The sequence below is a fragment of the Cottoperca gobio genome, unplaced genomic scaffold (assembly GCF_900634415.1).
Source record: "Cottoperca gobio unplaced genomic scaffold, fCotGob3.1 fCotGob3_192arrow_ctg1, whole genome shotgun sequence".
Classification (NCBI taxonomy): domain Eukaryota; kingdom Metazoa; phylum Chordata; class Actinopteri; order Perciformes; family Bovichtidae; genus Cottoperca; species Cottoperca gobio.
The window spans coordinates 1-117,500 of NW_021166834.1; the positions used below are offsets into that span (position 1 = coordinate 1).

Sequence of the window (117,500 nt, forward strand, 5' to 3'; positions counted from 1 at the left end):
GCGAGTCAGTGTCTGCTGGGTTCATGTTGGCCAGATTGTTCTGTTATGTGTACGTCCAGAGGAGACCCAGGCGCAGAACACTAGACTCTGGAAACGGAGTAAGTTTAAATAGTTTATTAAAACAATACTGGCTAGATGGTGAGAGAATAATGGGGAGGGCGGGCAGGCGGGCGGGCGGGCGGGCAGGCAGGCAGGCAGGCAGGCAGGCAGGCAGGCAGAAGTTGAACAACAAGTTATGCAGTGATCCGGGTAGTAGAAACAACAACCTGGCGATGAGTGACTGGAAGACCGGGGTAGATAACTGTGCTGGGATGAGTTTGATTGTAGACAGGTGAGCAGATTGGAGTTGATGGGTTGAATGAGATCAGCTGCTGAAGTCTTTGACCGTGCCCCTGCCACATACACACACACACACACACACACACACAAAGAGACAGGGAAAACATGGACCGGAAAACACTAGGTATACAGATGGGACTGTGACACCCCCTGTGTACATGAAGACATGTTTTTCTTTATATCAGGCTCTATTTGTCACTTCTTTACCTTGATAGCAATCTGGACGTTTTCAAGTCACTGTTGAGATTTTCACGATTATCCTGAGAATGTAAGTTCATCAACTTATTGTGTTTTCTTATCACCATCCTTCCATATACTAATGTACCTCTGTCTGAGTCCAGTGTTGTTTTTCTAATATTCAGAAGTTTGTGTCCATGACGCTTCGGCCCACACCGACAGTGTTCCCTGAACTTCTCACCTGGGGGGGCTGTGCCTCCTTCGTGGCTAACTTCCTGTCTCTGGACCCTTTGGAGCCGCCTGAAGGCCTGGTGAGAAGAGCAACACGAATGACCACATAATCATTTGGTCCACTTATTTAAGTAGGTGTTGGAATAATAATAATAATAATAATAATAATAATAATAATAATAATAATAATAATAATAATAATACATTTTATTTGTAAAGCACCTTTCAAAGCTAAAAGCAATCTCAAGAAGTGTGTGTGTGTGTGTGTGTGGTGTGTGTGTGTGTGTGTGTGTGTGTGTGTGGTTACCATGACTACAGTTCCTGACTGTAGACACTGTTCACGTCAACTTCCAAATCACAATCACGACTGTGAAACTCAGGTTTTTCTGAAAGCTCTAATATAGCCAACTTGATGCCTCCGTGTTTAATCTAATTAAATGCCAATTTAATTGAATGTGCTCTGTAGTCATTTTGCGTCTCTTTGTGTGTCCCTGTGCTTGTTTTGCATTATTTTAATAGACGTTTTGTGTCTCTTTGTGGTCATTTGTGCCTCGTTTTAGTCATTCTTGGTGATAGAGTTGCGTCCCTTTTGGTCATTTTGTGTCTCTTTGTGACTTCAAGCAGTAACTGTAGGTAGCAGTAACTTCAAACAGAAGATCTGGCTCAGGGACCCCCTAACCTGTGCCCAGCAGGCCCATTCAGAAATCTGTCCTTGTGTGTTGCTGTCCCAGCCCAGGTATTTGTTCTCCTCCAGCTCGGTGCTGCAGAGTCAGAGAGCCACATGTTTTGAATGTGCCACCCTGCTGTGCAGCCTGCTGCTCGGGGCCCACTACGACGTTTACTGTGTCAGCGGCTACGCTGTCAAAGAGATGTGTCTGCTGGACCAGAGTCTGCAGGAGTGCCCCCTGCTGGACACTGAGGTCAAGGTCAGTGCTGTGTTCAGTGTTCATGACTGATGTTCATTACTGCTGCACATATAAAGAGCGGTAACCAGCTTGTCAGATAGATCGGTGACTCACAGATATGAATGTGTCTGTCTGCTTGTGCTTTGTGTTTGTATGTGCAGAGTGTAATCTCAGAGCAGGAGCCGCAGGAGAACAAATACACAGTGAAACCTCTGAGGGAGCTGAAGAGTAACTTTGTGACGCAGCAGGAGAAGAAGAAACAGGATGCAGAGGCTGCGAGGTTTCAGAAACACAAACTACAGGTAACATGATGTTTGTACTGGTAAAGCAACACTCCACAGTTAGACAGTGAGTCCCTGTGTGAGCTATATACCATTCACAGACCTTGTTCTCAGAGAATGAGTTGAAATTACTCTCAAATATCGATCATTTCTCTCGTGGCATAGTTACTAAAACATTATAAATCATTAGACTGTCATTAATAGATTCATAAACACCATAAAAAGTCATATTGTTGTCAGGAACAGAGAATGTAATCTTGTGCTGTTCCACAAGAGGTGACACATGAAGTCTGCATGGTGTCAAATAACGAATAAGACTCTAAAGTAAACACACAGTAACCGGAGTTCTGAGTTCATCACATTGTGTTTCACAGCTGATCATAATTCAAAAAGATGTTTAATAATATTGTTGCTGTAATAAAAGCTAGAGACAAACGTACACAAATAATGTGACGATGGAAATATATTTCATAATTTATTGAAGCAAATATTAGATTAAAAAATACAACATTTCCCTGATTTAACGTGACTTTGTATAAAAGTGGCCCACCTCCAGTCTTCCACTACAGACACAGAGAAAGAGCTTCTTGTTGGTTGAACAGATAGAGATAATGGCGGCTCCGTACACTTCTAATAAAAGCCAAACTGCATGTTCTGACATCGCAGCACACATGAGCAAGCATCCTGAAATAAAGCTTCAAGTTAGATATTAAAGCCTTCCGTCTCTACTCTCCCTCCTTTGACCTTTTCTTTCCCTTTATGAACAGGAGAGTGAGCAGCGACCTGCTGACCCCCTGCAAGGACTGCGGGTGCACTGCTGGGTGCTGGTGCTGTCAGGGAGTCGGAGCGTCCAGGAGAACTTCTTCATCGACCCGCTGACCGGGAACAGCTACACCACTGACAATGACAACTTCCTGGGCATCGAGAGCGTGTGGAACAATCTCAACTACTACGTCAACATGCAGGACTGCAGGAACGGCTGCGCTGTGAGTCCACGACAACTCCACACACACTCGAAACAATAGAGACAATACATCTGAAAGTGTGTGTGTGTGTGTGTGTGTGTAGGATATGGTGTATGACCTGGAAGACTTAAAGATATGGGAGCCAGTCCTGTTCGGTGCAACCTACAAAAAGCAGCTGATTCTTGATGTGTTGAAGAAAAAGGAGAGTAAGCTGATGAGCAAAATCACCAATGATGTGGAGGTGTGTGTATGTGTGTTTTTCTCTGTGTGTGTATATGAGTTTATACCCTCACCCTATGTAGTAGTTTTGATAGTGGATATTAAGACCTAAAAGTAGAGCTGCAGCGATTATTCAACCGACAGGAAAATAAGCGCCGACTATTTAGTTAATCGATTAATTGTTAAAGTAACTTTTCATGTAAAAATGGCCAAAAATGTTTTTCTGTTTCCACATGATATTAAAGTGAATATCTTTGGGGTTTGGACTGAAAGACGAGACATTTAAAGACTTCATCTTGGACTTGGAGAAACTGGGATGGACATTTTTCACAAGTTTATAAAATTAGACCAAGCGATTAATCTAGAAAATAATCGTCAGCAGGCAGGAAAACACCTTTGAAGATAAGGATGATATTTTTATTAGTGTCAATAAATCCCATTAAAAAATTGAAAGCAGCGGTGAATGTATCGACTAACAAGTATTGTGTGTGTGTGTGTGTGTGTGTGTGTGTGTGTGTGTGTGTGTGTGTGTGTGTGTGTGTGTGTGTGTGTGTGTGTGTGTGTGTGTGTGTGTGTGTGTGTGTCTTCTTCCTCTGGGCCACAGAGCTCCATTACTGTCCAACAACTATTAACACATCAGTGAGCCTCACTGTTGCACTGACATGTTCCTTCAGTACCATGAACACACACACTGCAGTTTATTCTGACTCAACCCCACACACACCGTCCTGCTGCAAACAGGCCTCAACAAACACACTCTTATCACCTGTTTGTCATTATAGGTAACAAGAAAGAAAGAATAATACAATTTACAGCTAAATGAAACTGAAACATGATTTTAGGATGAATGAAGTTCAACACTTTGTTGTTTATGAAGGAGGAGGAGCAGCCCCGAGCTTTTGAGATGCCACGATCCTGGGTCAGTGACATCCCGATCTCAAAACAAGGTACAGGAAGTCCACACGAGCAGTATTTACCTGATGGTGCCGTGTGCTGATTCTGTACATCACCCTGTACGCTCTTTACCTGTTTGTTTGCAACGTAGTGTTTATTTTATGACATCTATAAAGATGGAGATGTTCAGGATCACAGCTGACAAAACTGACAAAACATTAAAGCATCAAGACAGAAACATGAAACACCTTAATGACTTCTATTCAAATAAAGTGCACAAAGACACAGATCAGTGCTGATATCCAGCCGCTCTCTAACGTCTTCTCAGTATATCTTTTAAATAGCATTCAGCATCAAACACAATCCCATAAATATTATAATATTGTATGTCCATCATCCATTTATTGTACGTATGAAATTCCCATTTTAAGGTTTGTGACAAACAATTAGGGAGTGATGGTTTCTCCACCATATAATCATACTTTTGCTAAATGAAAGCTTGCCTCTGGAGCGTTACATAGTCAACAGTTTTCCACTTGTGGGTAAAATATGCTGTTATCTTCTCCATTTTGTAAATGTCCATTGTAATATCCATCCGTGAATTAATCCTTAATTAATCATTAAATGAATAAATCCTTCTTGAGATATGAGTCCCAAAAATAAGGTCTTACTCTCCAGGGGCATTATAGACATTATGTATCGCTCTCCACAAATATTTAATAACAGGGCAATCCCAGAAAACACGGAGATCATTTGCATTTAGATTTCCACAGTTTCTCCCGGGGGAGTTAGCGTCACAGTGGGATTTCCAAGAGGGTGTAATAAAATACACAAACACATGATGCTGTAAAACCTCCACAAACTGCTGCCTCTGCGTTCGTCTGCAGACCTGGAGACCTGCTGGCCGGGAACACAGAAGGTGACCCAGTACAGAAAAGCAAAGCTGGAGAAGTTTGCACCGGACCTGATGTCAGACGGGCTGATCACACGACTGACTACATACAAAGACCTGAACTGTGAGTGTTCAGGAGAAACGGATGACTTCTAAAGAACAGTTCAGTTGTTTTCAGCACAAAGAGACAAGCTGTGTGTGTGTGTGTGTGTGTGTGTGTGTGTGTGTGTGTGTGTGTGTGTGTGTGTGTGTGTGTTGAAGGCACTGATGTCGTCATGGTGAAGGAGTGGTATCAGCACAGAAACGACCACCTGGAGGAGAGGGAGGTCAACGAGGTCGACAGCTTCATCACAGAAAGCTTCAAACGTGTACGACGTTTCCACCTTTTATGTAAATCCAGTTAAAAGTTCACTGAACCAAAGACACATGTAACTGACCTGTAGCACACATCTGTTTACAAACAACAACAAAACAAACTGAAACATAATGGAGCGTCTTCAACCCTCATTCAGTAACGGTTGTTTTATGTGGGATAACTAAATGACATTCTTTCCTCCTCCTGTTGTTATACTGTGTCCGCCATGTGCGTAGCTTCCTCTGCGTGCTCACAATCTGGCAGCTGCTCGCTACGTTTTTACAGATGTTCATTTCATTTGTTCATGTTCATTATGCAGCACGGCTGACACTGGTACCAGATAATGTATGTGAGGCACGGTGTACTTTGTGAAGCAAGTGTTTCAAACTCTGCAGGATAATAGAGCTCGTTTCTGACATTAAACAGAATTAATATTTGTGTCTAACTTGCCTTCAGCTGTAGGAACACTGTAATAACACTTCTGAAAATATGAGTTAGCCAGAAAGTACATTTTTCATCTGTAGTCCAATAAGTAAAAGCACAGACGTTAAGAATAAAAGCATAGAAAATACAATCAACCATAAAAGTAGTCAAAATAAATGTAGATAGAAACAGAGCATGTAGTACATAGAGACAAGAGGGACAGCTCTTATAACAGAACCAACAAGAGCCTGACAACACAATGTTAGGCCTGCTGACGTGTGGACAGGATGTACAGCGCTCAATGATGATATTGTGGAATTACATTTTCAGTTTCAAGTTTAAAATATCATTTTAATAAAATCCCCTCTGGGCTTCGATGGCCTTTGATCTTAAACGTTGTTCCCTCAGTGTTACGGGTTTTGCTCAGTTCACAGGTACACATCCAAGAGCACACACACGGAGCGTGAGATGGAGTTCAGCAATGTTGGTGTTGAAGATCTGGTGCGGAGGGTGGAGTCACCAGGTGAAATGACAGAGTTCTTCGAGGGCCGGAAGGACTTCCTCTGTTACCGGCACGCTGTCTTCGACACACAGCTTTCAAAACCAGATTCCAACATTAATCTGGATGACCGACCAGTTCAGGTAAAATGATGTAAACATAAAGCAAAACAAATTCACACTGGGGTCATTTTACCATCATTTTATAAATGATATCAGTCGCTCAGGATAGTTGAGAATCATTTCAGGTGAAATGTTTTTTATATTATGTTAGTCCAACATCTTTCATTCCTTCTGATGTCCTGTCTGTTTCTCTCAGCTGGTCACTGTGTGTGTGTGTGTGTGTGTGTGTGTGTGTGTGTGTGTGTGTGTGTGTGTACAGAAAGTGGTGGAGCGTTTCCACAGGAACAGATCCAAGCCGGCCAACGAAGACGTGGCCGAGCGAGTGTTCCTATTGGCTCAAAGACGTATCGAGTTGACCTATCACTTAGAGGATCACAGATTCATCCCTTCAAAGAGAAGCTTCATCAAACCGCGAGAGTCAACAGAAAATAAGAAGGCCGAGGACTTCACACAAGACATGGTCTCCAGCTTCCAGGTACAACAAACACACACTAAGACATACAGCAGGTTTCACAGCCTTTCAAAGTAAAAGTCTCAGAGCTGTTCCTGTTTCTCACTCTCCAACAATCACAACATTTGTGTCTGTGTGGGCGTTCAGGTGGATCCATCCGAGGAGCCTCTTAAAACTTTGGCTCTACATGAGATGCTGGTGGCCCTGATGAAGGATGAGGACAAGGTGCTTCTCCAGATCAGGGAATCTAAGAAAGAGGTAACGTGTCCTCAGTGTCAGCTGGAGTCACAGTACAGTGGTGTCCCAATTCATCCCATAATATTCATGGTTTCTGGACACCTGCACACATAAGGAAAAGAAACGGTGTGGTTCCCATAGTAATAAGAAGGGATTAAAGGATGGAGATGAATCAATCACTCACATGTTATTTATAGAACCCTATGTGTCTCAGTTACATCTGTACAGCATACGACCCTCTGTCCTTATTGCAGAGATAGAAGTTGGTAGTTTGCCTAACAATGTCTTGGCAATAAGAGGACCATCCTAAAGATTTATATAAAATGTAATGGGGAGTGCGTGAGCCTGCATTTGTTACAAAGCATGCGTGACCTGCAGAATCCAGAGTATAACCCTCCAGCAGTCGCTGCAGACTCCCTCAGTCAAACCTCTCCCAGTTAATCACAGTCAGGTCCTCATGAAGAGCTGACAATGTGATGCACCTGGGAAACGTCCATGATGCTGGAGTTTCTAATACATCTTGGTGTTTACTACTTTCACTCAAGTTAAAGACGTGAATGTGTGAGCAGGTGAGAGACATCGTGGCCTGCAGAGAGCAGGAGGAGGGAGACATTCAGCTTCACTTCTCCCCGTGGACGACAACCGGAGCTGCCAGGGCCCGCAGCCAGAGACAGGAAATGGTGAGACAAGATTCCCATTGAACAGCAACTGTTTCCTACCTTCCTGTTGACCCTTTCCCTTCGAGACAACACTTACCTACCAACCTGCCAGTGGTGTGTGAGTGGAGTGAGGCACTTTAATTCAGATTGTTGCTACTTTATACTTAAAGGTAAATATTGGACTTTTGACTCCACTACATTTCTCCGACAACATTAGTTACTTATTATTGACTATTATCTCTCCTTCTCTTTCCCTCTGTTTCATGAAGTCGTTTTGAACCATACTTAGTCTGGCCCCTCGCCTGAGACCAATTTGCCTTGGGAGACCCTACCAGGAGCACTAGGCTCCAGACAACACAGGTGATGGTTCATAGGGACACACAAACCTCTCCACCGCGGTAAGGTGATGGTTCCCGGACAACATTAGTTACTTATTATTGACTACTTTTCAATGTCAAGATCATTAATACAAAATATAAATCACCTTTTAAATGATTATGGATTAAGCTCCCCGGCAGTATATAAAGTCGTCCTTTAACTCAATGTTTAGCTTCAATGATATACGGTAACATATATCATTCTGAAATGTGTTATTCAGTAGAATGACAACTTTTACTTTTGGTACTTTAAATACATTTTCATGCAAATACTTTTGTACTTCGATCCACAAAGCAATTCTCTTTGGTGGGAGTTGCAGGTGTTTGTGGATCTCACTTCCTGGAGATGCTGCTTGTGATTTTTGTCGCCACAGACGTAAAACACTGCAAATACAAAAGCTTCATCAGTGGGCCGGAGGCTCAGTCACCATTGTGTTGCCGCGTTCAGCCAAAGATACAACAGAAATGTGTTGAGATGAACATCTTTGAGATCATTACTTGAAGTAAGAATGCAGGACTTTGACTTGTTACAGAGTATTTCTACACTGTGGTATTACTGCTCCCTCACTAGGTATCTATTTACCTACCAACTGAATAACTACTATATATTAAAGACATTTAAAATGGCCTTTGACAATGTCGTTCAGTTTCAACAGCCAAAAAACACCTTTTTCTGACAAAAGTAGAGTTGAATACGTCCAAGCAGGCTAACACCTTCAGGAAAGCCAAACACGTGTCTGTGACGTCCTTTGTCGACCATTTCTCTGCCGTTGCAGGAGCGTCTGGATGCGGAGGAGCAGCGGTGGCTGCAGGAGAAGGAGAAGGACATCCTGGCTCCTCTCCTCATTCGGCTGGACAACACAGAGACTCTGAGCGCCGAAGACGCCAAGCAGCTCCACCAGGACTGTTTGGCCGAGTTTAAACAGAGACTGGTGGAGCACGCCGACCTCATTCAGGAACGCTATGAAAAGGTAAAGTTCACTCATGATGTATATTATATCCCTTATTCACTGCAGGAACTTTAACGTATAACATGTAACATTTCCACATTAATATGTCTAAAAGCGACTCGATCTATGTTAAATATTTTACTGAATTGTGTACTTACATTATCCCAAATGTTTCCAACAATATTCAAAGTTCAAACTTAGAGAAATCTTTAATTCAAGGTAGCAGTGCGTTTCAGTTTGACTAAAGGTTGAATATACTGGAGTTCATAGCATTTTTCTGAAGGTGACCTTCTACCATGTATTCATAATGAGGGTGTGGCCATATGGAGGTGTTGATGTTAAAGATACAATATTAACTCTCTCTCCACCTGCCTACACTAATATCTTTAGTGTAAAAGTTAAAGATGAAGTTGTTATTACGTTATTGTGCATCTTTTATCCAATGCAGGACAAAGACCTTAAAGATGTAGTTTCTTTGTTTAGGAGACACAGGAACTGCAGAGGAAACAGCAGTGGTACCACAAGAAGCAGCTCAACATGACGGAGCAGCAGGAGGAAGAGTACCAGACCTACTGCTCTGAGAAAACACTACGAATACATGCCACCAAGAAACACCTCAACATGTACTACACACACACACACACACACACACACACACACACACACACACACACACACACACACACAGACAAACACACACAAACACACACACACACACAGACACACACACACACACACACACACAGACACACAGACACACACACACACACACACACACACACACACACACACACACATATTTGTAGGCCGACCCAGAAGTTAGCATCGCACTGGTTCCCTCGACAAAAAGCCAAAAGGGATTTTTCCATTAGACTTTGAATTATGGCAGAAAATAAGTTTATTATACTTACACCTTTAGTTCAGCAGGATAATCTCCACATATTAACACCACTTTGATGATTTCTAAAGCGTAGATGCAATCACTAGAAGTAAAAAGCTAACGTTAGGCTACAAACAAACTGCACAGCGGTCACATGACTTCACGTTACCACCACTAAACTAAAGGAGGGCTCGTGTTCACAACGTTGTCCATCCATCCATCGTCTACCGCTTATCGGGGGTCGGGGGCAGCAGCTCCAGTAAGGAACCCCAAACTTCCATTCTCCTGGCCACATCCTCCAGCTCTGACTGGGGGATCCTGAGGCGTTCCCAGTGAGGAGATATAATCTCTCCACCGAGTCCTGGGTCTTCCCCGGGGTCTCCTCCCAGCTGGACGTGCCTGGAACACCTCCCTAGGGAGGCGCCCAGGTGGCTCCTTACTAGATGAACCACCTCAACTGACTCCTTTCAACGTAAAGGAGCAGCGGCTCTACTCCGAGTCTCTCCTGATGGCTGAGCTTCTCACCCTATCTCTAAGGGAGACGCCACCCGTCTGAGAAAACACATTTCGGCCGCTTGTACCCGTGATCTCGTTCTTTCGGTCATGACCCAGCCTTCATGACCATAGGTGAGGGTAGGAACGAAGATCGACTCTCTTTTTGTCACAATGGTAAAGTGACTGCAGTACCGCCCCCGCTGCTCCGATTCTCCGGCCAATCTCTCGATCCATCGTGCCCTCACTCCCGAACAAGACCCCGAGGTACTTGAACTCCTTCACTTGGGATAAGGGCTCATTCCCTACCCGGAGTAGGCAATCCACCGGTTTCCTGCTGAGAGCCATGGCCTCAGATTTGGAGGTGCTGATCCTCGTCCCAACCGCTTCACACTCGGCTGTGAACCCATCCAGTGACTGCTGAAGGTCACAGACCGATGATGCCATCAGGACCACATCATCTGCAAAGAGCAGCGATGAGATCCTCAGGCCACCGAACTGCAACCCCTCTCCTCCACGACTACGCCTCGATATCCTGTCCATGAACATCACAAACAGGATTGGTGATAAAGCGCAGCCCTGGCGGAGGCCAACATTCACTGGGAACAAGTCCGACTTACTGCCGAGTATCCGGACACAACTCTCACTTTGGGCGTACAGGGATTGGATGGCCCTCAAAAGTGACCCCTTCACCCCATACTCCCGCAGCACCTCCCACAGTATCTCCCGGGGGACCCGGTCATACGCCTTCTCCAGATCCACAAAACACATGTAGACCGGATGGGCGTACTCCCAGGCCCCCTCCAGGATCCTTGCAAGAGTGAAGAGTTGGTCCGTTGTTCCAAGACCAGGACGGAATCCGCATTGTTCCTCTTCAATCAGAGGTTCGACTACACCGACTACACAACGTTGTGTAGTGTCATAAGCCACCTAACCTGTAAGACATGTAAAAGCTTCAAAATTCACAAGTGGGGTATTTACTGACGTATTTTATGTTGAAGAACAAAACTTTAAAATCTTTTTATCTTGTGTTAACCACATTTATTTCAGGCCTCTACCCAAAAACCCATAAAAAGAAACGTTGACTTTGAGAGAACCAGAAGTGGTCAAATGCTCAGTCCTGCACCACTCTATAAAATGTATTTATTTTTAACATTCTAACCATTCAAAGTCATATAATTATGAAAAAGCATCACTCTGCTCGCTGTTACTGCAGAAGATTAACGGCAAGCGTTTTGGCCCAAAAGCAAAGGGTGTGTGTATCTGATTATTCACGTGTGTTTGTTCCAGGCACAAGGAAGCAGCTCCTCAAAAGTACCAAACTCTTGATTGGAAGCTGAAACGAGACCCTCGACTGGCCCCTCACCTGCTCTGCTGAGTCACCTGAATGTTATACATGTGCATACTTTCCTCTAGAGAAGGATTTAGAAATCCTCCTTCGCACATGCCCATGTGTTCGGAGCACAACATGCTGTGCAAATAAACCTGCAGAAGCAACTTGATCTGGTGCAGTCGAGCTACAAAGCACATTAAAGATATTTCTATTGGAGGACTGGAGTAAATATATTATCTCTATTATCTGTACCCCAGGGACAGTCTCATATCTGAGGCAGCTGCTGTATGAAGAGCTCGACACATTATTTTATATTCCTTTCTTCTTTATATATATATAAGAATAGCAATCAGAAAATCTAAACGAATCAAATGCAACAACGTCATGAATTGAATTCAGACATTCAATGCCTTCCATTATGGATGTTTCCGAATAGTGAGACAGGCAGCACACATGTATTTATAAATGTATTTTATTTCACTTCAAACATTAAAAACTACTTGTAAATAAATAAATGTTAAACAAATGATAGTTAAAAACAAATTCACAGCAATGTATCGATATAAAATAACTGACAGCTTCTTCAACAGGTCAGCGTGTTTATTTCTCCTTAAACATAAAACACTATAAATCAATCTAAACAAGAACAAATGAACAAATAAAATGATTTAACGTTGGAATAATATATCTGTTTTTAAAATGTAGAGCTGTACAGTTTTGTGCAGGTACATTCTGCAAGGAATGTGCAAAAGTTCACAGTATAAAGAATAATAAAGTCTAAATATATCAGATTATAACATCTCGTAGGGTCGTGAAGCCTTCTTCATTTAAAGGGGTATAAGACACCACATCGTTGGCCTCTATCTCTGGATTTCATTCATTTCTGTGAAGAAAACTAAATTGTTCTATTTAAATCTGGATTAATATTTAATATTTTAAACCTCACAGGATAAAGACACGGTGAAGAACACAGTCTGTTATATTCACAGAGTCGTTGTGCTAAACAGTCTCGTCCAGCATTAGAACAGTTAAAACAACCAAAGAGCTAATAGAAGAATGGTCGAGCATCAGGGTGAAGAAAACACAGAGTAAAACAACTAAAACAAAGTACGTATATTAAGTATTTATAAGTGTTAAAATATATATATATATATTTAAACATAATACAGACAGAACATTGTATTAAAAGTACCTAATAATAACAGGAAACCTCATCTCTGATGCAACATTTTACCCAAACGTCCTGCAGTTATTGCGTTCACTATTTGGGTTAATTGTACAGTTAATCAGTTGTTCTGTAGTCATTGTTTTGCAAAATCCATAAAACGTCAGGAGTCGTCAGTTTATAAATAAAAATAAATATAAAGCATAAAACTTTAAAATGCAAATTAAAATAACTTTTAAACAAAAGATAAGAACTGATAAAATGAGAACTCAACCCGGGTGTAAAGGTATTCAAAGTCAGCACGAATGTTCTGGAAGTGTTTCTCACTAAATGTTGCTTCTCCGTGTTTAGACTGGACTCTGGGAACAGTCTGCAAAGTTTCTTTAACACATGTCTGGACTTGTATCCACTGACTTTGACATGGCTGTAAATGGTGAAGCGTAATAAACATTTCAGCCTCTTAGAGTCGCTGTTGCTGTTTGACCCAGTTTGCCTCTGGAACAATTAGCAAAGCTACATTAGTTTGACTTGGCTGTTTATTAAGTCAAGAGAACAAGAAACATACTAAGTGGGATTTTACAAATATTACTTTTTAATAATGCTATTTTTTAATAGAGATTGCCAATATTTATTGCTAGTATTAGCCAATATATCTACTTATATTTTGTGTGGATGTGTCTAACATTTCTCAGGTGGAAGTGGGTGAGCAGTAGGTGGACGAAAGCTGCCAAAATAAATAAACGACTTGAAAAATAAAATATTTTGCCATTAAATGTAGCAAAAATAATATATTTTAAAAATGTAGGTATTAATTGATTAATGAAATTAATTGATATTTCTGTTTTAATTTGCTTCTTTATTTTCTTTACCAATAATTTTAATTTACCTGAAACATTTTTAACACAGAAAATGATGAGAAAAACGTGTTCTAATATTTCGTCTGTTTCCTTACAAAAGGTACAAGGGTCCACTGCAAATTTGAATTTATTTTAAAGAAATTCTGCAACTTGGTAATCTTAATTATAATATATATATAGTTTGGGCTATTTTGCATCCATAACATGTATTCTGTCGGGCTAGTCAGCTAGTGGACCAAAAACATCCAAAATACATAGTTTATTTTACTTCACTTTGATTTATCCTCAATTCACCAAAAGTTAGCATTAATAATGTCAATTTTTTTTGCACATTCAAACATAACATTTTAAAAAAAACCTGGTCATACAAAAAAATATTGTCCTAATGTAAATAATCAACTAGGGAAGAATCATAGCGATATCAGTCTCTCCTAAAAGCCTCCGCTGACCGTCTCCATTCGCGCATGCGCTCTGCGGGCATCACAGTGCGATGAAGAGAGTGCAGTGCAAAAGTAGCGCAAGAGGTAAACAAGCTTTTGTGATTGTCATTTACACATTTTAACGCTCATAATTACGTTTGAGCAGCGGGGACAGTTTTATAAAGGTGCCTGCTCCCATGACAGCCCGTAGGGCGACATTGAACTCGCTGCTTTCACTGTGACATTTCACAGAGCTACTTCACCTCAGCAGAGGCTAACGGTTAGCTGTATTAGCTTATCTGCTCAGAGTCAATGGAGAGGAGAACTACTCTTTTTAACTGGGCAAGCTTAATGAACAGCGTCAAATATTTCGTTGTCTCCTTTTCGAAGCAGGCGTAGTTTACGAACGTGTGAATCTGAAGCATTTTTGCGTGTCGTATTGTGTCATTTCTTGCTGCTCTTTGGAGCTAACACAGATTAGCATTAGCATTTTAGCTACTGTCAAATATTTGATTGAGGGGCGGGACTCTTATTTTTCTTTTCTTTTTTGACTGACAGTATTGACGGCCAATGAGAACTGAATATACGTCCTCAGTGGCTTGCGAGCCAATCAGCTTTTTTCTCAGAAGAAGCTAACGGATCATAAACTGAAACGTCAGTAAATAAATATAATAGTTTCTTTGATTGATTACACGATGCTTGAGTTTTGACCTTTTCACTCGCACGTCTAAGTCGTTATTCAGTCTTTATATTTATTTATGAAAAGCTAAACTAAAAAGTTTTGCTTCAACCGTTATGTCTTACGTCCTGTCATCACGTAAGTAAACGTACAGTTGACGTAACCTTTAAAACAGTACAGTATGTGCTCTGAAACGACTCTTATCTTAATGTTGTTATCAATTAAAAATATTTCTTAACTTTACAAGTTCAAACGCTGTTTTTCTATGTACAACCTTGAAAATAAAATTGGAAAACTTGATTTTGGCATTTGAATTTAAATTATCTCAACATCAATTGGAATTGGTCTTTTTATGAATGGTCAACTTTGACGGATAAAAAAGAAAATGCCTTGGAAGACTTTAATATTAAAAAATAAGGGCATTATTAAAATGCCAAAGCCAGTTTTACTACTTCATTTTCAGGAGGAATCTCTCAGGAAGTCCTCCAAACATGTGTTTTTGGTCCCTTGCGAACTTGTTGAATTGTGTATTTGTATTTGCAGACTCTGGAAATTTGTTGAAGTCAGCGAGACGGCCTATGTTGATCTCTATTCTGCACATGTTGGCATTTAAAGCAACATAAACATTGCAAAGAATGCAAAGTTAACATTGTTCTCTTCTTTGCTGACAGAGCTTAGTGTGTTGTTGGACAGATTCATGTTGATGACAAAGCTCTTACCTAAATGCACAAGAACAACGTTTACACAGAGTGACACCAGACACACTTTTGAGCAATCAAAGTGTTTCAGGCTCAAATAAACAGACATATGAAATATAAAATATATAAGAAGGACTGTCCACTAACCGTAGAACAAACTTTGTCGTGTAAATATGTATAAGACAGAAAAAATACATTTATAATAGTTGTTTTTCTCTTTGTGCCAGATGAAGACTCCCCCGGACAGGTCAGGAATCACCTTTGAGGTTGGAGCTCAGCTAGAAGCCCGAGACCGCCACAAGAACTGGTGTGGACACACACACACACACACACACACACACACACACACACACACACACACACACACACACACACACACACACACACACACACACACACACACACAAAATAACAATATATATGTCCAGCTGTCTTCTGGTCTGGTTGGTAATTACATTTACCGTATTTTCCGCACTATAAGGCGCACTTAAAAGCCTTTAATTTTCTCAAAAAGCGACAGTGCGCCTTATAATCCGGAGCGCTTTATATATGGATTAATTCTGGTTGTGGTTACTGATCACGAAGCGATTTTGTGTGGTACACGGCGCTCTGTCAAAATGTTTTAGTACGACTTTGGTAAACTACAAAGCCACACCGCTTGCAGCATTACGGCTACCGTAGTCCGCGTCGCGGAGTAATACATACTGTGCTTCACCATAATATTACAGTGTGTGTGTATAAGGACCCCAAAATGGCACCTGTCAAGAGACACGCTTACGACGCGGACTTCAAACTCAAGGCTATCAGTCACGCAGTAGAACATGGGAATAGAGCAGCTGCGAGAGAATTCAACATTAATGAATCAATGGTACGGAAGTGGAGGAAGCAAGAAGATGACCTGCGCCAAGTAAAGAAGACCATTTCGCGGTATCAGACTGTTTTTTTTACGTGTTACAACTGAACAAGGTTGGGAGTTATTGTGAATACACTCAATAATCATTGTTTAATCAAACTGTTTTAACCTCCATCATGTTGTTATCCTGTCAGGTACGCAGCTACGATTGAGAAAATTGACTACGACAAAGAGCGCATCCAGGTCCATTACCGCCAGTGGAGCCGGCGACACAACGAATGGTTTCATTGGACCTCACCGTACCTGCGGCCGCTGGAGCGAGTCAGCCTGAGGAAGCAGGGCCTGAATCCACCACACTCACATCCAGTACGACACAGTGTGTTTGTGTGTTTTTGAGAGAGAGAGAGAGAGAGAGAGAGAGTTTTATTTAATACATTACAGTTTTATTTATTACTTTACAGTTTTATTTAAAGCATTATTTTTTAGGTAAAGGTAATGTGAAGTGTTCCATGAAGGCATGTCTGGTGTTATAATAATGTCTGGTGTTATTCGTGTGTTAGCTGGGACTACAGGTATGTAGGTTTTCTTCAGGCAGAAATGTTTCCTACAGACGGGACCAGGCTGTGTGCCAGTCTCCCTTTCAAACTCCTTTTCCTTTACATAACTAATAATGTCTGTAACTCAACTTAATCTTTACGTTTCATGAGTCCTGTTGTGTCTTTGTCACTTTTTGTCCGAACCGAAAGGTTTTCATTGACACAACATATAAGAATAGTCTATAGTTAGTGTCAGTCTCTGTTTACTTTGTTGGACTCATTTTTCTCTCACTTGTCTCAGATGTTCGTTTCCGGTACGAAGGTTTTGGCCTGTTGGACAGACTGTCGTTTCTACCCGGCCAAAATCCTCAGAGTCAACAAGGACGGTGAGTTTCAACTTCAGCTTTTACACCAGATGTTACCTTACTGTACATTTAAATGACATGTTGAATAATAGATGAGTCAATCCACAGAAAATCAAGTGTGTGTGTGTGTGTGTGTGTGTGTGTGTGTGTGTGTGTGTGTGTGCGTGTGCGTGTGCGCGTGTGTGTGTGTGTCAGACTCCTACAAAGTGCGCTTCTACGACGGCGTGGTTCTGACTGTGAAGCCCACTAAGGTCAAACCATTCCAGGAAGTAAGAAATGCTACATTCCCATTGGTCATCATCTGATTTGCTGCTCCAATCAAAACTCCTCTGATCTTAAGTGTTTTGTTTGTTTGTTTTGTGTGTGTGGTGGCACAGAAGTCCAGATCTGAGAAGAGTGCGGTGGGAAGCGAGGGATGGGAGGAAGGTGAGAGTGAGGAGGAGGAGGAGGAGGAGGAGGAGGATGGTGGAGAGAGAGAGGAGGAGAGGAAGGAGGAAGAAATGGAGAACGTGACATCAGAGGAGAAGGAAGGAGCTGAGGAGGAGGAGAGGAAGAGGAAAGCAGAACCTTCATCCTCCCATCCACCAGCAAAGAAGAAAGCAGATGACGGTAAGTTAACATAGTTATTCTACATGTCTGTCTGATTATATAATCAAAGTGTTCAATTTGTAGGTGAGGTAAATGCCTTTAAATCTTTCATCGTCTACAATCATGCAGCTAATACTAATGAATTTCTCCTCTTCCAGGTAGAAGCGGTGGAGCTCAGAATCAGCCAATCACAGCCGACTCCACCCAGCCCGCTCCTCCTGACCCCGCCTCCATCGACAAAGGTAAACATCAGAGACTTTCAGACACGAATAATTACAGGAGGCCTCTGTGGATAAAAACCTCCTGAACGATGAACACTGAAGGAATCCTAACAAGGACAACCTGACTGACCTGATGAACTCCCATGATGCACCGCTGCTACACGACGCCACCAAACTCCATCTTTTGTTATTTCTTTGATTGAGAGACCCCTAGTGGCAGAAGATTAAATATTGTGCATTTAATTAATACATAATACATGACATTACGCTGCATGTATTTCCAATACCCTTTATCCATCACAAGAGAGATGTTTACTGACCTGTATGGAAAATAATATAATAACATTATTGGCTATTCTGCAAACTGAGGATGGCTCAACTTTTCAAGTGTAGTTTTTGAGAGGAGAAAAGAAGCAACGACTCGTCCTCTATCTGGACTGATTCAATAGTTATTGCTATAAATGATGTTTATTTCTTTAGTCCTCCTATAACCGCACGCTCTGTCTGTTTATCTCAATCTTTCTCAGACGTCCTGTTGGAGCGCCAGGCCCACCTGCCCACCACTCACAAATTCAGCAGAGAGCCACGTAAGAGCACTGACAAACTATACAAAACATTATGCTCCACATAAACACAAACACTGCATACAAACTGTACAGTTATATTGTAAATGAGGGCTTAGGTACTGTAAGTCATGCGTCTGCGCCTTATCATTTATTAAGGATTAAAGCACATACGGTACACATCCCAAACAGCTGGGTATCATTTTAAATGTTTCAAGTGTAGATACATTACATGAGTTCTGTTGGTCCGCACAAAACAAGTATTTCTATGAAAGCTCACTTTGAGTTTTATATAAACATGTTATTCAAAAAAAGAAGCCAAAGTTCTCAAATATTAAACACAAGTTGCAGCGAGACAGGAATTTATTAGAATCTAAAATTGGCAAAATGTTGACTGCAAAGAATATATAAACCAAATAATGACCAGATGTTTGCTGCACACTTTGCTATGTGACATCTCTGTGTATATAAATATACACTGCCCGCATAAAAGAAAAAGTCACCACTTGGTTTTAACTAAGTAAATCGATGAGAGCTTCCATTGGATAAATACTGCAGTGATTAATATGTTTCTGCTGGCAACAAGTTATTTAACCCGAGCTGATGCGGTGAGTAGCTTCTCATTTCTTAAACAACCATGTGGGAAGACGGATCCTGTGTGTTCAATTTGCTAGAGAGGACTCTGGAGCAAGAAGAAGGTCATGTGAATCCAGATGTACCCTGTTCCAGAGTGATGGGCGCATCAGGGTGAGAAGAGAGGCGGATGAAGTGATGCACCCATCATGCCTCGAGCCTCTCTCTCATCATCAATACAAAATCTTGGCGGAAATGTAATGCAGCTCTGGACGGAAGTAAATGTTGTGACATTGCAGAAGCTCATCGAAAGATGCCGCGGCGAATGCGTTCTGTACTCAAAGCTAAAGGCGGTCCAACGAAACATTAGTGCAACTTTTGTTTTGGGACGGGCAGTGTATCACTTCTCATTATACTTACATTTACTACATTTCTATTTATTCATTTTGCAATTTTATATGTATATTTTATACTGTATGTTATATTTAATCCCTGCATTTTAACTTCTGCACTTTTTTTTATATTTTATTTTTTGTTGCACATGTTAAATGAGCGTTCATAGCCAATGACTGCTTCTCTGTAACTGTTGACAATATCTTGAAACTACAAAACACACACACTAGGTGCGTTTCCATCCACCTGTTTTATTTTCAATTTGCCTATAAAAACCTGAAACTTTGAGAAAATCCTAGCAAATTTTATTGCAAAAAAGTTTCTACACTCGGTGCTAAGTATCAAATAAATGATGACATACATAAGCATGTGAAACATATTCTCCTGATCGCTCCTCACAGATCTGATGTAACCTTCTTCACATTAATACATGAAATATTTACATGCATTCTTCTACTTTGTGTTTTTACCGTTGGAGGTTTGACTAGCGCTCTTGTAATTACGCTCTCTTCTTCTGCGATGATACCCACAACGCTAGTGGATGGAAATGAGCATTCATTTTTTGCATTTTCTCTTGCCGATTTTCTCGAAATTCGGTTAACATTTGCGATACATTTGGATGGAAACCTAGCTTCTCTTTACTCTCCTCTCCTCTCTCAGTGTACAGGGTGATAAAGAACCAGCCACCTCCCATTCTCTCCATTGAGTTGGACCACAACCCCTTCAAGTGTCCCGCAGCCGGCTGCACCAAGTCGTTCAGGAAGGCGAGTCTGCTGCACTACCACATCAAGTACTACCACTCCGACCAGCAGCTGGACGAACAGCTGGACGAACAGCTGGAGGCACCGAGGTGGGTCGACGGTCCCAGAGCTTCACAGGAAGTCAGCAGGAGCAAAGTTGTGTCTAAGTTTTGTGTTTCACTGACTGCTGCTGCTGTTGTAGGAGGAAGCGGTCATCTTCTCAGGGCGGCGACTTCATGTCGGAGAGGAAGAGTGAGGACCAGAACAGCCCCTGTCACCGTGACAACAGAGAGCTCATGGGAACAGGTAGGACCACAACAACCCGTCCAAGTTTTAATGGAACGTTAAAATGTGGTTCATCTTTGTGTTTATTTAAAAGTGTATCTTAACCCTTATGCCTCACTAAGAGTATTTTTTGTTTTTGATCATGTTGGCTGTGTTAATGCGCAGGGCAAACATTTTAGCAAAGGTGTGAGTTTTCTTTTCTATTTCCTGAATTAGAAGTTGAACCTCAGCTCCTATAATAAGTCTATAATAAACTCACAGCCTTGATTGATTGAAACCCATTAAAACCACAATATTTGAACACACAACCATTACAGAATAATTCATGCTTTCTATCATATCAGGCTTCAATCTGGAGCCTTGCTTTCAAAATTGTACTTTTTACTGTTTTCCACCAAATTGAGCCGTTTTCTGATGTTTGCCCTTCGGAGCAAACACGTGCTGTTCCCATGGTTTCCACGAGGGGCACTGCTGCTGTATTATGTGTTTGATGCAATGGATCAAAATCAATGTTGTTGCTCATCATTGAAATATCCCAGACTGTTAAAGAAATGTTTCCCTTGTATTTAGTAAATAGATAATTTGTTTTGTTTTCTTCAATAACACACATGGCATCATGTTAAATTGGCATTTAAAGGTTTAAAATTCTGAAAATTAATGACTTTGGTCGTTATTATCAGGATAGAAGTTTGTTAAAGATTTTACTCAGTAAAATTGGAAAAATCATCAAATGTGTCCTCTAAGGACATCAGAGCAACTTTTTTAAAGGGATGTGTGCACAAGGATTAACAAAGAGTTCAGCTTCCACAGTTTGTTTCTTACCCGTCTCACCTGCCTGTCTGTAAGCAGAAGTGAAGAATGAAGGAGAGGGGGAGAAAACGGGAGAACGGGACAGAAAGGAGAGAAAGAACTTCCTGAGAGTCAAACTAAAGAAGAAGAAAAAGAAGAAAAAGAAGAAGAAAAGTCAGTCAGGTGAGAGTCAGTCATTCATTGGCCACATCCTTCAGAAGGATACGGACCCAGAACTGGGACACAGTGTTTTAGACGGTTACACGAGCAAAGAAGCAGTGTCCAGGTTGAAAAATACAAAAGTTACACTTCACACTGTCACAGCCTCTGCAACGGTTAAATCAGCGTGCCAAACTACAATAACTAACTTCCTGTTGTTGTTGTTTTATTTTTGACAATTCACCTCACTCAGTATCTTTGCCCCCAATCCCTCCCTCCACGCCCCTGCTAAAGGTTTCATGTTCATTCATCTGTGTTCACTGGGCACTAATGTTAATTCGTGTAGCGTTGCGTTAGTTTGTGTATTGGACTAAATCCAAACTAGAAAACGACCCGCATGTTCTTCTCACCTTCCCGGTGGTGGCGCAGCCAGGAGAGCAGCCCCCCAGGGAGGAGAGAGGTCGGCAGAGCTGGCACATCTTGCACATCTTATACATTGAACCTTTAAACTCTTTTGCGCCTCCCCGTTTGAGAACCTCTGCTGTAGCTGATTAATCTGTATTATTAGTACTTTTAAGAGTATTAGAACAACGACTGTGTTGTGTGAGTACTTATTGTACTGTTTCTTTTTTACGTCAGGACTTTGCAGCAGTGATGATGAGAACTCAGACCGACCTCAGATCAGTGTGAAGCTCTCCCCTGAACACGAAAACACACACACGCAAGGTGGGAACTCTTATTTACGCAAAAAACAAAATAAAAAGTTTTGATTTGAAATCTCCTCTAACCTCTGGACGTCTCCCTTTCAGCTGACGACGGCAGCGACTGGTCGACGCTAACAGCAGAGAGCGGGGAGGACACGTCGTCTTGGCCTGTTGCTATGGAAACAGAGGAGTGTGAGGTGGTGAGGTGTGTGTGCGAGGTGGACGAGGAGAACGACTTCATGATCCAGGTAAGACGCACGCACACAAACAACTGTTGAACAGGAGCAGATAGAAATACAGAGAGGGTAAAGAAAATACCTGTGCAGGTGAAGCAGATGGAAGTTTTGTGGACGCTTTTTTCTTTTGTAGAAATTGATTAATAATTTTCGATGTTACTTGCAAAGTTCTTGAACTCACCACTGAAAAACCTTTTTGAGCTGCTTTAATGAGATGATTATACTTCTATCTTTTTTACATCTTATATCTTTCTAGATTTTGGGGTGTAGGTGTAAAGAGTATTGTTTTTTATGTTGGATGAATTTTGCAAGTCAGCAGTAAACCAAGCATCATTATTATTATTGTTATTATTATTATTGTTATTGTTGTTGTTGTTATTATTATTGTTGTTGTTAGTATTGTTATTATTATTATTGTTATTATTATTATTATTGTCATTGTTGTTGTTATTATTGTTGTGTTATTATTGTTGTTAGTATTGTTATTATTGTTATTATTATGTATTATTATTATTGTTGTTGTTAGTATTGTTATTATTATTATTGTTGTTATTATTGTTATTACTATTGTTGTTAGTATTATTATTATTGTTAGTATTATTGTTAGTATTATTGTTCTTAGTATTGTTATTATTATTGTTGTTAGTATTGTTATTATTGTTATTATTGTTATTATTATTGTTGTTAGTATTATTGTTAGTATTATTATTGTTGTTAGTATTATTGTTGTTAGTATTGTTATTATTATTATTTTTGTTATTATTGTTATTATTATTGTTGTTAGTATTATTGTTGTTATTATTGTTATTATTATTGTTGTTAGTATTGTTGTTATTGTTATTATTGTTAGTATTATTATTGTTGTTAGTATTAGTATTATTATTGTTATTATTATTGTTAGTATTATTGTTAGTATTGTTATTATTGTTATTATTGTTGTTAGTATTGTTATTATTATTATTATTATTATAATTGTTGTTAGTATTGTTGTTGTTATTATTGTTAGTATTGTTGTTATTGTTGTTATTATTATTATTATTGTTAGTATTATTATTGTTATTATTATTGTTGTTAGTATTATTGTTGTTATTATTATTGTTGTTAGTATTGTTATTATTATTATTGTTATTATTATTGTTGTTAGTATTATTGTTAGTATTATTATTGTTGTTAGTATTATTGTTGTTAGTATTGTTATTATTGTTATTATTATTTTTGTTAGTATTGTTATTATTGTTGTTAGTATTGTTATTATTGTTATTATTATTGTTGTTAGTATTGTTATTATTGTTGTTATTATTATTGTTGTTAGTATTATTATTATTATTACTACTATTGTTTTTAGTATTATTGTTGTTATTATTGTTGGTGTTATTATTGTTGTTATTATTACTATTATCTGTGTCCAATCTTTTTGAACAAGTTACTAATGGAATTACTTACTTTGTAAGCTGTGTTTGCGTCTCTGTCCACATATACCTTTTTGAAAGATTCCTTCTCCAACATGTACGTATGTTTTCTGCTTCTGTGACAGAATGCAGTTATGGGGCGATGTAATCATTCCCTCTGTCCATAGCAGTTGTGAAGTGATCAGTAACACAGATACAGTGATGGATCTTTGAACAGTATTTTATTATTTTTCTAACTTGTCTGTGTTTGTCTGCAGTGTGAGTCGTGTCTGTGTTGGCAGCATGGCACCTGTATGGGCTTATATGAAGACAACGTCCCGCACAACTACACCTGCTACTATTGCAGACACACTGCAGGTAGGAGCTCTCTCTGTGTGTGAGGACACTTGATCAATCAAATTGTATTTATATAGCCCAATATCACAAAAGACACATCAGAATACGACACCCTCTGTCCTTAGACCCTCTGTCCTCAGACCCTCTGTCCTTAGACCCTCTGTCCTTAGATCCTCTGTCCTTAGACCCTCTGTCCGTAGACCCTCTGTCCTTAGACCCTCTGTCCTCAGACCCTCTGTTCTTAGACCCTCTGTCCTTACACCCTCTGTCCTTACACCCTCTGTCCTTACACCCTCTGTCCTTAGACCCTCTGTCCTTAGACCCTCTGTCCGTAGACCCTCTGTCCTTAGACCCTCTGTCCTTAGACCCTCTGTCCGTAGACCCTCTGTCCTTAGACCCTCTGTCCTTAGACCCTCTGTCCGTAGACCCTCGCACCGCACAAGGAAAAACTCCCTAAAAGAAACCCCATAATTAAAGGGGCAAAATGTAAGAAACCTCAGAGAGAGACTGAGGAGGGATCCCTCTCCCAGGACGGACAGACGTGCCATAGATGTCGTGTGTACAGGATAAACAACATAGTACAAATACAACCTAGACAATCCAAGTGACAGAAATATAATAACGTGTGCTTCAGGCAGGAACACGGCAACAGGCGCAGCCACGATTCATGATCCAGATGACACTCGCTGCTTTGATTATTGTTTTTCACATAACTACTTAAGATGGCAAAATTCACAGAGTAATAATCTATAGAAAAACTGACAAGTTTAGCGTGTGTGTGTGTCACGTTTAGGGTGGCGGCGGGCTCAGCGCTTCCTGTCAGAACCTGACTTGCTGATATCTGGCCACATGTTCGGCCTGTCGTGCGTGAAGGAGAACTACTCGGAGGTCAACGCCTCTAAGATCTCACACACCAGCAGTCTGCTGGCACACACACATGGCCTCAGTCAGGTCGTCAGTGGGCTGCAGCTCAAAGTCAGCCTGTTACAGTGAGTACAGCTACGTCATGTGACTCGGTTTATCCGTTTGAGTCCACGGACACGTACATTCAGCCCGTTTCTCCGTCTGTCCACCCAGCTCTCCGTCCCACCCTGACCTGCAGCTGTGGAAGTTGCCATGGAGACGAGAGGAGGGGTCGAGGTTGACGTCCAGCCCGAGAGGAGAGACCCCCGTCTGTTACGTCAGCAGCGAGCACTGCTACCAGAAGCCCGGAGCATCATGGGAAAAAGCAGAGGAGAGAGAAATGGAAAGGCAGGAGCAGGACGCTGAGCAGAAGGTAAACACTTTGACAGGATGCAGATCTGAGTTCATATTTAAATAAAGTTTAATTCTTTACATTTACACTTTGATAACCACATGAAGTTTCTGTCATCAGCATCCCTCATCTTTTAACTATTATAATGTGTTGGAAGGAAATGTGGATGCTGGTGATCATGTATATAATGTAACAGTATCAGTCGATATAAATAAACAGACTCGATCATTATGAACAAAACAAGTTTGCAAATATTTCATACAATGACAGTGATATAATTATAACAATAATACATTTTATTTATAGAGCACTTTACATTTACACTTTAAAGTTATCATATAAAACAACACTAAAAATATACAACACACATTTGCAGTTCAAGTACAAGCAGTTCTGAAAGAAAGATATACATATGTGTGTGTGTGTGTATATATATATATATGTGTGTGTATATATATATATATATATATATATATATATATATATATATATATATATATATATATATATATATATATATATATATATATATATATATATATATATATACACACACACACATACCCAACTCTGGATTAAACGTGTATGAAGAGTTCTATCCATGCCAGTGGCTCGAGGGATAGCAGCGTCCGTTGGTCTGCAATTTTTCACTTATCCTGTGAAATATCTCAGAATCTACTTGTTAGCACAACATTTCAGGGTCCCAGATGATGAATCCTAATGACTTTTTCTTGAGTGTCAGCACCCTGAGGTTGACATTTGAGGGTTTCGAGTGAAATATCTCAAAAACTGTAAACATTATATATGCTAACATCAACATGTGCTCAAAGCACCACTGTGTCTCATTACATTCTCACAGAGCTGACAATTTATGAAAGCAGGTTTTGAAGTTCCAGTTCCAGTTTTCCTTCACATGTTCCATAGTGATGTGTTTCTGTGTTATCTCACTCATTCCCCTGAATGAACAAAGTGTGACTTGGCAGTTTATGTCAACCACAGGTGACGTAAGGCATGGGAAGTGTGGTGTAAAAAAACCTCAGAAACTCAGACCTTTAGTAGAAGCAGTACTTCATGTTCGCAGCACTAAGCAGGATCCTGCTGTTGCTATGAGACCAGTGAGTACCAGTTTTAAGGCTCTGGGCTCGTAAATGTGGGACTATTTATACCTGCTGCTGCTCAGTGAGTGTGAGAGCTGTGGAGAGAGCTTCAGAAAACGTGTTATCAAATAAAAGCGTCCCTTCTCTCAGTTTCTTCACTTCTTCCTCCTGCTTCACTTGTTTGTTGTTTTATCTTAACCATCTTATCTGTTCTGTGGTGGCCATCTTTGACGTGATGAAGCAGGAATTCTGATTCTGTTTTTGTAGGAAATAAAGCCTGAAGATGTCGACAAGAAACCAGCTGATGCAAACACTGTGATGCACACAGACACACCCAGCATAAAAAGAGAGAGTCACACACACACTCGGACACACACAGGGGAGCCTCGTCCCGCGTCGGAGGCCGAGTGTCAGCTGAACCTGCTGGAGCACGTCGAGACTCTTCACCATCAGATCAGCGCCAGGATGGACCTGATAGAGCGAGAGCTGGACGGTAACACACACACACACACACACACACACACTCACACTCACACTCACACTCACACACCATTACAGCCAAGCCTGCTTATTTACACTTGAAAACATGTTAAACTAGCTTTTCAAAAACAACTTTTTTTTCTCTCTCTCTCTTGTTCTCTCTCTGTCTCTCTCTCGCTCTCCCTCTATCTCTCTCTCTCTCTCGCTCTCTCTTGTTCTCTCTCTGTCTCTCTCTCGCTCTCCCTCTATCTCTCTCTCTCTCTCTCTCTCGCTCTCTCTTGTTCTCTCTCTGTTTCTCTCTCGCTCTCCCTCTATCTCTCTCTCTCTCTCTCTCTCTCTCTCTCTCTCTCTCTCTCTCGCTCTCTCTTGTTCTCTCTCTATCTCTCTCTCGCTCTCCCTCTATCTCTCTCTCTCTCGCTCTCTTGTTCTCTCTCTGTCTCTCTCTCGCTCTCCCTCTATCTCTCTCTCTCTCGCTCTCTCTTGTTCTCTCTCTGTCTCTCTCTCTCTCTTGTTCTCTCTCTATCTCTCTCTCTCTCTCTCGCTCTCTCTTTCTCTCTCTTGTTCTCTCTCTATCTCTATCTCTATCTCTCTCTCTCTCTCTCTCTCGCTCTCTCTCGCTCTCTCTCTTTCTCTCTCTTGTTCTCTCTCTCCAGTGTTAGAGTCCTGGCTGGACCACTCCGGAGAACTTGAGCCTCCGGACCCTTTGTCCCGCCTCCCGCAGCTCAAACAGCGAATCAGGCGGCTCCTGCGTGACCTGTGCACTGTGAGACACCTGTCGGTCTGGCGCTGACACTTTCCACTCCCTAAACTCTGACCCCTAACCTGTGACCCTGCAAGTCGCTGCTAGCCAATAGGAGCAGACAGACAGACTGACGGGGCTGGCACACGACTAGACAGACTTGTGGAGAGCGAGTCGACACTCTGGGGAGAAAACTGTGGTTTGTTTCCACACAGTCACTGGACAGCAGCGCCGCCTCTGGTGGAGAAAAGATGCACTACAACACATCGAGGATGACGACGTTTTTGGTTGTGACTGAACAGGTGATTCTCTTTTGTTAAATTTCTCAAAGGTACCAGAACATTTCCCAAAATGCTCCGGCAGAACTCTGTATGTTCAACCACATGCTCATGGCAGGTTTGATTATTGATTGATTTAGATCAGCCGGGACACAATGACTTTTATTTGTTTGGATGGCTCATTGAACTTAACTGCATGTGTTGTCATTAGCATCGGACAAAGTTTACAGTTTAGTGTTAGCATACGTCATTTTCTAGCAGCCATCCAAGCTGACAAACTGTGACGACATCAAAATGTGACAAAGCTCACAAACACATCTAAAGGATTTGGATAGATCTTTGAAGACATGAGGATTTTGTCAAAAGATTCCCGCAGTAATGCTTTCAAGGCAGAGACTTGGTAATTGTACTGGATACATTTTTTATCACAAAAAGAAAGAAAGTGAAAACATTATTTTTAAGGTTCTGGTCACAACAGAAAAATCCATTTGTGCGCGATCGCAAAATATTTGCTTCAAAGAGCTTGGTGACCACTAACACGCTGCCATTTCCTCTGCACGCATCATGTCATTGAAAAGAGAATTGAAAATAAAACAAACAATCTAAGGTAGAATAAGACGAGTATATAATACAAGAATAAAAATTGCAGTGCAAGAAACAAATAATTATTTAATTTAATAAAAGGCAGCAAACTGAAAGATATTCACACTTGATTTAACAGAACTGAGAGTTAGCTTGGTCGCTAAAAAAGGTTAGCATTTTTAATTTAAAAGACACATTTGTACGCCGCTGTGGAGCAGATTATACACCGACAACCACACCTGGAGCTAATAAGCTACGTGAGCTTTTTTTATTGTGACTCTCCGTTCCCACAAAGCTCAGCTCTGTCAGCACGACTTGCTATTGGTCAAACGTGTCTTATGTTCGCCAAAGTTAAACTTGCAGTGAAAATCTTTAGCCGATTTACGCGGCGATTCCTTTGAAATGAATGGATTTTGCAGCAAAATGTCACCGTTTTGAAACGCTGGTGTGACCGGGCCGTTATTTAGGACAAACTTTAAAGCTGAAATCCATAAAGTATCCAAGTGCGTATTTCTGATTTTGGACTAAACTGTCCCTTTTTAATCTCAATACACCGTACCATACAGATGGCTGTACAGATGATTTATAAAAGACGTTATGGGTTCAGAGTTCTGACTTTGCCTCAAGGTTACAAGCTCAGTTCAGTACTTCCTTTATTTTATTTCCCTTTTTTCTCCCTCTGGAATTAGTTTTTCAGGTGTTAGGTGAATTTTTCTAGATTTATATCGGTGCTTTCAATTTGTTTCTGCTAAATGTCTTTCTGACTTTACGAAGAAATGCATTCTTAAAAGCAATGTTTTAATGAGCATGGACGTTCATTCTTGACATTTGGGAACTGTATATGTAACAAGATAATTTCCGCTCACTGGTTCATTTAGTGATTTTTTTAGCTTTCAGCTGCATCTCTCTTGTCATATGTGAGTTATATTTTTTTTAGTTCAATCTAAACTCTCATATTCATCTCTGTATGTAGAAAGAATTCATCACAGATGAAGAGTATTGTTAGTATTTCTTATGAGGCCAGTCTAATAAACTGTTTTCTGTCTAATTAACCAGCAAAACGTTCCTCTGTTGTGACAAAAAAACTAATTGTAAGTGTAAATATGTCAAGGTGAATGTTTTATACACTTGTATAAGAAGCTAATTGTATAAAGCTGTAGATTTATTTTCATAGAAAGGTTGGTTATGAGTCAGGTTGGTTAACTCTGATGTGTTTGAAGAACGCAGAGCTTCTTGTTGCTTCTCTTTAATTATTGTGAAACTTAATTTGTTTCAGTTTTGATGCTATTTTATTTTACAGTTCAGTTCATGATGCGTTCAGGCGGGCCTCGACAACTCGGACAAATCAGTTCTGAGTTCATCCCCAGATCTGTTTTTTTTTGCCTACAGTGACGTCTTGTTCAAGGCAAGTTTATTTATATAGAAGATTTCAAACAAGGCAATTCAAAGTGCTTTACAGAAACATTCAAAACATTAGGACATGCAAAAGAGACGCATTATAATAAAATGACATTTAAATGCATTTTAAAAACAGTCATTAAAGAACCAAGAGAACAGAAATTAAAAACAAGCTAAAATAGAATAAGACTGGTATAAACTACAAGATAAGGAAACAGTGATGTGTAAGATATGAATACGTATTTGATTTAATGAAAAGCAGCAACAAACAGAAAAGTCTTCAGCCTTGATTTTCTTTTAAGTTGCGAGTTGCAGCTCACCTGCAGTTATCATATAACGCATCCACCTGAACGCAAACACATGATTTTCCGAGGTGATGAGGACGCGCCTGAAGGCAACACAAGTTCACGCACATTAAGCTGCAAAGACAAAAGTCAATGTTTTATTTTGTATTCTTGTTTAAAGCATGAAGATAACATTTCTGATGAATTCTAACTTTGAATAAAATGATCAAGTTCCCATCTGTGTGGAGGATGTGTCGCGTTTTTTGTGTATAACAGCGACAGGATTTTAGAAATACTGAGGAACCCCACACACCTCAGATGTTCTGATGATCTGCCAACCAAACTCTGTTCAGTTTAGTATTAATGGGAGACAACTTTAACTCATAGACATCACCAGGAAACTTCCCCAGTTGAGATTATATGCAGTTGTTATAGGCATTATCTTATTAAAAATGTGCTCATTTGCATTCATTAGCACAAGATAAATCTGAACTTTAGATAAAGCCAGGTTCAAAATTCATTATTTTCAGTTTCATTTTGTTGATGTAAACCCTTCTTCAAGTCATAATCAACCCCCAACACTTCCAGAAACATCAACATGGTTATGACTTCACGTCACGATTAGTAAGGATTCATTTTGTTTTAGCTAATAATTAGCTTCAGTTCTTGTTTTCACTCAATCTGTAAATTAAAGATTATTATAATAATAATAATAATAATAATAACAATAACAATACATTAGACTTGTATAGCGCTTCTTGTAACTCAAAGACGCTTAAATTATTAGTTTATTAGATTAGTAGTTTGAGCTTCATGTATGTTTCATTATCCATCCATCCATCCATCCATCGTCTACCGCTTATCCGGGATCGGGTCGCGGGGGCAGCAGCTCCAATAAGGAACCCTAATCTTCACTTCTCCGGGCCACATACTCCAGTTCCGACTGGGGGATCCTGAGGCGTTCCCAGGTCAGTGAGGAGATATAATCTCTCCACCGAGTCCTGGGTCTTCCCCGGGGTCTCCTCCCAGCTGGACGTGCCTGGAACACCTCCCTAGGGAGGCGCCCAGGTGCATCCTTACTAGATGCCCGAACCACCTCAACTGGCTCCTTTCAACGTAAAGGAGCAGCGGCTCTACTCCGAGTCTCTCACGGATGGCTGAGCTTCTCACCCTATCTCTAAGGGAGACGCCACCCGTCTGAGAAAACCCATTTCGGCCGCTTGTACCCGTGATCTCGTTCTTTCGGACATGACCCAGCCTTCATGATCATAGGTGAGGGTAGGAACGAAGATCGACCGGTATATTGAGAGCTTTGCCTTCTGGCTCAGCTCTCTTTTCGTCACAACGGTGCGGTAAAGTGACTGCAGTATCGCCCCCGCTGCTCCGATTCTCCGGCCAATCTCTCGCTCCATCGTCCCCTCACTCGCGAACAAGACCCCGAGGTACTTGAACTCCTTCACTTGGGGTAATGGCTCATTCCCTACCCGGAGTAGGCAATCCACCGGTTTCCTGCTGAGAGCCATGGCCTCAGATTTTGAGGTGCTGATCCTCATCCCAACCGCTGCACACTCGGCTGTGTACCGATCCAGTGACTGTTGAAGGTCACAGACCGATGATGCCATAAGGACCACATCATCTGCAAAGAGCAGCGATGAGATCCTCAGGCCACCGAACTGCAACCCCTCTCCTCCACGACTACGCCTCGATATCCTATCCATGAAAATCACGAACAGGATTGGTGATAAAGCGCAGCCCTGGCGGAGGCCAACATTCACTGGAAACGAGTCCGACTTACTGCCGAGTACCCGGACACAACTCTCGCTTTGGGCATACAGGGATTGGATGGCCCTCAAAAGTGACCCCTCACCCCATACTCCCGCAGCACCTCCCACAGTATCACCCGGGGGACCCGGTCATACGCCTTCTCCAGATCCACAAAACACATGTAGACCGGATGGGCGTACTCCCAGGCCCCCTCCAGGATCCTTGCAAGAGTAAAGAGTTGGTCTGTTGTTCCACGACCAGGACGGAATTCGCATTGTTCCTCTTCAATCAGCGGTTCGACTACCGGCCGAACCCTCCTTTCCAGTACCTTGGAGTAGACTTTACCAGGGAGGCTGAGAAGTGTGATACCCCTGTAGTTGGCACACACTCTCTGGTTCCCCTTTTTAAATAGGGGAACCACCACCCCGGTCTGCCAACCCCTAGGCACTGTCCCAGACTTCCACGCAATGTTGACAAGGCGTGTCAACCAAGACAGCCCCTCAACACCCAAAGCCTTCAGCATTTCTGGACGGATCTCATCAACCCCTGCGGCTTTGCCACTGTGGAGTTGTTTGACTACCTCAGTGACTTCCATCAGGGAAATTGACGATGATCCCCCATCAGCTTCCAGCTCTGCCTCTACCATAGAGGGCGTGTTAGTCGGATTCAGGAGTTCCTCAAAGTTGAATGTTTTTTTTTTTGTTAAACTATAATCCAAAATGTTTGCATGGTGTTCATACAGTATACTCTTCTTCAAACAAAGGACTGCAGGTTTAGTGAACTCATGTGAGCCAGTTAGTTCCCCGTGCTCCTTCCAGCGGCCGATAACCTTCTCAGTTGAAGTCAGCAGGGTCCCACCCTTGCTGTACACAGCTTGGATGGTTCCTCGCTTCCCCCTCCTGAGGTGCCGGATGGTTTTCCAGAAGCACCTTGGTGCCGACCGAAAGTCCTTCTCCATAGCTTCTCCGAACTTCTCCCACACCCGCTGCTTTGCCTCTGACACGGCAGAGGCTGCCGCCCTTCTAGTCCTTCGATACCCTGCAACTGTTTCCGGAGTCCTCCCGGATAACATAACCCGGAAGGATTCCTTCTTCAGTCGGACAGCTTCCCTGACCACCGGGGTCCACCACGGTGTTCGAGGGTTACCGCCCCTTGAGGCACCTAAGACCTTGAGACCACAGCTCATCACCTCATGTTTCATTATACATTTAGAATATTAATTTCTCCATTATGCAGATTGGTGCTGACAGCGGGCGGTGTGCAGCCCCTGTACATGCTCACAGATGATCATGAATATGCAAAACAGATCATGGAAACATTTAAAGTGAAGCAGTTTAAGTTTATAACTTAAAACATAAACATTACTTAAATTAAAAGTGTGATTAACTTCTCTCTGAAAATAGTCCCTAACAAATGCATTATTCCACCCTTTATGCTTTTAGGACTTTTTACCTAGTTCAAAAACAATCAAATGTAATAAGTTACAGTACTTATAATAGTTACTTATTACAATACAACTAAAAGTTAAAATACTCAATTAAAAAACCTCAGCTATTGTAACAAAGTAATTGAGTAAACGTACTTAGTTACATTACACCACTGGTGATCACTGATGTAAGGTTTCTATGGTACGAGGTTATCCTTTCAATGTTAACGTATGTTTCTATAAAGTATTTGTATTTCTGTTGTTTTCTACCCAGTCTGACAGATGGTCTCGCTGTTTGTTCACAGAGGACACTCTGTGTGTGTGTGTGTGTGTGTGTGTGTGTTACATTAACCCTCCCCCAGCAGTACAGTCCATTAAACAAAAGCCTAAATATGGATTGTATCCATGTGAGCCCTGTGGCTGTCGGGGTGAAAGTGTTGGTCTGACAAATGTTAGTTAGGTTGTCATGAACTTTGATACACACATTCATCTTCATTAAACACAACGTAGCTGATGGAAATGTCATTAGTTCTGCAGGTGTTTGGTCAAATTGTTAAGACCCCGGTCTGGGGACATCGTTTTTCATGCTTCCATAACACGTCGTCTTTCAGACTAGTGGAAAGAAAACATCGAAAATACACATTTCGGTTTTTATTTTGCTAACTTTATCTACTTGTGTTTGTAGAATTCTCCTAAATTCACCAAAAGTTAGCATTATAACATTTTATAATACACATGTAAAAGGCTGTTTTCTCTAAATTAGTTTTTTTTCAGACCCAGAAATATTCTGAAGCTTTTTACAGAGGAGGTTGGACGTATAACATTCAGTGTATTGATTTATACAGCATTTTACTCCTGAAGATAACTTAAACATTTATTTTTTTAATGGTTGTTGACTATTTTCTGTGATACAAACAGATATCTAAAATCCCTTCTGTAAAAACCTTTGACTCAACAAAATGAAACTGGCTTGTTTACATTTCTGAATGCCTCATTTGCATGTCTATATATAGTTTCATGGTGACGTATATTAGTTACAATGGTTACCCTATCCATCTGGGGTGTCTCCCCTGAACTGTATCATGTATATTTCTCTGTATGTACATTTCTGTATCATTTCAGGCTTCACTTACTCAGCCATTAAAGCTGATTCTGATTACCTAAAAGAGAAACTGGCAAGTATTTTTGAATCTGTGCTGATACCACTGATTTGTTTTTAATTTGAAACACAGCCAGGATATCACAAAATATATATTTTCTCTTCCTGCCAGAAAAACTAGAATCCAACCCAAACAAATATCCATCTGGCTTCATCACAAGTTAACTTTCCAACACTCCTACAAACCCAGACTGGACTTCACTGCTGAACAGAGAGGAGATGGAAACTAAAAGGGACTGAAAAGGATTCCTGTGTGTAATGACCTGAACTGTGCAGTAAACAAGGCTGGGTTTGATCATCTGCTCTCCACCTGCATGCAGTAAAAACACCTTAACCACACCGATGTACCTCAAGTTATTTGCATAATCGTGTTTGTATAACCGCATGAATGAACTGGTTTAAAATTGCCCACTTATGCCACTTTGTATACAGTATAATCTTATTTCCCTAAACAACTAAATGCAAATCTCTTGTTAATGCACTGATTCTCTCTTTGAGCACAAACCAGAATGCAAGCATACTTGAATTCAAACTAAACAACATTGAAATAACCTTTAAATAACATGACAGTCATGTTTGTGACAAGGGACAAAAAAACATATGATGATCTTATAGAATATGATGCATTGCTGTAGATTAAACTAACCAACAGGATATGAAGGAGTACATATCACGTCAGGCACTAACAAGTACACAACACAATACAGGAAAGCTGATAACAAAAAAAGTATATCAATATTTTTTTTAATTGGGGATAAAATCAAACAATGCAATAAGAGACACATAAATATACTTAATACGTTACATTTTTTCTAATAATAATAATAATGAAAAAATAATTGAAAATCTTAAAATAGACAAGCATATGAAAGGAGCAATGTATTTGACTTCAGGGATTTCATTTAAATGTTTTTATTGATTCTTTTGACAGGGAGAATACATGTAGGCATTGCTACATTTAAATAAAGTGTAACTGATGATGCAGTATATAGGTCATCTAGCCCTGGCTGATTTGCAGACCATGTCTCTGGTTAGGCTTTCGACATTAAATCCACATAATACAACAATGTAATACAGGCGTACAAACTAACAATAAAATAGACATAGACAAATAAACGCAATAAACAACCACTTCAGACAGTAATTGAAACAACAACTAAGAACAATGACTGCAAAGTACTTTTACTTGTAACGGACTGTTTTTACACCACTTAACTTAAGTAAAAGATGGGAATGCTTCCTTCACCTCTGTCTAAATGTGATTACAATTTGACAGCTGTTGTGATTTTGGTGACCTCGAGACCGCCCGCTCATTGAACAGTTGTTTACGTTGACGTAGCTCCGCCCCTGCTGTCCGCGTGCTGCTGACAGTGAGCTCAGTCTGAGAGGAGCCTCGCGACCACCTGCTAAACTCTCCACCAACGGTTGTCAGTTGACGTAAACGGGCTAACCAGCTAATTAACTAACTAAACAACTAGTTTGATCCAACGGATAACTTCAGTAGCTTCTGGAGCTAACGGCTGACGGTGAGTTGCTAACGGCGTTCAGTACAGTTAGCTGTTGTAACGGCCAACGTTACAAACGTAACGGCTACTTATTAGCTGATTAGCTTTGAGTAGCTGTAATGTAGCTTATTATGCTAATTGTCGTGGTAACAGTAACTAGTAAGTTAGCTCGGACGTTATTGATCCGTCCTTGTGAGGCTGATTTTCTATGGCGATGGTGTATTTGGTTACAGGTCTGTTTGTGCGTGTGTGTGTGTGTGTGTGTGTGCGGGCGCGCGCGCGCTCTCGTGTCACTATCGAGGCGAATCATCTCCCGTAGTAACGGTTGCTAAGCCTAAACTGTCTGTCTGGAGCTAACATTAGCATCCAGGCTCATTAATTAGGCAGCATTTAACGCTGTGCGTGTGTGTGTGTGTGTGTGTGCGTGTGTGTGTGCGTGTTGGCGGACGGACGGACGGACAGACAGCGGAGCCAAGAGCATCGGTCCACTCACTTCAGCATGGAAACACAACCTCAGATCTGATGCAGAGCTTTGCATTTATTAATTGTATCATTTTAATCAATCGATCATTTTCAGTTTTATGAAAAATGTCTAATACCATAAGAAGTTACCAGCAAAACAACGTGACGTCTTCAATCTGCCTCTACATGTAGTATTCAGTTCTAGTATCTAATAGTCTAGTTTTATCGATCGCGAATGGCGCTGTTCTCTCGGACAGTTAAGAAAAAGCCAAATATTGCCTACTTGGACGTCACTTAATATAACTGCCACCCCGCCCAAGGAAAGTCACCTTGAAGCATAGAGAAAGCATAGAGAAAGCAAGAGAAAAAGTACAGTGAAACATTCATAACAGGCATTGCATAATTGAATACTGTTCTGTTATCTGGACAGATGAGGGACATTTTCATTGCAAACCAGGATCATGTTCAAAGATAATCTTGCCATATCGCCCAAGTCTATGCGATACCTTTGTGTATATTTGACTGGCAAAACATTTGACATATGAGACTGATCAGTCACTGGGCATGGCCGATCATGCATATGCAAATCGTGAGGGGGTGCCAGTGGGTCCACTGTCCATGGAACATCAAGAACCCTGGATATGCAGCTCCTCGGCCCATGGCCCACAACAATATCCTGGTTTCTGATCATCTGCATGCAGACTGTTTTTATGAGCGCTTCACATTTACACTCATATCCGAGTTATGATCTGGTTTTTGGAGTATCCTGTTTACGTGTTAATCAGCTTACCATTAACCACTTTATATTTACGACTGGTATACTGTTAACCTGTTGGCATTGTGTATTGTGTCACCCTACTGTATTGATAATCTTTATTGTTATATTTTCACTCTTTCCTTCTTAACTGCAGCTGCTGCACAACAGTTTCCCTCAGGATGAATAAAGTTATATGTTATTTTATCGATATGCTACCTGGAGTACCCAGAAACCAAGATATCGGTGTCATGTAACACCTGATCCAGGTTTCTGATCCTTCTCTGTGTTAGCAGGTGCGTCCTCAACTCAAGGTTTTTAGTTGTTTGTCAGCAAAACAAAAACTAATGATAAACCATGGAGTGGTGGCCTAGATTACTGAAATGAATGCTGACATTGGTAATGCAGAGCTATGTAATTGTCTTATTCCTGCTACAAGGAGAAAATAAATCCATCAGGGTATTAAAGGAGGATATTGAGGAGTCAAAGACATCTGCACCGACACAGACAACCACAAACCTGGATAATACTAGAAGAAGATTTGAATAACCAGGTTTTTATGTGTTTCCAGTTAACGCTATCTACGTTGACGTTATCTCTGAACATGCTATAAAAAAATAAATAATAATTTCCTGGTTTGGAGTCTTATCCCAATGTTGATTTTATTCAGGATTTGGTGATACCATGGATCATAGAGAAACCTGTTTATTCAGCTTACTATGTTTACAATAATTACAGTATAAGTACAGGTTTCTGATCGTCTTAACATCTTATGCACTCATTTCTGTACCGACGGCGTTAACTCAGGATAAACAAAATATTGTTTCAGCATCGACATTGCGACGTTTGCAATTGTGACATCGCAGTATGTGCAAAGTCAAGTAAAGCAAATTAATTTAGACACGTTATGCTACTGCTGTTTGCTGCTTGATACAAAAGTAATAATGATGAAATACAATTTTGTACAATTTAACTATTCAGTACTACATCAGTACTGTGCTAACAGTTACGTCTCTGTGCAGTGTGTGTTCTGATGTGCAGCTTCACAGTCAGTCAGTTATCTGTTTGGGTCAGAGCCAGATTGCCCTCAGGAAGCTCAACATCCATCTAAACCACTGTTACCCAACCTGTCTGCCCACACACACACACACACACACACACACATACACGCACACACACACACACACACACACGTAAATACACATGCACACACACATACACACACACGTACATACACACACACACATACACACACACACACACACACACACACACACACACACACACACACACACACACACGTAAATACACATGCACACACACATACACACACACGTACATACACACACACATACACACACACACACACACACACACACACACGCACACACACACGTACATACACACGCACACACTGGATGGCCTACTGCCAATGAGAGATCATAGACTCTTTCCATTAGATTCACACAGTTAGAAAAGACAGTTTGACACTGGTAGACACCCAGAGAGAGAGACAGATAGATGGTCAGACAGACAGGTGGCCGAGCTGGATCATAGAAGTATCTTCTTTATTTCTTGACTCAAATAATCTGTTGGTGTGACAAGGGTATTGTCAAGTATCACAAAGTCTTGAAATGTCTGAAATTAAAAAACCTGTCCTTTTTAAATTCATCAGTGCCGTTTGATGCCTGCGGTCTTCATTTACAAGTTAACATTTGTATGTGATTTCATATGTTTGACTGGATTTCCCAAGCAGCGCAATCAAATCTTGATCCTTTTGATGGTCTATAAAACCAATTTAAAGCCCAACTCCTTGCTGGACTAGTAATACCTACAACCTGCCCACACAGGGTTTGTTACACTGTTACACAGATACACTTAATTTAATCAATCTGTCTACACAGGCAATTTGAGAGTTTCACTTGAACTTTACGTGCATGACCGCAGACTCTGGTGTCTTTTAGGCTAAAAGTGTATTTTGTCGGCACCCATAGGTTTCTGAAGAGCGGTTGTGAAGCTCAGAGTGGGCGGCTCCGGCTGTGCTATCTTGGCAGAGACGCTAAGCTAATCTAAAAATGGTCATTGTTGGTAAAAAATAGAGGTGTGCCCAGGTGACACAGCAGAGCAGACAGCTAGCAGCTAGCAACCCGAGACGGCACCCACCTGTCACTCAAAACGGCCATGCCCCTAATTATTATTTCAATTAAAATGGATGAGTTATATAAAAATTCACCCCCGTACAGTTGTCACCAAAAGGAAAATGTTTTACCAGGTTGTAAACATGTTTATTTCTGCTGTAAAATTAAGCCTTAAGTGGCCATTCGATGAACTGCATTTTCTGGTACTTCGGCAGAGCCTTCACTCCTCAGCCCCGCTTCATTCACCAACCGTTCAAAAGGAACACTTACGCAGTTTTTATAAACATTCTGTTTTCTCTTTTGGGATTTGTTCTTAAGAACAGAATCTACACACAATCAAGAGCACACTTACGCACGTTTGAGTGCCGACATGTTTCTGTGAAAATAACTGGTTATTTAGTTTTCTTTAATACAGTTGTATAATATAGGATTTAAATTACAATCATATTTTTTAGCACTTACGATATTATTTTGATAATTATTCAAATTATTCTGAAAAACATTATGGTATTTAAAAAAGTAATACATGCTACACTTCAGCTCTGAACCAGTAAAAGCATCCCAGACATGCATCTATTTTTTGTGTTATTTTATATCCCCTCCTCAGGCTGCTAAATATGACCGCTCGTTTGGCGTTCACTCCCTGCACTAGTACCTCCACTGGTGCCCCGCTAGCTCACTTGGTAGAGCAGCGTGTATCAAGGCTGATTCCTTACCACAGCTTCCCGGGTTCACTCACATAAATTGACTAAATCCTTAAGACTAGGAAGCAAAAACATGTAACCTGTGTATCATCACATCAGCAGAACCACAATCCAAGACAGATACTCTCATGTGACATTTTAATAGCAGTTACCTATCTGACACTAACACTGTACCTGTCCGTCTCCCTCTTCCTGTCTTCTTTAAATCTGTCTGGAAGGCGTGTGTTATCCGGTTGATTGGCAGTAAATGATGGAGGAGCTTCACGACGTCCAGCTGACTGAGATCAAACCTCTCCTGACAGGACAGGTACTGCAGTTGTTTTTCAATACGTCTGATAACACATGACTAAAGGAATATTCAATAAAAACACATGTTCTGATTCATAACGTGACTTACAATCAGATTCACAGGCTGGATGCTTTAATTTCTAAATAAACTCATTTCATAACAATAAGTTTAAAGATGTCTTTGTGTTTCTCCAGAATGGGAGAAATCTCCAGGACTTTGACTGTCAGGTGAGTTCAGCACTGACGCATAAGAGCGTCACACCTTGTCTCCTCTGGCATTATGTAGGGCTGGAATCTGAATTACAGTAGAACTTTTCATCAGCATTGTACAGAAAATATTTTAAATATCACCTTTTTATTTTTTTGTATTGTAATATGAAACATATTTGTGATAATTTAAGAAAGTCGGTGTTTATCATGTAATTTGGACACCGGAGTCATTTTAATATGACGCAACATTTGTCATATGATATTAACAACGGTGCAACTTGTTGATTATTATTTATTGACCCACATTTGTTTTTAATGAAAACAATTTCAAAAACAATGTATAATAATGTACAATGGTACTGTTTCAAATGAAAGGGCTATGCAGGAATGGGAAATAATATATTCCAGGGGTTTGCAAAGGTTCACAGTTTCAAGAATAATGCAATGTACAGACATCTCTCGTCTCAAAGTAAATGGTTTTGGTTAGACGCCTGAAATAAGGTATGTGAGTAAACACAAGCTTAAAAGATTCACGCTTTGTTCTACGACATTAAATTCTTCAGTAAATACGCCATTTGTGAATTTTGAAGCTTTTATGTGTCTTAAAAAAGTGACAAATGACAAATCTGTCATCCCCGTAGCACTCTATTGTCCAATAAGAATAACTAACATAACTTCGTACCACAGCACAACACCGGGCTGAAAGCTAAAATGTTGCTGCTGGATCCACTGAGGAGGAGTTGATCGACAATAACAAGTGACTTCAGTGGAGTCGAGGGGTCTGATAACATTCACCTGCAGAGTCCGTTTACAGTTGATCTTCATCATCATATTACATGTTTGCTTCTTAATGAGAGCAGCATGTTGGATAACCATCAGCTCCACACAGATCTGTGTATACATTGATCGACTCGTCGGACTGACGTCAGTACAGCAGGTCAATCTGCATCAATGCCTCTGATCAGAGAGTTATTTTAAATTAGAGCACAGAGTCACATCTCTGCCTCTCTGTCTGCGCCTCCAAAACACCCTCTGAATTCTTTCAAAGCCATTCCCAACTGTCAGTCAACTGGAAAACAGCCGTTCATTTCAGGGAAGTCAGAATTTTCAAGAACCTCAAAAATCCTTTGTGTGAACATTCACTTTATTGTTCCACATTGTAGGATGTTTGGATTGGGCTTCCTCCCACTTCAGCTTCATATTTTATTACTTTTTAACATATTAAATAAAAATAAAACAGTAGAAATATATATTTTTAGTTTCACGCACCCAAAGAGCCCAACTCATGGTTTTATAAGACACCAAGAGTACAGTTGCAGTGGTCAACATTTCATTCCATTACAACATTACAGGCCATTTTAAAGAAGAATATTGTGCCTTCTCTGTAAACCTCTGCTCTGCACATCAGGGAAGAAAACCCTTTAATTCAAAAGAAGCAGGTCACTCAGGTTAGCTTTGTTATGCCTCAGCTCCGGCGACAGCTGTTTTCTGGTTGTCTGTACGTCTGTAGGTCTGTAGGTCTGTACGTCTGTAGGTCTGTACGTCTGTAGGTCTGTACGTCTTTAGGTCTGTACGTCTGTAGGTCTGTACGTCTACGTCTGTAGGTCTGTACGTCTACGCCTGTAGGTCTGTAGGTCTGTACGTCTACGTCTGTAGGTCTGTACGTCTACGCCTGTAGGTCTGTACGTCTACGTCTGTAGGTCTGTACGTCTGTACGTCTACGTCTGTACGTCTATGTCTGTAGGTCTGTACGTCTATGTCTGTAGGTCTGTACGTCTATGTCTGTAGGTCTGTACGTCTACGCCTGTAGGTCTGTACGTCTACGTCTGTAGGTCTGTACGTCTGTACGTCTACGTCTGTACGTCTATGTCTGTAGGTCTGTACGTCTATGTCTGTAGGTCTGTACGTCTATGTCTGTAGGTCTGTACGTCTACGCCTGTAGGTCTGTACGTCTACGTCTGTAGGTCTGTACGTCTACGTCTGTACGTCTACGTCTGTAGGTCTGTACGTCTACGTCTGTACGTCTACGTCTGTAGGTCTGTACGTCTGCAGGTCTGTACGTCTATGTCTACGTCTGTACGTGTCTCAGGAACGCCTTGAGGGAATTTCTTCAATTTTGGCACAAGCGTCCACTTGGCCTTAAAGATGGACTGATCAGATTTTGTGGTCAAAGTTCAAGGTCACTGTGACCTTACAAAACCTGTTTTTGGCCATAAGTGAAAAATGAAAATTACGACAATTGCACACAAATGTCTCATGGGATAAAATGATGAAGTTACGAACAGTAGTTGGACAGACATGGGTGTAAACTGCAACTTGACTGGTTGGCGGAGGCATAAAACTGCGAGGTGGTAATTGTAGTTTTATGATTTATTTTGTAATTTGTTGTGAAATTTGATTACCCCGTGGATTGGACGGAGCTGATTGTCCTCCAAGATAATTGAGATAAAACGATTTTACTTATCTCTTTTTTTTTTTTTTTTTTACACTTTCTGCACTAAAAAAATAGTTCAACTCAATAAATAATCGTGATCTCAATATTGACCACAAATAATCATAATTATGATGTTTTCATAATCGAGCAGCCCTAGAGTGAGAGAAGATGACACCAGGGAAGGATGGAAGAAGGGCAACAAGTGGTTGGCTGTTTACACTTTAAGACCTTACTGCTCTCAGCCAATGAGTGCAGAGATTATTCCTCTCGCCACACCGCCCCCGTATCTCTTTCTGCCTTCCCTTGGCAGAAGGCTAAAGGACAACAGCTGACCTCTTTCTCTTTCCGTCTCTACTGACCTCTTTAATATTTATCTCTGTTTATGATTTTCTTCTGTCTTTTCTCTTCCTCTATAAAACTCTTCCTTGTCCTCTGTCAGGATGTCTGACTCTCTGGATTTGCACCAGATCTCCTGTTCTTTAGGAGTTGGGGTGGTGAGTTAGCCAGTTAGCCGTTTATTAGCCTTACTCACCTGAGTCATGCTTTGCCAGCTACTACTTACAGGAGTCGGCCTTTTAGCCCGTTAGCTAGTTAGCCAGTTAGCCTGCTCATCTTGTTTACCTGCATACACGCTGTAATCTGGCAGACAGCTGATTTTAGTTGCTCGCCTGTATGTTTTCTGCTTGAGTTGTATGATAGTGTCAACAATCAGTCAAACTTTATTGAAATAAAGCACATGCATTTCATTTTCAAGAGAAAGACATAAATGGCAGGATGAGATATTTGGAGCAACAGAAGAAGAAATACATTTAGTTAGGGGGTGTTGATGGCCTAGTGGTCTAGTGGTTCGGCCTCCAAATAGAACGTTGTGAGTTAAATTCCAGGGCTGCCACCATTGTGCCCCTGAACAAGGCACTTACTCCAGGGTTGCTCCAGGGAGACTGTCCCTGTAGTTAGCTCACTGTAAGTCGCTCTGGATAAGAGCGTCTGCTAAATGACCTGTAATGTAAAAGGTCAAAGTTAAAAGTCAGATTAAAATGTTTTTGTTGAGCAACCTCAACACAATATGAAGTCCTGGTTTGGGGAGCAGTACTTACAGTCAGCAGGTTAAAACAATACAAACATGCAGTGTAGGGACACGTGCATGTGAGGAAGCTTAAGAACCATTAATAGAAACTGTCAGGTGTTTCCATTAATGAGATTACTGGACATCACCTTTGCCCATGTGAACCCATTCATCTGTCTGTCCATGCTTCCTTCTAGGGGTCCAGTTATCATTTGAGCTTTGTGTGGGTCCCTCAAATAACGTTGGGGGCGGAGATATACTACTACTTTCTATTTAAATATATTCTAAAGATAATGTTGGCTGATACATGTAGTGGCCTCTTTGAAATGGGTTTGAATGTTCACGGTTCCCATTCTCAACCGGCATAGTTTGTCAGTTTTCTACTGCGTACCGGACTTTCCACAAGGATAAAGTAGCCATCCAGTGGGAAAAGGTAGTCAGTAAGGGGTCAGGGTGCATGCCCCCCTGGAGAAAGAATTTGACCATGAAAGCTGACATTTGACGGAATATAACCAGAGTTTCTATGGGTCCTTTGAAATCTTCGAAGGTTTGTCAATTTGAGGGGGAAAATGATGGACATGAACGTTTTTTTTGGAAATAGAACAAAATGGACATGGGTCATTGAAAATGCTTGAATTTTCAAAATGTGTGCAAGAATATAAATTGAAGATATTTAGATATATTTTCTAACTTAACGTTAGTTAACATGAGTTGTTACCTTCTCTGTAACAAAGCCCAATTGAGAAGTGCTGTTGTCCGTGAGCTCCTGTAAAACCTGCTAGTTCTCACCGTACAGTATTAACAGTATTAACAGTAATTAACCTTGATCCATGTCTCTCTGTGCTAGCTGCAGAAGAACAATGATTCACCTTGATGATCATTTTAATTAGAATATTCTGTCAGTAATCAGTCTGTACTTTTATAAGTTGTATTGACTGCTGACATGTAGGCCTACATTTAAACTCATGTCATCAAGCTGTTTAGTCTCGCATTCCAGTTTCTCACCTGACCATCTGTGTCTCTAGAGCAGGGGTGTCAAACCCATGTTAGTTCAGGGGTCACATGCAGCCCAATCTGATCTCAAGTGGGCCGGACCAGTAACATCACAGCATGATAACCTGTAAATAACAACAAGTCCAAATGTTTCCCTTCGTTTTAGTGCAAAAAAGTACATTCTGAAAATGTTCATCTTTTTACAAAACATTATGAACCTGAAATTTCTTAAGAAAAAAAGGAGCAATTTCAACAATATTAAGCCTCATTTATCATTTACACACGTGTGTTACAACGTACAGATCAGTGTGTCTACAAAGGCACAACACATGTAGTCACAGGTATCTGGAACAGTGTTTAACTTCATGATCAAAACAACTCCTTTCTACACTTTGTAAAGTCATCCCGCGGGCCGGACTGGACCCTCTGGCTGGGACGGTTTTGGCCCACGGGCCGCATGTTTGACACCCCTGCTCTAGAGCATGTCCCTCACAGGCCACTGCTGTCCAGCCGTGAGGGGATCATTTAGCACAGCACATCTCTCTCCTGCTCCTGTTGTTTGAGCAGACAGCGTGAGGTTTAGCTGTTGTTTGCTGCTGTGTTGCTCAGGAGCACGATGTGGAGACGGCCCACGGTGTGCTGCACGTCACCATGAGGGGAGTTGCTAAGGGCAGCCGTCCCACAATCCTCACCTACCATGACATCGGACTCAATCGTGAGTAAATGTGCAGACGCATCATACAGTACATGTACCGCAGAGAAGAAACATGTGAGAAATAAGTGTGTGTGTGTGTGTGTGTGTGTGTGTGTGTGTGTGTGTGTGTGTGTGTGTGTGTGTGTGTGTGTGTGTGTGTGTGTGTGTGTGTGTGTGTGTGTGTGTGTGTGTGTGTGTGTGTGTGTGTGTGTGTGTGTGTGTGTGTGTGTGTGTGTGTGTGTGTGTGTGTGTGTGTGTGTGTGTGTGTGTGTGTGTGTGTGTGCAGATAAGTCTTGTTTCAACAGCCTGTTCAACTATGAGGACATGCAGGAAGTGACACAGCATTTCTCAGTTTTGCATGTTGATGCTCCAGGACAGCAGGAGAACGCTCCTGTGTTCCCCACCGGGTAACACACACACACACACACCACGGTTTACCCCAGCTTCTGATGGGATTTCTTGTTGTTCTTCACGACAGAGTCCCCATTAAATACTTGTTATGTGTCTGCAACAGAACAAAAATACAATCTCTGATCGGGTCACGAAGCCAGCAGCTGTCTTGTTTATTTTTGTTCAGAGGAAGGAGAATAAAAACGTAAGGGATTAAAGGCTCAGTGACAAGCACCCTCCTGTGTCACCTTAAGGTCTTTAAATAAAACAACAAGTAGAACAAAGCACTCCATCAGCAAATGTATTTCCTTTGTATCCCTGGAGTCATGTTACCTTTGACTTTGCAGATAAATGTGCCGACAGGAGATGTTTTACAGGCCGTTTAGATGTTGCTTGTCAGCTTTATACACACAACATTTATATCATTGGGTATTCAAGGAACTTTAATTTTGTGTTGATTTTGGCAAACCCTGTGGACAAAAGTGGTAATGTTTCAATGAGCACCACTTCTTCTCAGAAAGATCTTGATCTGGCTGAGCACGTGCATTTGTATGGAAGCGAGTGAAAGAAAGACACAACTTATTTTAAACCTTATTTAAAAATAAAAATGTTTGTAACAAAGCTGTTTGCAGAATGCAGAGCGATGAGGTTATGTATCTATTTGTGGCTATGCACGATTAATACTGGTGAAACAAAGTACACTTTGTTTTAACCACCAACGTATATTCATATATTAATGTAAAACCACATCTTGCAATATATTTCATGAATATAAAATAAACATATTACATACCAGGAGGAGGAGGAGCGCCAAATCATCGTGTGTGTGTGTGTGTGTGTGTGTGTGTGTGTGTGTGTGTGTGTGTGTGTGTGTGTGTGTGTGTGTGTGTGTGTGTGTGGTGTGTGTGTGTGTGTGTGTGTGTGTGTGTGTGTGTGTGTGTGTGTGTGTGTGTGTGTGTGTGTGTGTGCAGGTACCAGTACCCCACCATGGATGAGCTGGCTGAGATGCTGCCTTCTGTCCTGACACAGCTTCAGTGAGTGTGATGTCTTCTTTACGATGCACCGTGGGTATTTTAGTAGGAACAGATGGTTTGTTAGTTCACCCTAATGTGTGTGTGTGTGTGTGTGTCACCTTCAGGGTGAAGAGTGTGATTGGTATCGGCGTTGGAGCTGGAGCCTACATCCTTACCAAGCTGGCTGTGAGTATGACCCCCCCCCCCCCCCCCACCAGGAGGAGGATGATGATGATGATGGGGTGGTGATGGTTTAGTGGTTTGCCTTCCAAACACAACACCAGAAGGTTGTGAGTTCAACACCAGGCTGCCACCATTGAGCCCCTGAGCAAGGCACTTAACCCCGAGCTGCTCCAGACAGACTGTCCCTGTAGTGAGGTCACTGAGTCGCTCTGGATGAGAGCGTCTGCTGAACGACCTGTGGTGTACTGATGATGTTTGCGATTGTCTTTCAGCTGAATGAGCCCTCTCTGGTGGAGGGGTTAGTTCTGATCAACGTTGACCCCTGTGCCAAGGGCTGGATGGACTGGGCTGCCTCTAAGGTCACACACACACACACACACACACACACACACACACACCAGTTGCACAAAACATCTTTAAGGTTGAATTAAAATGTTCACGTAGATATTTAAGTTTCTTTTCCTTATCTTGGTCTTAAGGAATCCCTTAAAGTTAGTCAAATATGTGTCCGCTGTAAAAAGGTGTCAGTCAGTGTGTAAGTCACAGCAGATGAGAAGCTGAAGAATAAGAGATGATTGCAGTTGAAATTGTCTGTTGATGAGTACGATACTGAAATAATAAAAGTAATGTGACGTTTTTGTTTCCTGCAGCTGAGCGGCTGGACGAGCAACCTGGTCGACAACATCATGGAACATCACTTCAGCGCCGTGAGGACACATTTGGTTTACAAGAACCACAGATTCGTAAGAACAATTTGTGAATCTCCACTGAACTGTTACTTGTGTTTGTGCAGGATGAGTTAACAGACAATATGGAGATCACCCAGACGTACAGACTCCACATCTCTCAGGATATACCGCTGGACAACTTGGCCATGTTCTACAACAGCTATGACGGGTAGGAAACAGTCCAGGCAGCCTGCATGTTAGGGAGCCATGTTGGCTATTATTACCAGTTCATTAGGATTGGTTTAAATGCAGAGACAAAAAACAAAAAGAAGAACTTGACATAATACTACTAATAATAATACATTTGACTTATATAGAGCTTTTCTGGGAACTCGGAGTACGTAAAAACAAAAATACTGCAATACTTTCCACGATATCTTTCTACGTCATTATATACTATTACTCAGTGTTTCCCCTATATGCATTCAAAAGCTGTGCAGCTCCGCTGCTACATTATTAGGGCCGCTGCTTTATAAAAAACTCCCCTAACGCAACAAACTCGCTATCTCTACTTTAATCAGCCAGTCAGGGACTGGCCACAGTTATAAGTCCAGCCCAGACATTAACCCTGCAGTCTGCGAAGACACACAGACGCAGCGGAAAGTTGCAGGTGGACCCGGGTACAAACTTCAGCAGCAAATATTAAATCAAATTCAGTTTATTAATGAATGTGACATTAGGCCTGAAGAACTGTGTACAAATATGTGAAGCTAAAAGAATCCTACAGGAAACACTGATCACTATTTGTACTGCTGCTGCTGCTGTTTGCATAATGCTGCAGCATTCTGTGACCTCAATAAGAAGCCAGAAGAGAGCTTCCTGATCATCGTCTCCACTCTGCAGGCAGTGTGTGGAGTCTGTTTAGCAAAGTGTGTGTGTGTGTGTGTGTGCGTGTGTGTGTGTGTGCGTGCGTGCGTGCGTGTGTGTTAGTCGTACTGAGTTGCAGATGGAGCGGCCGCTTCTTGGTCTGAATGAAGACACAGTCACCACACTGAGGTATCTTTCCTTCTTTCTTTACTCTATTTAACAATTCTACATTTACGTCGACACATCCTGTTACATCTTATCTGACGTGTGTGTGTGTGTGTGTGTGTGTGTGTGTGTGTGTCAGGTGTACCTCTCTGCTGGTGGTTGGAGACACGTCGCCTGCTGTTGATGTCGTGGTGAGTGTCTGCCCTGTTTCCATGACAACAGTCAGTATTTGACGTCACATTGTTGTAAATAGTGTGTGTGTGTGTGTGTGTGTGTGTGTGTGTGTGTGTGTGTGTGTGTGTGTTGCAGGTGGAGTGTAACTCCAGACTGAACCCCACCAAGACCACCCTGCTCAAGGTACCTGTCTGTCTGTTACCCTGTATCTCCTCCTCACCTGTCTGTCTCTTTGCTCCACTCTCAGGTGTCACAGGTTTGAGATGTTGAACAGTCCCAATCATTTTGTTCAGAGATGAAATGTTGTCATTTACTATTTTGGCGTTTTCCCTTTTAGTCAGCGGGGGAGGGGTAATCTGGAGGGTTGGAGAAATCCCAGTGGAACTGTTCTGAGCTAATTGCTGTGGGATGACTCATGTGTGGACTGAGACTTCTCATACAAACACACACATGCACTTATTTGACTGCCAAAACAGATAGATAGATAGAGAGATGAAAGATAGATAGATACTTTATTCATCCCGAGGGATATTTATTTTCATTTAGAAAATGAAGTCCACAGTCACGGAGCAGCGTTTAACAAAAGGATATCGTCCTACCGAAGTCTGGACGGGACGAAGCTACCGGGACGCCCATGCTCTTGTTACTTGATAGTACACAGCTACAAGTGCACGTGAAAAACAACAGGGATTTCTTGTGAAGCAATTGCAGCATCTGCTGAAATGTCCAGTCTGTCAATGTCTGTGGTTTAACAGCTGATGGCAAAACAATTCAAACTGAACTGAATTGATGTACATTTTTATTTTTAAATTAGTTTTTTAACCATGCAATATTGTTTCTGTTCAGTTTTTCTTTAAGGATATTTATTTATTTTGCGATTATAATCCTGGTATGGACACATCAGTCTGTGATATTGTATTCAGCATGTGTGGTATGTTTTGAGCGGTGCCTGAGAATAAGTTTGTCATGGCACGTTGTAGAGGAGCTGTGTCCTCACCTGCTGTGTTATTCTGGGTCTCTCTTCTAGATGGCAGACTGTGGAGGACTCCCTCAGGTGATGCAGGTGAGTCTGACACACTTACTGTCTCCTACTGTGTTTGCAAAACAGTACTGCCATCCCTGTATGGACTTCAAAAGAGACACTGGTCGCCGTGATGCTTTTTTTCTGTCCAAACTGGCGGAGAGAAGATTTGTTGGACAGTCGTCCTCGTTTGTACGACGTGTTTTTAAATGTCCACAATGGAAGAAGCAAATAAATCTTACTCTGTCAATCAGACGCATTTGTCACATCGCTTTAAAAAAAAAATGAAGAACAATCAGTTTTATACATCGTCCACCGGTGTGACTGGAGTGTGTGTTTCCCTCCTCAGCCTGGGAAACTTGCAGAGGCCTTCAAGTATTTTGTCCAGGGGATGGGCTACAGTGAGTATCTTCTTTACATGTAACTGCAACATCACACACTTCCTGTTGGGCTTTGTCTCTCTGTTAACATGTTCCTGTTATGTGTCTAAACTCTGAATCTCGTCACAAAGCCTTATTCGCACAGGACTAGTATTACCAGGGGACCTTAAGTGATTTACAAATCAGCGCACCACGTCTGTGTTTCCTGCTGCACATTTGCACGAGATAAGCAAAGTCTGTATTTTACCCCCCCGGTATAATGTCATGGCTCTGTGTAACACCTGCTTATAGGACAAATGTTATACTATGTAATATTTCATATTATAAATGTTATTATGTCGTGTTATATAGGCCTGTTTGTGTTTGTATAACATTCACAGCTTCCTCTTGCTCCGAGCCTCGTGCACATGCACCCACAATTTGTAACGGCCATAATTCTAAACTGGGGGGGGGAAATGGACATGGCAGATTTGCACGGGACCAACATCAAAGACGACCGCTGCAAATATTACAAATTACAGAGTAGAGACCCGGGTGGTGCTGGTCCCGACTTCAGTTGATGAAAACTCAACTAAAGACTGTTTAGTTTTAATATATATATATAATAACTTTAACCAATCAATCAAAAGGTGTGTGTGTGTGTGTGTGTGTGTGTGTGTGTGTGTGTGTGTGTGTGTGTGTGTGTGTGTGTGTGTGTGTGTGTGTGTGTGTGTGTGTGTGTGTGTGTCTACAGCCATGCTTCACTACTAACTGTAAGTAGCAGTTTGCAGTGTCGTACACAGCAGCAGGGTATGAATCAGTTGGATGTCCTCAACACACAAATACATCCTGTGTGTGTGTGTGTGTGTGTGTGTGTGTGTCTGGCCTCGTATTACTACAATTATCTCTCAGCCTGTCCTCCTTCCTTTCTGCTCTTGTTCTTCTTCTCTCTTTGTCTTCGTTTCCTCCAGTCCCTCATGTTGTATTAAACCGCCTGAGCAGCCAATCAGGTATCAGGATTTCAACCAGAATCTTAAACCCCCATCTCCATTTCCATCTTTGTTTCTTTGCTCTCTTGTTACTCCTTCGACGTGTGTGTGTGTGTGTGTGTGTGTGTCTACGTCTGCGTGTGTGTCTGCATGCCGTTGATCAGCTGATCACACTGCAGTGAAGGGAATCAGCAGGCTTTGCTGCTGCATGCAAACACAGACACTCATCACATCTGATAGTTTTAAACTGCTCATGTCTACTGTAGGATCAAACTCACATCCCACAATAACATGAACTGAAAACTATGAGAAGAGCAACAATAACAGAAGATATCTTATCTGTTTTTGTTCAAATCAATACACCTTTCCCTCGAGCCCTCAGTAGCATGCAGTCATGAGAGCCTGTACGGCCTTGGTTCTACGTTCTGTCCTGTGTTTCCACCTTTTTACAAACCAGAGCGCTTTGTCTCAGTTTCATCATAAATCACACAACCTGACAACATGATGACAACTGGCTCAGGTCAGGGCTGTAAGATGGAAACACTGATAAGTTCAGATTTGACCCCTCAGATTCCCATTTTGCAGCGTTGTAGCCCCGTACGTCTTCTAAAGATGCGACCCTTCACACTGAAGAGAAAAGGTGAAATGTTTGGAGCTTCAGTGTGAATGGACCATCAGACTCACCGTCATCAGGTTTGAAACCAGCTGCTCCATCACAGTGTGGACGATTCAAAACAGCACACGCTGGTTGGACAGTGAAGGGCCTGCAGGTTCCCCCACACGAGGGATGCACCAACGCATCGGCTGAACATCAGTATCGGACGATATTCGTCGTGTTGACCGCCATCAGCATATTGTCAAATAACATTCACCAGCGGCTGATGTCACATCAATTTGTCGCTGGCTGAATATTTTGTTAGTCGTTTGTGGTCGTACTCAGCAACAGTAGTGTTCCCAGTATTACGACTTCGATACGATACCTGCCTAAATATCTTGATACCGATACTGAAGCGATACTACAGCAAACACCTAAAACATCTGATAAGTGATGGAGTAATAGATGACAGAACATGGAACTTAGAATTATTTGTTAATTCTTTTACAATTTTCTTACGTACTGGTACTGATAATGTTTCCCCCCCCCCCCTCAGTGCCCACAGCTGGTATGACCCGGCTGGTTCGCTCCAGGACTCACTCGGCCTCCAGCGTCGGCTCCACTGAAGGCGTCCGGAGCCGCAGTACCACCAACACACTGCCAGAGGGCGCTAACTCCACCATCCCCGGACACATGGCAGAACAGACCATCGAAATGACCGCGTAGGACTGTTCCTGCTCTGTTTTCTCTCTCTTTACTCTTCATTTCTTCTTCCTCTTTTCCTCCTCGGATGCTGCATGCATCTGAAACTTTCCTCTGTTTAGGACGCAGCCAAACATTTCTAACGTTGTAGTTGTAAAAGTTCTTCCTTAAGAAAAGAAAAGGTCACATCTAACATCACGTAAAGTAGAGAAACACCCTTAAATATCTTTAGATTTGACCCTGTGCTCTTTAGGATGCTGATGTCGGTAGCGTTCACTCCCTCCTCCCCGGAGCCATGCGGTTGCCGTGTTGACGCTGTAGATGTAACTGTACCCGGAGATCAGCTGGTTCATATTTACGTGTTGTATTTCTTTAGTAGACTGCGGATCAGAGCAGATCATAATCTTTCTTCCTTTTTAGTTTGGTCCTGATCCCTTCTTCTTTTTATTATTACTCTTATTATAACCATGATTATGTTGTTCTGACTGTTGTTGGTGGTGTTTGCTACGAAGCGCGTTTCTGAAAGGATTCACTCTTTTCCTAAAATGACAGTAACTAAGTAAGGGAATAGTTCACCAAAATAATACAAATGGTTTTTAAAATCAGCGGCGTGTTTGCGGCCCTGGAATATATTCTGAGATAACATTTAGAACTGTTGACGTTGAAGTTTTTAAATATTCTCTGAGATTATAAAGTCATAATGTTAGTAGCCACACGGCTTGACTTTGTAGCCACACGGCTTGACTTTGCAAGGTTGGATCAATATATTACATATAGTCTGGATCCTTCATCGTCATCATCGTCACTTTGTTGTTTTCTTCTGAATGCGTCCAATGTTCGGCAATTTCTCTCCAAAGTCCGGACGCTTGGGATTAAATGGTGACTCTGGGCTAAAGTTACAGGATTTTCTTCTTGCTAAATCTGAATGCAAAGTATAATTTCATGAGGTCATCCACTGCAGGCGTAATACACGGCAAGCAGTGATGATCCAACCTTGAAGCGATGTGGTTCCTCCGACTTGTTCTGTCCTCGACTTTAATCTCAGAGATTCTTTAACAAATGTATCTCTGAATATTACACATGCAGAACAATCTGGCAATTACTGTGAACAAACTTCAGGATTGACCACAGTGAGAGAAGTGCTCCTCTGCGGTCACCAGCACCGTCACTGTGCACTTCCTTTACACAGCGAACACTTTCTCTCCACATAAACTTGGGAGAGAGGGCAAAGTGTTTTCTGTGACTGTGCAGATTTGAGCTATTCCAGGCTTCAGAGTGAAGTCATTGATTAAGAAACTGTTCCTTTAACCTTTAACCTTTCACCTTTCTTTCGATGGGGACCCTGAAAGCCCGTTTACCTTGTGTCTTCCTTCTCTGTTCCTGTACATGATTTAGTTTCAGTCCCTGAAGCCGCCATGCTCTCTGCTCGTGAAGCCCGTCAGCAGCATGCTCGTTGTGGAGTTTTGGCATGCGGTCTGTGAAGTGGTATCAGTGTAGTGAATAACGGAGATGTTGCTCAGCTGTGAACCCTCAACTCAAGAGACGGCGAAGAAAAACACCTCCACATTGTGTCGCGGTTTGTTTTTCTCTGGACTGAAAGCTGCCAGCAGGGTTGTTGATTATTGATTATTATACAGATATGATGCTCTGACTGTAAGCACTTGTTTGGCTTCAGTGACATTGTTTTGGTTTAATTGCACTTCACGTTGGTGTGAGAAGACGAGGACAGGCGGTCGATGGGATCTGTGATATCTGGCGGACACGTTGCTCGCCCTGCTGATGTTGACGGGGGTTCTGTAGTTTCAGGCAGTGATGCTTCTTCTTCTCTCTGCTGTGACGCTGCCTCCTGCTGGAGGACTGAAGAGCAGCTCCCAGAGCAGGAAATAAATCCTGCTAGTTTGACTCTCGTTAGGATTTCTGACGCTTTTCAAGGTTTCCTTAGGACGTCTCTGTTAAACAACTCAAATCTTAGGGAGGGGGCTTCTGCACACTGACTGGTTCACACCAAGTCAAATATTAAGTTATTTTATTCTATATACACTAACTGTAATTCTGCCGTCTGTTACTGTTATTAATATTTATTAACTATTACTTTTGAGATTTGTACTGAAGCATCGGCTGTTACTCCATGACTTTTAATGTAAACAAGGTTTGTAATGAAATAAAGTTGTTAATACCCAAAACTGTGGTTTGAATATTCTGCAGCGGTGGAAGAAGTATTCAGATTACTTTAGTAAAAGTAGGGTAGCACTTTGTATAAGCTTAGTTAATATACATATGATTTAATAACACATTTTAATACGACTATATAAGTGTGAATAATAGCATCAACATGTTAGATTATAAGAAACTTAAGTTTAGACTGTTTAACGTTTATAAAAACCTTATGTTGCAGTTTACCCAACTTATTATGTCATTGTTAAACCTTTACTAACCTTTGTGTTGCTTTAACAATAAATACTTTATTATTCATTGGCAGTTAAATATACTTTTAACAGTAATAAAGATTATTATTACGGTGAATAAATCTGTCATAAGGATTGTATAAACTTAGTTTCTTGTGCTTATTAATGTCTCATCTCCCAATAAACATGTTTATGACGCTATTATCACTTAGTCTTAACTTAAATGAATGATTTTAAAGCACAAACACTAAAACAAATCACAAGTCTGCAGATCGTGGTTGGCCGGTCGCAGACTCGGTTGCTTAGCATAGTGATTTGATTGGCAGACGAGAGGCGGTCCAAATTCAATTAAGAGAACCAATCAAAACAAGGCTCAGAATTTGAGCTCATACTGCCAAATGAGCAGTCACATGTAACTAGTTACTCCCCGACGCGGACAGCATGTACTTTGTAAGCTCCTGATTAATTAGTAAACCAAAAGAAATGTCGACACTGATCAAAGATGATTTATTGTCTCTAGTTTGTTGTTTTGCTTCCACAGACGGAAACAAAATGTCTGCTGTGATGTTGAAACAAGTGCAACAAACTGAAGCTCCGATCACATCAAAAACATCTTCACCAGGTGTAAATGAAGGAGCGTTAACTGTAGCTCCGTCAGCATCAAACACATCCGAGTCCGTGAGGCAGCGGCAGGTTTTAAAGGAGGTTCAGCTGGCAGCAGGGGGCGCCGTCTTGCTGCAGAGTCGACCCAGCAGACCGGCCATCTGCAGCAGGGAGTTCACACCTTCAGACACCCTCATGTGAGTGTAGCCGATCTCCTGCAGGACACAACCACAGAATCAGGTGAGAAGTTGAGGTTGTGTGAACGTCAGACTTCACTGTCTCATGTTAATGTGCTGACAGAGTATAACCTGTGGGATTATAAGGAACAGTTCAACATGATGTCCGTGTGCAGTACAGAGCTGGAGTTTGGACATTGTTAGCCTAGCTTAGCATAATGCTTTATATAAAGTCCCTGTTTGTAAATTGAGTAGTGCGTTTTAAATCATTTAGACTATAAAACATTAGAAAGCCGTGAACGTCCAAGGTGACGCTTTTGAAATGTCTTGTTTAGTCTGACCTAAAGTTCAAAACATATTTCTTTGCTTGATAAATTAGTTTACAAAACAGAATCAAATGGATTTAACGTCAGGGCGCTGAGCTCGGCTTCACCTTGATGAACTCCAGTTTGAGGTACTCGGGCATCTGGCACGTCTTGCAGACCCTGAAGATGTTTCCGATGATGTCCTCTGGAGAGTAGCCCAGCGCCCACAGCTGCTCCACCACCTTGTAGGCCTTGTCGATGTCCCCGTCCACACAGTGTCCCAGCATGCTTTTCACCAGCAGAGGGTGAGGCTCGTCGCACACTTTGAAGACGTTCTCACTGTTGATGTAGCCGAAGCCGGAGTTCGTGGACTGCAGGTTGTTCAAGGCCTGAAAAACGCAGGAACAGGAAGTCAGGAATTAGTATTAATATCCAAAGTCAAAGTATTAGATGGCGGTTGACACGCCGCCCCGTTTGGAGAAACAGACAGGAAGTTAAGCTCTGTACTGCTTTACTATCACGTCAGACCGCTATTGTCGACGGGGAACTGAAGCCGTTATCTCGGCTCTTTAAACGTCACCAGACTCCAGTCATTTTACCTCACAGAACACGGGAGTCGCTGGACGCCGCTACCTCGATCAGTTCGTCAGTTTGTGTTATTGTGTGACTTTGGTGAATCTGAACTAACCCTTTTAATTACTGTTTTTGTCAATGGAGTCTGGTTTACAGAAAGCATAGATGAATATAACGACTGCATTTCCCCCCTTGCTGTCTGACTGCAACGTGAAGCAGTGGAAACATTGTAAATATACCGTACGCACCTCATACAACCCCATCTCAACACATCCCTTTAACTCCACCCCTCACCTGTCTCATGTCTCCCTGGGCGGTGAAGATGATGGCCTCTAGCCCGTCGTCAGACACCGACAGACGCTCCTTCTCCACCACTTCCTGCAGCCGCGCCAGGATCTGTCCGTCGGTCAGTTTGGAGTAACGCAGCACCGCGCAGCGAGACTGGATCGGCTCGATGATCTTATCCGAGGCGTTACAGGCGAGAGCGAAGCGTGTCGTCTTTGAGTAGATCTCCATGATCCTCCTCAACGCCTGCTGAGCTCCGTCTGTCATGCTGGGTGGAGGAAGAAGAAGGATGAAGACGTTGTATGAGTCAACTTCCTGTTTGCCGCTTCAGTTTCAAACAGCTTATCTTAGATTAGCGTCTCCAGACTCTGCAGTTTACTACCACTCAGCTTTGGGATAATGTAAAAGACACGATTTCATAATTAGACCTTCAAAACATGTGTTACGATGAATGTTCCAATGTCTCTCAGGTTTGTCATGTGAATCTACTTGTGACCCCTCATCCGAGGTTGTGAGAAGTTTCATCGATCTTTCTTGGATGATTGTATTTGAAGGATTTCTAGGAGGTCTGAAAAGGTGAAAGTGTTTCACAAGAAAAAAAGCTACAATTAAATTTGCCACTAGACCACCATCACCCTTTTTAATCATCTAGATTTATCTTGGGACACTTTCCAGGGTCCTGATAATAATGTTACCCTGTCAATAACGTATTTCAGAGTTCACTCCCTGACGTTGCTCCTGTCGGCTCACCTGTCTGCTTCGTCCAGGATGATGACCTTGTGTCGTCCTTTGGGTAGTGTGACTTTCTGCTGAGCAAACATCTTGATCTTGTTCCTCACCACGTCGATTCCCCTGCAGACACAACAGCATCACTATAGACTCAACAACACACAATATGAATTAACTGAAGCCAGGACGTGTGGATGTCCGAGTAGAGATGCATCCATCAAAACTGGCCGGTTGTCAGCTGATCGGCGATGGCGTCACGTGCTACATGATGGTTTTATGTTGCACAGCAAACAGCAGCACAGACGTTAACGTCTCTCACACACTTTAAAAACAAGGTTTTCACAGAACTGTACTGTAACTTGGTGCAGTTTTGAATAGTTAATGTTTTATTATGAACTTACAATTGAATTTCAATTTTCAATGAAAGAAAAGTAACAAAACTGTTTGTGTATGCTGTCAATTATAGTTCATAGGAAGAAGGGAAATTGCAATCGATGCATCTCTATTTCTGAGCGTTATCGTTCAATCTGAGCTCAAAGTAAAAAGATAGTTAATGAAGTCAAATGTTTGTTGTTATTGTGTCACCTTTCGTTTGAGGCATTGAGCTCCAGCACGGCGTCTTTCATGGAGGCTCCCAGCAGAGCTCGGGCCAAACACAAGATGCTGGTGGTCTTTCCTGTGCCGGGAGGACCTGGAGCACAACAGTCAGTGTGTTCGTTTACAATAAGACGTTTCTTTCTGGATTATGCAAAAAATTATAAATAATAAATTGACATTAGATGGTCTTAGTTTAAAGCGACGACAAGTGGACAGTGATGCATTGGTTGGACAATTTATTATTATTATTTAAAATAAGTCAAAGTGCAACAAATGTCTTGTGTCCGTTTTCCTGTATTAGGGTCAGTGGTTAAAAGTAACTAAGTACATTTACTCAAATACAGTTAAGTACACATTTTGAGCCACTTGTTCTGCCACCCTATACTTCTACTTCACCACAGGTAAATGTTGTACTTTTTAGTTACTTTGCAGATTCAGATTATTACATGTTATACAAAATATAAATCAACTAATGCATTATGATAAATGTACCCAGCAGTGTGTATATATATATATATATAAAAATGTTCCCATCTTTACCAGCTGCAACATTAAAGTGATGAACACATTAATAATTACAATTCAGTAATAATATACAATACAATATATATTATTCTGAAATGAGCCATTATTTTACTTGTGGTAGTGTTACAAGTATATTTTGATGCTAATACTTTTGAGTAACACTGAATGCAGGACTTTTACTTGTAAAAGAGTTTCTACTTTTATTTAAGTACAAATCCGATGACTTCCTCAATCCTCTGCCCCAGAGAAGCATGCAGTGGTATTATTAATCTGCAGCCTGAACATAAAACTCTAAACTTTAAGTCCCTCCGTGTCTGTCCACACCGACCTGCGATGATGATGTTGGGGACGTTTCCCTCTCTGGCGAACACTTCCAGCCGGCTCACCGTCTCCACGTTCCCCACGATCTCGTTCAACTTCACCGGACGGTATTTCTCCACCCAGGGCAGCTCGTAGGTGACGCCGGAGCTTTTAGTCGAAGCTTCCCCGGCTCCAGTGTCCACCTTCTGCCCGCTCTCTGTCGGCTTTTGCTCAGCCTCCACCATCTCTACGTCCATGATGAGTTTACTGCCGTCTGTCATGTCAGCCCGCGAACAGCAGCGGAACTTTTCCCTCCCTGGCAACCACGCGACAGTAAACTGACGCCTCATTGGCCGATCGTTTATTAGTGACGGCACTGATTGGCCGACAACAACGGGCTAAAATCTCGCGATATTTACAATCACAACAATTGAGAAAAGTTTCGACGTCATAAACAAAATATATTTGTTATATTCTTCTTCTTCTTCTTTTTCTTCTTTAAATTATATACACACAGGCAGATTTATGAAAACAACCTATTTGAATGCATTTTGATATGAATTTTAAATATGCAATTAAATAACTGCATAGAGGTGTAAGATTGTACAAATTCATATGAATTAATAGAGTTTAAATGCACTAACCTTAAATTGAAGACATTCATATTTTTTACATTTATTTTGTTATTATTTACTTATTATGTATTTACTATTGATGTACATTTAATTTATTTGGGATTTTAAATGGCAAAGAATTATGAAAAGTGAAAAGGCTATGGAGTTTTCTACTTTTTGGCTATTTATTCATTTATTTCTTTTTTCAGACTCGTGGAAAGAAAACATCCAAAATACACATTTGGGTCTTTATTACACTAACTTTGTCTATTTGCGTCAACTTCTCCTAAATGTACTAAAAGTATCTCCACTTCAGTCACACTTACATACACCAAACTTTCCAGTTTCATTTCTATCTATATTCTAAAGTTTTATTTACAGAGGGCTGTGTTCATAAACCATCCAGAACCTGATTTACATAACATGTTATCTTAAAAACCTGGCAATTTAAAAAAGAAATTGCCATTGGCAGTATTTTCTGATTTATGGAGTGATGCAAAGAGACATCAAAAACCTTTGATTATAATTTGTCAACACATTTGGAACCTAGCTTTATCCAATGTCCAGATTTCCGGAAATGTATGCAAATTAGCACATATTTTAATAAGACAATGCCTCATTTGCATAAACTTGTAATGTAATAAATACTTGCCTTAATGTAAGTAATCGACTGAGGTTTCATGGTGATATCCTACTAGTCAGTCAGTGTATTCGTTGTTTTTTAATAATGGTTTAAATGAATATATGTTTAATAAATGCCCCCTGGTGTAGCTGCGGATGAACGGTCGGCCTCGGCAGGAAGTCGTCATCGTCTGAGTCAAACCGTTTCCTTCTTCCGCAAACACAGCTCCTTGTAGCTTCCCGTTTATCGGTTGATCAATGCGGCGGTTGACTTCTGTCTTTCGTCTCTTGGCTCTATTTAATATTTCTAACAGTTCCAACATTTATGAGTGATTGATTAAACATCATGACGGCCAACAGCCGCTGCTCCGCCGCGGAGCCTCCGGGCCTGGAGACCCAGCGGCGGGAGATCGAGTCTCTGCTGCGGGAGTGGGAGCTCCGAGCTGGGGACAGTTGGTGAGTGTCCGCCCGCACACACACACAAACACTGACTGTTAGCATCACACGGCTAACGTTATCTAACGGTTACTAACGGGGTTAAGGGTAGAGACGAGCCGTTTCGGTGTCGACGTGAGTCTGTTGAGAACCGTTTAACGACTGAGTGTTGGATGTTAGCCGCTGCGGCTGTGTTAGCTCGGGCTAACCGGTGCTTACCGGGCAGACGGTAAACTGACCGTTAACCGACGCTGCTAACGTTAGCCTGTCAACCAACTGCAATATGATGTTCAGGGTCGACTCGTATGCTTCCACTTTTGTTTTCACCAGAGCTGGTTTAGTCCCAGTTTCTTCCTCTCACGTAATCATCGTTTCACTTCAGAGCAGTGGTGGAGGAAGCAATCACACCCTTTACTCGAGTTAAAGTGCCAGCCCGGACAAATACTGTCACATTGAAAATGTCACTTAAGTTTAAGTATGTAAGTATCATCAGAACAATGTTAAAGTGGAAAAATGTCCCCTGGGACTCTCTTACTACATATTATATAAATAAATGATTATTACTCATGCACTAATGTAAAAGCAGGGGTGTGCTGTTGAGGTGAAGCTCCTTATGAGCTGTTAAAGGAACACTTCACCCACAAAACGACCATATGTATATCAATTACCAAAGACTCAAACTGAAATGTCTTAATAAATGTAAGTAACTTGGGGCCCTGTTTAACAACAGCAAAACTATATCAAAACATCGGTTTACAAACTCTCGCACAACTCATGCAGTATAATCCAAGTCTCACTACTTCCCAAAAGTAAATCCTTACTACTTAAAACACTTCCACATAAATAGTCTCACTTGACATATATGGATTACTTTAGTTCCAAGTTGTGGCACTATTTTCGTAAACACAGAAGCGAGCAACAAATCTTGTGACTTTACGACTTTGTAAGAGAAACAGTGCCTTACATCTCTGACACAAGCTGTGTCTGTACGAAATGTTTTTACATTCAAAGCTTGTATTGTGGCTTTGCATTTATGTTGTACTATTTTATGACGCCATCAGAAGTGTCAGAATAATGGATTTTGTCTTTAAAATATATATTTTAATCAACTTTCTTTAATGCATATAAGTCATAAGTGCGTTTCTACATTTGTGTGCGTCAAGCGGGAGAGAAAACACTTTTTTGACCGCAGTGAAAAAGTAAATTTTTTAGATAAAAACAGGTTGTAAATGATTACATCTCTTTTCAATACATTTAGACTTTTGGACTTTGCAAACAATCTGGAGTTATTGGAAATGTTTGGATCACACAAGTCTGAAAGAATCGTACGCAGCCACCACTGGAAACTAATTCTAGAAATAGTACAATACTAATGATATTAGTGATGCCTAATCTTTATCTGCAGCTGTGCAGGAATACCAGGTTTACAGAATGAATAGACATGCAGAAGAAAACAAACATTCAAATGTTTATTATTCAAATGTCAACGTTGAATGAAGCTTCAAACTATACTAGCCTGAGCTGAGGCTTAGTATTTTCTGATGACTCGATACCAATAATATAATAATGAATCAGCCATATAAGAACTTTGCCTAAATGACACACAAAAAAACATTTACAAAATTGAACAACTCTCCCTGACTCAGCTGAAACATGAGACATCAAATCAAATGTATTTATTTAGCCCAATATCTCAAATTCTACATTTGTCTCAGTGTTTACAGACTGTACAGGATACGACATCCTCTGTCCTTAGACCCTCTGTCCTTAGACCCTCTGTCCTCAGACCCTCTGTCCTTAGACCCTCTGTCCTTAGACCCTCTGTCCTCAGACCCTCTGTCCTCAGACCCTCTGTCCTCAGACCCTCTGTCCTCAGACCCTCTGTCCTCAGACCCTCTGTCCTTAGACCCTCTGTCCTCAGACCCTCTGTCCTCAGACCCTCTGTCCTCAGACCCTCTGTCCTCAGACCCTCTGTCCTCAGACCCTCTGTCCTTAGACCCTCTGTCCTTAGACCCTCTGTCCTTAGACCCTCTGTCCTTACACCCTCTGTCCTTAGACCCTCTGTCCTTAGACCCTCTGTCCTCAGACCCTCTGTCCTTAGACCCTCTGTCCTCAGACCCTCTGTCCTCAGACCCTCTGTCCTCAGACCCTCTGTCCTTAGACCCTCTGTCCTCAGACCCTCTGTCCTTAGACCCTCTGTCCTTAGACCCTCTGTCCTCAGACCCTCTGTCCTCAGACCCTCTGTCCTAGACCCTCTGTCCTCAGACCCTCTGTCCTCAGACCCTCTGTCCTTAGACCCTCTGTCCTCAGACCCTCTGTCCTCAGACCCTCTGTCCTTACACCCTCTGTCCTTACACCCTCTGTCCTTAGACCCTCTGTCCTCAGACCCTCTGTCCTCAGACCCTCTGTCCTTACACCCTCTGTCCTTACACCCTCTGTCCTTAGACCCTCTGTCCTTACACCCTCTGTCCTTACACCCTCTGTCCTTAGACCCTCTGTCCTCAGACCCTCTGTCCTTAGACCCTCTGTCCTCAGACCCTCTGTCCTTAGACCCTCTGTCCTTAGACCCTCTGTCCTTAGACCCTCTGTCCTTAGACCCTCTGTCCTTACACCCTCTGTCCTCAGACCCTCTGTCCTTAGACCCTCTGTCCTTAGACCCTCGCAAGGAAAACTCCCTAAAAGAAACCCCATAATTAAAGGGGGGAACATGTTAGAAACCTCAGAGAGAGACTGAGGAGGGATCCCTCTCCCAGGACGGACAGACGTACAATAGATGTCGTGTGTACAGGATAAACAACATAGTACAAATACAACATTTGACAGAAATGATGTTGTGTTGAAAAAGAGAAAGTTTGGATGAATCCAGGAAAATGCCGGGTCTTCTCTTCACTTGGTTTTTATTCTCTGTTCTCGCTCAACACTTTCATGAACCTCAGAGTCGACCAGAAGCCGTACACCTGTCAGAACATTTACTTTACAGGTGCACAGTGTGAAACGTGTTCGGATCAACATGCGCTGTTACAGGAAATCAGACGGAGAAGAAGATCAACTGATCGAAAGATTGTTAGCTGCACAACAATCTGTTGAAAAGACATTTGACTCGGTCTGTGACACTGAAGCTGTGTGATGGGTGTTTAGTGACCTCTAGGGTTGAGATTTGATCACTGGACCAACTGTGTGCCTCTGTGGTTGTTGTTGTTCATCTCCTGTAGAAAAGCCTAAACTAAATCCATTGTTTTAGTTTCCTCAGACTCGTGTAAATAAAAACAGCTGATGTGCGAAGTGTCTTTTAATAAAGCCGTTTGATCAGCTGTGACTCGTTGGCTTTGTTTTGGTCAAATGTTTGGACTCCTTACCGTGTAAATGACTTGTCAGGCGTGACACTGACTTTCAGGAGTTTGATTAGTGTGGCTGCAAATAATGATGATTTTCTAAATTGATTAATCTGCAGATTATTTTCTTGATATCTTCTAAAAAAGGTGTGTCAGTTAAACATGTCCATCCCAGTTTCTCAAAGTGTTGGGTCAGTCCAGAACCTAAAGATGTTCAGGTTCCACCTGCAGCCCGATCTGATCTCAAGCAGTAACATCACAGCGTAAGACCAATAAGCAACGAACTACTTTGTTTTAGTGCAAACAAAGTACATTCTGAAGTTGTTCACATTAAATTAACTATCTTTTTACAAAACATGAACAACCTAAAATTTCTTAAGAAAAATAAGTGCAACAATGTTAAGCCTCAGTTTATCATGTACACACGTGCATTACAGCTTACAGATCTGTGTGTCTACAACACATTTTGATAAAGCAGTTAATGTCTGTCGTTTTTACACTTTGCAAAGTCCTCCTGCGGGCCGGGTCTGTCCTCCTGTTTGACACCCCCGCTTTAAAACCATATGAAGCAAGAAAACTGCCATATTTGAGAAGCTAAAATCAAGATTTTCTGCCACTCAAAGTAGTTCCTTCAGTTTGATCAATAAAAGAATGTTGGAAATAATTTAACAAGCAATGTAGCAGTGTAACTGAGTACACTTTAATATCTTTATCAAAAGTAATAAAAGTTATTTGTCTACGGCATATTTTCTATGGTCAGTTTGTACATTAATTGATAAGTTGACCATTAAAAAATTTTTCTTTGATTAATTCCTCGTTCCAGCTTCTCAAAGTTAACGAGCAGCAGCTTTACTTTGCTTTATGTGATAATAAACTATTTATGTTTTCCTACAAAACAAGCAGCTCGTTCGTGTCACGTTCGGACGTTTTAACAGACATTGTTTTACTATTTTCTGACATTTTATTGACCATCAATCAAGAAAATACATTAAAGGACAATGAAGATAATTGTTAGCTGTGGCGTTAAATCCATAGAACAATTATTAATGCATAAAGAAAGACAGAAATACTTGTTTGTCATCACATCGATGCAAACATCTTAAAAAAATCCAACATAAGTCAGTCCTTAACTTCAGACGCTTCTCTGCTGTTTGTATTAAAGTACCTGCGACTCCATTGTGGATCACGTCATTAACAGAAAGGTGTGTGTGTGTGTGTGTGTGTGTGTGTGTGTGTGTGTGTGTAGGTACGTGGTGGAGCGTCGCTGGTATGAACAGTGGAAGGAGTTTGTGGAGACCGGAGACCAGAACTCGTCGTCTTTCCCCGGTCAGATCGACAACACTGAGCTGTTTGAGGGTCAGTAAACGCCTCGCCCACAAACATGTCCTCCTTGTTTTCCTCATGTCCTGCTCTTCTAGTTCTTCTAGTTCTTCCATCGCTGTCATGAATCCTACCTCTAACTCTTTAAAGAAAGAGAAATGTTTCCTGTTCTTGTGACGGTTTGAATCACTACAGTGGAGATATCGATGTATGACCTCTGACCTCTCATGCGTTGCGCTCCCTCAGAGCGGATGTTTATTGAACAGGTTGTAGCAGATGTGACAATTTAAAATGATCTTTGCTTTGATGATGATCTGGATTAGACAGTTCTGTGTTTCTGCTCACATTTGCCTTCTTTGTTCTAAGAAGCACAAATAATTCATTGTTTCTGTGGAGAGTTTTTTTTTTGTTGTTCTAAATTCTGTTTCAGATTTTTTTCCCAACCGGACAAAAAAACCATCTTGTTGCAGTTTTAAGAAACTGACTTTGATCTCGGCAGCTTCAGGTTTAAAACTGTGACGCGTCTTCATTAAACATAATCAGTGGCGTGTGTCCTGTTCTCAGACCTGGACTCGTACCACCTGAAGGAGCGCCTGGTGGAGAACGAGGACTTCATGTTGGTGCCGGCTGAGGCCTGGCACAAGCTGCTGAGCTGGTACGACATGGTGGACGGGCAGCCGCCGCTGGAACGCAAGGTAACATCGGCAGATACACGGCAGCCAATCAGATGCTGGCATCGTCGTGTAGTTTAAAAACTGAGAGGGGGGGGGGGGATTTCTGGTAATCCTGGCGTTCAGAATGTTTAACTGTGTGTGTGTGTGTGTGTGTGTGTGTGTGTGTGTGTGTCAGGTGGTGGACCTGCCCAGCACTCTGAAGGTGGAGGTTTACCCCGTTGAGATATTCCTCTGTCTCCATAGCAACATGGAGAACGTCATCACCGTACAGTTCAGCCGCGCCGACAGCATACGTGAGTTGATCTCTCTGTGTGTGTGTGTGTGTGTGTGTGTGTGAGAGTGAGAGTGAGAGAGAGAGAACATCTGCTGTCACTTACTCTCCGACACAAACGTGGGGAGGTTGTTAAACAGCTTCACAGCAGAGGTCTGACTCAGTCTGTGCTGCTGGAGGCCAGAGAAGTTCCTCCACAACAAACATTTCTTTATGCAGCTGACTCACCCGGGACATCAGCATCTTTGTGTGTGTTGAAAGTTGTTAGTTAGTAATAAGGCATGAGACGTGGCCGACACTGGCTGAGCTCTCCATCGTTCTCTCTTGTTGACTGTTTTTAGATTCAGGGAGGGGACAAACACAAAGTTGGAAGAACACTATTGTCTGAAATATTATTGTTTGCTGGAGCTTTAAGATTTCCCCTCAGGGGAACCAGGAGGCTCGGACCAGATGACACAAAGTCGTCCAGCTGTTGGAGACGTGTGGGGCATCCAGAGTTTAGCAACAAGTATTCTGGACAGAAATGCAGATCAGACGCTCTTTGTGGACTTTATTCAGAAAATGTTGCTGAATACTCATTTCAGATTGTCAGAGCTGCAGGAAGAAGGTTTGACATCATGTCTGATCTGTTTATGATGGACACAATAAGTTACTCCAAAGGACTGTAACACGACAAGTTAGTGAAAAGTGTATTATTGTGGACCACACCTCAAAGTGTTTAATCTTTCTTATTTTCTTGTTTCATTATTTAGTTTCACTCTTTTTTTTTTTTTACGTATTTGCTTTTGTATATTTAATGTTTACTCCATTTATTATCCTTTTGTTGTTTCCTAAAGCATGGCCAGTCAAGACCTCTACATTTTATTACTGTGTGTGTGTGTGTGTGTGTGTGTGTGTGTGTGTGTGTGAGTGTGTAGGCTCGATCCAGAGGGCGATGTGCGAGGCCTTCCCGGTGCCTCCGGGCTCAGAGTGTCGTCTGTGGATGAAGAGTTCGGACAGCACCTGCGAGCGTCTCAGGAACGTCTACATGTGCGTGTTGGACGCCTGTCTGAGCTCAGGGATGGTGAAGACAAACTGTTTACTGTCACTAATATAAAATAATGATCATTTCCACATGAATGATCCCATGGCTCTTTACAGCCACTCATAGCAGCAAGCCTCAGTGATGTGTGTGTGTGTGTGTGTGTGTGTGTGACACAGACGGTGATCCTGGAGACGAGAAATGCAGACGGCACCTGGCCGAGCTCCAGACCTCAAATCATGTAAGAACACACGCGTCTCTCTTGTACTTTAATGCTTCATCTTTCTGTCTCTATTGTTTTTTTAAATGTTCCTCTTACCGTCTCTTCTTCTCCTCCTCCGTTACCTCCTTCTGTTTGACCCCCCCCCCCCTCCGTCTGGGGAAATATCTCTTTTCACTTTACTTTCAGTTTTGTTTCTGTCCTCTGCTGCTCTGACTCTCCTTCAGTCCATCTGTCCCAACCTCTTAAAGGGACAGTACACACTTTTCTTTTAACTGATCATCATGAAGTGAATGTTGATTGCACAATGTAACGGCTGTAGAATAATGACGTCTTTGCCACTTTAACTGAAGCGATCATCATATTATATACATGTATGTGAACAATAAATCCAAATCACATGTCTCCATTCCAAGGTTTATAAACCAGAGAGAAGTTTACTGATTGATGGCGTCTCCTTACAGTTTATTATGCTCACCTCGTTAAAACATGATCCTCTGATGCAGGTTATAATGTTCCCGTTGTGTTTGACATAATGTCAGTATAATGCATTACAATCTATTTATTTATCAGAGCCTCATGACTCAGCGTCAGGCTTCAGGCCTAACTAGTGTTTGTGTTGACGAGTTGTCGGGTTCAGAGTGCAGTGTCCAAAAGAGAACTCAATTTTGAATTTTGCAGCCTTTGCTAGAAAAGAAAATCTTCATCTCCAGGCGGGACTCGTCAACACATCTGAAAGACTTCAGCGGCTGCATGTAACCGTCTCGCTGCCCACGTGCTGTTGAACTTTGTTTTTCATAAAGAATAAACACTTCAACGTGTGCAGCCTGTTCTGAGGGCGGTGATGTCAGACTTTAGTTTCCACGCTGTACGCAGAAAGAGACGTTGCACACTGGACACATAAACAACTAAATCATGCGTTCCTCGCCACAGTGCGTCTCCCCTGCCTTCTCCTCGCCGCCTGTTTCCTTCTGAACGTTGTGTAACGCTGAACTGTCCTGATGTCACTTTCAGTCTGAAGCCGCTGCTGACGCCTCTTTTGCTTTTTCCAGGAGGAACTCTGTGGAGGAGCAGGACTCGTACCGAGGACAGCCGGGAGTCTGCGGCCTCACCAACCTGGGAAACACCTGCTTTATGAACTCTGCGCTACAGGTACACACACACACACACACACACACCTGTGACATGTGACTCAGCAGACGTTTATTTTTATGACTCAATGGACTGATTAGATTTTGAAGGTCAAAGGTCACTGACCTCACAACACATGAGTTCATGTGCTAGTTTCAAACAAAGGATTTCAGTGATGACATGTTGGACAGACGTGGATGTAAACTGTCATTTTAATTAAGGTTGTTTTCACATTCCAAGCTTCATTGAGGTTATTGAAGAAAACGTTGTCTGTTGTCATATTTTATGACGTCATCACCTTTAATACAATAATAATAAAATAAGCAGCTGACATGAAGTGGTCAGCTGCCCAGTATTTGAATGTCAGCGTTATGAGCGAAGCTTTGAGTTACTCGGTGCAGCCTAACGTCCCCGTGTCTCCCTGCAGTGTCTGAGTAACACTCCCCCTCTGACGGAGTACTTCCTGCAGAGCTCCTACCTGGAGGAGCTGAACTTCACGAACCCTCTGGGCATGAAGGGAGAGATCGCCGAGGCCTACGCTGACGTCATCAAACAGATGTGGTCCGGGAGGCATTACTCTGTGGTGCCGCGCGTCTTCAAGGTACCGCAATGTTAGACCGGCGAGTTTCTGAGCACACGCAGAAGATCTCACTGTGAACACCTGGTGACTACAACGTAGAATAAGATAAAAGCACTGTGCACCCTGTGTGCACCCTGTGTGCACCCTGTGTGCACCCTGTGTGCACCCTGTGTGCACCCTGTGTGCACCCTGTGTGCACCCTGTGTGCACCCTGTGTGCTACTGAAGAGACCGCTGCCTCACTGATCTCTGATCTGTCCACAGATGGAACCACAGAGACTCTGCTGAGAGCTGAACACGGTGTTAAATATTATATTTTGTAAATGCGTTGTTCATATTTGACTGTTTCCGCACAATGTCTGCAGTGTTTGACGTTTCCTCCGCTGTCACTTTTCATTTTGTTGACATGAGAAGTGGCCGTCTCTTCTATAAACTTGTCCTCCATTCATTTTTTAAAGAAGTTTTATAAATATGTGTGTGTGGTGTGTGTGTGTGTGTGTGTGTGTGTGTGTGTGTGTGTGTGTGTGTGTGTGTGTGTGTGTGTGTGTGTGTGTGTGTGTGTGTGTGTGTGTGTGTGTGTGTGTGTGTGTGTGTGTGTGTGTGTGCGCGCGCAGACGAAGGTGGGTCACTTTGCGTCTCAGTTTCTGGGCTACCAGCAACACGACAGTCAGGAGCTGCTGTCCTTCCTGCTGGACGGACTGCACGAAGACCTGAACAGAGTGAAAAACAAAGAGTACATCGAACTACGGGACGCCGAAGGACGACCAGACCAGGTGAGCTGCTCCGACTTCACCTGAGACGACCGACACGCTCTGGTTAAAGTTTGCCTTCACCGAAATATATCATTTATAATGTATAATAATTAAAAGCTGCTTTAAGAATCCAAACGGATGATGTTCTTCTCACAATCCACATCTCTCCTTCCTGCCCCACAGGAAGTGGCGGAGGAGGCGTGGCGGAACCACCGCCGGCGGAACGACTCGGTGATCGTTGACACGTTTCACGGCCTCTTCAAGTCCACGCTCGTCTGTCCGGAGTGCCACAAGGTGTCTGTGACCTTAGACCCCTTCTGCTACCTTAGCGTCCCACTTCCTGTCAGCAAGGAGCGCGTCATGGAGGTGTTCTTCGTCTCACTGGACCCCTACGCCAAACCTGCACAGGTAACCGGTTCTACCTGACGTTAATGTTCCTCTACACGATGGTTGTTTTTAACAGGATGAACTAGCTGAACAAACATTAGTGCTTCGGCTCACCGCTTCTCGGCCGACCTACATCGAGAAACAGATTCTTTACGTGAAACTGGTTTATTTAGTAAGTTTGCTGGTTTTAATCACCGGGTCGGTTTGGAGAGGAGGAGACCTGCGGATAATTAAAACCTCCTGAACGAGGAACTTTTAAAGCAGCTGAGTGACATTGAAATGGTGGTGAAGACTACAACTCCCATGATCCCTCACTACTTCACGATGTCACCAAACTCTCTCTTTTGCTATTGTTTTGATTGAGAGCCCTCGTGGCGGAAGATTACATACTGTGCGTTTAAATACTTCCAGCGTGATGGTGAAGCGTCCGGAACACTGAAGTACAGCGACGTGAAGCAAGTGTTTTGTGTTTTGTGTTTGCAGCATCGCGTTGTGGTTCCTAAAACGGGGAAGGTGTCCGACCTCTGCTCCGCCCTGTCAGAGATGACCAGCGTACCTCCCGCACAGGTGTGTTGTTCTGTTGGTTAATAAAGAACATCGAACTGTTACAGCCGTCGACACGGGCAGAAATAAGAGCCAGTGAGAAGTGGTGCTTGTGAGAGACGACTGAAGCTGTGAATGTGCTGAAAGGATCTGTAGAAGAAAATGATATCAGTGGTGAGGTTACACAAACTCTGTGTGTGTGTGTGGGTGTGTTTCAGATGGTGGTCGCTGACGTGTTCAACCACCGTTTCTATAAGATCTACAACACTGACGAGTCTCTGAGCTGCATACTGGACCGAGACGACATCTTTGTGTAAAAACTATTTGCAACTATTTTAATTTATTTGCAGTAACTAAGTACATTTACTCAAATGCTCATTTTGAGATGCATGTACTTTATCCAAGTGTTTCCATTGTATGCTACTTTACACAATGTTACACTGCTGTTGAACTGACTGGCGTGTTCAGGTACGAGCTGAGTGAGCTGGAGGAGCAGCAGGAGGAGCAGGTGCTGCTGGCGCTCTACCTGAGGGAGCGCTCTCACTACAGAGACTACGGCTCAGGCAGCAGCTCGTACGGCACGTCGCTGTTCGGTCACCCGCTGCTGCTCAGCGTGCCGCGCAGCAGCTGCAGCCAGAAGGCGCTTTACAACCTGTTCCTGCAGAGACTGGCGTGAGCAAGACACACACACACACACACACACACACACACACACACACACACACACACACACACACACTTTTAGGATTTATTTTTGCTATACTGTGACATTTGTATTCCTTTTTTATTATATATGTGTGTGTGTATATATATATATATATATATATATATATATATATATATATATATATATATATATATATATATATATATATATATATATATATATATATATATATATATATATATATATATACTTAAACATATATGTTTTTGTGCAGCCGTTATGTGCGACCTCCCGATCCCTCTGAGGAGTTGGAGGAAGAGGAAGAAGAGGAGCTGTACAAGACTCAGACCAACGGCATCAGTGACGGTATCTTTGCTTCCTGCAGCTACAAGCGTGACATTATTATTGCAATGAGTGTTTAGTTGTATAGCACTTATCAAAATCAGATATTACAAATCCAAGACACAGTGTATCCCGTCGGGCAGCTCGTAAACATTTCAGACAACAACTTTAAAGGCTTTAGATTTGTATCTTGTACAAACTCATCTCATCAATCGCTTTTACAAATGTGAGCCGACACACTCGGCGTAGTTTTCAAAGAGAGGACAAGACTTCTGATTGAGAGTTTAAAAAGCAAATCAGATAAATTCAGTTAGAAGTTATTTAGTTAACGGTTAATTCACAGTGGCGGTGGCGGTGAGGTGCCGGCTGCTTCTGAACGCCGTGTGCTCAGCTTTATTCACTCTAAACGGTTCTGTGCTGTTTCCTCAGAGGACGAGCCGGAGGATGCGGAGAAAGCCGGGCCGTCTCAGACAGAACCCTGCTGCGGTGATGCATCGGCAAACAGCCAATCAGACGACACCACTACCGTCGAGCCCCGCCCCGTTATCAACCACACACAGCCCTCATTGGACCAGAGCAACGCCGACACCAATAACGGGCCCCTGAGTCAGACTGAGCCCGTCTGCAGCGCCGACGCCAACACCACCAATACTGATGACGTTAACCCCTGCGAGGGCCCGAGCGGGACCACCGACACCAGCGCAGAACCACCAGCAGAGCAACCGCAGCCGCCCTGTGAGACCACAGAAGAAGAAAAAGAAGAAGACAAGCAGGAAGAGGCGTGTTCCCCGAGCCCGCCAGCCAATGAGCAGCCAGCTAAGAGGAAGGCGTGTCTAAAGAAGAGGAAGAGTCTGTTCACCATCCAGGCGGTCAACTCCAACGGGACGACTGAGAGAGGGATGGGAGAGGGAGGGAGCGCCGTGTCCTTCAGCTGTAATTATGAACACACACACACACACACACACACACACACTGTACTAATCATAAGAGACCATCTTTAAATTGTTTATGACCGCAATCACATTTCTGAAGCTCTTTCATTTATTCAACCTTCTTAACTGACTGTTTCACCTTCGAGGCGAGTGTGAGGGTGCAAGCACACGTGTATATTTAGAGATCAGCTGTGATCACACGTCATCAGTCTGCTGTGTTGCATTCCATGTGTGTCGTACTACAGCACCGTCTGTCTCTCTGCAGCTCAGCCGTATGTGGCCATCGACTGGGACCCTGAAATGAAGAAGAGATTCTACAATGAAAACGAGGCCGAGGTCAGTGTGAACATGTTGTGCAGTGCAAAGCATGCTAATGCTACATATCAAACGCTTCGGAAACGTGTTTAATACCGGTTTATGGAAGCCCCCACAGGCGTCGGAGTCCGTCAGCACAAGTTTGTTCACCACAGAATGTAAGTGGACAAGTTTTGTCTCTGGCAGCCCTGAAGTCAGATCATGTCTTGTTTTGTGTCGCACAATTAACAAATGTTTGAACACAACATTAAATCACAAAATACTGCGACACACCCGACAGCAGGCGGAGCCTCCTAACCAACGGTTGCATCTGATGAGGAGAAGCTTCTCAAACCTTGTTCCTCTCTAGAGACCTCATCAGGTCAGGTCAACTCCCCAGGCTGTGTGTTGTCGGGGTCAGGAGCTCCGACACGCTCACCATCACCGTATCTTGAACTTGTGTAGCGTCCAGCAAAGAACTGTTGCTTTCTGAGCTGGAAGCAAATCGCGTTGTATTGCAGGCGATCACAACGGCGGTCGTAAAGGTCTTACAAAAGACGAGTTGGAGACGCTGCCTGTAAATCTGTTTAACAGAACCTTCAGTAGGAGAGAAGATGCAGGAAAACATGAAAGAAACGTCTTCCTCATCTCCTCTTCTCCGTCTTGTTCTTCCTCCTGTCCTGTATAGAAGTATGTGAAACATGCCAGCATGGAGGTGCCTCAGCAGCAGACGACAGTTCAGCTGCAGGAGTGCATCGAGCTGTTCACCACCAAGGAGACACTGGAGGATGAGAACCCATGGTAACACACACACACACACACACACACACACACACACACACACTACCTATAGACAATCAATAATAATAATGCTTTCAGTCAGATTCACTTAGTTTATTGTGCGTTTTAGTTTTTTTATTGCCTAATTGCACCGTGTGTGTTTTCAGGTACTGTCCGGTGTGTAAGAAGCACCAGCTGGCCACGAAGAAGCTGGACCTCTGGTTTCTGCCGGAGGTTCTTATCATCCACCTCAAGAGGTTCTCCTACACAAAGTTCACCAGAGAGAAACTGGACAGCATCGTGGACTTCCCCCTCAGGTACACACACACACACAGGTCAGACACACACACACACACACACACACACACACACACACACACACACACACACACACACACACACACACACACACACACTCTGAAAACGGATCCTTTTGTGTGTTGTTGCAGAGAACTGGACTTCTCCGGCTGCCTCCTGAGGAAAAGTCTGTCCAATGGGGAGCCTCCGAGCCGCTACGACCTCATCGCTGTGTCCAATCACTACGGAGGACTCAGAGACGGACATTGTAGGTCCCTGTTTGTCAACCAGGTCTTGCTCAAGGCTTCATTCATCACGTTTTACTTCCACTACCTTGCACACTCTTAACCGTGTGTGTTGCTTCCTGCAGACACCAGCTATGCGAGGCACAAGGACAACGGTCAGTGGTATTACTTTGACGACAGCAAGGTGACCTACGCCAGGGAGGATCAAATCGTGGTGAGTAGGAGACAGCGGTGTTAACCTGCACCGTGTTTCTCCATGTTTGTGTCGAATGGGAACAACTATTGAACCAGAGCAATGTAACTGCCTCAGATTAATGAAGCGCTTTGTTTGTTGTCGTCAGGAGGGGTTTCACTCTGAATATCTAAATATTCAGCCATGACATCTTTTCGATAACGCTACACTTTCTGTACGCCAACACAACAAACGCGGTCCAGGTTGTTACCCTGTATGATTTGTCGTCTCCTCTGTCGTGCAGACCAACGCTGCCTACGTTTTGTTCTACCATCGACAAGACAAGATCAGAATACCCACTCTGCCCGCCCCCAACACAAGCCCCGCCTCCTCCACAAGCTCCGCCTCCTCCACCAGCCAGCCCGCCAATGACATCACTTCCTGCAAGGATGACGACGCAGAGCTGGGCGCCGCCGCTGCCTCCTCCTCCTCCTCCTACGTCACCATGGAAACAGACTAAATGAATCCTCAAGAGTTTGTTTAATTGTGCTTTACAGTAATTATTTTTATCAGAACCTCTTTCCCCCAACAACACTTGAACTTTCTGATTACTTCTTTTCCCCGTCACTAAAAACAACAATCTGCATCTCCTCCGCGCTTCTTCTTCTCTCATGTTAAATAACTTGGACACTTGTTACTCAGGTAGTTTGATGCTCAGAGCCAAAACTTTGAATTTAGAAATGCAGTTTCATCCGGCGGCAGGTAGCGAACGGTTAATCTGCTCTTTGTTGATGGAACCTGGAATATAATGAATTCAGAGTTAGATTTTAAAATGGAAGCACATTGTGAAAGTTGTGTTTAATGTTTAAAATCTCCTCGTTAAGATGTCGGCAGTGCTTACGCACATTTTGCAATTCCATTTTAAAATTCACGATTCATTAATTTTAAGACAGGAACATAATGCTCTCGAGTATCGGTTAAGAAGAACACCAGGATCAGTTAATATCCAAGTCCAAACATTCATCCGGAAACTTCTTATTGTCTGCAGATTAAATAAGTAACCAATTCAACAGAATGTCATTAGTGGCCGATGGAGCAGGGGATTATGGGTAGTCAGGAGTGTTTATAGCATAATTTAATACTGAACAAAGCTGCCAGGGATGATAAATTAATCTTTCTTTGTATATGTTGGTTGTTTTCTTCTGGTATTTATTTTTGGAATAATTTCCGCTGTCACGTGACTACAGGTGTTTGAGGTGACCGGCTGGTGCAGGACATTGAGATGCTTATTTTTCATATTTATAGGTAAAATTTGTATTCAGGCTTAAAATGATTTGACAGAATGACGGACGCAGGCAAAGTTCTCTTTGGAGCTCTTCTGATTTTTAAACCGGCTCTGTACAGTATTTTTGTATTGTAAGAAATGTATTATTATTATTATTATTACCATTCCTGGTCGAGCGGGAGGGAAGCTCGCGCTGATTTCTTTCTTTGGTCTTCCTGTCAAATATCAGATGAAAATATTTTATTGTACTTTCAATCTTTTGATATGAATAAAAGGATGATTATTATCCCGATGACAGAGTGAGCTTCTTTTCAACATGGTTGTGCAGGGATGTACAACACACACGAGACATCCAGTTGTGATGGCACCTTTTATTAACCCGTGGTTCTGGATCACCACAGTGTAGAAAAGTACATGCAAAGTGTCCCGCAGGGTGAAAACATGAACGTCACATCTTCCCGAGGAGTCTGCTGCTTTCCTGGAACATTTGGGAATCATTCTAGAACTCGTCCACGCTTTAGAGCGGAGAGGAATGAAAAGGCCTGGTTCTATAACCTTCTGGATACAAGCTGCACTTTAGAAAATTATACATGAAATGCTATTAAGTCTATTTAAGAGCGTTTCTTTTAAATTATATTGACAATAAAAAAAAGAAAAGCTGAAGTTTCAGACACTGAAAGGATTTAATTCTACATCTGAAGGCACGACGTAGTGCGGAGCGTTTAACATACACTACAATTTGGAGGCTGGTATAAAAGGCAGAACGTGAATAAATAAGGAAGACGAACACCGATCAGCTTGATGTGTATCCTGTGATCCAGAAACGTTCAGAATGATGACGGAGTTCTAGAAGCTTTCACAGATGTTCCAGAGCTCGTGTGTCCTGCTCCTTCTAGAACATGGTGGACTTGATGTCCTGAGTGAAGAGGGTTCCAAAGTTAAGGTCTCTGGACATCAGCTCCTCCTCCACGTTCTCCAAGGCCCACTTGTGTTCCACGATCTCCAGCGCCTCCCACTCACTCTGACACAAACAATTTAACACGAGTCAAGTTCCATTTTGATTCAGCGTTCCCTTCAGCGCTGCACGTCTCATAACGTTTATTTTATTAGTAGAATAATCTTCATACGTAAACATAATGTGAAAAACACCTTCAACTTTCCATTAAATACACAAATGCAGACCGATTATATATATTCAACCATTCTTTATATATATATATATATATATATATATATATATATATATATATATATATATATATATATATATATATATATATATATATATTCTCACTTGGCTAACGTCTCACCTTAAAAGCCTTATTGGGGTCAGGGGGCATCGCCATGGCAGCACCTGTCATCTGGTCCTGCATGACGCGCGACTGGTCGGCAGCTGAAGAGCCAACAACAACTTGAAATCAATAAAACAAACAGACCAACGACCTCGAACACCAGCTGGGATTAACTGGCCTTCAAACGTCAGTTTATCCACTTTATTATTCATGTGATAATCCAAGACGTTCGAACAAACGTATGTTTCCTCTACAGCGTTTAGGAGTGATTCATATTATTTTACATTTTGGAAATAAGAAAACTTTGATGAATCAAAACAAAGCGGCGACTCACCGTTGTCCTGTCCCAGGATGAGGCTGTACATGCTCCTCAGTCCAAACACGTTCAGGAAGTACCAGGACGCAGAACTCACCCTGCACATCGTGGAGAGCGACATCATCAGTTAGTGGTACTTTATATCTCAAGGTGTGAAGCCAGTTAGGATTCTTATAGAATATAAAGATATGATCATTCCGGGTCATGTGGAGGTAAAATACATATTTCATAATATAAACTGTAGACACCCTGCTATATACGGAGATACGGAGGTGTGTTATTACCAGGAGGCGTCCAGTGACAGCAGGTCGATCCCTCGCTGCAACATCGGCTTGAACCTCAGAGTCAGAGGGAACGGCACCTTGGCTGGATGACGACAAGAGACGTCAGAAACAATCAGTCACTGAGTGACGATTGAAAACTAATGAATTAGACCTCCGCCACATTACTGCCCACTGATATCCAGAACACAGGTTCTTCCCATCTCTCCATGTTGCTGGTGCTACTACGACCCTCGTGGGGTTTGTGACGGTTTCAGCGGGTTCTCTGATTTAATATCAACGGTTTGTACCGATGTTTCCACAATCACTATTCTTCAGGATCAAAACCTTTTAAACAATCCGACTCTTTCATTTAGATTAACATCCAACATGTCACTCAAATGTTTACTAATGGTGAAAAACTCACTTATGACGAATCCAGAGAAAGCCCAGTTGATCCATCCACCGATCACAATCATGGGCAGGACGTTGGTCAGGTTTCCCTTCATCATGTCCGTCAGCATGCTGGTGTCTACAACACACACATACACACACACACACACACACACTTTAACGTTTGTTTATCCCCATGAGCTACAGAAACAACAACATTTCTGTAGGTTCCAGTCCACATGTTTACAATACTTTGATCACTCACACTCACACTCTCTCTCTCTCTCTCTCTCTCACTCACACACACACACACACACACACCATGACAAACACACACCCGTCATGGGGTTCTTGGGGACGACCTTCCTCTTGACCTTCTTGAAGAAGCCGGTCTCTGCGTCGTTGAAGTAATGTTTCCTCATGGCGAAAGACTAAAACAGTGAAACATGTTTACACACAACAGCTCAAAGCTTTTCACTTTAGAGTCACACGTCCACTAAGACCTTTAGGATTTCATTTAAATGTCTACGGTGCAGATTTACAACTTTTAAGAGAATTTTAAAGTGTTCCGCTCTTTAGCTATCAGTAATCATGTGTAAGTTACAAACACAATGAGAAGACAAACGACGACAGACCTGGAAAGTAATACATTTAACCCTCAAGAGAAGATTATGAGTCCCGGCTGCAGGACACGCTGCTTGGGCATCTTTTTTGAGATGAATGTATTTTTTCACTTGGTCCCTCCCTGATATAACTAAATTAATTTTAAAAACTAGACATATAAACAGCTCTTGTTTTTGGTCTGAATAACAGAATAACAATTATTTTTTACTGTATTTCCAAACCTTAATTCTCAATGAGGGAACGCTTACCTGTCGGGGAATGTACTTTCCATTCTCTCTGAGGACGCGGCTGCGCAGGAGCACCTGGCTGAACAGAAACACCGACATAACCTCAGATGAGTCAGCGAACATATTCTGCAGCATCACTTCAAACATTAGAACCTGAATGTGTTAAAGCTTCAGAGTCACTGGCTTGTTGCTGCCGAGCAGACTGAACTTTGTCTCACCTGTCAGAAACCTGCTCCAGGTCGACCTTCTTGTCGCTGTGGAGCAACTGGGTGACGTAGTGACGGATGATCCCCACGAAGAAGGTGATGAAGACGATGGGCAGGACCACCCACATACGAATGCTGGAGTCCAGCAGGAGCTCTGGGCCGGCCATCGCTCTCTGTTCAACCAGCCAACCGAAGAAAGACAGGGAGACGCTCTGAAAGAGGAAAAATACTTTTTATTTTCAGATTGAAGGGCCAAAATACTGCGTCAAACCACTACTACATACAAGCTATATTATACTTCTCCCAACTCTCCGGTTACAGTTAATAACTGCACGCCATTACACGTTTATTATACGGATAACTGAGTCTAACTTTGATTAAGTGACACAACGGTGGAATGCAACCAAGTAATTCAACTAAAGTGCTGTTAAAACAAAATATAAATGACCCAATAAATGATGTATTATTAGAGATTAATCTTAAAATACCCAGCAATATGTAAAGCAGTGAGCTGCACCTTTACCAGCATGAAAGTGATGAACACATTAATGCATCAATAATTAAAATTCAATAATATTCATATTGTTCTGAAATGAGAAATGTTTGATACTTTGGGTATATTGAGATGCTAATACCTTTGCAGGGCTTTACCTGTACCAACAGTTTCTACACTGAGGTAAAAGATCTGGTGACACATTAGCCAACCTGTTAAAGGCAGCAGAGGGCACAGCGAGCAGCTAACAGCTAAACCAAACAACCAAACACGACTTAAGCTCCATCGTCACTTTATCCAGAATTAAAAGAAGCTCTGCTGACTCACTACTGACAGCTGACCAATCTCCATTTACCAACAACCAGCTAACGTTAGCATTAGCAGCAGCTTCCTCGAATAGAAAGTTAGCTAAAGACGCTAGCCGGCTAACTGGGCTAGCTAACCTAGTTACTCTTTCCCCTTTGAATTACGTTCTCTACAAACCGTTTGTTTCAATGACAGTCCATTATATATGTTAGACTTTGACAGACTGCCCGTGTCGGAGAATATTCTGAATGATGTGTTTGACATTAACGTTAACTTACCACATTTATGAACTTTGTGAATGAGCAACGCGACAAACACGTTCCGCAGTTTTAAAACACGACGAAGCACTTCCGGTTCAAGCGGAAACACTGAACAAGTGATAGTGGTTTAAATATAACAAATTCAATCTTATTTTTGTAAAGCTCTGTATGCAAATAAATGCAGTCCAGGTGCTTTATCGTCACAAAATATGGATTAAAAAGCAAGACGTTTAAAAAAAAAAAGAGTGCAACGAGTAGTGGTGTAAAAAGTAGAAAAAACCCTATCATGTCAGAGGTGGAAGAAGTATATCAACCCTGTGCTCAATTAAAAGTACTACACACTTTGAAAAATACTCAACAAAAGTAAGTCCTTTATTCTGCATGTCTCCCCAGTTGCAAGGTAAAAGGCATCCTGTGCAGTACAGTTGAAAACCAAGGATGTGGGCAGATTCTTCCTGCACCTTGTTTCTGTTCAGTGGGCTCTATTGAAAAGTGTGCTTTTGTGGCATGATATTTGCAACAATTTAGATTTTTTCGAATACAGATATTGAACGCAAAAGTACACATTATCAAGAGCTTGTTATCCTGAAAAGTTATGTACTGGAACTATGTTTTGTTGAACATCAGTCGGTGCAGTGACTGTGTGCAGCAGTGCTAGGCCATTTTAGGTGGGCTACTTTTATTTATTTTTTAAAAAGGGCATTTGCTCATGCTCCTTTTTGTGTGGAAAGGGGTTAACACTATACAGATATTTTAAAATATTGTTTCCAAATCGCCCCAAAACTCCCTTTCATACTTTACAATGTAATCTACCGGGCACTCAGACCCTGGGGGACGGGAGAGATGGCTCAGAGTAAATCAAGGGCGCTAGGACCCTGGGGAAAAGGGTGCCATAGACTGTACAGGTGTAGCACAGCTTTGATCTCATGATCGATATCTGTAACTTCTGACGAGTCATGCTGGAGACGAAAGGTTGACATTTTGGAAGATGCACTGTGTGAAATTGTAAGAAGTTATTAATGTGTTAGCTCCTTAACTTTTAATAACTCTAGGAAAGGGAACAGTGTAGTAACATTAGGTCTTCTATGTTTGTTGGTGTACTGTCAGTAGTCAGTAGTAACTGGCTAGCTACAGAACAGCTAACATTTGTTCACTATGGAAAACAATTGTAAGCAGGAAAGGGTGAATAACTATTCTAACTATCATAATCTGCCAATGTTCATTGATGAGATGGATATAAGAAGAGTCCTAAGGAAAGGTGCAGCTCTGCCACAGGGAAGCAGCAGCAAAGAACAAGTGATGGTGGAGCCAACAGTGTGATGGAGGTGAGTGCAGGTCCAGGAGTAAATGAGCAATGTTTGGATTAAATCCCTGTGATAGGCCACAGCACGAGCTAAATAAATCATTCATGAAAACACACAGCCTGAAGTTCCAGAGAATGATGCATTTGTTTAACACACATGACGGTGAACACACTTACACCAGACATGGCACCAGTTTGCATTTTGAACATGACGTTTGGATGTCATGACATTTACTTTAGTGTCTCGATCAGTTAATAAATCATTGTTTAAACTTATTTTAAAGGCTCATGCAGAAGGAGAGGCAGATATATGTTTCATATTAGTGTTGAGAGTTGTGCCCCCTCCCCTTACCAAGACCACAAAGTTCTATTAGATCTTCATGTTGCTCTCAAAGTGCACCAGATGCATACAATTCACTTCCTCCCCCGGACCCCCCGAGAGGATGTGAAGTCCACCCTACTCCTAAGACATGTCAACATGAGGCCAGGTGGACCTGCTTAACATGACTAATATATTGACAACGCAACCAGCACAAAACACTATGTGTGTGTGTAGCGGCTCTGCTCAGTGCAGAATCTTTTGAATGATGACATGTTTAGCCGCATGTCATCATTCCGTCGCTGGCTCTCACGGTGGTGTCCAGATAATGATGTGGGCTTCGTAGACAACTGGCAGACTTTCTGGGGAAGACCTGGTCTGATTAGGAGTGACGGCATCCATCCTACTTTGGCTGGAGCAGATCTCATATCCAATAATATTACAAAGTTTATTTGTGGACCTAATCCATGACAACCCAGAGTTGAGACCAGGAGACAGAGTTGCAGTCTTACACACTTCTCTGTGCTTCTTTCTGGGCAGTCACCCACTCAAATCCCCATAGTGACTGTGTCTGCCCCACGACCACTGAAACTAATCTATGGTTAACAGAAGAGGAGTTATACATGAAAACCTAATTAAAATAAACACCACCGCTGCAAAAGTGCAACTAAATCGAAAAATTAAATGTGGGCTCTTAAACATCAGATCTTTATCAACGAAAGCTGGACTGGTAAATGATTTAATATCAGATAATAAGATTGATTTATTTTGTCTCACTGAAACCTGGCTGAGACATGAAGAATATGTCAGTCTAAATGAATCTACTCCACCTGGTCATATTAATACTCACATTCCTCGAGGTACTGGCCGAGGAGGTGGAGTTGCGGCCATATTTGACTCAAACCTCTTGATCAATCCTAAGCCTAAACTAAACTATAACTCTTTTGAAAGCCTTGTTCTTACGCTCTCAAACCCAACATGGAAAACAATAAAGCCAGTTGTATTTGTTACTGTGTACCGCCCTCCTGGTCCGTATTCTGAATTTCTATCTGAATTCTCAGAATTTTTATCAAATTTAGTCCTTAAAACAGATAAAGTAATTATTGTAGGTGACTTTAATATTCATGTGGATGTTGATAGTGACAGCCTTAATAATGCATTTATCTCAATATTAGATTCAATTGTGTTCAGTCAAAATGTACATGAACCAACTCACTGTTTAAACCACACTCTGGACCTTGTTCTGGGATATGGTGTTGAAATTGAAAGTTTATTAGTGTGTCCACATAATCCTCTTTTATCAGACCATTTTTTAATAACTTTTGAAGTCCTGTTACTGGACTACAAGCCAGTAGGCAAAATATCCTACGCTCGATGTTTATCTGAAAGTGCTGTGACTAAATTTAAGGAAGTGATTCCATCAGCACTTAATTCAATACCAGGACTCAATATCAATATAACAGAGGACTCCAATGCTAACTTTAGTCCCTCCCACATTAATCATCTCGTTGATAGCGCTGCAGCCTCACTGTGAATAACACTCGACTCTGTCGCTCCTCTAAAGAAGAAGATCATAAAACAGAAAAAGAAAGCTCCGGCTTAATTTACAAATCCGCAAACTAAAACAAAAGTCGAGAAATCTTGAAAGTAAATGGCGTTCCACTAAATTGGAAGAATCTCGTTTAGTCTGGTTAGATCATCTTAAAACGTATAAGAAGGCTCTCCGTAATGCCAGAGCAGCTTATTACTCTTCCTTAACAGAAGAACATAAGAACAACCCCAGGTTTCTGTTCAGCACTGAGGCTGACAGAGAGCCACAGCTCTACAGAGCCTTCTGTTCCTATATCTCTCAGTAGTGACGACTTCATGAGTTTCTTTAACGATAAAATTATAATTATTAGAGACAAAATGAATCTCCTCCTGACCTCAATTGGTAATGACTTAACTTCAACTTCAAAAACATCTGTAACTCCTGAAATATATCTAGACTGTTTTACTCCAATCAACCTTAACCAACTAACTTCAACAATCTCATCGTCTAAGCCATCAACCTGTCTTTTAGACCCGATTCCAACTAAACTGTTTAAAGAAGTTTTACCCTTAATTAACACTTCGTTATTAAATATGATCAACCTGTCTCTATTATCTGGCTGCGTACCACAATCCTTTAAAGTAGCTGTAATAAAACCACTTCTTAAAAAGCCTGGTCTTGATCCAGAGGTTTTAGCCAACTATAGGCCGATATCTAACCTTCCCTTTCTCGCTAAGATCCTTGAGAAAGCAGTCGCAAAACAGTTGTGTGACTTTTTACATAATAATAGTTTATTTGAGGTTTTTCAATCTGGATTTAGAGTTCATCATAGCACAGAGTCGGCACTGGTGAAAGTTACCAATGACCTTCTAATTGCATCAGACAAAGGACTTGTCTCTGTTCTTGTCTTGTTAGACCTCAGTGCTGCTTTCCACACTGTTGATCAGGACATTCTACTACAGAGACTGGAACATTGTGTTGGCATAAAAGGAACCGCACGAAGCTGGTTCAAGTCCTATTTATCTGAGCGATCTCAATTTGTACTTGTTAACGATAAATCCTTCATGACAGCCAAAGTCAGTCTTGGAGTTCCGCAGGGTTCTGTACTTGGACCGATTCTATTCACCTTATATATGCTTCCTTTGGGCAATATTATAAGGAACCACTCTATAAACTTTCATTGTTATGATACCCAATTATATCTATCAATTAAACCAGATGAAACCAATCAATTGGTTAAACTTCAAGCATGCCTTAAGGACATAAAAACTTGGATGTTTAGCAACCTTTTTGATGTTAAACACAGACAAAACTGAAGTTATTATACTTGGCCCTAAACGCCTCCGAAACGCATTTTCTAATGACATAGAAGCTCTGGATGGCATTAACTTGGCCTCCAGCACCACTGTAAGGAATCTTGGCGTCATCTTTGATCAAGATCTGTCGTTTAACTCCCACATAAAACAAATCTCAAGGACTGCCTTCTTTCATCGACGCAACATTGCAAAAAATAAGACACATCCTGTCTCAAAATGATGCAGAAAAACTAGTCCATGCATTTGTTACTTCAAGGCTGGATTACTGCAACTCATTGTTATCAGGTTGTCCCAAAAAGTCGCTTACAGTACAGTAGTTGTTACAGTAAGCCTGTTTTTACATTTCTGTTGAGTTCGAATTAAACACCCAGATACAACAGTGAGATTTAGAGGTGTTGCTAGATGTATTTTTAGCCAAGCTAGATGATATCCATCGGACATCTCACTCTCAGAAAAAGAAAGTAACTAATTGGATTTCCGGACGTGTTAAAGTGTTTCTTTAATCTTGTAATTGTGGGTAAATTTATTTCACAATGTTGTTTCTGAACCACTAAATTTCATCATCATCCTCATTGTCCCCACTGTGATGTTAAGTGTGTGTGTGTGTGTGTGTGTGTGTGTATGTGTGTGTGTGTGTGTGTGTGTGTACAATAAGCCAAACAAAACAGGACACGTCTTTCCATCAACATGAACAGATTTTTTATATCTTTAGAGCAATAAATATTTCCACTTTTTTTCCATATCTCTGCAATTTCAAAAACAAAGTACAAGTAATATATAATTATATACACAGCTTAAATTTTCCATACATAATTTTTAAAATAATGTTGTCTCTGTTGACACATATTTGACACTGTACTCGTACAATTTTACAAGGACTATTCCAGTCTCTCTTTGCTCTACATTATAAACAAGAAATATGTTTTCTCCACAAAGTGGTCCATTGTATTGTTACGTACAACGTAGACCCAGGTCCATCACCCTTGTATAGATACACACAACACAGGCTTTCCTTTACACAGGAACAGAAGATGCAACATTTCTAACTTTATTTGAACCAGATCTGATGCGCTTAATTTTTTTGAATGTTCCCTGTTTTTCCTGCAGCAGTCAGATCTGTTTCTTTTGGCTTTAAAAACCAGATCTCCCATTCCTGGTGTAAACCCAGCCGGACACAAACTGCCCTCTGCGGAGCAAAGTGAGTACTCGCATTGTTATCTTTCATATAACGATGGTTATGTACATTCATGTTTATAATACAGAATCATTCAGTGCAGATACTGTAATAAATACCACATGCAAACCGATAGTGGAGAGCAGGCCGGGGCAGGAAAATTCAACATGTTTAAATGGTGCATTTAAAGGACCATCCCTGTGTTTTTGCACGTTCTGAAACTGCATACACTGAACATTACTTCTGCATACTATGCAATTCATTTTAGATTGAATTCCTAACTTTCAGTCATTGATTTGAGTTTATTTCAATGAAAGTCTACGTGCAGAGACTTGCAGCAGATCGCTAATCCATTACAGGGAATTTGCCTTTAATCATCAAATGTCGACATTTTTAAAATATTCCTTAAATTCCAAAGAAATTTAGTTGAAAATACTGACAAGAAATAATGGTAAAACCTAAACCTCCAGGTGGATATTTTGGGGTCCACGCAAACAACGTAAATCATTAACAAGGTCATAAAGACTCACCAGGAGGCCGAGATCATAGCTGAATATCGCTGAGTATACTTGTGCACAAACCCAGCAAAAGCAATACAGTTCCACCAGCGGAGTTTTAAATCCCAATAAATGTGGACAGCGATGGATTATCTATCTGCAGCAAGTGGCAAGTCTCTGCACATTGATTTTCTTTAATAGAGATCGACACTGAAACCAAAGGTTGCCAGAAAGACGGAAAGAAATCAAAAGAATTGAAGGAATGGCAGTAATGTTAAGTACAAACACTTTGTAGTTGATACAACTTGCAAAAGCAGGGGTCTGGATCTTTACAATGGGAACTTTAGTGAGGATGAGCTCGGCACGCAGTGGATCAGGGCGAAATGATGTGTAATCCCGTACGAGGTAGGTTTGATCCAGTGCTCCTCGAGAACGTTGTTTTGTTATTTCAGGTGTGTTTAGTTAGGTGTTTTATTCTGACGTGGTGTTACTGTGTTTCTGTAGGTGATTACATGATGGGTCCACAGTTCCTAGCAGCTCAGCATATATTGTCATGTATGTTTTTTTAAAGGTTGTTTGGTAGCAGAAGTGTTGCTTGTTTCCATTAAAAGGTTGCGATGATTCAGAGGTGTGTGTTTGCAAAACCATGCGGGGGTGAGTGAAAGTAATTATCACAGTCTGTATTAAAATTATTAGAACATATTAGTTGTTAGTCACAGAAAAGTCTTGGTTTTGTTGTAAACATATTCAAAATTAAAAAGGTTTTTAGTACTTTCATAAGATGCCCAAATCAGAAAAGAAAAATCATCTCACACTTGTAAGCACATAACAAAATAAAAAATGCTAAAAATACAAAACAGCCCAAGGAGTACGTTATGTTAGTAGAAGCTTGTCACACAACAATATTGATAATAATATCAGTAGCACACTCTAAAAAGTCAAAGGGGTTCTTCAGATTGAAAACAATTGGGGACCCAAGACGGTTCCCTGAGGAACTCCGTCAATCGCTTTTAATCCATGAAGGTATTTCCACAAACCTTGAAAACAAAAAGCTTCTACAAAAAAAACATTGAAGGTATTTTTATTGTTTTGTTTTTCAAGTGAGGAACACAAAGTGGCTCAAAAAGCCTGAAGAACCCGCATGAGCGTTTGGTTTTTAGAGCATACATTTTGTTAATTCAAGCAATTCTGAACCTCAGTTCCAGATCGATGCTGTTGGCCCCATTGAAAATAGAACACACTGTACAGTTAATATCTACAGTTGGCGCATTCACGTAATCACAAGGAAACTAAAAGTCATGTCATTAATGTTTGCATTCAGAACATCGGAGGAATTTCTCATCATCCACCAGTTAAACGCTGGTAAATACTTTTATGAGGCTGACAAAACCTGCCACTTTGACAGGAAAGCAACAAGCACTGAGAGGTTTAGTTCTAGTCAAAAAGTACAAATGGCTGGTAAAATTGTTCAAATGGTCGAAGAACTTTCTGTCAGCCATCATGGGCTTCCTGCCCTGACATCCGGCGATCTCGATCAAATGGAGAGAGCGAGGAAATACACTTTAACACTGGCATGGTAACACAAAGTGCAAAAATAATGTGTAAAAATGAGTTCAAGAATATTTCACTTCGTGCTGCGTGACGGTGAAACGTGTTCGGCCCTCCAGTCCTGTGAGATGTTAGCGAGTCCTTCGAGATGAAATTAGGTCCAGTGTCCTTTGTTGGATGACGAGGGAGACGAAGGCCTGAGTCCTTCAGCCGGATTTTAAAAAATGCAGTACATGGCTTGATATTTATTATTCTGAATGAATACAATCAATCAATATATATTACTGGTTTAGATTCTGAATAGTCTTTATATTCCAAAGCAGTCTTTCTTCTTATGATCGTCATATTGTACCATCCTTCCTTCTGAAGGCACCTTAATCTCCTTTTTGCAACACAAGCAGTGGAAGTGGGATCTAACTTTGTTCCCCTCAAAGTCACCAGAAATGTTTTCACATCCCATTCAGAGAAAACAACACAGTTTGGACTGGGTGGGAAATGTATTATTATGTTTGATTAGCCAAACACGTGTGTCTGTGGCAAGTACAATAAGGCTGGGCTTTTGCAAACACACATGTATGTACTCTTATAATAATAATAATAATAATAATAATAATAATAACAATACATTATACTTGTATAGCGCTTTTCTAATAACTCACTGTCTTTATTTGACGATAAGAATAATGAATAATTGATTGATTGATGAGAGATCAACAACCATCTTGGCCGCAGAAGACAATATTTTCTGAGTTTTATTTGTTTATTTGTGGAAGCTATAGAGCATGTGCATCTGACACCAATGATAATATCTACGACTGCATAGCTGTCCGTTCTGTGGATCCCTATTCTGTTGCTATTCCTAAGGTTTTTACCAATAATAATAATAATAATAATAATAATAATAATAAGGATCTGAATCGAGGGTTTGGGGACAGTCAGCTTCGCACCCTCACAAAATAGTTATGGAATTTAATTTTTGGACAGTTTATATTTTCCAAACTAAATACAAACTTTAAAATGAGAATTTCCCACCCAGTTCATTCATCATTTCCAGTGAGACATGCACAGAAGTACTGTCGCTCCCCGGCTTCATCAAAGGCAGACAAGCCAGTGAAACAAAAGACTCTGTTTCCCATACTGCACCCTGTTTGGCACCTTTTAGCGTAATCTCCACCCTCAGCAACAAAGAGGGTCACATACAACATGGAGCATGACATATATTATCTTTTCTTCATGATATGATTATCAATTCAGGCTTATACTTTCAAATATACTGAGATACTTGCAGGGGAGAATTGATTGGTTTAGTACAAATGATCAAATCAATCCTTTAAAAGAATACATTATTGGAACATTTCTTTAAATGTCAACCATTCCCATTTAAAAGTCCATTCTAACACAACGATGTAGCGCCCCCTGCTGAAACCCTGCTATCCACAAACACTGAAGGCTTTTAGTCATTTTTGCAAAACACAAAGGTAAAAAGACACCTGTAGTTGTTGTTATGATGGCTTATTTAAAGTTTAAAAAAGGTTTATTGTAGAAAGTAAAGTCTTCAGTAACCTTCACTAATGCACTTTTTATGGTCAAATAAACGCTGGATTGGGGCTTTAATTTACAACAATTCCCTCCCCCTGCATATAGGATTTTAACCATAGACACACTAACACTCATTAGCTATTGCACAGGTCATGCATGCCTGTCTAAGACACAGAAACTGCACCATATTAATGCTAACCACCTCTCAGTAACACCTCATGGCTTGTAATATGTCAACAACCAAAACAATGGTACAAGTGCTTTTTGTGCGAAAAACGAAGCGGTGCAAGACTAGTGTGATTTTTGGAATATAGTAAAAGGACTCGTCGCGATCTCAGGATTCCTAAAAATCTGAACTGTCCCGTCAACCAATACATAGTGTTAGCATCGAGCGCTAACCCTTGTGTTAAATTCACAGGCACTGCTCCCTTCACGTCTGGTCCCTGAACCATTTGTCCACTACAGCAACTCACAAATTCTTACTCACGATATGACACAAACACTTCCTCTGTCGGGGAAGGACACGCGTGTCCTCTTGAGACCCAGCCCACCTCTGAAGGGCACTGCGAAGGGAGGATGGAGGAGATTGTCACCAAGACGGCGGTACTACCGGCATGTTTTTCTTCAGCTTCATGTGACTGAAAACAATGAACGTTTTTGGTGCTGGTTGCTCCATGGACAGGTGTCCCAGGAGCCCCTGCAGGGCCCACGCTGCCCAACGTGTGAGAGTCTCTCTACCTGTGGGGGAAGTGGATGTGAAAATAACACAGGCTGAGTAATTTCCTCTTCCCCGCTCTCAGTGCTCTCTTCGTCACTAGGCGGCTGTTTTGATACGCCTGCACTCGCCCTCCTCGTCTCCTCCTGCCCCCTCTCACTACCGCCCCCCGGTGGCTCACTGCGGGGTGGCGGACCACCGTCCTCGGCTTCTGCCTCCTCACACGACCGTGCTGATCCGGCTGACGGGTTTCGATTTGGGTCCGCCCCCTTGCCCTCCCCCCGTCCCTGGGTGCAGGGAGAGCGGGGTGTTTGGCGGGGGAGGTAACGGTGAGTGCGGAGGGGGAGGTGGGATGGAGGATATTTGCTGATATTGAGAGCCGTAGGGCTGTGGAGATGTCTGACTGACCAGGCGCGCCGAGGGCGTCTGGGGAGGTGGGGTGGAGAAGATGAAGTGGGTGGAGGGGGAGGCAGAGGGGGAGGGGCTTAGTGGGGAGTGTGTGTGCATGGCGTGGTTGTGAGAGTGTGTGTGAGCGTGGGGGTGAGGCTGTGAGTGTGAGATGGTCAGTGGGAGCTTGCCGCCTCCACCTGGCCTCCCCGCCGCGGGGTGTGAGTGGTAGAGTCCGTGCGGGGTAATAGGGGTGATGGGGGAGTGCGGGGACAGCGGTGGGGGTGTGATGAAGCCCAAGTTGTAGCGTGGGTGCTGACCGACGCCATGCTGCAACCTCTGATGCTGCTGGGTATGAGAGGGAACGCAGCTGGGCGGGCCCTGCCGCCGGGGTGCAGAGAACCTGTGCGTGAGGGCGTGGTGCTGCGGGACGCTCTGCATGTGGTATCGGTGATGGTGGTGGTAGGGCGGGGGCGGCGTCTGCTGCTGCTGCTGGTGCCCAGAAACACTGACTCCTCCTCCTCCACTGCTGCCGTGGCAATACTGAGCGTGCAAAGCCTGGAGCTTGGACGGCCCCCCTCCCGTACCTCCTCCCCCGCCAACTCCTCCCGAGTCCGACTGAACGAGGTTGGGTGATGGCGAGGGGCATGGGGAAGGGGAGGATGGGTGGGCGATGGGAGGTGCGGGGGCGGGGTAGTGTGGTGGGGATGATATCATCAGAGGACTCGGAGGACCCTGTGGAGGTGGTGACGTCATCGTCAGGGGACCAGGAACCTTGCCTCTGCGGCTGCCAAAGAAGTTCCCCAGCAGGCCGCCGCCAGTCGGTCCTCCCCCACCCGCCATCCCTCCTCCGCCCCCAGCCCCTCCCCCGCTCACGAGTGGGGAGGTGGTAATCCCCCCCTGGTTGTGACAGAGCCCCGGCCCACCCCCCACCCCTGTACCGGGGCCCTGAGCAGGGCGGTGCGGCCGGTAGGCTGCTGGAGACAAAGGGACCATCATGGGGCTGTAGGACAGACTTCCTGCTTGCAGGGGGCGCTGCTGGTGAGGCCGAGGGCTGCTAATGATGGAACCCTGAGAGGAGAATGAACAAAGAAAGGTGGTAAGATATTTATAACGTTTTTAGATTAGTTTCTAGAGGTTTAAGTTTGTTTCACTTCGCCTTTCAGAAAACTATTTGCTGCTCTTGTTTTTATTGCCTGAGCAATGTTGTCATCACATAATGGATTTAAGATCTTTAACATAGAGACCGAAGAGTTGACAGCAGAACAATTAACAGTCCCATCAGCCTCAGGTGTACTTCGTATCACCGCTAATTAGCTCGTGTGAACCTCGTAAACATTAAACCTGCTGTTAGTATTCACAGCCTCACAGAGCAGCTCTCATCTTTTTAAAGACCAATTTATGTTCTTAAAACTTTTATTTTGCTCCTTTATGGAACAAATCAAGAGGGAAGCGTCCCTGCAAGTGATCAGCAAGTCTTTGCAAGACGATCTTCACTGAACATGAAGTTCAGTGAAGATCTGAACTGTTTTCAACGGCTGCAGATTACAGGACAAACATGCAGAAGAGGAGGAGCGAGTAGACAAAGACAAATGGTAGTTAGGATAATGAGTGGCGTCCTGGTGGCCTTTCGCTATCCCGTTCGATTGTGGCCGGTAAAACCTTTGTTGCTATTTACATCTACTGTAAAACTATCAAGTGTTGATCATCCAGAGACACACAGGGACGTCTCTGTGGACATATGCAGAGCTGTGGTAGCATGTGTCAGACCAGGAACACTTTGAAAATCATAATTTGTAAGATCATTTGGGGGTGTTCCTTTAAGACAAAGATGAAACGCAACAGAACATCGAGATGAACAAAGCATGCAGTCCAACGTGTGGGTGATCTGCTGCTGCTGCATGCTGGGAGGTCACATCGTGCATGCTTTCAGTCCCGCCCCCGACAAACTTACTTCAACGGTGCTGTCCAATGACCCAACACTGTTCCTACGACCTCGCTTCCCTGTTACCCAATCAGAATGAGGCAGGGTTACAAGAAATACTTTCAACACGTACTCCCTGTAAAATACTAAATAAAAATATAGTTTTGTTTGTTTGTGTATAGATTAGGCAGATGAGTCTCCTTCATAGTCCTCTCACTTTTATATCATATTTGATTTAAAGTGTATTGACTGTTATTAATTATTTATCGACTTAATTCTGATAATATAAAATAGAAGATATAAAAATATATTTATATTATATATTTATATATTATATAATATATATATTAGATATATATATATAATTTATTATATATATTATATAAATATATAGTATATATATATATTATTATATATAGATATAGTAAATATAATTTTATATATATATTTATATATATATATATATTATATATATATAATATATATATATATATATATTTTATATATATGATATATAGAGAGATATATATATATATATTATATAGATAGTATATATATATATATAATATATATATAGATATATATATATATATCTATATATATAAATTAATACATTAAAAGTGTTTTTGCATCAGTAATCTTTGTATATAATATATAATAATTTAGGATAAAGGTATGTGTTACTGTTGATACTAAGGGCATTTAATATAATAATTATGACTTTTAGGATTTTGAATTTCTTTTACTTGTGATTTTTAAGTTTCCTACTCAAAAGCCCTGAGTAACACAACATGTCCAGCAGGTGGAGACAGAGCATCACAGCTCTACATTAGACTTCCATCTTACTGTATTATATTACCATTTTAGATTTCATCACATTTTCATCAGTTGCATAAGACCTCAGATGTAGGTTTGCTCTGAGTCAGTGAGTCATACAAAGCTGCAGCAGTAAACAGACTCTCAGTCACGTCTCACATAACACATGTGTGCTGTCATTTAACAAGGGAAGACACACACACAGTGTGTGTGTGTCTTCTGAACACTCACTTTTATCTAGTGGCTGTATTTGTTTATCTTGTTTGTATCTTAAGTTCTGCATCTGAAGGACTTGTATCATGAATGAATGGATAATGAATAAGTGCACTTTTGATCTTGTTGGAATGAAATAATTAAAGGCAGATTCCTTAAGATGCTAATGTTTTTAAATTCACCAGCTCACGAAACGGACTCTTTCCCCTGTGCTTGATTTTTGGTTGCTTTTAATATTTGTCTCCTTTAATGTGCGTTCTGTGTGTAACTGTGTTCTCACCTGTTTCTGAGAGGTCTCTCAGTGAGGAGCTGAGTGCCGTGCGTTTGAGTCCGTCCACCGAGGCGTACGTGTCATCGAGGCTCGGCCTACCCAGAGTGCCGTTCGACACCTCGCCCTTCACGCCGCCGATGTTGGCCCCGCCCCCCGGTGTGCCCCCGCCTCCTGGTCCTCCCCCCGTCAACAAACCTGGACGCATCACGCCTTTCTGCTTCTCGAGCTCGGCTGGAAGGAGAGACAAAGGTAAACAAAATGAAAGGGAAGCTCTTCTTCACTACTACTGCGTGTACTGCTGATGCTGAAGGGAATTAGTGCTGCTGCTAAGACTTAGTACTGCTGCTGCCACACGCTCCTGATGTTCTACAACTACCGTCCTTACTCGAGTAGTATACAAATAAACTTAAAGTACCAAAAGTCAAAGTACTCATCACATATATACAGTATATCTCAAAAGTGAGTACACCCTTTAGATTTTTGCAAATATTCTGTTATATCCTTTCAGGGGATAACATTATCCTACTGAAACTTTGATATAACTTAAAGTAGTCAGTGTGCTGCTTGAATAACAGTATAGATTTATTGTCCTTTGAAAATTACTCAGTACACAGCTGTTAATGTCTAAACAGCTGGCAACAAAAGTGAGTACACCCCATAGTGAACATGTCTAAATTGTGCCCAAAGTGTCAATATTTTGTGTGACCACCATTGTTATCTGCTTTAACCCTCCTGGGCATGGAATTCACCAGAGCTGCACAGGTTGCTTCTGGAATCTTCTTCCACTCCTCCACGACGACATCACGGAGCGCACGGATGTTGGACACCTTGCACTCCTCCACCTTCCTCTTGAGGATGCCCCACATGTGCTCTATTGGGTTTAGGTCTGGAGACATACTTGGCCAGTCCATCACCTTAACCTTCAGCTTCTTCAGCAAGGCCGTTGTCATCTTGGAGGTGTGTTTAGGGTCATTATCATGTTGGAAAACTGCCCTACGGCCCAGTTTCCGAAGAGAGGGGATCATGCTCTGCTGCAGGATGTCACAGTATATATTGGAATTCATGTGTCCCTCAATGAAATGCAGCTCCCCAGTGCCGGCAGCACTCATGCAGCCCCAGACCATGATGCTGCCACCACCATGCTTGACTGTAGGCAAAACACATTTGTCTTGGTACTCCTCACCAGGGTGCCGCCCCACACGCCGGACACCATCTGACCCAAACAGGTTTATTTTGGTCTCATCAGACCACAGGACATGGTTCCAGTAACTCATGTTCTTGGATTCATTGTCTTCAGCAAACTGTTTGCGGGCTTTCTTATGCATCGGTTTCAGAAGGGGCTTCTGTCTGGGGCGACGGCCATACAAACCGATTTGATGCAGTGTGCGGCGTATGGTCTGGGCACTGACAGGCTGACATCCCACTTCTGCAACCTCTGCAGCAATGCTGGAAGCACTCGCACGTCTATTTTTGGAAACCAACCTCTGGATATGACGCTGAGCACGTGGACTCAACTTCTTTGGTCGACCCTGGCGAGGCCTGTTCCGAGTGGAACCTGTCCTGGAAAACCGCTGTATGATCTTAGCCACTGTGCTGCAACTCATTTTCATGGTGTTGGCAATCTTCTTATAGCCAAGGCCATCTTTGTGAAGCGCAATAATCCTTTTTTTCAGCCGCTCAGAGAGTTCCTTGCCATGAGGTGCCATGTTGTCCAGCATTCAGAGAGAATTGTGCCCAAAACACCAAATTTAACAGCCCTGCTTATCATTTACACCTGAATCCTTGTAACACTAACGAGTCACATGACACCAGGGCGGGAAAACAACACCATTGGGCACAATTAGGACATGTTCACTATGGGGTGTACTCACTTTTGTTGCCAGCTGTTTAGACATTAACAGCTGTGTACTGAGTAATTTTCAAAGGACAATAAATCTATACTGTTATTCAAGCAGCACACTGACTACTTTAAGTTATATCAAAGTTTCAGTAGGATAATGTTATCCCCTGAAAGGATATAACAGAATATTTGCAAAAATCTAAAGGGTGTACTCACTTTTGAGATATACTGTATATATATATATATATATATATAAATGAACTATATATATATAAATATAAATATAATATATATATATATATATATATATATAGTTCATGTACTTAGTTACTTTCCATCACAGCTGCTATACTTGTACTAATACACGGGTGCTGCATCATTACTGCGATGTCACTCACACTCCACCCGGTACTTCTCCATGTCCTGGACCTCTGCGATGCTCTCTCGGAGGTCGGAGGTGAAGCGTGCTCGGTCCTGCTGGCTCGGAGCCGTGAAGACGATCAGCACTTTCCTCTCTCCTCCGGGGTTCGCCGACGTCAGTCTGATACCGTGAGGGTAGTCTGCGGGACACACACACATCACATGATACACACTGTGATCTCCGGCCCAGGAGCCGGTGACCTCGCTGTGAAGAACATCAGAGCTGAAACGACTCGCTTGTTATTGTTGGACAACATGAATGTGAAACATTTTGATGTTAGTCTCTCTGAATGAACGAACAATAAGTGTCACATAAGTGAAATCAGTCAATCAAAAAGGTCTTTTTAACCCTTTTAGATCACACCCCCGATCATATTGTGCACCTATTTAACAATATGTCAAAGGAAATCATCTTTTCTTCCAGTGAAACTAAATATAACGTGTGCTTACGTAAACTAGAATCAACCAATCTAAAGCAATAATGTGACGACATCCACCGACAGTCGTCTGCTGTTTGACCCATCGCCCCCTTTACCTATACGGAGGTTTTTTGGGGAGGATGGTCTACAACAACTTCTGTCAGATTCTGATTCAAACACACACACACACACACACACACACACACACACAATTGTCATATATATATAAAATCATTTAGCCAATTAGATTTCCAATCTTTGCCACCACTCAAAGCACTTTACAGCGCACACACACACACACACACACCGTTGGCCATCAGGGAGCACTTCAGTATGTTGCCCAAGGACACTTCGACATGTTGACCGCAGGGATCGAACCGCCGACCCTCTGACCGGTGGACATCCACTCTCCACAGCCGGCCCATTACTGCGCAGCCACTCACAGACAATACACACACAGTGCTCACCCACCCACACACACACACATGGACACACACCAGCAGTCGCTGTAAGATTGTGCTGATGAATCATATGGGACAATCTGTCCCGGTCACATTCATCACCACAGCCTGCCAAGTCCCATTAAGCTCCAACTGGAGAACCAGAACTGTCGACAACAAGTAAACAACAACAACTACACGAGCACCACTGCAGCTTCGGTACACACGTCAGCTCGGGGACGACGCTGTGGATCCCACAAATAACTGAATAATGTTGACCTTGTAACGTGACGTAATGTTACATAATGCCATGAAAGACCAGAGAACACATAAAGCTTTGGGGAAGGGGCCATTGGCTCCACCGTTTCACGCCCATAGCCCCGATATCTCGTCTGGAGTGATCTCATCGCAAGATGGTCTCTAGCTGGAAGTTGTTGTGTAACGGATGAAAAAAGAGCTGAGAGAGAAGTTCAAATCCTCCTTCCTCACCTCCACACAGCTGAGCGTTACAGAAACGTGACTTCAGAAAGGGACGAGGGGTTTCTGAAGATATGTTTGATGGAGTACACGGGCAGCTTCTGCAGTGAGAAGTTACAGGAGCAAAACAATGTTATATTGATTTAAGAGGTTAAAACCAAGAACTTAGTTTCCTGTCAATCATCTTCTCTGCGGGTCATCACATGTCGTCTCTTTGAAAATGGTGGAGATGTGAGTTTTGGAGGCTTCCTGTTAACAGGTGCTGAGGCAGATTTGAAACGCCACCAACTCCAATCTGCTGCATAGAACTGAGAGCCAAGTGTTCTCGGCTGAAATACACACACACACACACACACACACACACACACACACACACACACACACACACACACACACGCACGCACGATTGTGTTGACATCATTATTGGAAAATGTTTGGGTTGAATGAGTCATTTCGGGGAATGCAGCTAAACATCCTTATTTTCATATATTTAGGAAATCCTGTGATATGCTTCCACAGAGTTTCTTTGAAACGGGCTGGCGGTGTCTTCAGAGCAGCACTGACTCCACTCCTGACTGACGATGCCGAACGTTTAAAGACAAACGCTGGCAGACACAGTATCATTTCTGTAATTGGAGAGGGAAGTTAGATTTTGCCAAGTGATTTCTAACAGATTGTTGAGAACATTTCCAACTAGGACAGACTCTCCAATTGTTTGTCCCACATGCATTTTTTGGTGCTTCTTTCAAGTGCAGATCTAGTACCATGCTTTGACCACGATACGGCACACTAGTTAATACTTCACAGCACTCAAAAATGACCAACTACAAACTTCAGATGCATTTTACCCCAACTGCAAGTTCTTGATCCATAAACATGTAACTGTGATCTTGGAACTCATATCAACCATTCAAAGCTCTGTTGAGAGGACGTCTGAGAGGACTCCTCTACAGGTCTGAAGGTACTTAATGCTTTGAGGTTGTAGACAGCCCTCTTTACAAACACATGTTGTTGTATGAAGCAATGGTTCAACAGACTGACGATGTAAAGATCTCAAAGAGACCAATCAGAACAGAAGAAATCAGCAGTTATTGCTAAAACAAACTGGAAGCTTAGCATCAAAATGTAGCTTCCTGTTTCAGTGTCAAGTGCACAATAACACCTCTAACAAGCTGGATTTAACAGCTGTTGCTTCAAACCTCCCAATAGAAACAGACGGTTAATGTAGTCAGCACTGCTGGAACATCAGTTTAAACTCTTCGAACACATCAGGCTGCAGAGGCCCAAAGCAAAACACGCTAACTCAACATTTCGAGCCACATTGCAGCGCTGTGGTTCAATAACCATCGAGGGTCACAGGAATACGAAATACAAAGCTTAACTTCCTGCTGGTTCTTCGGTCTGTTTCTTCAAACAGGCGGCGCGCTGCCCGACATCTACTGCAGGTAATAACCGACTGTGGATACGTACATCCAACAACCCCACTTCAAAACATCCAAACTATCCCTTTAAAAGAAATGTTGGATCCTCGATGATCCATTTACTAAGATTTCAGGGCGATGGAAGCGCATCATAAGTTGCTCGTAGCGTGGGTGTGTGATGTGTGTGTGTGTGTGTGTCTTTGCAGTGGGCCTGCCGACTGTGGGGTAAAAATAGAGAGTTGAGCAAGTGCAAAAAAGAGATAGAGATGTGAAAAATAAAGCGGAGAGAGACAGATGGAGGGAGCAGATGGACGGGAGAAGGAGAGAGAAAGAGAAAGAGAGCGCAGCACTCACAGGTGTTCTGGAAGGTGTGGACCTGCATGTCCACCAGAGGAAATGATTGTCTGAAATTGTACGTCACTGAAGTCTTCTTCTTCTGGAAGATCTTTGTCACCTGAGGAGGAGAAAAGAGATGAAGAGCTACAGCATCACGGCAGAACGGAGAACGGAGAAAGAGAAGCGGGAGGAACAAAGGATGAGTGTTTCATTGTCTTCATCTTCATTTGTTTCTTTTGTTCATTTCAAGGTGAGAGCTTTTTGAAATCCCTCAGTGAGACTCCTGAATCGTTTCTCTATAAACAGTTGACATTTCTCAGTGTAAATACATAGAAAATGATTAAATTAGAGCTGAATCCCAGTGACTCATTTCATCTCAAGTACTTTTCGTGACGTCGACTTCACAGAGCTTCTGTCCGTCTATGTTGTCTGCGTCGACCTTCATGTGACCTTTGTATAATATTAAAGGCACAATATGTCATTTTCTGCCACTAGGGGTCTCTCAATCAAAACCTTAACAAAAGATGGAGTTCAGTGGCTTCGTGAAGCAGCGTGGGATCATGGGAGTCCTCCTCTTATATTGATAAAGGCATGGCAGTATTTTCAGGCCACCTCAGGTTTTGCGGAAGTTATATTATAGATATAGATTATAAAAAAGCTATAGAGCTAAAAACAACAGCATTAATGATCAAAGAAGAACTTCCTCTGCTGGCTGGACAATCAGCAGCTGTACTGACGTCAAATACTCTCTGTTGTTTTTCATTACTTGACAATCTTTAATCCTGCAAACGGAAACACTAAAACATGAGTGTCACAGGTAAAGCTTGTTGACACTTCCTGCTGGTTTCCTACTTAGTTTATTTCCATTTCCTGTAAAAGGAAGTCAGACTTTCAGACTCTGACATTTCTGGAGCACAGCATCAAACAGAACCAGAGCATTACGGGATAAACTGGTGCTCTGCTGACGCAGAATCACTTTATCTGCCAGGAGAGATGATCCTCAGGCTCTGAGAATTAGTACCCAAACTTATCCCGAAACACTGCAGTAATATAAACACCCACACACACACACACACACACACACACACACAGAGTGTATTAAATACCATCAGTAGGTCGTTGAAAAGGAAGACCTCTCTCTGGTGGACGCCGCTCCTCTGACCTCTGTTTGGATCTGGAACCTCAAACAGCTGACAGCAGCACACCAGCCTGCGGTGAGGCAGTGACAGCACCTGCAACACACACACACACACACACACACACGCACGCTATGATTGATGATTTTGGTCAATACGTTCTTAATAAAATGAAATGTTCTGAATATAAACCATGAGATGTTTCTTTGTCATGACTCGTCTACATGATAAACATGTGAAGTTCATGTGTTGCTTGTGCACGAGGAAAGGTCAGGGGTCACATAAATCACCAGGATTCATTCTGTGGATATCAACATGAAACACTTAGTTTATTTCAACAGGTGCTATTTTGTAATAACACACTGAATGACTTGTGTGACCTTATCTGATAACAGACAGAGAAGTCTGAAGGTGGAGGAGATATTTTATAGCGCGTCACCAACACGGTAACTTTAGACTTGTGTAGTTGTTCAGGTGTTTGTCGGAGGATCTTACGGGCTTCTTGCCGACCACCATCCTCTCCACCGCCTGCACCTGGGACACGTGGTCATCGTTGGTCCTCAGCTCCCATTTCTGGATCCTTCCATAGATGGCCACCAGCAGGTCCCTGGGGATGTCCTGCCCGTTATCCACACCTGGAAACACGCGCGGCGGGGTTCAGTTAATCGTATAGAGGATACGTTGATGAGATGTAAACACCATTTCTGGTTTGTTTCTCTGCCCAGGTACAGTAGTAGAAGAAGAACTCTCATCTTTTGTTTAAGTAAAAATTCAATATCAGGATAGAGATGTTTTATTACATTTTATAATTAGTGATGCGTTATTGTTTTTATCACTTTAATGTTGCAGCTGTACTATATATAAGATCTGAGTTTCAACAAGAAGTCCTGATACATAATAATAGCCTTCAGCTATCAAGCTCCTCTCCAGTGGAAGCAGCTTCCAGTTTGTGTTCGGGAGGCAGACACACTCTCCACATTTAAGAGCAGGCTAAAGACTTTCCTTTTTGATAAAGCTTATAGTTAGGGCTGGCTCAGGTTTGCCCTGGATCAGCCCCTAGTTATGCTGCTATAGACTTAGACTGCCGGGGGACACCTCCCTGCTCCCTTCCTTCTCTTCCGCTCTCCTCCCCTCCCTCTCTTCTTCTCTCTCTCTATCTGTATGCATTGATGTAAATGTATGTTACTAACTCATCATCCGGGGTATCATGATTTCTGTGTCTCATGTGGCAGGTCGCCACTGATAAAGTTTACGTCAGGATCATGAATCGTGGCTGCGCCTGCTGACCTGGTCCTGCTGGACACCGGGAAGCCTTATTGACATTTTCCTGGATTCATCCAAACTTTCTCTTTTTCTATAATTTCTGTCAAATGCTGTATTTGTACTATGTTGTTTATCCTGTACACACGACATCTATTGCACGTCTGTCCGTCCTGGGAGAGGGATCCCTCCTCAGTCTCTCTCTGAGGTTTCTTCCATGTTTCCCCTTTAATTATGGGGTTTCTTTTAGGAAGTTTTTCCTTGTGCTGTGCGAGGGTCTAAGGACAGAGGGTCTAAGGACAGAGGGTGTAAGGACAGAGGGTCTAAGGACAGAGGGTCTGAGGACAGAGGGTGTAAGGACAGAGGGTGTAAGGACAGAGGGTCTGAGGACAGAGGGTCTAAGGACAGAGGGTCTAAGGACAGAGGGTGTAAGGACAGAGGGTCTGAGGACAGAGGGTGTAAGGACAGAGGGTCTGAGGACAGAGGGTGTAAGGACAGAGGGTCTAAGGACAGAGGGTGTAAGGACAGAGGGTCTGAGGACAGAGGGTCTAAGGACAGAGGGTGTCGTAACCTGTACAGTCTGTAAACACTGAGACAATGTAATATGTGTAATTTCTGATATTGGGCTGTATAAATACATTTGATTTGATGATAATTTATTTGTTGATTCATATTTTGTATTATTGATCTGAATCTGTAAAGAAACTAAAGCTGGAAAGTAGCAAGAAAAGAAAATTCTCAAGTACTTCAACTTGTAGGTATTACAGTACTTGAGTAAATGTACTTTGTTACTTTCCCAAGTACAAATAAAGTTTTTACTGTTTTCTTGTCTGAGTGATTCCAGATTAACATAAAAACTGATTTGATGAATTAAAACAGATGAAATGAATAGAAACCTGCACATCCTTTAAAGCTCTTGTGAGGTTTGTACAAGTTTAAACTTCCTGTTTTGTAAATATCTTACGGACTGTTGCTACGACTACAGGCCGCAGCATTTCTCTTATTCTACAGTCAACTACTGTTTAAAAAACAGTCGGCCTTTAGATTTGAGATAATAGTTTGTTTTACTCCCATTAACTAGGTATTCTATCCCTGTTTTTATGTTCAATCTATTTCTATTTCCCCTTATTGTAAAACATTATTATTATTATTATTATTATTATTACTATTACAATTAGTATTATTATTATTATTATTATTATTATTATTATTATTACTATTATTACAATTATTACTATTATTACAATTATTATTATTATTATTATTACTATTACAATTAGTATTATTATTATTACTATTATTATTATTATTATTATTATTATTACTATTACAATTAGTATTATTATTATTACAATTATTATTATTATTATTATTATTATTATTATTATTATTATTATTATTATTATTATTATTATTATTATTAAGACTATTTAAGACATCCTGCACTGATTACAAGAGATGACCCACTGACTGACCCCGCAGGTTCTTGATGAAGTCCTCCTGCTTCATCTTCCTCTCCGGCTTGACGTTGGGGCTGTACATGTCCGTGTTGAGGAGGATTATGGCGAAGGCCAGGATGAAGATGGTGTCTGGGTTCTGGAACTGCCGGATCAGCACCGGGTTACAAACACAGTACCGCTGACTGGAGAGAGAGAGGAGACGTGACGAAAACATCACAAGTCAGGACTTTCACTGTTTCCTCTCCTGGAGTCAAACCTGGAAAGCAGTTTAGTACCTGAAGGCCTCCACCAGCCGCTCCACCCGCTGAGCTTCACCCTGAACTTTAATCTGAGCCTGGAACTTCCTCAGAGCGTCGTCTAGATCCATCCCTGAGAAGTCCATCTCATCCAGAACACAGCTACAGACAGAGACAGAGAAACCTGATCACCATCAGCGGCTACTTACAACAGAAATGTATTTCACTTTTAAATATTTACACAGTCACTATAAAAAGCAAACAAAGAAATGTGTGGAGGTCGTGTGAATGTCTTGTTCTCACTCGAGGACGTCCTTGTTGAACTGCTGCCGGCTGCCCAGGAACTCTCCGATCATCTGCCGACTCAGTCCTTTCCTCTCCAGGATGAACCTGGCGATGCCCACCGGTGTGTCCGACACGAAGCCCCTCTCGATCAGGTACTGGATCCCCTTCTCCGGCTTCCTGCAGCCGAGACAACACACGTCACGAGATGTGCACTACATATAAAGGAGCGCTGAACAGGACTTTACAAGCTCGTGTTGAGTGTGATTGATAACAAAAAGTAAAGGGTCTCAAATTTAAGAAACATGCTTTTCAAGTCTGCTTGCTGCTCAAGTGAAACTGTCTGTGATTGTGTCATTATACAATGTGATACGGTCCATTGTGATATACTGTAAAGACGTACTTGTTGAACAGGTTGAGTCCGATGCGGTATTGTCGTCGCTGCACCACGTCGTTGTTGAAGGCGGGAGAGTCCCAGCTGTGGCGGCTCTCTCTCTGATAGGTTTGTTTCCCCAGCGTCGCTCCTCCGATCGGCTCCCGCAGGCTGTCGCGCGACGAGGAGCCGGAGCTGCAGTTGTTGACCGTTGTGTCGTCGTTGGAGTTGGTGGTGGTGGAGTTGACGCTCTCGTTGTCTCCGTCTGAGCAGAGCAGGTGGTGGTGGTGAAGATGGGGGTGGTGTGCGAGATGCTGCTGCTGTGCCTCCATGTTTTGGAGCGCGGAGGAGGAGGAGGAGGACAGCGGCGAGGGCGTGAGCGGCGGCGGCAGGGGCGAGAGAGGTGTGAGTGGTGGTACGGGGGAGGGCAGCGGGGAAGAGGGGGTTTCTGGGTAACCGTGGGGAAGGTGGTGGTGTTGGTGGTGCAGGTGGTGGTAGTGGTGTTGGGCGAAGTGGTGGGCTTGCTGAATGTAAGGGCTGCCGGCGTGCACGTGATGCATGTGCATGACGTGCGGCTGGCTGTACTGCGGGTGGTGGTGGAGGATGGTCGGTAGGTGGGGGATTGGTGAAGGGTGAGGGTGAGGGTGTGGGTGGGGTTGGGGGTGAGTGTGTGGGTGTTGGAGTGGGTGAGGGAGCGGGTGTGGCGGCAGGGCCCGGGCTGAAGGCATCGGTAAGGGGACGTTGGCAGGGCTGCGAGTCTGTCCCTGCGCCATGGCGACCGAGCGCCCGTTTGGTTTGTGTTTGATGGTTCCCTGTGGAGAGTCGGCTTCGCTGCTTCCTCCTCCTCCTCCTCCTTGCTGCTCATCCTCTCCACTCTCTCCTTCCACTTCTCCTCCCATCATCTCCCTCTCTCCTGCTCCTCGCTCGACTCCTGACGGCTCCTGTTCATACACGAGGCGCCCGATGGAGCCTCGCTCTGACCTGAAGAGCCAAACAACAACGTTAACGTTAAAGAAGGTGAAGGTCTTCCAGAGTGGACTGTGACAAGTGAGCTTTATGTCGAGATGCTTTATAAATACTGGGAAAGTATGAGCGGAGAAATGCACACAGCTGTGTTCAGACTTCTGTAAGAAGACAGACGGTCGATAAATAAAATGGGGTTTGAACATTAAAGCATGTTCTAGTGTAGAAACCCAAAACACCTGAATAGTACGAACCTGAAAATGAGCAAAATATGTGACGTTTAAAACAAATGTATGTGTGAAAGCTTAAAACATCTTCAAAAACAAAACTACCTAAATACATGAGCTGACTGTCAGCAGTGAGCTTTAACTTCTGCGTTTTGCGAGAACATGCGGATGAATTGGGTTCGGCCACTTTCTGGTGGATCAGATCATGTAGCTGAGGTGTGCTGAGGTGTGCTGAGGTGTGCTGAGGTGTGCTGAGGTGTGCTGAGGTGTGCGTTCATGCTTATGTCTGCGCGTCTTTTATTTGTGATTATAGCCACCTGCTACCTGCTAACCTACTTAGTGTGGGTTGTTTTTAAATGTGCTTTATAAATACATTTGACTTGACTTCTTTCTATGAGTAATATTCCTGCGTTGAGTTATTGAGGGAATAAAGCCTTTAATCAGGAAGTAAAACAAAGAACGAGCTGAACTGATGCCAACGGCTGCCTGAATCCAACACTGTATTGAATACTTATTAAGATGCAACAATGGAAAGTAACAAAGCACATTACTCAGACTTTTCTTTATACTAACTGCACTACATTTATCTAACAGCTAAACTTACTTTGATTTTACAAATAAAACATCGAAGGATCAGATAAACGTATAACATCTGATGCATTGTTATATACTGAAGGCCTTGCAGACCCACACAGGTGTTCTGACCCGCTCAGGTTGGAGTTGTGTTGATTTATGAATAACAACATTGTGATTGTGATAGAAGCTCTCTGATTGGCTGTGCTCACCTGTCACTCATGTCCACTGAGCTGTCACTGGGTGGTTCGATAGTGAGGACAGGGAGGTGTCCTCCTCCTCCTCCTCCACCGCCTCCTCCTCCTCCTCCTCCTCCTCCTCCTCCTCCTGCCCTCCCTCTGTACTCCCCCCGACACTCTGTGCAGGGGGTGCTGCTCCTCCGGCTGGCGTTGCTGCCTCCCTCTGTTTCTCTGCTGTCCTCCCTCCCCCCTGCACCTACTCCTCCCCAGTACTCTGTGTCGGAGCTGGAGGCGGGGCGGGAGAGCGGCGAGGACGGCGGGCGGGAGAGCGGCGAGGAGGGGAGGCAGCCGTCGTCCATGTAGATGGTGACGTCGCTGAAGGAGGTGGCGGTGCTGTCCTCGTGCATGGCGGCGCCTCCTCTCCCTCCTCCCACTCCAGGCCGGACCGGCACGCGTCGGGATGATGCGCTGGCGTTGCGCCATGCACACTCTCTGTAATCCTCCTCCTCGTCTTCCTCCTCGTCCTCCTCCCCTTCCTCTTCTTCCTCTTCTTCATCTCCCTCCTCCTCGTCCTCCTCATCGTCCTCCTCTCCCTCTCCTCCCACGTCCTGTGAGTCTTCACGGCCAGACTGGCAGGTGAGGGAGTCGTCCATGGAGTCGGCCAGAGACTTTACCTGCAGACCAGTGAACACAGATCATTCACATATTAGATATATCGAAACAGACCTTTAGTATCAGGCTTACGTTAGTCTTATTTATTATTTCCCCTCTTTTATAAATACATTTTAATCCTAATTCCGCAAGAACCCTCAGTTTCCCAAAAGATTCTCTCCTAATCTGTAACGCTTCGCCGATATTTACAGGTTTGAATGCCGCTATTGTAAGTTTTTGATAAGTCTGTCCTCCTTCTTGCTCTGCAGTGTAGGCAGTTGTTTCCAATTTTGGAATATCAATTTTTCTCCAGGCTACAGGCCAAATGGATGTGCACGCTCATTGGTGATTGGCCAAAGTCTCCCCTCACGGGCTAGATTTTCTAAAACCGAGCCAAGAGGAGGTGCAGGTGTTAATATATCTCAGACCACTTCAATTACAATATGCTGAAAAGTTCTAATGAAATTTTGCCCAATGATGCCAAGAAAAAACTGCCTACCCCAGCTTTAAGTTAGTATAATGTATATTTCCACAGCATTATTACAACATGTCACTTTGTTCTTTTGTCAATTAACTCAACAGTTCCTGCATCGATGTTTCAAATGAAAAGGTTTTAGCGGGTCACATAGCATAATCCCTTCTGTGAGCTGGTGATCAGACCTCGAGTCTTACTGTCAAACTACTCTTTCAGTTCAGGAGTTTCCCGCTCAAATCTGCAGGAGGAGTTTTATCGACAGCGTCAGCTGAAGACCAACTTTGAGTTGAGTATTTACAGTCAAACAGCTGTGATGTCCACACATCGTTACGTCAGAAGGTGACAAACAGGTGTGTTTACCTGCTTGGAGAAGGAGTCGTCAATGTCTCCTGCGTCGTCTGACCCCCGCTGACCCGCTGACCCCTGAGCCTGCGGCTGACGCTCATCAAACGAGTACTGCACCCACCGGAGAACAGAGAAACATGCACACTTGTACTGTTTGTGTTTATGTGTACTTCATATACAGTGTGTGTAAGTCTGTGTGTACCTGCATCCTCATGTTGGACAGGATGATGCGGCGGGTCATCCTGCTCTCCGAGGCGGAGCTGCGAAGCCTCTCGAAGTTCTTGTTCATCCGGTACTGCCTGAACGCCGTCTGGATCGTTCTCGCCGCCCGCCGGGACACAAACTGGCCCCCGTACTTCCTCTCCAACATCTCCACCTATCAGGTAGCACCATCACACACAGGCAACCAATCAGGGAACAGGACAGAGAGCATTTTTAGTTTGGGAAATCATGGAACAGAAAACAGGCTCTGTACCTAATAATAATAAGAAGAAATAAAAAGAATACTATTAAAACGTAAAATAATTTAAAGAATAATAAAATTATAATAATAATATAATAATAATAATATGAAATCCAGAAAGTAGAGCTGGAACTAATAAAGCGTAATAATATAACATAGTTTAGTTTAGTATGTACACATTATATCACATGCAATAATTAAAGTTCATTTATATAATAATTATGTTTTATGTATTTTTACATAAGGCTTGTGAAGCCTGTGTACATTCTTCCAAAATAAATGGCTTTTTAATTAAAAACATTTGTTGCAGTCCGACACACATAACAACAGTATCCAGAGTAAACACAACCTTTACTAAATGATTGATGAAACACTTTACTTTTGAGCAGAATTCATCTAAATGAATGAAGTTGTACTGTTGTTAGTTATATTATATCAGCCAAAGAAACACAATACAGATTTATATAAAACCACAAATGAGCGTCTCCCATCGGAGGGTTAGCCGATAGTTCTCCATCGTTTCTGTTTTATGCACATAACAGTCTGTTTGTCTCAAAACAATGTATCACGATGTATTTAAAGATATATAGGAGCCTGCGATGAAAACTAAATAAATATTTCTTCAAAAAAGAAAGAAAAGAAAGACAGAAGGTCAGAGTTAGATGACCACTTTGGGGGGGGGGGGGGGGAAACTAAACTACAAGATGCAAATAACGTAACTTGGTGTCGTGCTCATCACATCTCATGTGTCTGCAGCAAACACCAAACACAACATACGGACAGAAGAGGTGGGAAATACACAACCTGGGATTCACTAATGTGATGAACGGAGTTAAAGCGCTTCGATGCTGCTAAATAGGACAGGCATATCTAACATGGTGCTGGGTATCAACCCACGATGATGTGCGTGTGTGTGTGTGTGTGTGTGTGTGTGTGTGTGTGTGTGTGTGTGTGTGAGAGAGTGAAACAATAGGTGTGGGTGTTTTGACGTGCATTGTACTCTGCTGGTGTGTGTTGTTTGTTTGAGAAGGGCTGCATCCAACTCAGAATGTAACAGAAGCGATTACAGGAAAACGTCACTGGATCCGTCCAGTCCTCTTTCTAAAGACTCCTCGGCTGCACTTCCTGTAGCGCCGTACCTTCTTGTCCTGGAGGTCTGTAGAGAGCTCATAGCTGTCGGATAGAGCCTTGCAGCGTTTGCTCTCCTCCTCCTCTTGCTTGCGGAGCGCCAGGCTGGCCGGCTGGTGTCGGCTGCGCTGAGCCCAGGCAAGGCTCGCCGGGCTGGGGGGAGAGATGGGGGAGCTACCCTGAAAGAGGAGGGGAGACAGGTCGTTCATATTTTGACATTTCTTATTTGTATTCAGGAGACTAACTGAGTTTCCAGAATGATTCATCCTGCAGTCAATGGAGAAGGCAGTATCAAGGGAAAGCAAGTTAAAGGGACAGTTCACTGTCCTCTTACCTGTAGTGCTTTTTATAAATCTAGATTGTTCTGGAGAGTTGCAGAGTGTTGGAGATATCGGCCTCCTCTCGTATAGAACGGGACCGGATGGCTTGTGATGCTCAAAGCACCAAAAACACAACAGAAACTCTTTCCAGACATCACAACCCGGTCACTCCTGTTAATCCACAGACTTTGTTGTGAGCAGTTTTATGCAGGAACTATTTTCTTCTACATTAAGGTTTACATCCCGTATCGTCAGGATCACGAGCCACGAGTAGATGCACGCTTCCTTCTGCACAATGATACGGTAGAAAGAAAATAGTTCCTACATAAAACTACTCACAACGTCTGTTTGAGATTTTGTTGTTGAGTTTTTCAAATGTATTTTGTTGGTGCTTTGAGCCCAGTGACATTTAGTTCACTTACATTGAAGAGAAGGAAACTTCTCTACGGCCGATCTCTCCAACACTCTGCAACTCACACCAAAACAAGACCGAGTTGATTTTGCAGTGAACTACATTTAATTAGCTGCACATTGTGTGTGTGGTGCAGACGCACAGCTTGTCCCGAGCACACAGTTACCTGACAGGCAGCACTGATGTTGAACTAACATGTATGCATACTTTAGAGAAGGGTTTTCATATTTAATAACAGTGAAGGTACGGAGTAGATTTGGAATTATGTCAATACTGTATTATTGCAAACTGACCTTGAATCAGTCCTTAATGCATTAACAACTCTTCTGAAGTCTTTGTGACTTCAGTTCTTTTTGGTTCATCCTCACGTTTGTTTGGCTTTGGTACAAAATGATTCCTGAACGCAGTGAATGGATGTCACCTGGAGCTGCATAAATCCAGATCATCAGCTGGCACGCTCCACTAGTGTGTGTGTGTGTGTGTGTGTGTGTGTGTGTGTGTGTGTGTGTGCGTGTGCGTGTGTGTTTAGGGTCAGTACCTGTGTGTGGGAGGCTCCCAGGGGCCCGCTGGTGGATGCAGAGCCGTAGGGGTCACAGGGGCTTGAGAGGGGACTGTTGCTGTACCGATGGAAGGGAGTGTGGATGGGCCGAAGGACGAATCAGAAAAGGTTGAGCGCCTCCGGGACACTGAGAGTTCGCCCTCCACACTGAGGGAGAGGAGAGGAGAGAGAGAGAGAGCAGGAAGAGAGAGAGAGAGAGAGGAGAGAGAAGAGAGAGAGAGACAGAGAGAGAGAGAGAGCGAGAGAGACCAGAGAGAGAGAGGACACCAGAGAGAGAGAGAGAGAGAGAGACAGAGAGGAGGAGAGAGAGAGAAGAAGGGTGGAGAGAGAGGTAGAGCGGAGAGAGAAGAGAGAGAGAGGGTGAACACAGAGAGGAGAGAAGAGAGAGAGACCAGGAGAGAGAGAGAGAGAGAGAGGGGGAAGACACAAGCCAGAGACACAGAGACAGAAGAAAGAGTTAACATAGAGACAAGTAGAGATAAGAGAGAGATAGATAGAGTACAGATAGATAGATCTTCTTCCTCGAGAGATGATAAGGTTGACAATCACAAACACAAGAGAAGACAGAGAGTAGAAGAGGGTGAGACAAGAGACACTAGACAAGAGAGAAAAGAGAGAGAGACAAGGCAAGAGTACAGAGAGCAGAGAGAGAGAGGGAGAACATGAGACACAGACAAGAGAAAGAGAAAGCAAGAGAGAGACAACACAAGAACAGAGAGATAGGGGGTGAGACATAGAGACACAGAGAGAGAGAGAGAGACGAAGGCAGATGAGAGAGAGAGAGAGAGAGAGAGAGAGAGAGAGAGAGAGAGAGACAGAGAGAGAGAGGGTTATCCATCTGCTAACGTTGAAGTATCAGGTCAAATCATCGATAACATGTTTATTTCCTGCAACCCTTTTACTGAAACAAACTAAAATATAAACCTTCCAGAAAAGGAAAGAGAAAATGAACCCCGACCAAAACTGAACACTGGAAATTAAAAACAATACAATCAGATCTTAATTGAAAATATCGCTGACATCCTGCCAGAACTTCCTGTAATCGGTCCGATAGCGAGAAACAAAGCAGACGATGGTTCAGTTAGATCTGCAGCGGGTCTGGAGCGACGCCTCTTTTCATCGGACTACGGTTTGGCTGTCATTATGGTTTAGATCAAACTGAAGAGTCTGAAAGTCTAAACGAGGTATATGTGTGAAAGAGCGCTAACTTTGAGACCAAACCAGAATAAACTGGACTTGGACCAGAGCAAACAGGAACAAACCAAAGTGGAACAAACCAGAAGCAGAGGAACCAGACCAGACTCAAACAAACCAGAATAAACTGGACTAAAGTACATTAAACTGGAACAATGCAGACACACTGCAGCGCTGATCAGGTGACAGCTCGATAACTGATCATCACTTCCTGGTTCAACATCCTCAGAGACACTTTGCCAGTTTACTGCTCTCAGAAAAGGACCAATAAATGATCAATCAAGTAATTGATGAAGTGAGAAAGAGACGAGAGCAGAAAAGAGGAGGAAGCTGTGTGACGGGCATCATTAGTGTGTGTGTGTGTGTGTGTGTGTGTGTGTGTGTCATCAAAGGGGCTCTTCAGTGTTAATCTAAGACTCCCGTGAAGCTGGCACCGAAGCTAACGTGGGCACTGCCAAGCTCTCACACACACACACACACACACACACACACACACACACACACACACACACACTGAGTCACATGACGGTGACTCATGGCTAACAGCAGTGTGTGTGCGTGTGGGTGTGTACAGTGTGTTGTGTTTGTGAGAGACCCAGCTTGAGTGTGTGGGAGACACTGGATATGTGTGTGTGTGTGTGTGTGTGTGTGTGTGTGTGTCAGAGATGAAGAAGAAGCTACTGACATTATTTTGGGATGATGTTGCGTTTACATCCCTAAACTTGGATGTATTAAATACAAATACACACACTCCCTCACACACTCACACACACACACACACACACACACACACACACACACACACACACATACACACACTCCCTCACACACACACACACACACACACACACACACACACACACACACACACAAAGCCAAGAAGTGACTGCACTCATAAATCCCAGTGAGGCTCTGCAGTAAAAACTGAGAGGAAGATACTCTAGATAATTGCTAACTGTCTCTCCTCCTCATCCTCATCTTGCTTTCCTTCTCCATCGTCCCATCATTGTGTCTCTCTTCTTCTCCACCTCCTTTTTCCTTCTCTCATCTCCTCTGCTCGTTTGTATTTCAACTGCTCTTATATTCTTCTCTTCTCACTTTCTCTCCTCATCTTCCTGTTTCTTCCTCTCTCTTTTACTTCTTTCCTCTGCTCCTCTTTGCTTTAATTCTCTTTCTTTTTCCTTCTCCTCTCTCCTCCTCCCTTCCTTTGCTCCTCTTGTCCTCTCCCTCATCTCCTCTTTCCTTTGCACACTTCCCTCTCCTCATCCCCTTTAATGTCTCCTTTTTATTGTGCTTCTCCCCTTATATCCTTTCCTCATCTCCTCCCTCTTCCACTTTCCTTTCTCCTTCTCTCTCCTCTTTAGTTTACTTCCTTTTTTAAAAATGTCCTCTTCTCCGATGTTCCTTTGCTTTCATTTCATCCTGTCCTCTCCTCTCCCGGCCAGTTGAGGCTGATCCAGCTGCAGGGTTGAACTGAGGTGAGGCGTGTTTGATTTGTACCCCGCTCGTGCACTGAGCACCAGGCTGGCAGCCTCCTCTGGCAGCCTGCAGCACACCGACGTCCTGCAGAAAACTTCAGGTGACCCAGACGTCAGAGAACCATCACTTGTGTGCCAGAGCTTTACTTTTTAAACTTCTGTCTCCACCCTTGATGCTGAGCACTGATTTCTGCACCTGCTCGTGTTCAGTTTATGAAATCACCTGATTAACACCTGTTTGAATGTAACAATGGGAATACTACACAAAGGCCTTTCCACTGGAGACGGGACATGTTTGGACATGTGTCTAATTGTCTTGCAGATGTGTCCTTGTGTCCTTACTGTCCACATGAGAGACAATGGGAGTTGATGAAAATGTTTATCTGAGGCAGCTTCGATTCTTACTGTCCGCTCGGAGCAATGAGCTCAATGAGCCGCACGCAGGCTGTCCTACATTATTGGAAAATGAGCGGGAAACTATGTTTTTTATAAATAACATCTATGTAGTGAATTGACTGCATTAATTTAGCACTTTTTCAAATCTACTGTGAATATTGTATTAAAGGATGCTCAATATGAACATCGTAAAATAATTTAATAATGCACAGGGCATTGCATATCAGTTTGTGTCACTTCAGTGTCTCATCTGGAAACTATGCTGCCAGTCTGCTTCCTTCCTTTAGATGAATCATTTCATTGATAGAATATTAAAATACAGCCCAAAGCTGACGTCTTCAAATGTCTTGTTTTGTCTGACCAATAGTTCTTTGAAGATATAACTAAAGATGTAACACGTCCTCCCATTGGAGAGGAAAGAACCAGAGAATGTTTCAAATCTAAAGATGAGTGAAGAAGATGGAAAAAGAAATCTCATGAAGCCTCGTTCTTGGAAAAATGCTACATCTGCTTTTCTGGTTTTAAAAGAGATGATTGAAGATGTGAGGCGGGGGGGGGGGGGGGGGGTGCAGTGAGGGAGGGGGTGCAGTGAGGGAGGTGGTGCAGTGAGGGAGGGGGTGCAGTGAGGGAGGGGGTACAGTGAGGGAGGGGGTGCAGTGAGGGAGGTGGTGCAGTGAGGGAGGGGGTGCAGTGAGGGAGGTGGTGCAGTGAGGGAGGGGGTGCAGTGAGGGAGGAGGTACAGTGAGGGAGGGGGTGCAGTGAGGGAGGTGGTGCAGTGAGGGAGGGGGTGCAGTGAGGGAGGTGGTGCAGTGAGGGAGGTGGTGCAGTGAGGGAGGGGGTGGGTGCAGTGAGGGAGGGGGTGCAGTGAGGGATTTGTAGAATAATGGACAAATCATTTAATGGAAAGTCTGTAGGGCTGCAACTAACGACTATTATACATCAAAATATCATCAAATGTCTGTAAAACGGCAGAGAAAAGTAAAAAAAGGTCCAAAACCCAAATATATTTAGTTTAAAATGGTATAAAACTGAGAAAATGTCCATATTAGAGGCTGAAAACAGCATTTTCTGACATTTTGGCATGAAAAACAACTAGATATTATCAAAATAGTCGACTTATAGATTAGTCGACTAATCATTGCAGCTCGACCTCCCTGTCACACAGTCCTGCACACATCTGTACAACCACGCAGCACGCAGCATGTAACACACATACACACACACACACACACACACACACACACACACACACACACACACTCTGTCCCTGTTTGCCATTCTGCCTTCATAGCCAGGGGCAGTAACTAACAACACACTGGTGGCAACACAAATCCTACAACACACACGCACACACACATTCAAAATCTATCGGATTTATATGGGTTACAGTGTCAAAGCAATATTGCCAGTTTCTGCACTAACGGCACAAACACACACTGATGCACTCACATGTAGTCAGCAACACACAGGCCGCCTCTGTCCTCCCACTACAGCCGGTCAGCTCCACCAACAGGCAGAGCCAGAATATAAAGAGCCGGGCAGCTGCCCACAACCACAGCGGGCTTGAAATATTCACATCATGCACCGTCAGGAAGCAGCAGATCCCCGGGTACACCTCCACATTCTCCGAGGCACGAGGAGTCGTTCTAACCATCTCATGTCTGATCAGTTTATTCTACAGCTGCGCTTCTCTTTGTGCTAAGTAACGATGATTACTTGTGTTTAACGTCATGTTCTGTACATTTGTGCACCAATTTAGTAAAACACGGAGAGAAATCCGAAAGATACATCACAAAGCAAAGAAATCATGTATTATTATCTATATATATGTTATATTATATTCATTCTAAGCTTCTTTCTTTCCTTTTGTTTGGATTTCAAAGCCAAATGACATTTTTAATGTCAAAAACTTGCTGTCTCTGATGAGGCTCCACTCACTGGATTTGTAACGTAAATCACTGGAAGGACAGTATTCAGAGTAAAAGACTCAATCACGTACAGTAACAGCCTGACAGTTACTCCTGTTACTAACAGGAGTAACTGTCAGGCTGTATTTTCATCTTGTTGTTTACTCAGTATATATAAAAAAACAGAAGTTAAGTTTTTGCAATACCGCCTGCTAAGCAGTGAGGGTGTGTGTTGCACTGAGTGACTGTGTGAAGCCGACAGGCAGTGACTCCGTACTGGATGTAAACAACAGCCATGACAATCAGGAAGTGAGGGCGCAGCGATGTGACAGAACCGGCCGCGACTCCCAGAGACGAGAGGCCGGTCTCATGGTCTGACACAAGCAGGAGGAGGAAGATGACCAGATGATTCACTGACCTGACTGTCTCACAGACTCACTGCTGTCTAACTGACACACCAACGAATGTCCCTGCTGCAGGGGGCTGTCACATGTTATGGAGAATCAAAATGAATCCTCCAAAAAATAACTTTTGAGCAGATTTAGTTATTTAGAGACCAAAGTGCACTCACAAACTGTCGTGATGTTTAGTACTTTAAGGGCGTGTTCAAACCTGCATTGTTGAATCAGACTCTGGGTTGTTTCACTCGGCTGCAGACCAACACAGTTTTGAGATCGTGGTCTAGGTCTGGTCGCAAAAGAAGCTTTTATGCAAATGTTGAAAATATCTTAAGTAACCTCCCTTAGTACCAGAGGTGGGAGGAAAACCAGCCCGTGGCGACAGGTTATTTTACCGACTCTACTTTCTTATGATAATGAAAAAAGTATATCAATGACTTACTTCTTAAAAACGATCACTGCGGGCTCTGGATGGGAATGACACAGTGTGTGAGTAATGTGTCACTACAAGCCTGTCTGTCAGTTTAACGAGGGGTGAGCAGAGTGCAGTAGCACGTCGGGTCACCGCACGCCCTCCCGCTGTGGGTCCAGCCTGGACAGCAAGTTTGCCTCGGCAGATCGGAGCTCTCCATTCGCTCCCGGGCGGCGTCATGCCGCCACTAGCTAAAAGGTCAAATATGCAACAATGTACAACTATACAACTTTACAACTATAAAGCAATGTACAGACTCATACACAAATATGTTTTTATCCACAATATACTTTTGATCCACTAGAGACGTGGCGGTGTCTGTATCTACAGAGAACCTACATCACTCCTGGATTCTGTCTTATTCTGTGTGTTCTGGATGTTTCTGAGCATCAACAAAGATGCCCACATGCGGTGTAACCCCCAGGACGTAAGCAGGGTGTGCAGCCCGTTCTCATTCCCAGGTCATCAAATACCGCTTTGTCACGCGCATCAATGTCAGAAGCACAGCCGGCCTTTAGCGTGTAGCCTGTACAAAGCGGCGGGGCATGTGTTGTTACAACACTGTGTGTTTTCAGAGCTTCAGTGTTTCCCCTGTCCGTCGTCTCGATCCTCTGCTGTGTGCAGATGGAGCAGAAAGGCCACCGACACCACCCCACAGAGATGTGCGGAGGTGTGGGTGTGTCTATTTGTGCTTTACAAGGTAACCACCATGAAACAATGCTTTGTTCTCACTACCGCTGCTCCCTCTCTTCATTCACTCTCTAGCTCGCTCGACCACTGCTGCTCTCTTTCTCTTGCTCGTTGAGCCGGGCAGAGGGGCCAACTGTGAATGC

At 42.6% G+C, this 117,500-nt stretch overlaps 7 protein-coding genes across 14 annotated transcripts in view; 4 read left to right on the top strand and 3 right to left on the bottom strand.

Annotated features, from left to right (window-relative positions):
* Nucleotides 1-20: 20 nt before the first annotated feature.
* Nucleotides 21-12,415, top strand: LOC115004826 (dynein regulatory complex subunit 7-like). 4 transcript variants are annotated; one of them, XM_029426526.1, is made up of 16 exons: nucleotides 21-98; nucleotides 702-827; nucleotides 1,479-1,673; nucleotides 1,814-1,954; nucleotides 2,701-2,919; nucleotides 3,002-3,139; nucleotides 3,995-4,064; nucleotides 4,899-5,027; nucleotides 5,165-5,293; nucleotides 6,109-6,323; nucleotides 6,562-6,777; nucleotides 6,901-7,011; nucleotides 7,560-7,670; nucleotides 8,803-8,997; nucleotides 9,460-9,599; nucleotides 11,639-12,415. In XM_029426526.1, the coding sequence occupies exons 1-16, from the start codon at nucleotides 24-26 to the stop codon at nucleotides 11,724-11,726; spliced, it is 2,298 nt and encodes a 765-aa protein (XP_029282386.1). In that variant the 5' UTR covers nucleotides 21-23; the 3' UTR covers nucleotides 11,727-12,415. The 4 variants fall into 4 exon arrangements, with proteins under 4 accessions (XP_029282386.1, XP_029282389.1, XP_029282390.1 ...); XM_029426529.1 differs by lacking the exon at nucleotides 9,460-9,599 and adding an exon at nucleotides 9,796-9,833; XM_029426528.1 differs by lacking the exon at nucleotides 21-98 and adding an exon at nucleotides 386-607.
* A 1,730-nt stretch (nucleotides 12,416-14,145) lies between these two features.
* Nucleotides 14,146-30,604, top strand: LOC115004821 (PHD finger protein 20-like). Of its 2 annotated transcripts, XM_029426521.1 has the most exons (18): nucleotides 14,146-14,227; nucleotides 15,727-15,806; nucleotides 16,547-16,718; nucleotides 17,190-17,274; nucleotides 17,449-17,522; nucleotides 17,631-17,862; nucleotides 18,000-18,083; nucleotides 18,590-18,649; nucleotides 20,252-20,441; nucleotides 20,534-20,637; nucleotides 21,466-21,588; nucleotides 22,204-22,290; nucleotides 22,374-22,516; nucleotides 24,171-24,270; nucleotides 25,043-25,238; nucleotides 25,327-25,525; nucleotides 26,869-27,094; nucleotides 27,735-30,604. In XM_029426521.1, exons 2-18 carry the CDS (start codon nucleotides 15,727-15,729, stop codon nucleotides 27,869-27,871), a joined length of 2,292 nt encoding a protein of 763 aa, XP_029282381.1. In that variant the 5' UTR covers nucleotides 14,146-14,227; the 3' UTR covers nucleotides 27,872-30,604. The 2 variants fall into 2 exon arrangements, with proteins under 2 accessions (XP_029282381.1, XP_029282382.1); XM_029426522.1 differs by lacking the exon at nucleotides 18,590-18,649.
* Nucleotides 30,605-36,028: 5,424 nt separating this feature from the next.
* On the top strand, nucleotides 36,029-55,268 carry LOC115004819 (protein NDRG3-like). Of its 3 annotated transcripts, XM_029426517.1 has the most exons (18): nucleotides 36,029-36,237; nucleotides 40,493-40,581; nucleotides 40,758-40,790; nucleotides 43,646-43,700; nucleotides 45,875-45,980; nucleotides 46,246-46,366; nucleotides 47,321-47,383; nucleotides 47,488-47,548; nucleotides 47,818-47,904; nucleotides 48,196-48,252; nucleotides 48,339-48,442; nucleotides 49,204-49,269; nucleotides 49,385-49,436; nucleotides 49,555-49,602; nucleotides 50,447-50,482; nucleotides 50,790-50,841; nucleotides 51,771-51,809; nucleotides 52,940-55,268. In XM_029426517.1, the coding sequence occupies exons 3-18, from the start codon at nucleotides 40,759-40,761 to the stop codon at nucleotides 53,107-53,109; spliced, it is 1,149 nt and encodes a 382-aa protein (XP_029282377.1). In that variant the 5' UTR covers nucleotides 36,029-36,237; nucleotides 40,493-40,581; nucleotide 40,758; the 3' UTR covers nucleotides 53,110-55,268. The 3 variants fall into 3 exon arrangements, with proteins under 3 accessions (XP_029282377.1, XP_029282376.1, XP_029282378.1); XM_029426516.1 differs by lacking the exon at nucleotides 43,646-43,700 and having other exon boundaries at nucleotides 36,030-36,237; XM_029426518.1 differs by lacking the exons at nucleotides 43,646-43,700; nucleotides 51,771-51,809 and having other exon boundaries at nucleotides 36,032-36,237.
* Nucleotides 55,269-55,974: 706 nt separating this feature from the next.
* rfc2 (replication factor C (activator 1) 2) lies at nucleotides 55,975-59,954 on the bottom strand. The gene is made up of 6 exons (XM_029426514.1): nucleotides 59,612-59,954; nucleotides 58,747-58,852; nucleotides 58,183-58,284; nucleotides 57,442-57,700; nucleotides 56,703-56,963; nucleotides 55,975-56,308 (listed from the first exon to the last, which is right to left on the bottom strand). The coding sequence occupies exons 1-6, from the start codon at nucleotides 59,931-59,933 to the stop codon at nucleotides 56,198-56,200; spliced, it is 1,161 nt and encodes a 386-aa protein (XP_029282374.1). The 5' UTR covers nucleotides 59,934-59,954; the 3' UTR covers nucleotides 55,975-56,197.
* A 1,210-nt stretch (nucleotides 59,955-61,164) lies between these two features.
* On the top strand, nucleotides 61,165-76,789 carry usp11 (ubiquitin specific peptidase 11). Its single transcript, XM_029426513.1, has 21 exons — nucleotides 61,165-61,274; nucleotides 65,832-65,941; nucleotides 66,470-66,600; nucleotides 66,755-66,872; nucleotides 67,768-67,913; nucleotides 68,051-68,112; nucleotides 69,144-69,243; nucleotides 69,650-69,823; nucleotides 70,416-70,574; nucleotides 70,737-70,961; nucleotides 71,424-71,507; nucleotides 71,702-71,796; nucleotides 71,952-72,155; nucleotides 72,425-72,516; nucleotides 72,922-73,425; nucleotides 73,690-73,760; nucleotides 74,407-74,519; nucleotides 74,666-74,815; nucleotides 74,948-75,063; nucleotides 75,166-75,254; nucleotides 75,517-76,789. The coding sequence occupies exons 1-21, from the start codon at nucleotides 61,165-61,167 to the stop codon at nucleotides 75,730-75,732; spliced, it is 3,069 nt and encodes a 1,022-aa protein (XP_029282373.1). The 3' UTR covers nucleotides 75,733-76,789.
* Nucleotides 76,790-76,848: 59 nt separating this feature from the next.
* LOC115004820 (ER membrane protein complex subunit 3) lies at nucleotides 76,849-80,979 on the bottom strand. 2 transcript variants are annotated; one of them, XM_029426520.1, is made up of 9 exons: nucleotides 80,893-80,979; nucleotides 79,828-80,027; nucleotides 79,631-79,688; nucleotides 79,096-79,189; nucleotides 78,793-78,897; nucleotides 78,390-78,471; nucleotides 78,124-78,203; nucleotides 77,808-77,890; nucleotides 76,849-77,518 (listed from the first exon to the last, which is right to left on the bottom strand). In XM_029426520.1, exons 2-9 carry the CDS (start codon nucleotides 79,980-79,982, stop codon nucleotides 77,390-77,392), a joined length of 786 nt encoding a protein of 261 aa, XP_029282380.1. In that variant the 5' UTR covers nucleotides 79,983-80,027; nucleotides 80,893-80,979; the 3' UTR covers nucleotides 76,849-77,389. The 2 variants fall into 2 exon arrangements, with proteins under 2 accessions (XP_029282380.1, XP_029282379.1); XM_029426519.1 differs by lacking the exon at nucleotides 80,893-80,979 and adding an exon at nucleotides 80,792-80,888.
* A 9,711-nt stretch (nucleotides 80,980-90,690) lies between these two features.
* The window catches only part of LOC115004824 (IQ motif and SEC7 domain-containing protein 2-like), a 115,263-nt gene continuing 88,453 nt past the window's right edge, over nucleotides 90,691-117,500 (bottom strand). Inside the window, exons 4-22 of the mRNA XM_029426523.1 lie at nucleotides 110,802-110,880; nucleotides 109,543-109,710; nucleotides 108,143-108,316; nucleotides 107,956-108,051; nucleotides 106,622-107,143; nucleotides 106,503-106,579; nucleotides 104,558-105,508; nucleotides 104,176-104,334; nucleotides 103,912-104,034; nucleotides 103,652-103,818; nucleotides 101,412-101,551; nucleotides 100,887-101,012; nucleotides 99,799-99,898; nucleotides 96,666-96,827; nucleotides 94,437-94,658; nucleotides 93,158-93,207; nucleotides 91,409-92,274; nucleotides 90,998-91,242; nucleotides 90,691-90,839 (exon numbers count right to left, since the gene is read on the bottom strand). Coding sequence (XP_029282383.1) covers nucleotides 90,691-90,839; nucleotides 90,998-91,242; nucleotides 91,409-92,274; nucleotides 93,158-93,207; nucleotides 94,437-94,658; nucleotides 96,666-96,827; nucleotides 99,799-99,898; nucleotides 100,887-101,012; nucleotides 101,412-101,551; nucleotides 103,652-103,818; nucleotides 103,912-104,034; nucleotides 104,176-104,334; nucleotides 104,558-105,508; nucleotides 106,503-106,579; nucleotides 106,622-107,143; nucleotides 107,956-108,051; nucleotides 108,143-108,316; nucleotides 109,543-109,710; nucleotides 110,802-110,880 — 4,576 coding nt within the window. The remainder of the gene's footprint in view (nucleotides 90,840-90,997; nucleotides 91,243-91,408; nucleotides 92,275-93,157; nucleotides 93,208-94,436; nucleotides 94,659-96,665; nucleotides 96,828-99,798; nucleotides 99,899-100,886; nucleotides 101,013-101,411; nucleotides 101,552-103,651; nucleotides 103,819-103,911; nucleotides 104,035-104,175; nucleotides 104,335-104,557; nucleotides 105,509-106,502; nucleotides 106,580-106,621; nucleotides 107,144-107,955; nucleotides 108,052-108,142; nucleotides 108,317-109,542; nucleotides 109,711-110,801; nucleotides 110,881-117,500) is intronic.

Bases quoted from the DNA above. Each gene is read 5' to 3' on its own strand.
- LOC115004821 (XM_029426521.1), top strand. From the start codon at position 15,727: ATGAAGACTCCCCCGGACAGGTCAGGAATCACCTTTGAGGTTGGAGCT. The intron at 21,589-22,203 runs GTGAGAGTCAGT...TTTTTACGTCAG, and splicing joins GAAGAAGAAAAGTCAGTCAG to GACTTTGCAGCAGTGATGAT. The intron at 25,526-26,868 runs GTAAACACTTTG...CTGTTTTTGTAG, and splicing joins AGCAGGACGCTGAGCAGAAG to GAAATAAAGCCTGAAGATGT.
- LOC115004826 (XM_029426526.1), top strand. From the start codon at position 24: ATGTTGGCCAGATTGTTCTGTTATGTGTACGTCCAGAGGAGACCCAGG. The intron at 1,955-2,700 runs GTAACATGATGT...CTTTATGAACAG, and splicing joins TTCAGAAACACAAACTACAG to GAGAGTGAGCAGCGACCTGC. The intron at 9,600-11,638 runs GTACTACACACA...TGTTTGTTCCAG, and splicing joins ACCAAGAAACACCTCAACAT to GCACAAGGAAGCAGCTCCTC.
- rfc2 (XM_029426514.1), bottom strand. From the start codon at position 59,933: ATGAGGCGTCAGTTTACTGTCGCGTGGTTGCCAGGGAGGGAAAAGTTC. The intron at 58,285-58,746 runs GTGACACAATAA...TTGTGTCTGCAG, and splicing joins CTCAATGCCTCAAACGAAAG to GGGAATCGACGTGGTGAGGA. The intron at 57,701-58,182 runs GTGAGCCGACAG...TCCTCCACCCAG, and splicing joins ATCCTGGACGAAGCAGACAG to CATGACAGACGGAGCTCAGC.
- LOC115004819 (XM_029426516.1), top strand. From the start codon at position 40,522: ATGATGGAGGAGCTTCACGACGTCCAGCTGACTGAGATCAAACCTCTC. The intron at 46,367-47,320 runs GTAACACACACA...GTGTGTGTGCAG, and splicing joins GCTCCTGTGTTCCCCACCGG to GTACCAGTACCCCACCATGG. The intron at 48,443-49,203 runs GTAGGAAACAGT...CGTGTGTGTTAG, and splicing joins TTCTACAACAGCTATGACGG to TCGTACTGAGTTGCAGATGG.
- usp11 (XM_029426513.1), top strand. From the start codon at position 61,165: ATGACGGCCAACAGCCGCTGCTCCGCCGCGGAGCCTCCGGGCCTGGAG. The intron at 70,575-70,736 runs GTGAGCTGCTCC...CCTGCCCCACAG, and splicing joins CCGAAGGACGACCAGACCAG to GAAGTGGCGGAGGAGGCGTG. The intron at 75,064-75,165 runs GTAGGTCCCTGT...TGCTTCCTGCAG, and splicing joins AGGACTCAGAGACGGACATT to ACACCAGCTATGCGAGGCAC.
- LOC115004820 (XM_029426519.1), bottom strand. From the start codon at position 80,878: ATGTCAAACACATCATTCAGAATATTCTCCGACACGGGCAGTCTGTCA. The intron at 79,689-79,827 runs GTGAGACAAAGT...GTTTCTGTTCAG, and splicing joins CTGGAGCAGGTTTCTGACAG to CCAGGTGCTCCTGCGCAGCC. The intron at 79,190-79,630 runs GTAAGCGTTCCC...TCACTGTTTTAG, and splicing joins GAAAGTACATTCCCCGACAG to TCTTTCGCCATGAGGAAACA.